At 36.8% G+C, this 105,399-nt stretch overlaps 1 protein-coding gene and 1 long non-coding RNA gene across 2 annotated transcripts; one reads left to right on the top strand and one right to left on the bottom strand.

Moving 5' to 3' along the window:
- The first annotated feature begins 787 nt into the window (after positions 1 to 787).
- LOC116667039 lies at positions 788 to 9,319 on the top strand. Its single transcript, XR_004323812.1, has 3 exons — positions 788 to 872; positions 9,061 to 9,062; positions 9,309 to 9,319. It is a non-coding gene; the product is annotated as an uncharacterized LOC116667039 (long non-coding RNA).
- On the bottom strand, positions 3,385 to 82,316 carry NT5C2 (5'-nucleotidase, cytosolic II). The gene is made up of 18 exons (XM_032491019.1): positions 82,280 to 82,316; positions 65,806 to 65,930; positions 42,572 to 42,645; positions 22,079 to 22,196; positions 21,160 to 21,255; positions 15,003 to 15,094; positions 14,808 to 14,865; positions 13,689 to 13,782; positions 12,983 to 13,036; positions 10,927 to 11,010; positions 9,860 to 9,901; positions 8,622 to 8,729; positions 8,291 to 8,357; positions 7,398 to 7,568; positions 6,047 to 6,098; positions 5,871 to 5,931; positions 5,398 to 5,574; positions 3,385 to 4,816 (listed from the first exon to the last, which is right to left on the bottom strand). The coding sequence occupies exons 2-18, from the start codon at positions 65,904 to 65,906 to the stop codon at positions 4,571 to 4,573; spliced, it is 1,695 nt and encodes a 564-aa protein (XP_032346910.1). The 5' UTR covers positions 65,907 to 65,930; positions 82,280 to 82,316; the 3' UTR covers positions 3,385 to 4,570.
- Between the last annotated feature and the right edge of the window lie 23,083 nt (positions 82,317 to 105,399).

Raw genomic sequence — 105,399 nt, 5'->3', positions numbered from 1 at the left:
TTTACCATGAAAAAAGCTCTGGGGTTTCTATTTAATGTACCAAATTATGCTCTCTTCCCAGCTCAGCACTTCTGAGGACAGATAGGGAACAGAGGGTCTTGTAGAGAAAGTGACTGGTACAAACTGAATGACATTTTTGTAGCCTGGAGTTGATTCCTTACTTTTTGAAGGTAATTCAATTTAACAGAGATGATTCCTTATTCAAGCCAAAAAGTTGTATTACATGAGATGGCTAATAAGCTTTTGATTTCTTTGTATGATTGTTTCATCACTTTCCCTCCAAGGTCCTCATATCTATGCTCTTTTCAAAAAGTCCCAGAACAAAGCAGTGGTTATAGGGCCTTTGTGACATTCTGGTGGCATGCCATCTCTCCTGGCGGCTGATGGTGAGGCCTAAGGCTGCAGAGGGAATTCCTTGTCAAAGTGCTTTTCCTGCTAAGTGATTCATGAAGCATTCAGACAGGCCAACCACATGGCTGGATTATTAGATGGAGCCAGCTTCCCTGCCACAGTTCTGCTCCATCATTGACTTGAGGACAGTGGGTCCAAAAATGAAGTTACTTCAAAATGCTCATACTCACAAGTCAAAGATTACCTCTGGTAAGAACCCTCTCTTTAAAAAAAGACTGGACATTAAATAAGCATTTTTAAGTGTTGGGAAGATTTGCTTGACGAATCTTCTTTCCGAGTATCTCGGCAACTTGTGAGACTTGGGAAGAATATGCCGTCTTCCACGCGGAGGCTGCGCACGAGCTGCTTGGGCTCCAGTGTGTACGGTGAGGTTTATCTTGGCCGAGCCTCTTCAGGCTTCATCTACAGCCCTGGCCAGACGTGGCTTTGGGAAGAGCTCAGTGGGCAAGCCGAGCATTTGGGTGAATAGATTTGTACCTAATTTGACTCATGAACCAATCTATCTAATCCATCTTTTTTTTCTAATAATAAAACGGAGCTAAGGTATTTCATGGGAAGGAACATAAAGGGACAAGACCAAAAACTTTTGTCACTTCGTTTTGAATTGGAAAAGAGAGGCTACTTACACTTGCAGTAAGAGTCAGCAAGCTTGGGATGAAGTGGTCTGTGTTCAAACAGGAGTACTTTTTTTGTGTTAAAGCTCTTTAGAGGGACAAACTATTGTTTACAGCTTATTCTTGAGATTACATATCATTGTGGGAACAAGACAGATAGTTGTGTCCTTGGGATGAAGACCCTGTGTGTGAGGACAGGTAGAAACAGTAGAGGTTTCCAGGTTAAACAGAAAAGCCGCCTTGTCCATTCTGTAAACGAGTGTATTCTCTCCATAGATGACTTGCTTTCGGCAGTTTGTCTGCGCTCGGCAGTGAAAACAGCATGCAGCGCTGCTTCGCCCTTAGCAGAGGAGTGGGACGGGACGACGTGGGCTCCGGGAGTCGCCCGGCTCTGCGTCCTCCCCGCTCTCCAGCAGCTGCGCACCATTCTTTTTTCAAGTCAGCTCAGGTAGCTCCATGGTGGAAGTTTCATCCTCAGGGCCCCCAAAGCTGTGTATCATTTGAAATTGTTCCATTTCAGGAAAAAACTTTAAGAATAGCTCTACACTCTAGTCACCAAGAAGGAATGTCGTGAGAAACCTAAGTATTGAGACATAAACTACTGAACTGAGGAACTGGGATTAAGTGTATGGCAATAGCTAGATCACAGTTACCACTTTTCCCACCATCAAAGAAAGCTTAAATAGTTTCCATAACATGGAATGTGGACAAGGCTCCTACCCTTAATGCAGACTTGGATATGCAGTTGTTTGTCTCAGGCTATTTGTGGTGAATAAGCAGAGTATTTTTAAATTCTCTGGCAGCCTTGGAAAAATTGCAGGGCTTTAAAGTTGTTGATAAAATACTTTTTAAATAAATACATCTGATTTAGAAATATCTAAACACGGATAAAGTACTTTTAAGTCTGGCATGTCAGTGCAAGTGGCTTTTTTAAAGTGGGTTGCTTAAAAGCAATACTAACATGTCTAAACAATTTGTAGCTCTAAGTTATTCTAGTTAAGACCCACTTCTAAAAGCATCTTAAAAAGAGTATCTTGCAGGGCTTGCTTTCTTATTTTAGGTCTCAGCAGAGCTATGCCTATGGTAGGAGAAAATTTAACACTAAACTTTCTTGGCCTTAAGTAACTTTTCTGAAATACACCACCTGAGCTTTAACTGACCATCTTTGTAGAGATGAATGTGTGGGGCAAGCCGTTTTGCAGAGGCCGGACTGGGGTCTGCTGTGCCCCTGACCAGCTGCTGAATGTGCTGGGCTGCCTGATGCTTTACAAAGTCTGAAACTAAGTGGTGTTTTCCAAATACCCAGGAAGGAAGTTCTGACAAGAGTTGGAAGAAATGTCTACTTAGTCTAAAACCCCTTAGGGTTTTGTTTTTAAAGTTTAGCTTCCTTAGCTATTAGCAACAGAGAGAAACTCACATCCATGTATTAACAAGTCCAATTACAGCTGCTCTGAGTAGCTCCCCATGGACCACTTACTCCCAGCACACTCTTCTACCAGGAATAACTTATAGAGAAGCAACAGCTTTGCTGAGTTTTATACTCGTGCGGAATCCTAGCTCTTTAAAATGTATTTTGGTGGTCCTGAAGAAAGCTATAACCAGTAGTGGAATTCTTCAGTTCTGTGCTTTTCACTTCTCAATCTTTGGACCCAATGCCAGAGACACATCTGGCTGAAAAGAAACTTAGATAAGGTCTTACGTGAATAACGTAATACAAAAAGTGTGGTAAATTAAAGCAACATGATCACGTTGGTCCTTGCTCTAACAGGAGGAATATGTGAAGGTGCTGTTAAATAAGTTAGTGCTGTAGTTGTTATTGGTCACTTAGACATTTTTCTGGCTTTGAGAAAATTGAAGACCATGTCAAACTGGGCAGCATCTCCATCTTGAATGAGAATAATTAATAGCTGGGGGTGACCACAAACACATTCTCTAAAATTTAAAATAGGAGCAGTATCTAATTGCTATTTGCAATAACATTTCTAACCTAATACTTGAAAAGTAACATATGTTCCTAATAGATACCAGTTAGAATGTATATTTCTTGATGTGACTTATATAAAGCCATATAAATTGAAAGTGGTGAGGTAATATAGCTAAGTTACTGAGCTGTGTTCCCTACCTACAAAATGATTAAAAAAAAAAAAAAAAAAGCCTTACCTCACAGTCCTGTACCAAAAACCTTTCCATGAAAAACCTGAAGCCTATTTAAGTGCTATGTATTGAGCACAACTAATGGTTAGACTGTATTTCCTTTAAGGGAAGAGAAAGCCAAGTTGACAGCACTAACCCAAACCTAAACCCACTTGAAAACCAGCAGCTGCTATAGTTGTGCTACAGGAAGGGGTCAAAGTCAGTATTAGAAATATTATACTTTATTGAATTCTAGAGCATCTAATCTATCTTCCCGTGTTGACAAATGACAGTAAGAACAGAAGAAACATGAAGGTTAAGGTAAGAATCTACACCACTGTGAAAAATGTTGTAACAACTTTCACTGTTCTAGTGTGAGGCAGTTATAATTCCTTAAAGTTTACAGTAATGATCCATTCTTGTTCAAAACAACAAGAAGTGATTTCACTTGGGATTCTGAAGTGAACTGATTGTGCCCTCTGCTTTAGTAAAGTTCTGGCTTACAGAGCCCTCTTCCCACACTCTAATTTGAAATACAGCATGAGGATCAAGAAGGCTGGAATGGGTGACATGGGCTACGCTGTACAACCCACACTAGTGAATTTTACTCAGTTATGCTGTAATACAAGAAGGAGGTTCTTTTGGGGCAGCCTGCTCTTTTGTCCTCATTCAGCTAAATTCTATAGACTTATCTGAGATGAGAAAAAGACTGTTTTTGGATCATAAGCATTTTTGCTATCAATCAAAAAAATGTAGAAAGGGATGGAGACTTCTGCCTCAAAATGAAATCACTGTAGTTCATTCCAGACTGGCCATACAGCAAGTAGAGAACACTTCTGCAAAGCCACTGACAGCAGCCTTACCAGAGTCACTGAGGACACTTGAAAGCTTGTAAAAGGAATCCTGACCTGAACAGAAGCCTACATTTGATATTTCTTCATTGACACATAATACTTAGGTAATGTATTGAAAAAGATGGATTTGGAGTAAGAGCCCAATTTGTACCATTAACATTTTTGGATCAGCTCTTCCCATTGTCCTCCTTGCTCCACTCTGAGACCCTGCACCACCCTTAGTGTACTGGATGCACTGACATACTGATGCTGAAACAAGACAAGGAAACAGTGTTACAAGCCACGATGGAGCAGCTGCATGCAGTTCAGCCCAGCTTTACCATGACTTTCCTCCAGTACAGATTCCATTACAATTGTGAGCCATCTGCAGAGTGCAGACACACAACTAAAACAAGTATCTCCTTATCATTAGAATATTTTAAAGTCTTCAGAAACTTGCCAAATGTACCTCTGATGAAGCCCCCCACCCCCACCTAGAACCCACACAGGGACAGCTTTTCCTCTTGTGAGTCCTGCCAGAACTTGTTTAGTGAGTGCTCAGAGTTTTGGTTTTCCTCCTTATTCTTCCTCTTCCTCTTCCTCCTCCTCCTCCTCATCATCATCTTCATCATGGCAGTGTGTAATTTCCTGGGGGGCCAGTGGGAAGAGGTTAGGGGGTTTAATCTCACTAATTGACCGTGTCAACTGGTGCCGCTTGTAGTCGGTATCTTTGAAATCCACTGATGTGCGGTTCCGGGTGGCAAGGGGGGACTCCATCTCATTTATATCTACGTGTGTGTGTTCTACTGTTGATTCATGAGGCATCTAGAACAAAGTCAGAGGTTCAGAAAGCAGGCAGAGCAAAGCAGCTGTTTCCCAGATCCTAATCCCTCTCCCTTTATTAGATGGCCATACAGAAGCACCTATAATGGACCAGAGGCCAAGTCAATTCAGATACTGTATCTTCCTAGAAATTCCTAAAATTACCTATTCTATTTTCTCTCCCCAAACTCTCTCAAAACTGTATCCTGAAATTGGGTAAGATGGGAGAGAAGATTATTAGTTCCTATTTCATAGCAAAAAAGTTTTGAAACATACATCAGTATTAGAATGAAAAGAAGATAAAACTACATTTCTCTCATTTAGCACTAACAATAGAGGAATGTCTTCACTGTTCAAACAACTTTTGAGAGTACATTTCAGAGTAAAGTTACGTTCTGTAACATTTCTGCCTTAATCATACTTCCTCAAAGACTCCTTTTTGGGCAACCATGTGGCCTGGCTGTGGGCTATGCACATTAGAAAGAAATGATCTGAACTCTCCTGAGCCGTGCCACAGAGCTACTTGCAGATCTTGGCCTTAGTATTTTAACTGCAAATAGCAGCTTCAGCCTGTATTAACTTACCAGGACGTGGGCAGCTCTGAAGAGGTAGCTGAATGGGTAATACAGCAGATTGATGAAAGATGCTGCATAGAGATCAGCATAACGCATCACCTGACTGGCGAAGAGGGTCTGCCGAGAGCCACTGCGAAACAGGCTTCCCATCATCCCGTAGCACATGTCCATGTCATGAGTTACTTTCTAAAAGAACAAGATTGAAGCTTGTGGGGAGGGTATAGCTCAGTGATAGGGTGCTTGCTTAAACATGCTCGAGGTCCTGGATTCGATCTCCAGTATCTTCATTAAAATAAGTAAACAAACAAACCTAGTTTCCTCTCCCAAAACAAAAAAACAGTAAGTAAACTAGAAGGGAAAAAAAAAAAAGATGAGGCCCAGCTCATTCGACAGATATTTACTGAACACGGGCTATGTGCCACTCCCTGTATAGTTACTTAAACTTTATTTTCCCAGGTTTCTCCCAAATCCCATCTGGATACCTTGATACGTCTCTGGATGGAGCTAATGTCTGGGCGCTCATTGCTGCTGCTGTCAAGGTGCCTGGAGACAAGAAAAATCCAGTGAACATCTCTAGAGAGGATGTCTCTTACATCTAGGTGACTCCTGAAGAAGTAGATGGTTTTAGGGAGGAAAATTTTAGAATTAGGAAACTTACTTGTAGAGTTCAGCCAAGAAAATATCCAAGCTCTGAAGCTCTTCAAAAAGTGCTAGAGTTTGGAAGAAAAATGAAAATGTCTTAAGTAATTCAAAAAGCACCTTGTTTTGAACTGCTGCCTTCCCCTGCCTTTGGGAAAACCCACTGACACTCTGCTTGGAATGTGGCAGCAGATGATGCCAGAATTTTCCTCTTTAACTGCCTTTCCTCCTACTTAAAACCACCAACTCGATACGGCTCTCCCAACTGGATGCTGACGCTGAGCTTACTCAGTGCCACTACACACCCCATCTCAGGTGTGTCAGCGAAGTGTTAACAGTTCCACTTTTAGATGAAAGAATCAGTCACAAGTCCAAAAAAGCAGAACCAAAGTGACTAGATTTCTAAAATTCCATAGGTGGAAAGCTAAAAATGTAGGCAAAAAACCAGATAGAAGCCCCACCGAGAAGTATGACCAATAGCAACAGCCACACCAGGTGCGTGTTCTGTGTGTTCCAGCCTCTCTCAACCTGGGCTCCCCAAAGAGGATTAAGCTATAACGTACTCACTGTATGTAACAAATTCTCTTTATCTACTATCTTTGAGAGAACTGAGACTCACTCAAATCATTTTCTCTGTTCTGTGCCTAGGTTGAGCCTATCTCCTTTCAAACATACTGCGCTTCAGTTAAATCTCAGCAGCTTATGAGGGTAGGCATTATCCTCATTTTCACATCTGAGGAAACTAAGGCACAGGGTATCTCAGTAATTTGCCTAAGGGCACGTGGTGGAGCCAAGGTAATACCAGAGGCAGTGCCTTCCACTACACTGAGTGACGGTAGCGAGGACTGGCTGGAGAACCTGTGTGTGTGTGTCAAACATCTTTACACAACTAGATCCATAAGCTCAGTTCAGTGAGTATAGCTCACTTCAGAGAACGCCTCATTCTCTACTTCTCCAGGAGCTGACTAGCACTCAGAGCCCTCAATGCTCCAGAATCACAGATAAGGGCTGGGAACAGAGAGGTTGGAACTAGTATGTATGATGGGACAAATACAGGACTACAGAGGAAAGTAGAGTTCATGGTTTAGGTACTACTGGAACAGAACTCAGAACAGTAACATTCTATATGTAACTTTGAAAGATTCAAGAAGGCTGAACAAGATAACCTCTCATCTCAAAATTTCGGAGATCTATGAAGTATCTGGCTCTATGAGAAGGAGGTGTCCAAATACGAGGGCCCATCTTTTGACTACCTCTGACCTTCTACATATAAAGTAATGGTTCATCAAAGAGAACTGATTCACAGCTGACCATTCAGATATAAAGTAGCTATATCAACAATTTATAAAATAAGAGTAATGGCTCCTTACAACTCTTATCAGTCCAGACATGCAGCTCCTGTGCGAGCTCAGGAATCACCAAGAAAGTTCGCCACCCTTGCCGTTTCTTTGATTTTAAAATGTCCCCAAAAATGTGATCTCCAATATATAAAATGTCTTTGCCTTTGGCTCCCAACAGATCACAGATTGTATCAGATGAGCCTGAAATAACAGAATGAACAATGAGAAAACAAAAATGTCTTCATATTAAAAACCAGCATGCCAAGTATCATAACCATTAAATACTGTGCAGATTAATTTTATTCTTTTAATTGTGTGAGGAACAGTCTAGAAAAAGGGCTTGCCTTTCTTAAAGACAAAGACTTACTAGGTCTTTTTTCATCAATCTTTTTACTGTCTCTAAGACAAGGCCTTCAGCTCCACTGTGCTGATCAAAGCTCTTCTTGATCACCAAATTCAAGAGCAGCAAAACTACATGTCTCAGCTCTAGGGATTATAACTCTCAAAAGCACCACTGCCATTTCTCATCACAGATCTGCCATGAGTTGGCTTTGCTGAACTGCTTCTCACTCCAACAAAATATGCATCTGTGTCCACAGGGGCTCCTAAAACCCCCCTGAGGATTCCTTGGGAACCACCCCAAATGATTCCAGACACAGAAAATGCCTCAAATGGGTAAAAGGAAGATGGGGGAAAACTGATCCTTTTAGTGAAAAAACAAAGATTCATTAGTACATACTAACAACTGCTTAAGCCCATTTTCCCTGACTCCTGTCATATTAGTGACTGAAGTGTTTCCCTTCAGTAGATGGTATCTTTGGAATACCAGAAAGTATACGTGGCACTGTGCCAGGAGGACGCCAAAGCTTCCACAGTGGGGTCTGAGCAGACTTACACTAGATAAAGGGAAGTCTGTGACTCACCCCCTGAGTAGACGATGCCATGCTGTAAGGGGCCCGTGTAGGTACCAATTTTCAGCTTGCCGGTTTTCTGTGAGAAGAGAATATGGACTTTGTAATGCTTTATCATTCTATCACCTTCGCCACCCAAAATGCTACATGGCTAGGCAGCCAGATGAATGCTACATTTGAATTACTCAGCCATCTCAATTAAGACCAAAACTCTTAGGTTAATTTCAAAAGAGAGATATGGCTAGTAAGTGAAAAATACCTGTTTCCTTAGGGAGAGTAGGAGTGAGGAAAGGAGAAACATGAAGCATAATGTGCTCGCAGACAGATCATCCTCTCAACTTACAGTATCCACCTGACGCAGTACGGTGCCTTCTCCAAAAAAGAGTGGTTTCCGTGCATCCACCAAGATCAGGTCAAAGTAGGACTGCCATGGTCGATGGGAGCTCCCAGGCTGATAAGGGAGACACAGCAAAAGCCAAAACATCACTAACCTCCTAACCTTAAGGCACTAATATTTAATCTCACTCAGATGCGAGGAAATGTAGAAATACTAAGTATAACCAGAAGAGCCCACTATTTTATTGAAAACACACTGTGGCATATTACAAGCCAACATCCTTTTGGAGGCAGGCAAAGTGAAAATATAAGTAATGACTCTAGTAATCTCTGTATTTTAAATCATTTCACCTACTTATTAATTTATTTCATGCAGCTTAATGTACAAAAGAAAGTGTGCTCACACCCTAAAATGAGCTATAAGAGGCTCAAAGGGACTAAGGGAGATGTAAAACAAATACTTAAGAGAGATTAAGAAAGAGGCAGATTAGCATCAGAACTGAAGTATACAAACTAACATGGAACTATTATTAGTACATTTCATGGGTTATGCTCTCACAATGATGGCTCCAGGTGCACACTGGCCTTTAGCTCACATTGCAGGCTAATCACAGCACTAATACAGAAGGTATGCCTATCACATTATTTCCAACCTCAACTGGAAACATGGCATTAACCTTTTAAAGTCAACAAGCTGAAGAGCACTGCATACTGTGCTTTTGGGTGATCTCAAAACAGTTATTTACTGACATTTATTCAAAGAAATCTAGTGACTAAGTTGCAATAAGTATTCCTTAAATCTAGGTACAGCCAAACTGCAGGAATGAAAACTTCTCTGCTAAGCATCAAGGTTACCTGTTCTCTTGGCACAAAACTCAGCAATAATTAACAGCAGAATCTAGACGCTGTCAAGAATATACACTTTCTCTGTTTCTTTTAATCAGGTTATCTTCCTCAGCCTGAAAATTCCTTTCTTTGCCACACAAAATTTAACAATTCTGTATAGAACTTCTTGGGCATAAAATTATTCTGATCCCATCCTACAAAACACCACATAAATCTTTTTATTTCTGTCTAGTAAGTTTTCAAACTGCTAGTGACTTTAAATTATACTAGCTCTTGCATTACTTCTAATATTAATGATTTCTGGATGGCTCCTGACCAATTCCTTACCCTCAGTATTCTAGGATGATTAAATGCATTCATTATTATTAAAGCAATGGTCTATTAAGTTACATAGAGTACCTTGGGGCCATGTGGGAAATCAAACAGGTAAGTCATAATTTTCTGGAAAAAAAAAATCCAACATAAGGTCCAATACTACTTCTGCAAAAGATATGTACCTAAAAAAATCACACACAAGCTTTTCATAAGACATGTCTTTTTCAATGTAGGATTCATCACATTCCTGTTTCCGCTAAAGATTTATGAAATCATGGCAGTGGAAGCCAGAAATTAATGCTTCATTATAACAAACAAACACAAGCTTCTGACATTCTCAGTAGGACACAGGCTTCTTCTGGGAGACATTTTTATACAGATTTATCCATGTACTCCTATCCAATTCTAGTGGACTGGAACACATATTTAGAGGTAAGGGGCATCTGAGATAAGGCCGTAGAGAAAAATAATGACTCACATGAAAACAACATACTTGACCTTCTTACTACTGTTCCTAGACCAACCAAGCCAACTTACTTGCTTACTCCAAATCACCAGATTTCTAAATCAAGATTTTAAATAAAGAGGATTGGGGAGTGCTGAGCTTCTTGCTAGTACTATGAACTTGTAACTGTCAGCAAAAATACCATGAGGTTAAAGAGTTAAACAGACTATTCTATATGCTTTCCTTGTGGCAAAATTTTTTTTAAGTTAAGAGACAGTAAATTTTGATGGCTAAGAATCAAAACATCTTTGCACCATCTATTGCTGTCTGGCTCCCAACAGTAGGGAGGTCACGTATGCATACATGTGCAATAAAGGGTGTGACTTCTCAAGTTTATAGGAATGATGAACAAAGAGACAGAGAAAACATTTAATCAGCACAAATGTTTTCAATAACCCCAAAATGAAAACCTTCAAGTAGCCAATTGTAATCAGGGAAAATAATCAAAAGAAATATTTAGAAAAATTTGAGAACCGCTCTAATGTATGCTATATATTTTCACTTTTTTCATTCTGCTTTCAAAATGAAATGGCAAAAAAAACTACCCTCACTTAATAAACTACTATCTTCCTAATCATCTTCACAGTTCTTTAGTCCAAAATAATTCCTTTGTATAAATAAACAAATGTGAATATTAAGTACTTACATCTGTATATTTATAGTCACTGTTGGTGGCAAGAAATACCTTCCCTACTTCTTTCATCCGGCTCAGAAGCAAAGGCAGTTTTCCCTGAAATGTAATCATGGCGATAAGTGAAACAATGCAAACAAAGATTTTCCTCCACTTAAGATGGGGTTATGTCCCAATAATATACCGAATATGATAGCTAGCCTCACCAACCTTAAACATGCTAAGAACATACATTAGCCTACAGTTGGGCAAAATCATCTAACACATAGCCTACTTTATAATAAAGTGTTGAATATCTCTTTATTAAATTTCTTAAATTAGTTCATTAAATTATTTCTGTACTGAAAGTGAAAAGCTGAACGAACGTATCAGCCGTTTACCTTCGTGACGGTGGGGCTGACTGGGAGCTGTAGCTTGCTGCTGCTGCCCAGCATCTTGGGAGTACCGAAGGGCATACTGCTAGCCCAGGAAAAGACCAAAATTCAAAATTCGATATACAGTTTCTACCAAATGTGTACTGCTTTCACACCATCGTAAAGTCAAAAACTCTTAAGTCAGGGACCATCTACATATATTCATTTGCACTGTGGAGTAGCCATACACTGGACTTTTGTTCACTGAAACAGGAATAGGGGACATCCTTTAAGGGATGGTTGGTTGGTTTCAGAATTTTGCATTTAGAAGTCCACGTTATCACTATGGATGATTTATACACATAACATACATGGCTGTATAACAGATTTATATATAATATATATAAAATGATATATAAATTATATGCTTATTAAAAACATATTTCTAACTTTCTTATTATGTCTGCCTCAAGAAAGGGCTTAAATTACTTTCTTCTCTTAAAGTAAGTGAAGTGTGTCAGAGACTAGGAGAAGCCAATTTTAAACATCAGCTAAGTACTCTATGGAGAGTGTTAGCTATGGCTTCACTGTGTATACTTTCATTTCATGAAACACCTTGCAGAACAAAATGATGTGTGCAGGATGCAAGCTAGGAATGCCCAGACCCACCTGCAGATACATGAGGAAATTCTAACTCCTGATGTGACCAGAAAGAAAAACAGGCCTTTCCTTCTCTCACAGTAAATAGGTTCCCTTCACTCAAATTCTCCTGGATCTCTCCTGAACCCCTCAATGTTCTTTCTTGAAACAACAATCATGGGGTGGGAATGGAGGAAAAACAGGAGGTACAAAGGCTGAAAATAATAAGAAATCTTTACCAAAGTACTTTGAGAAAATATTGCATTCTGGTACTTTTACTCCATAAGGAAGACATATCTCAGTGCTCTGTGTGTGTGTGTGTGTGTGCGCATGCTTTTTATTTTGAAATAATTTGACTTACACAAAAGTCGTGAAAATAGTACAGAGGGTTCCCATATATTCTTCATCCAGCTTCCCTTAATATTAATATCTTAACCCCAGTACAATGATCAAAAGTAAGAAATTAAGATTGGCACAATGTTATTAACTAAATTATAGATATTTTAAAATTTTATTAGATTTGCCACTAATATCTTTTAAAGTATTTTAAATATTTCCTCATTATTCTCTGTTGATAGCTTAAAGAAAGTTTAAATAAGTCACACATATGTACATTTTTGAGACGACCTAGCACTGTGGTTATGATTCAGGTTATATTCAGCTGTGACTCTTGGCTTTACTACTTGCTAACTGTATGAAGTTGAGCAAGTTATTTAATCCTCCCAGCCCCACTTTCTTTGTAAGGCAGAGGTAACTAGGGTTATATGGAAGATTAATGGGATATTATGTGTGATCAGTTGGTACAGTGATGTGCACACAGTAACCACGCTAGCTGCTATTGCTATAATTAGAGCTAAAAGGACAAATGAAATACTGGGTCTTCTTGCCTATCAACAAACAGGAAAAACTAAGACCTATGCTCCAGCTGAAAATTCTGTGATTATACTTGGCGTGTGTTAAATTGCCAAGACAAAGAAATATCTTCCCTTGTCCATTTCATTATAAACAGGCTTGTTATTAATTTCCCTAATAGGTAAAAGAAGCTACCACGCAGATCTATTTTTCCCTTTATTACTTACATCTTTGACTACATACTTCTCAAGATTTTCAACTGTCTTTTCCTTAAGGGAACCCTAGAGGAAGAAAAAAAGAAAATAAAGAACAAAATCAATTTTTAACAGTTTATAAGAACAACTGTGCTTACTATCAACCTAAATGCATTTCTTGAGTATTTCCTGAATGGAAAAGTAAATAAGCTAAAGAAGGCCAGGATAAAGTGGTAGACATGATTTGCTGCAATTATGCCTCCAAAATGTATTTAAAATAAAAATTATTTTTATTTTAAACTAAAAATCAAAAGGCATTTCATATTTTATTTGGTACAATTTATAATAAATGTAAACATAGTAATATTAATTAGTCAATGTTATTGGGCAAGTGGGAGGTATTTGCAAAAAATAAATGGACCATAAGCCTCCTCAAAGACATGGATGGTATAAGTATCATCTTAACACTAAAATCTCTTCTAGTAAGTTTGGGAAATGCAAAATGAAAAAAGATCCAGAAGCCAGGCACCACCACTGAGAAAAGTCAGCATTACCTCTGTAAGCAGGACAGCTAAAGATAAGGACAAAAGTATTCTAAAGAGCTATCAATAGGGACAAATCCTTTTTAACTTTTTTAAACAGATGAAAAATCCTGCTCTATTTGCACTTGGAAAGTTAACGTTAGACCATAAAAAACACATGCCAGACAGAGAGCAGGTGAAGCAGCAGCATCTAGTACCTTGTAATGAACCCAGTCAACTGCATCTCTTACATCCTGGAACATACTCCGGTAAGACATGAAGAGGTCTCCATCTTTAAATCCTGTTTCACAGCTACAGAAAGATGAAAAGAACATGACAGGGAATCCAAAGGAGGGTAAACAAAATGAGTATCAAACACTGCCCAGGGGACCCAAAGGTTCCACTGTCACATGGATAGAGGCTGTGTGGCTAATTCAGAAAATAATTACTCCCTAATGAAAATCCACTTTGACCACCAGAGATGACTATAGTGTTCAACTGAATACAATAATTGTGAACAGACACAAAAAGGTAGAATAATATACTGAATGGAAGCTAAAAGACCAGTTCCAAAAATATCAGGTTCTTTTATTCATCACTTTTAAGAAACAGGTTCCCATCAAAGAAACATTTAAAATGAGTAATTCAGGTGCTCTCCACCCTGACTTTTCTGACAGTGTCTAGGTACAAAGGCATTGCCTATTTTCTATTTATCGTAGTGACTTAGTGCTCCACCAAATTTAGTGCCTTAAAGTGGATAAGGCCTACAGAAGGTAAGAAGTTAGCAAACTCTGGCACATATGGCTGAACATACAATTCCCCCTAGAAAGGAAAGGATAACTTGTTTAAGACTTAAGCAACATTTTACTTCAGGGAGGATAAACAATATTTCTTCCTCAACCAAATCTTGTTGGGCCTGGGAATGAAACTAAATTACCATCCCTGAAAGGCTCCTGGGTAGCTGCTGTGAAATGAGTTGGGGGGTTTTAGTGCAATTCTGCTTGGACAGATAATCATCACACAAACCTCCCACTCAGTTGTCACAATTAGCACCTCTGCTGGCCGTCTTCATTCCCAGGAGAAGCCAATCAGAAGTGGTCCCTTCCAAACATGGCTGCAGCACACTGGCAAGGAGAGGGGCCGTGTGGGAGGTGAGAGCCTGCATGGAGCTGCTGGTGCTGTCCCATCTCTCAGGCTGGCAATGTGGCATCTCTCACTAGCACTAAATTCACTTCAGAAAAGCAGAAAAGACCTACAATGGCCAGTTCTCTAAAACCCTGTACATTAATTTTTTTAAAAAAATCAATTGGGAAAAGAAAATTATAGTATACACATACCTGGTATATCTGGGACAATTAGTAAAAAAATCTACTAGGCAGGCCAACAGGTAGGTCTCTGAAAAATGAAGAATAGATACTCATAAGCTGTAAGTGAGATAATTCAAACTTGTTTCATTATCTCCCCTGAACAAAGGCAAATGATCATGGAAAGAAGGGAAAGCATCAGTACATATAAGCACAGAGTAAGTCTACCTGGTAGGTTGAATAGTGTGTTCAGAATGTAAAATCTTTCAGTGTCATCTCGTTGGATAAATTTATTTGGATACTGCTCTCTAGTTTCTGGTCTGAAAGAAAAAGTTTTAAATTATCAATAAAAAATTAACATAATAAGTGAGAAATATTCATCATTCAAAAATTCATTCAAATATTTTGGTGGCTATATGCAAGGCAAGGTTCAAATGATGTATGTGGGTAGCTCTGAAGATGAACAAGCTTGGTTCTAGCCCTTAAAAAGATCTGTCTGGTAATGGAGGTGAGTCACATACACAATTATAACAAGGTAAAAAGTCACAACTACCACAAGAAAGGTGTGAAGAGCTATGAGAAAACTGAGGAAGGGGAGACCATTTCAACTTAAGGAGAGAAGTCAATGTGGGAATGCGGCAAGGAAAATCTAGGAAGGATTCATGAAAGTGGTGGCATCTGAGCTGGTCCTTAAAGGCCAGGTAGAACAATTCAGAAACTAGTCCAATTTGAGCATAGAAAGGAGAACAGAGAAAAATAAAGCTAGAAAGATGAATTGAGTCAGATCATGCTGTTGTTCTTATACTTCATTCAGGGGCAACAAGAGTGTCACTGATAGTTTTTAAAACCGTCAGAGCTGAACTGTAAAAAATACTAAATTAGTAGCAATATTAGGATAAAATAGAGGAAAAAATGTGATGTGTTGAAAAGATGGCTACAAATTCTTCCTATCTCTGTTATGTGAATTTGCAGTTCCTCTAATTAAAAGGTTCAGTCTATTTCTCCATCCTTGAATACAGGCTTAAATAGCAGCAAATGGGATCCAAGCAGAGATTTAGAAAACACTTGTGTATTGGGGCTTGCTTTTCTTGCAGCACTTGGAACTCTGAGACTGCGATGTGAATGAAAGTGAAATAACCCACTGGAAGATAAAAGGCTGTGTGCAGAAATGAGGTGCCCCAGCCAGCAGGCTGCCAACTGTCAGACATGTGAGTGAGGCCATTCTAGATCAGCTGAGTAATCCTAGAAATGCCCAGCTGGTCATTGTTTTAAGCCACTAAGTTCTGAAGTAAGTTATTATGCAGCAAAAACTAACCGACACAGAAACAAAGGACTGAGAAATCAGGTGGTTACCGCAATAGTACAGATGAGAAGAGTGGGGACATGTCCCAGACTGAGGGCAAAGGAAATTAAAAGGTAGAATTATTTAAGAGAGATTACCAAGATAAAATGAGTAAGACCAGGCAATTGATCAAATGTGGCAGATGAGGGACATAAGATTCAAAGATGATGATGCTCACACTAAGGTATCTCAGAGAGTTGGGGTACCATTAACTGAAACATGAAAACTAGATAAAAAGTAGATATAAGAGTTTTATTTTGAATACATTAAGCTCTAAGTAAACATTTTTACAGGCAATTAGAAGCAAAGGTCAAGAACTTAAAACAGAGATTTAAACTTGAGAGATAGCTGGGATCATCTAATGCACAGGTAACAGGTGAAGTCATGAAGACTATTTATATATGAGGCCGCTGAGAGTGAAAAGAAAAAAGAGAAGACTGGGAACAGATCCACAAAGAATATTTAGAGTTTAAAAGAAAAAGTCAGTGAAACAAACAGAAGTTGTCACAGATGCATGAGAACCTTGGAGAGTGAAATAAAACAGTACAAGAAGAAGAGTTAGTATTAATAAAAAGTATTTACAGAGAAACCAAAAGGGAGAAAAACTAAAATATAAAAATGCACAATCCTCACAGTGAATATATGGAGATTAATTAATTTAAATAAAGGACACCAAATTTAAAGTTCATACTCAGAATAACTTGGGCAAATTCCATTTGAGTTTGTTAACTACAAATGGCATAAACTCTAGTTACGAATATGAAGTCACATCAGCTCCCTATCTTAGTCATCCTTCTGAAATAAGAGTTTCCAATAAAGAATAATTTTGTAGAATATCACATCTTCTAGCCTTCCAATATTTACAGTAATGAAAATTAAGGCTGAAGAGAATAATAATGATATGCTTTCCTTAGCCAGGTTTAGATGACACTGTCCCCTTACATATAATGTACTGTCTTATTTCCTTCATCATTGAAGAGTAATTCCTCTACATAAGGATAGTTAACAGTTATTTATTAGCCAATTAGAACCCCAAAATAACATAATTTAAACAGAATGTAATTGCTAACTGTATTTAAGTGTCAAATCATGCTAGTATACATTTAAACTAAAAATTAATGGGGAGGTAATGTATCATAAAAGCAGGGATACTAGACTTGGAGCTGGGAATAAAACCATTACAGTACAGTACTGCTAACTTTCTGTGACCCATAGAATAAAAATTTGATCTTGGTATTATCCTAGCCTGAAACTTTAAAAGGCTTTACCACTGTCTGAAAAGAAGCTCTACCTCATTGGCAAGGCATGTAAGGTGACACCTGGTGGAGCCCTAACTTCCCTTTAACCTTGTCTACCACTAGACTTCAATAACTATCTCCCTTTCCCTCCATCTTCATTCTCTCCTACTCCATGGGCTTTTTTTTTAGACTCTAAAGACTACAGAGGTAAGTGTTGTTTGAATGATTCTGCATTTATTCATAAATGACTTACTTCTTTTTTTTTAATTGAAATACAGTTACAATGTGCCAATTTCTGGTGTATAGCATAATATCCCAGTCAAGTGTGTGTGTGTGTGTGTGTGTGTGTGTGTGTGTGTGTGTGTGTGTGTGTGTGTGAGAGAGAGAGAGAGAGAGAGAGACATACATACACCACACCTTCTTTATCTATTCATCTGTCAAAGGACACTTACGTTGCTTCCGTGTTGAGGCTATTGTTAATCGTGTTGCTATGAACACTGGGAAATACATCTTTTGTCTCTTGTAACAGTTTTTATTTTGAAGTCTATTTTGTCTGATACAAACATTGCTACTCCAGCTTTCCTTTGTTTTCCATTTGTGTGAAATACTTTTTTCCAACCCCTCACTTTCAGTCTGTATGTCTTTCTAGATCTGATGTGGGTCTCTTGCAGGGAGCATATATATGGGTCTTGTTTTTGTGTCCATTCAGCCAGTCTACATCTTTTGGTTGGAGCATTTAGTCTATTTACATTTAACGTAATTATCGTTATGTATATTCTTATTGTCATTTTGTTTTGGTATTTGATTTTGTAGGTCTTTTTTCTCTTTTCTTTTGTTCTCTTGTGATTTGATGACTATCTTTAGTGTTATGTCTGGATTCCTTTTTCTCTTTTTGTGTGTGTATATCTATTGTGGATTTCTGGTTTGCAGTTAGCATGAGGTTTTTGTATATCTGTGTGTGTGTGTGTATATGAATATATATAAATATATATATATATATATATATATTTTGTATGTATGACTGCTTTAAGTTGCTGATCTCTTAATTTCAAATGGATTTTAAATACCTAGCATTTGTACTCTCCTCCCCTCATGACTACTGTTTTTGATAACATACTTTACATCTAATTGTTTTGTGTATTCTTTAGCAGATTGTGAATACAGATGATTTTGCTACCTCTGTCTTTCAACCTCCCTACTAGTTTGTGTATAGATGATTTCCTACCTTTACTGTATGGTTGGTTGCCTTCACTGGTGAGCTTTTCCATTTCATAATTTTCTTGTTTCTAGTTGTGGCCTTTTTGTTTCTGCCTGGAAAAGTTCCTTTAGCATTTGTTGTAAAGCTGGTTTGGTGGTGCTGAATTCTTTAAGTTTTGCTTGTCTGTAAAGCTTTTGATTTCTTTAGCAAATATGAATGAGAGCTTTGCTGGGTAGAGTATTGTTCTTGACTGTAGGTTTTTCTCTTTCATCATTTTAAATATATTGTGCCACTCTCTTCTGGCCTGCAGAGTTTCTGCTGAAAAGTCAGCTGATAGTCTTATGGGAGTTCCCTTGTATGTTCCTTGCTGCTTTTCCCTTGTTGCTTTTAATATTCTTTTTGATTTTTGTCATTCTGATTACAATGTGTCTTGGTGTGCTACTCTTTGAGTTAATGCTGTATGGGACTCTGTGCTTCCCAGACTTGGGTGACTGTTTCCTTTCCCAGGTTAGGGAAGTTTTCAGCCATTATTTCTTCAAATAATTTCTCAGGCCCTTTCTCTCTTCTCCTTCTGGGACCCCTATAATGCGAATATTAGTGCACTTGATGTGCCCTATAAGTCTCTTAAACGGTCCTCATATCTCTTCATTCCCTTTTCTGCTCTGCGTACTGATTTCCACTACTCTGTCTTCCAACTCACTGATCTGCTCTTCATATCCTTTAGTCTACTATTTATTCCTTCTAGTATATTCTTCATTTTGGGTACTATATTCTTCAACTTTGGCTGTTCCTTATATTTTCTAATTCTCTGTTAAAAACTTCTAACTTCTCGCTCTGTGCATCCATTCTCCTCCCGAGTTCTTTGATCACCTTTATGATCATTACTCTGAACTCTTTCTTAGGAAGATTGTGTATCTCCCCGTCATTTAGCTCTTCTTCTGGGATTTTACCTTGTTCCTTCGTCTGGAACACATTCCTCTGCCACATCATTTTGTTTAAATTATTATTTGTATTTTTATGTATGTGGTAGGTTAGTTACATTTCTCAACCCTGGAGAAGTGGCCCTCTGTAGGAGGCATCCTATGCATCCCAGCCATGCATTCTCTGCTCATCACCGAAGGATCAGGGGCCAGCTGTCCCAGGGTAGGGACTGGCTTGCATTTGTGGATTCATTCTGCAGGGTGTGGGATCATAGTTTTCCTGCTTCTGGTGTCTTCCCCTGGTGGGTGAGGCTGATCTAGAGGCCCTATGCAAGCTTCCTGGCAGGAGGGGCCAATGCCTGCCCACTGGTGGGTGGAGCTAGGTCTTGGCTCTTTGAGGGTAGGGCTGTGTCTAGAGGTGGCTGTTGGCTCAGGAAGTCTTTAGGTAGCCTATCCGCTGATGTGTAGAGTTGTGTCCCCACCCAATTAGTTGTCTGGCCTGAGGCATCCCAGCACTGGAGCCTACAGGCTATTGAGGGGAGCCAGGTCTTGGTACTAATGACCCAAGATGTCAGCCTCCAGGAGAGTGCATGCAAATGAATACTCCTCACTATGTCCACCATCAGTCTGTGTCTGTGTCCCCAGGTTGAGCCACAGCCATCCCATGCCTCCCCAGGAGACTCTCCAAGACCAGCAGGTAGGTCTGGCTCAAGCTCCTATGAAATTACTGCTTTTGCCCTTGGTCCCCAAGTGCTTGAGATTTTGTGTGTGTCCCTTAAGAGTGAAGTCTCTATTTCCCTCAGTCCTGTGGACGTCCTGCAATAAAGCCCTGCTAGCTTTCAAAGTCAAATGCTCTGGGGGCTCCTCTTCCTGGTGCTGCACTCCTGGGCTGGGCAGCCTGACGTGGGGCTCAGAACTCTCACTCCAGTGGGAGAACTTCTACAATGTAATTATTCTCCAGTCTGTGGGTCACCCACTGGGGGTGGGGGTATGGGATCTGATTATATTGCATGTGCGCCACTTTTACCATTTCATTGTGGTTCTTTATGTCATTAATTGTAGAAGATCTTTTCTGGTAGGTTCCAGTCTTTTTCATCAATGGTTGTTCTGCAGTTAGTTGTGATTCTAGTGTGCTCATGAGAGGAAGTAAGCTGAGGGTCCTCATTCTACTCCACCATCTTGGCTGCTAACCTGATGTTTTAAAAAATTTTAACCACATGATCAAACATTTGAAGCTATTCATCAGAATACAAAAAATAATGTATTAGCTGTTAAAAATCTTAGTCATTTACATTGCTGTAGTTTTAAATTTTTCAAAGCACTTTTATGTACATACCTCTTCTGAGCAGCTACCTAAGAACTGCCTTAAAAAGGAGAAAATAAAAATCTTAGAAGTTCAAAAAGTCAAAGCCACTACAGTTCCTTTTGGGCCAACTGCAAGATCAGCTTTGTCAAATTCTATATAATTAGAAGGCATGTAATTTAAACAAAATGTAACTGCTAACTACGTAAGCCAGTTTGGGTCCTAACTGCCTAATAAATAATTGTGAAGTATCCCGATGTAAAGGAATTACTCTTTAATATCAAGAGAATAGGAAAATATATTACATTTGGGGAGACAGTATCATCTTCATATTGTTTGAATATAAAATACACTAGAAAGAGGCCAAAGGTTCTTTGCACTCACCCCCTTATGAAGTTAAATCCATGTGCACAGACCAAGAGGTTTCCATAGGCATCAACTTTCAAAAGATTTCCATAAAGTGTGTCAAAGACAAGTCCCCTATGTGAAAATGAAGACATCATCAATAATGCAGAGTAACACAGGCAGTAATCTAATGCAGTATTTACTCAATCACGACAAACCAACCCTTATCTTATTCAAGTTTTATGGCAACTCAAGTATGTTCAAAACAATATAACCCGAGAGGCTAAAGTGAGTAAATAAAATCTTAAAAACGAATCCCAGAGCAACTAACAAATATTTTCTCTGTCCAGATAAATAATCACAACTGTTTTACTGTGAGGAATAAGAGCTTAATCAAACAAGGTGTAAAAAATACTACAGCTAGTTCTATTCTGAAGTAGTATCTCTTTTAATTTCCTCGGACAACTGAGCTGGCTTATATTTTCCTCTATTAGATGTTGTATATGGGACATATTTGATATCTCAAAATAAGCAGCATCTTTCTGAATCTCATATCTTTCCTATCAAATCAGAATTGCAAACTGCCAAGAAGGCTCCTGATTACCAAGTTAAATATATTAGCAAAACATATAACTGCTCTCCAACAGTGTAAGGTAGGAGCATTTGCAATTACTGCCCATCAGTTTTAATAATCTCTCTTCTTTCCCATAAATAATCTCTCTTCTTATTGTTCTTTAATAACAATAAAGTTCAAAGTTCAAGTCAAGAACACAAAACACATGGTGTACATGAAAGGTTCATGGTAATTTCAGAATCAACACCAACTAAAAACAAAACAAAAAAAACTCCAAAGAACCTTTCTATGTTTTGTTGTTGTTTCGGTTATGGATGCATTTGGAATTATTAATTTGGGGGATAGAAGGAAGGGTTTTAATCCAAAAAAATCTTGAAAAATTACCTGGTAGGGAATGTAGAATCATAAGCAAAGCTGAGCAGCTCCTGAGGATAACCAATAGAAACTAATCTCTCCACAGTAAGCTCAAAGCCAAGGGACTCATACTCCGGGGACTTGTACACTGCATAAAGAGGAGGTTCTCATTAAAAGAATAGCCAATTAAAAAAGAAGGCAAATGAGTGAATTTCTACTCTTTCCCAATTCCGCTCTCATCCTAAATCTGCCATTCTTCTTTTCTTTCAAACTCCATGTTTTGTACTGCTCCAAGTAATCACAGAACTCAATTGTTAATCTGTGGAAATAGGTCATATTATAGTAAGAGGAGCAGCAACAAGATGTATTATCAGGCATTTCAGAACAGCTCTTTGATTCTTAGGAAACCTAATCCACCATTTTTTCCCCTTTATCTATTCTTTCACGCCCATGATCTAAAGGCAGGAAAAACAAGTAACATGCACAGCTGTGATATTAGCCATGAGACTATAATTAACATAAAACTAAATAAATATGTTAAAGTCCTCACTGATATGCATAATTCGTGTAAGAATCCTTCAACATTAGGTTTTTTTTTTTTAAATCAATCTGTTTTTTAGAATTCCTGTCTGGCTTGGTAATTGCTTTATACTCCTTCTCCAATGAGCATAATTCTATTTGTTAGGATTTATTTGTTTTCTTTATCAGCCCTAACAATGTCATAGTCATCAAAACTGCATTTTACAAATTGTCACTACTAAAACAATCATAAAAAGACATGTCTGAGACAGGGAAATCTGGATGTGAACTGGCAATTAGACTTTGAAGAACTGTAACTCATTTTATAGACCTGATTATGGAAGAATGGGTATGTGCAAATATGCACGCGCGCGCACACACACACACACACACACACACACACATAAAATATATATACCTCTTTATCTGCCAAAGAGAATACTGAGTTCGTTACAGGTAAAATAAAATAGATTTTGGAATATGGGGGTTTCTCTTTAATATGTATGTCTGAAGTTTTCTATAATGAAAAAACTTTATAGAATCACTGTGGTTCAGTATAAAGAAAATGTTGCTCCTTTAAACAGATTTCTTCCAAATGAAATATTTAAGTAAGCAACTTTCCATCAATCTCCAGGAGTGGGTAAGCCGTATTAAAAATAAAAATAAAATGACCTACAATCTTGCTAAATGCCAAATGAGGCAAAAAAAAAAAATTCTATTCTTATGTCTCATAATAATGCAACTGTTATTATTATATTATAGTTCTAGCTATGATTAACAGCTCAAACTGATTTTTCATTACAATCAGTCTGCCTATCCAAGTTAATGCTAATATTTTAATGAATATGATTCAACTTTCTCTTTCCAAAAACAATCCTTTAGAATATTTCTGGAAGCACATAAAAGAAACTGGTAATACTGTTTGGTTGCCTCCAAAGAAGGGAATTGAGCGGCTAAGAGATGGGGAAGGAAGGAGACTTTCATGTACCTTCTTACGTACCTTTAAAACTGTAACATACTCATATATTTACACATTCTTTTAATTAAATTGAAATTTTTAAAAAGCAGGGTGAGTTTTTTAAAATCCTTTAATAAACAACTGTCACATTTAAAAAGCCTAAAAATTTTAAGGTCCTTTAGAAGATGATTAAGTCTCATCTCACCAGAACAATGCCTAAAGAAGCTGTCATTTCTTTTGTTGTCTCAGGGGTAATAATAATTTAATACTAATGCTAACCCTGGCTAACATTTTCAAAACTGGCTATATTTTTTTCTTCCCCTCAATTCCAGCCCCATCCTCAACCCTCCCGCCCCCCAAAACTTTTTGAAGCATCAGGTGTGGAATTCTTAAAAGTAGATGACATATACTGTGGTAAAGAAAGTGTTATATATTCATACACACTACCAGAATAAGAGCTGGTGTATTATTATAAAACCAGGAAAGCATGCTATCCAATGATGTCAAATTGAATTATTTTGAGACATATACAGTAACATCTCATCCCACCCCTTACTTCCACTTCAATTGAAAATAAATCTCATTTTAACAAAATTTCCATAAAACAAAGATTACTTCTCAATCCTAACAAAGTCCCACTTATTTCAAACAATATTTAATGGAACAAAATTCCAGTACAGCTAAGTAATTTGGATAATTCACTGACATTTGTTCTCACAGGACTTGGCTCATATAAAACATTTTCAATTATTAATTTTTCAGAAAGATAATTTGTTGGATATGTCTTAAGAATGGGAGACAGAAACAAACCTTAGTCACAACCCCACCCAGGCTCACTCCTAAATAAACAATTTTCCCTAGTTAGAGAAGTGATGGAATAAGTGGTTAAAATCTATTTCTATGAGGCAATTTAGATTAATATCCAAATTAATTTATTCAGAATTTTTAGTGAAAAAAATGTGGGTGGGGTGGTGGTGTCTCAATTCCCCATTTTGTCACCATAAAACGTAGAATAGCAGAAAATACAACGCTATACTCTTGCCACATTGTGTTGAATCCAGGGAAGAATTTCCAAGTGTTCAACTGAGGTGACTTTCTAGAAATTCCACCTATAGAAATAAATACTTTAAATTTCCTTTCTCTCAGTGAGTTTAGGAGACTTCCCAAAAATACAATGTATTTTCCCCTTTGTAGTTGGAAGTGGGGTACACCATGGAAGACAGAGTACCCCTGAAGTTACATAGCAAGTATAAACATCAGCTGAAGCCAGAATCTAATCCCCAAGTCTCATCTGAAGCCTTTTGGGGTGGGGTGGGGGTATAGTGCCACTGTTAAAAATGAATTTCTAGATAACATAGGACAGCAAAACTTAAGCTTGGGTACTGAAACACACTACTCTCCCTCAAATTTCTTTCAACTAGTTCAAAATAAACTACTCTAGTCACAGGTGGGGATGGATTTAGCAAAGAAGAGTCCAAGTTCAACTTTGACAACATTATCTATTTCACTAAGCTCTGTATTAATCAGCAAGACCTACAAGCTATTGACATTCTCTCATAAGCTTCCCAGATAATCATTTCAGTAACACTAACTCCCAGGTCATTAAACCATCTGCTAGAGAACTATACAGTTCAACTAGGGCTGTAGAAGCAGAACTGTAGCTGCACAGAGCATGAGTTTAGATGTTTTGTTCTAAGTGTCCTTTGGGAAGAATCACAATTTGTTCTGACCTGGTGGCAAAAACGACTATTCCTGAAGCCTATAAAGTACCATCATTCCTTAAACAGACAAATAAAAAGCAAAATTCCTTCTTTAATCAACCAGGCTCTTCAAAGCCAGCCTTGACATCTGTGGGAAACCATATGTACAACCTTAGACTTAAGGCTCTATATGCCTCTCCACAGCTGCAAAGGCTCTAATTTCAATTTCTCTGGCAAAACTGGCAAGTAGATGATGCATAGCTTCTAGCTCAGTTCTTGCAACTGACTTTCCAAAACACAGCCAAGCTTCAAGAGTCAACATAACCTCACACATCCACTGCTTATTTCTTCTTTGAGAAAGTCCTCAGGCCTACCCTAATTTACCCAATATCCAAAGACAAAGGAAGAAGTTATTTTAAGGGCTAGAGTCCAAAAAAGAGGACTGCTTCAGGCACTAGGGCAGCACACAGTGTTCTCAGGTTACGTAACCAGACTATAAAGAGAACAAGCGAAGCTTTGAAAGCTGAAGCTACTGAGAGCATTTAAGATATTCTTTACTTCATAATCTGCAAAGAAAAAACAGCTCTTCAAAAAATATCAGTTGCATGCTGTGGAGATGAAAGCTGTGGGCTCTGTTTTGAGTAGATTTTGTTCATACAAGATAGAACCTACATTGGAGGAGGCAGCCCCTTTGGAATGAGCTGAAAACTTTCTGCAAGGGAAGTCTGGAATTCTCATGCACTTTTTACCTCTGCCACCAAGATACACTGTGTAATAGCTTACAGATTTTAGAAAAAGGAAGGGCAAACCTCTACAGAGGTTCCAGCCTAGCAGAATGCTGCTGCCAAAATGAGAACTCACATGAGGCAGATGCAGATGCAGAGTGTGTCACTCCAGTCTTGAAGGAGTTACACTGGCTCGCCTGTTAAAAAACAAAACAAAGCAACAAAACAAAACAAAAACAAAAACAAAAACTGGTTTTAAAACTGTTGTGATGGGCTGGAACAGAGAGATACCACTTGGAAACTGGTATTTACAGGAGTTACTGCCCTCCTATTTAGAAGCCTTTGACCATCACTAAAATTCATCTAATTGGCCATAACAAAACAAGGATATTGAAGATAAGCCTAAGTATTATGCATAATTTAACTTTTCTGGTACTCTGAGCCTAGAATACAAATCGAGTCTGATCCTGAAATGTTAAGTCAAAAGACAAAAATAAATTTATTTTGTCTTAGTTTATTTTCTCTAGCACATTTCAGGTTTATATGATAGAAACTGAATGCAACTGGTAAACAGCATTTAAAACTTTAGTAAGTGAAACAGATTGATAAAGGACACAAGAATAAACCAGAGCAGTCTCATCTTGGTTTTACATACCCATTTAAACTAAGTCTACCTGTACCTATCTACCTACTTTTCTATCCTTCCAACACCTAAATTTGTGATCTTAATATAGATAAGAATCTACTTTACCCTACTGAAAAACCTAACCAGATGTCTAAATGTGGAAGGGAGGAAAAAATTTTATTTTGATTCTGTGAGTGGATATTTGCCCTTGGTAAGTAGGGTCATATTATTCTACTGTCATAAAGTTAAAGGAACTACCTGGTCTAGTAAAATAACTGACTTAAAGATACATGAATCCTTCCAAGATATTGACACTTTTAAGATATGAATTATTTTAAACTTTATAGGGAGTCATTTTCCCCAGAGACATTAAGGTTTTTGAAAACATATGGTTAGATTCATCCAACTTATGGATGTTTTTGTGAAAGGGAGACAGTCCGAAGTTGAACAGCAAAAATAACCAAATATAATGTCTAAAAGTCCTAAAAACATTACAACTAGGGGAAACCAGTATCACCAATCACTATGAAAAACAAAATCCTACCCAACCACCCAAAAATAGTTACTGATTTTTATGCTATAAATGAGAACATCCACATTCTCTATCTATTTAGGCTACATGATTTGTTAGCTCTCTGAGACTGTTAACTAGAAAAAGCAATAATTCACATTATCAATAAGAAAACTTTTAAAAAAATCTTTTCCATTCTCATATAAACAGATACCAGGAGACTTTTTTGCACTTTTTACAACTATTTGAAAACCCAACACAATAACATACATATAGTCAAAATTTTTATCTCTAATCCAAGAGACCACAAATGATCTTTAAAAAGTTACTGAAAAATTCTAAAAATGATCTCAATTTTAATTTACCTAAAATACAAAAGCTAGATACCATGTAACATTTTTAGTAATATAAAAGAAAACCAACTCCCAAAAGACTAGATATGTAAATAAGTAAACAAGTGGTCTGAAAGACTGCCTATTTCAATTCATTGCAAAAGCAAAACTAAATGGGAGATTTGTTTAAAAAATTACCAAGAGAATTAAGAGACTATTTATTTTAAAGTAAAATGAAAAACAATTACCTAATTCAATTTTTTCCCTCTGAGAACCTGTACACTTACTAGAAATGTATATTTAGAGTATTGTTTTTAAATTGAAACAGGAAAACTGAAAATTATTGAAATAAAACTTTAAAAATCCTCTTTAACCAAAGGAGCTGCTTGTACTTTAAAAAAACTAGCTAATATATATATTTCCCCTCAAAATAAGAACACATCATTACACTCAAATGCCTGTATTAAAGTTAGAAGAATGTAACTTAGATGCCTACTGTGTACAGGTACTAGATGCTGAGGGAAAAAAACAAAACAATTCATGGTCTTTGGCCTGAAGGAGTACACAGTGCACTACAGGGATATACAATTAGGTATTTATGACAAATTTTGGAAGATCCATAGCACAGTGTGACTAAGGAGGTATAGAGGGACAGAAACAGGGCCAATTAACCCAGCCCAGGAAGTCTTTAAAAATATGTATGATTCACTCAGGTTTACACAGATAATTTTTTTTTTTTTTTATAATTCACTTTCAGAACCAGTATTTCAAGGTACTATAGTTTGCCAGACAAACTTTCTGAGATTCAAATTCAGGTAATATGTTCCAAATACCTATACCAGGGTCAGGTAGGTCGATTAATGTGAGAAATGGTCCAAATGTTGGTACATGTCTTGCCTAAAGGGAGAAGTAGCTGTCAGCTGTAGCTGACTTTCCTGTGGGAATGAGAACCAAAAGTTGCCATTTATGTGGTAACAGCCAGCCTAGACTTTTACTTGGTATCTTCCAATTTTTAACTACTGATTCAATTTTAAAAACCAACAAACTCTATTTGAGCCAAACTATGGTCTGTGGTCTGAGCTGGGTCCATAGGTCACAGTTGTGCAACCTCCAGCATATACTTTAGATCAGATACTTCCACGTAAGTTCTCCCATCTAACTGAAATGTTCTGACTATCCTTTTTAAAGAGCCTTAAAAAAGTAAATAGAATTTAGGTAATTAATGAATTGGAAATCCAGGTGCAACTAAATTCATTCTTCAATAACCACAGAGTACCCAAGACAATGTTGTTTATTCTATTCATCTAAAAGAAAAATTGAGGGGTGGATTTTAAAATGTAGGAAATGAAGGAAGTTTTATGTAATCACTTAGTTTGGTCCCCTACCATGACGCCGTAACAATTATGCCATAACAAGTGTAATTAATCTGAATCTGATTCCTTCTCATGACTGTGAAATCAAACAAATGTTCACAGTGACTGAAAGAATCACAATCACTTAATGATCTGTCTGGGTTCCCTGACCCAGCAGGTTTTATCCATAAGGTTTAACCTGAATCTTCCCCACACAGCTTAACTCCATTATTCGTCCTTTTCTCAGTGGCCATTATCCCCATGATAAACATTCAGAGAATGTGTAAGCAAAAAAAGAGATAATTAACCAAAGATAGCTATTATATTGGGACTACTTTGAAAATAAGTTTATCCATGTTGAAAATGGCATGGGATATTTTTTAAAAGTTTCATTTTAGTAATTTCACTGATGCAACTAATACTACATGATATTTATTTATAAAAAAGTATTTAGCTTACCTTCGAATACTTTTTATGACTGGCAATGGGAAGTAAAGATCATAAATACTGGCAATGGATTATTTCTGTCACTCATCACATAATACAGAGAAGATGGAATTAGGTTTTATTAAGCAATCTTTTAAATCTCTTAATGATCTAAGAACAAACACATATTACTGCAATTCAGAGAGATGAATCTAAAATTACTTAAAACCCTAACTGGGATACAGAAATGACATAAAGGGAATCAAAGCTTGGAAACTAAGTGTAGACTCATGTATATGTATATAAATAGGGCTGCCTAAAAGTAATGTATATATCTAAAATAGGTGATATATATATGTAATATAAATATATATCTAAAAATAATAATAGTCTTGGGGGTATTTATCTCAACTAATACAAAGAGCTTTAATCCACAAGAAAGATATTACTTCTTTTTAAATTCTTTCTTAACATACAGAGACCACCTCAAAAATATGCTTGGCTGAAGAAACAGTATTTCATTTCCTGAGGGAGGTAGTGTGAGAAATCCTCAAGTTTAAGAAAAAGCAGTAAGAAGAGCTAAAATAAAGATTACATTCTCAAGTGGAAAAGATTAGAAAAGAACTTTAAATTTAAATATCCTTTAAAAATAATCACTTCATTGGTATTTTGTCAGTTTCCTTCACCTGATTTTTAAATTTAATTTTATTAAGGATATTTTTAATCACACACAAAAGTGCAGAAAATATTAAATGAGCTGCTTTAAACCTATCACCCAAGCTTTAATAATCATCACTATTTTGGATTCTTGTTTCACTTACCCTACTTAATTTATTCTCCCCAACTGAAAAACTTTTATCAGATGAAAAGTTTTTAAACTTATCTTTCAAAGAATATTTAAGTAGCACAAATGTACATAAGTATCATATATATGCAACTACAGAATTACTTCATTAACTAGGTCAGATGATCATTTAGTTACTGCTTAAAAATCCTTCCCATTTAGAGGCCAACACAATACTAGACAGTCTTTTATCAGCAATAAGTTATAATAAGAGCTTTCCAAATTAAGGAGTGCTCAGAAATATTTTAACTATACTAAGGTTATCAATTTTACAGTCTTGATGAGAAAATCAATTCTACCAAAAGCACTCATCTTTTCGTATGACAGTACTGGCTTAGTGTTACCATGCATTAATACTCTTAGGAAATCAGAGTTAACACATAAGGTGATATGTTGGGTCAAAGAAAACTGAACAGTGTAAACATGCGAGAAAAACTTTAAATTAGGAATGCCATCAACAATAGTTTAGTTCAAAAAAGCGTAGTTCAGTCATAGAAACAAAATAATAAAGAAGCCAAATATCTTTATATAAGAATCACTGAATTTATTCCAAAGTAAGTTCTCCTGCTCTAAAAGACAGGTACCTCAAAACAACAGAAACAAACAAAAATCTGAAATGAAAACAAACTGTATTATGAGTTGTGACATAAAATAATGCCTTTTTTTTCCCCCACCCCTAGTAACATCTTTTAAAAGCAAACTTAATAAAACTTACTCATCCAAAGGAGCCTCTCCCACTCAAAACAATCACTCCCGAGGCAATATACATTTATTCCAATAATGCAAATCATCACTCAAAACATATCTGAAATTCTTCTTTCAAAACTATTTTCAGGGTCTATAGCACACTGTTCTAGAAATATATCCTTCCTGGTGGCATATTTTCATCAAAAGATGATGAATTTAATTAAGGGTTGGGGGGCAGTTATTCAGAACAACTAGCAACAAAAAGAGGAATTCAAGCTGGGTTAAAAAACAAACGTGACTACTTGAAGCAATGAAGCAGGTTTTCTTGTGGGTTTATAAACTGGTTATGAAAACAATTTCAAAAGAATTCCTAAAATTCTAAGGAATTCTAAGATAACTGCAATAAGTTTTCCCTAATAAGGTGACTTTATGAAGGATAATATCTATTTGGAAGCATATTTTCTTATGGACTTTCTTTTATAAAAATGAGTCTTTTGACCAATTTTATATGTGTTTAATTTTATAAGCTACCTCAAATCTCTTTTGGGGATTTACATAAAAGTAAATTTTATTGCTTTATAGGTAACAAAACTTCCAGCTATGTAAACTCATTAAACCATAGGCCCTGTCAAGTACAGCTTACTCTAGCTGGATCCTTGATACACATCACTGACTGGACTCTAGAATTAAATTATCACTTTTCACCTTCACAGTTCTTTTTGGGTTGAGTCCTCATAATATATTCCAATAAGATTTTCATTTTGCTTGGTATTATGAGAGTGTTTTCCAATTTATTTTTATTGGTAATTTTATGAACCATAACCTTTGTTTTTTTTCTTTTTTGGAAATCTCTTTTTGGACACACGTTCCCCTCCCCCCGGCCCCTTTTTATCTGTTACTGTAGTTTCTCTGTTCAAACACTCAGCTTATCCCCATAATCTATATCAGAAAAATAAGAAACAAAAAAATCCAGTTCAAAAGTTCTTTTAAGAAAAAAAGATCACTTGTATAGCACAGGGAACTATATTCAATTTCTTGTAATAAGCTATAATGGAAAAGAATCTGAAAATATATGTGTATATACGTGTATATGTATAACTGAATCACTCACCTGAAACTAACACTGTAAATCAACTACACTTTAAAAAATAAAATTAAAAATAGAAAAAAGATCACTAAGGATAATGACTGCATTTCACTTACCAAACTACACCTATTTTTACATTCCTTTAATTTCAATTTATAATTCAATCCATTCACAAACTGATAAATCCCTCAAGAATAAGTCAGAGGACACACACAGGTTAAAACCTTTCACTGACTTGGAGGTGCTCATTCCCTAACACAAAATTCTCTTGCATACCATCTGTTTGGAGGATTGTGGAGTAATGTCCAAGTTCGACATTTTCCAAGTTGTGAGAAGGATGCTCTGACCACTGTCTCATGACCTAGAACAATGAGAATTTCTCTGGCCTTTCTGATGAAGGTCATCTTCCTTGGTTTGTACAAAATACTTTTCAAGAAATGTGTTCCTTTAAGAGACCCTGTTTTAACAAAAAAAATTTAAAATTTGTATGGAAACACAAAAGACCCCCAAACAGCCAAAACAATCTTGAGAAAGTGGAACAGAGCTGAAGGAATTATGCTCCCTGACTTCAGACTATACTACAAAGCTATAGTAATGAAAACAGTATGGTTCTGGCACAAAAACAGACACATAGATCGATGGAACAGGATAGAAAGGCTAGAAATAAACCCATGTACTTATGGTGAATTAGTCTACAATAAAGGAGGCAAAAATATACAATGGAGAAAGACAGTCTCTTCAATAAGTGGTGCTGGGAAAGCTGGATATGTAAAAGAATAAAATTTGAACATTCTCTAACATCATACACAAAAATAAACTCAAAATGGATTAAAGACCTGAATGTAAGACCAGATACTATAAAACTCCCAGAGGAAAACAGGCAGAATACTCTTTGACATTAATCACAGCAATATTTTTTGGAACCAGCTCCTACAGTAATGGAAATAAAAGCAAAAATAAACAAATGGGACCTAATTAAACTTAAAAGCTTTTGCACAGCTAAGGATACCATCAACAAAATGAAAAGACAACCTACAGAATGGGAGAAAATATTTGCAAATGATGCAACCAACAAGAGACTAATTTCCAAAATATACAAACAGCTCATACAGCTTAATTATCAAAAAAAAAAAAAAAAAAAAAAAGGCAACCCAATCAAAAATGTGCAGAAGATTTAAACAGCATTCCTCCCAAAAAAAACCATACAGATGGCCAACAGGCACAAGAAGAGATGCTCAATACTGCTAATTATTAGAGAAACACAAATAAAAACTAGACTGAGGTCTCACTGCACACCAGTCAGAATGGCCATCATTAAGAAGTCTACAAATAATAAATGCTGCAGAGGGTGTAGAGAAAAAAGAACCCTCCTACACTGTTGGTGGGAATATAAATGGTACAGCCACTATGGAAGGCAGTATGGAGGTTCCTTAAAAAACTGAAAATTGAGTTACCATATGACCCAGTAATCCCACTCCTGGGCATGTATCTGGAGAAAATTTTAACTTGAAAAGACACTTGCACCCCAATGTTTGTAGCAGCACTACTTACAATAGCCAAGACATGGAAATAACTTATATGTCCATCAACAGATGAACAGATAAAGATGTGGTTTGTACAAACACACACACACACACACACACACACACACACACACACACACACACACACACACACACACACGGAATACTACTCAGCCATAAAAAAGAATAATGCCACTTGCAGCAACATGGATGGACCTGGAGACTGTCATTCTAAGTGAAGTAAGCCAGAAAGAGAAAGAAAAACACCATATGATATGACTTATATGTGGAATTTTTTTAAAAAAAGAAAAAAAAGCACACAAGCTTATTTACAAAACAGACTCACAGACATAGAGAACAAACTTACGGTTACCAGGGGGTAAAGGGGATGAGAAGAGATAAACTGGGAGTTCAAGATTTGCAGATACTAACTACTATATATAAAACAGATAAACAACACTGAATAGCACAGGGAACTATATTCAGTATCTTGTAGTAACCTATAATGAAAAAGAATATGAAAATGAAGATACATATGTATAGGTATGACTGAAACATTATGCTGTACACCAGAAACTGACACAACACTGCAAACTGACTATACTTTAATAAAAAAGGATGCACGGGGGGAAGGTGTAGCTCTGTGGTAGAATGCATGCTTAGCACAGACAAGGTCCTGGGTTCAATACTCAGTATCTCCATTATAAACAAACAAACCTAATTATCTCCCCCTAAAAAAAAAAAAATGCAAATTTTAAAATGGACAAAGGATTTTAAATAGATTATTTCTCCAAATAAGGTATACAAATGGCTAATAAGAATATGAAAAATGTTCAACATCACTAGCCATTAGAAAAATGTAAATCAAAACTACAGTAAGATACCACCTCACACCTATTAGGATAACTATTATCAAAACAACAACAACAACAACAACAAAACCCAAATAACAAGGGTTAGCAAGGATGTGGAAAAACTGGAACCTCTTGCATTGCTGGTGAGAATATAAAATGTTGCAGCCTCTGTGGAAAACTGTGTGGCAGTTCCCCAAAAATTAAGCATCAAATTACCATAGGATCCAGGATTCCATTCCAGGGTATAGACCCAGAATAACTGAAAGCAAGGACTCAGCAGATATGTGTACATCAATGTTCACAGTGGCATTACTAACAGTTGCCAAAAGGCAGCCAGTGTCCACTGACAGATGATGGATAAACAGAATGTGGTATACACATATAATGGAATACTATTCAGCCTTAAAAAGGTATGAAATTCTGAGACATGCTACAACATGGATAAAATTTAAAAACATGCTAAGAGACATAAGCCAGACATAAAAAGACAAATATTCTATGATTCTGCCATTTATATAAAATATCTAGAATAGGTAAATTCACAGAGACAGAAAATTAGAGGTTATAGGGATTGAGGGGACGAGGGACCGGGAAGTTATTGATTAATGGGTACAGAGTTTCTGTTTGGGATGATGAAAAAGTTCTGGAAATGGACAGAGGTGAAGGTTGCACAACATTGTGGATGTATTTAATGCCACTCAATTATATGCTTAAAAATGGAGAAAGTAGTCAACTTTATGTTATGTATGTTTTACCACAATTTTTAAAAGGGAGAAAAAAGGTACTCTACCTTGTTTGAGATGTCTTCAGTGATAGTATGCTAATACTGTGTAATACTTCTTACTTTAGATTGTTTTTCCTCATCCCTTTAAATGCCTCTAATGCCAATAAATTTGGTAAGAATGTACAGTCACTGACAGAAACATGATCTGAGTGCCTTGTACTTTGGTCCAAGTAAATACAGCATGCAAAAAAATGTTCATTTAAATGTCAAGTGAGTTGAGTCAATTCCAACAACAATAAAACAAGATCAGAGTGCACCTACTACACCTGGGAGGATAGGATGAGAGATCAAAAGTCCTGAGATGCTTCTGCTAGTAGCAGGATAACTCTGATTAAGCAATAGCAAGAACTAGTTTCTCTTATTTCTTCCCTGATACTCATATAGTAGCTTTACTCTATCTTCCCTTCCCACTTTAGGCTTGTTGATGCAAAGTGCTTAGGTTTAGGATAATTAAATTTCACCCCCGGTGGCCAATGACATGGCCTAGAAAGGGGAGGACAAAAAAAATTCAAAAAGAAAGGGTCCAAAGTATACTTTCAAGCCCTCTAGAATTCTAACAATACTTGGAACAGAGTATTTATACTGTACTCTTAAGGCTTCATCCCCTTAAGGTTGTTTCTAAAACTTAAACAAAAGAAAAATTGTGTAAAACTACGGTAGTCTCCTCTCCTTGTCAGTGGATGCTTGAAACCACAGATAGTACCGAACCTTGCATACACCACGTTTGTTCCCATACATACACAACTATGATAGTTTACTTTATAAATTAGGCACAGTAAGAGATAAACAATAACAACTTATAATAAAACAGAACAATTAAAACAATATACTATAATAAAGTTATGTGTGGTCTCTCAAAATATCTTACCATACAAATTTAATGCCTTCTCCATCTTAACTAAGCACTCATCATACACCGAGTGGCCATGACTTTTGAAGTTTGAGGTGCAACAGCAAAACTAGCAAGAATTTCTGTTTCCTTCACAATTACACAAATAGAAGATCTGTTCTTATCGTAGATCTTAGTAACCTCAGCATATGATTGTTTTCTTCCCTTATTAGGTTGAGAACTTTCACTTTTTCACTTAAAGGAAGCACTTTTAGGCTTCTCTTCAGCATATACGAATTGCCAGCATTGCTACTCTTGCTCTTTGGAGCCACTATTTTAAAAAAACAAAGGTTCCTTGAACAAGCAGTACAATGTCATGACAGTCAATCTAATAACTGAGAGGGCTACTAAGTGACTAACAGACAGGATACACTGGACAAAAGGATGATTCATACCCTGGGTGGGACGGAGCAGGAAGGTGTGAAATTTCATCATGCTGCTCAGAACAGCATGCAATTAAAAACTTAAGAATCACTGATTTCTGGAATTTTCCATTTATATTTTTGGACCATGGTTGACTGTGGGTAAATCAAACCATGGAAAGTGAAACTGAGGGTAAGAGGGGACTATAGTATCTGTATTCTAAGGATGAGGATTACATTCAAATGCAAGAACAAGATGCAGTCTGCCCTAGGAAAAATTCCCATTTTGGGGAAAATGAAGGATAATCTTTTATGTCTATGAGCTTTTTTCTTTACTGAGTTCTTGTCTAAAGGTTGGTAAATAATTTCTATACCTGTGAGAGCTGGGAGCAGCATGAGAAATAAAAACTGACCCGGGTTTAAATTCTAGCTTTGAGTCTTAAGTCAATATACAAGCTATGTACAAGTCATTTTATCTCTTGACATGGTGGCCTTATTTGAAAAATGGAGCTAGTAATCCTTACTTCAGATCACTGAGGATTAAAAAGTATACTATACACAAAGTACATTTTCTAGCTCATAACAGTATGTGCTTATTAAATGTTTCTCTTCCTCCTGATAATTCCTCAGGAAAAAAATGGGAGAGATTAGACACTGTCCATACATCCACTACTTCTGAAATGGAAACAGAAATAAGGAACTTACTGTTGGACTTATTGAAGTGGCTCAAAACCTAAAGGTGTAGGAGCTGGTAAAATGTTGGAACGTATCTCTTTTGGATCTCTGAGCCCAAGAGGGTCAAAAAAACCCCACCAGACTTTTTAATTGAAAAAAAGAAAAATCAAGATGATTTCCTAAATAAACCAAGTAAGAAATAGTAATACATTTTCATAATCCTAAAGTAAAAGTCACTCACTCTACATGTGTGAAGGGCATTAAGTAATAAATAAACTAACAAACCTTCTCCCCACCCAAAAAATGCTGCTCTACTCTCCTGTGGGGTAAGGACTTCTGAAAACATAACAATTCTACATATATAATTGTGATGTTAACTCGATAGAACTTCTGCACATTTAAGTCTTTCATGGAACTGCAAAGGTCAACCTCTTTTTTCTACTTAAAAGTCTTACTGTATCAAAAAAGCAAATAACTCCCCTTGCACTTATTAGAAGCGTATCAGTGATACTTCTGTCATAAAGTAAAAAATTTTAATTTAAATAAGGACCTTGTCTCAGAAATCTATTCTTCAGCATGATCCTGTTAAAAAAATTAACCCTTTACCGGAAACACTGCTTAATTTCTATGGAGAATCTGATGTCAAATATCTTGTCATTAAAAATCTACTCAGAAAACTTTAACTTTCTATTAAGTTCATGATCATATGCAATACTTAGAAAATTAAAAAACAAAAGAGTGATTCAATATTCCACAGCCATCTGTCTAGCATTCCAGGTTTTCCCACAATATACAGGAGTGCAAATGAGTTTAATATTGATATTTTTCTCCTCAGCATTTCTCTTACAGCTCAAGTTCTGTATAGTAATTAATACTTTGGTATCACCAGTCAGAGCAAGAAAACTACTTTCACTGCATTAATCATTTTATATACATCATCTCATTTAAACCTTATACCAACAGTTTATCCCCATGCCCTACCCATCTTTTTGGATTAAATGAAGAAACTGAGACTCAGAGAGGTTAAATAACATGCTGGTGGCCAAGAGGTAGAGCTGGGATCCAAACCTAGGTCTATCATCCTCTGAGGTTTCTCCTTTTCCTCCAACCACATTAGCATCTAAGGTAAGGATAAAAGCAAGACTGGGTCCAAAGTCAGAATGTATGGGGCTTATCCTTCAAAACAGAAAGAAGGTTATCCTGGCTTTTTAAAAAATCACTTTTTTATACCCAGATTACTCTCACTTAGCAGCTACCGACTAACATTTTGCTTGATAAAGAAACCACATTTTGTAGAGTAGCAGTCTATCAGAAAGTGATCTATAACCATGAGGAGATGATATAAGTACACTATGTCACTCATTTAATCAGAAAAGAATTTCTCATTTGTAACCTCAGCAATAAATTTCTGGGTAGAATATGATAAAACTAAGTAACAGAATACTAAGAGTAATGGAAACCAGAGCATCTGTTTCTGCAAATACAACTTGAAAAATTAACAAGCACTAAACCTTAAAAACTTCAATTCTCCTTTTGTTTTCTATTTTCATTCTTTTGTCCACTGTTAGTAACAACAAATTCGGCAGCATAACATTTTTAGGAGTCCCTTACGCAAATAAAACCAAATAAACAAAATTCACAAAGAGTATACAGTGGTCTCTTCACTCTGCAGAGAAGGAATAACTGGATTAAAAACCTTTTTGTTCTCTCACAAGCCCAAGGACCTAATCTTAGGTTGACTTTCAAGGTGTTTTTTGGCTTGATTTGTCCTAGAGAATGCACTTACAAGTCTGATCCATCTGTCTGTCCCACATAAGCACGAAAAGGCTGGAGATTACTCTCAGATAAAGAGCACAAACACAAAATCTGGAGTCTAGAATGGACCTACATTAGGGCACCTTAAAAAAATAGGAAACCAGAGCACTCAGCAGGTCTAATTGAGGGGAAAACAAATTGCAGTATACAAACAAAGGACTACTACTTGGTCTCCTCTCCAGAAAAGGGGGAAATTTTAAAAAGAAAGGAGAGTTTCATAATGTTGACTGGCTAACATCAACTAGTAATAAGACCTAATAACATTATGTACACCTTATATCATGCTCTAAGAAGGGGACATCACTTCTATGGTATTCTTCCCAAATATAAAAAATACTTCAATCTATTCATGAAAAAACATCAGACAAACCCAAATTGTAGAACAGTCTACAAAAATACCTACCTATCCAATACTCTTCAAAGGTGTCAAAGCAATGAAATATTTAGGAAGTGTCACAGAAGACACTAAAGAAATATAACAACTAATTGATACAACATTGTAAACTGACCTAATTCAATAAATAAAAAAGAAAACAGAAAGGAAGTTAAAAAAAGAAATATAGGAACTAAATGTACTGTGGGATTCTGGATTGGATCTTGGGATTGGAATAAAGGACTTTACTGTAAAAACTGAATAAAGTCTGTAGTTCAATTAATAGTATTGTACTAATGTTAATTTCTTAGTTTTTATAACTGTACTATAGTCTACCATGGTCAAGTAAGATGTTACCATTAGGAGAGAGTAAAGGCAAACTATTACTTTTGCAGATTTTCCATAGGTCTAAAAATATTTCAAAATAAAAAATTTTTTTAATGTTGGAGGTAAAAAAAAAAGAATGAACTACCTACTGATAGACACAACATGAATGAATTACAAAAACGATACACTGAGAAAAAGAAGCCAGACACAAGAGTGCATTAAGTGTATGACTCCACTTATATGAAGTTCTGGAAAAAGTAAAATTAATCTGTAATGACAAATAGCACTGAGGCAGAGGGTGGGGCAGAAGAAAAACCCGACTTCAAAAAGGGAATGAGGGAACTTTTTGGAGTGATGGAAATATTGTGGTGGTGGTTAGACAGGTGCATACATTTTGTCAAACTCAATCTATATACTTAAAATGCATCTGTTTTATTAATATGTAACTTATTCTTCAATAAAGTTTATTAAAATTTTAAAAATAAGTTTATATTTAAAAGTATTTCACTGATAGTGTACATTTTGTACTGGGTAAACTAAAGTACCATGATTAACTTTTAAACTGATATATTAAAGCTGATACACTCAAACTGTTCATTCAGTAAATATTTGCTGGGCACCTACTATATGTGAGGTTTAGGCAACACATAGGATATAAATGTGAAAAAGAAATCCTTACCCTTGAGGAACTCACAGGTCAACAGGAAGACAGGCAAGTGAACAAAAGCTGCCTTGACATACAAGGTGCTCTGATGAATGATATGTCAGGATTTTACAGAGAAGGTAGTCTCAGAGAAGGCTTCAGGAAGAATACAGGCCCTTTCCAAGAACTTTCCCTCAGAAGCTATTACACTTATTTTAGGAATATTTATCCCAAATACTCAAAGGTTTAAAAAAAACATTTCTTTTAGTCTTGTCTCTGTACTTCATGGCACTTTTTCTGATGAAAAGTCCTTAGCACTTTAAGGGTGTGGCTGGTTTGTTTAAATAACCAAAAGTTAGTCACAGATAAATTTAATGAATACCATTCTGGAAAACAGGTGCAAGTATAAAGTCAATAAACTTCTTTTCCGATGTGCTTTTATGAGCTGAAAGCAATACCACACGGATAGTAACAATGTTTTTCATCCAACATAGACTTCTTGAAATAATGTATACTCTCTCAAGAGGACTACTTTAAAGAGCTTTGTCCTTTGGAGTGCTGAAGTCTTGATTTGTTTCTTGGGGTGCATGGTTTGAAATTAAACCTCACTATAAACTGTCATTATTCAAAATGATAACTTAAACATTATATACATATATATTATATAACATAGATATACATGTGTGCTTACACTTGAATCTTAGTTCAGCTATATCATAGCCAATGTCTTTAGACAAAGTCCTAAAAATCTTAGCATTATCTGTAAAAGGAAAACAGTAATATCTGCCACATGGGGATTTTGTAAAAATTAAGTAAGTGATGTGAATGAGATAATCTACATATTAAATGAAATAACCTAAGTAAAACACTTAAAATAGGGCTTGGCATACAATAAACACTTAATAAATGTTAATAATGACTATTATACTAATATATAAATGAAGTATATTAGTGTCTAGACTAAGAGTAAGCATTAAAATATAAAATGGGATTACAAAAAACAAAAAGAAATCATAATTTAGCTTTAAAATTTAGAAACTAAGATTCAGTGGCCTTTTTGTGAAACAAGAGAATTCTTTTTTACATTATTCACTGGGATATAGTTATCTCAATGCTTAGTAAAAAAAAATGTGCCAAGCACATTACAGGTTTTCAACAAATACTGAATTGAGTTATTTCAATACAGTGAGATGTCTTAGTAACTAAGAAAAAAAGACTGTCACTTTTTGACCCCCATTTACTTCTATTTCTGCTTTAGATAACATCCCTTTCAGCTGCCAAACTACCTCACCATTCTTTTCCCTGGGGAGCTAGAATTCTACAAAGGAGAGAGACTAGGATTTTCTCCCAATTTGGATAGCACAATCTACACTGAGAAAGTACAGTGCTTCCACCTGCTTTCTGACAAGTATACCTGAAAGTGTCTGCATCCAGTTAGGAAAATATAAAAGAATCTAAATGCTGCAAAAACACCTTTAAGGCAACAGAAAACTAAATAAATAACAAAGAATACGGAAGGAAGAAAGAGAAATTCAAATTAAGTCAGTGTATGTTTTTAATATATAACTTGTTTGGTAAATATGCCCACATCTATGTAGTAAGTACCTATAACTACATGTGTTCATTTTTGTACATTTATTATTCATTTATATTTGTGGCCTAAATTGAACATCAAATGAAATTTGTCTAATTTGAAATGGAAGTCAATTTTTAATGCTATTATATAAAAGGTTTCTGAAGATGAGTGAACCTATACATTTTAAGGTTTTGTGTACTTAAAGATAGTATTTTTTAGAGAAAATTTCTGAAAGATTCTTTTCTGAGTGTCACAGCTATGTATATGTGCATTATACATGCACATGTGCTCAACTCAGTCCTTCATTCCTACTACCTCTTAAATGACACTTTCTCCAGACTGTAAATATTTAAACAAAAACTTAAGTTCTGAAAAGATGTTGCAACTATTGGCTACTACACTGATTATTTCAAATATATCTCAGAGACAGGAACGGAAAAACAGCTCGGTGCTGGTGTTTAAGGTCCATCTGACAATGAACAAAGCTAACAGCTCTAGTTTTTAAAAAATCTCTACATAGTATGTGTGAAATCATTTCAATAGAAAATGAACACATTTTCCATTTGTCTTAAGAATAACATTAAGATTTTTAATTGAAAAAAGTTTACCTGTGGTAGACACAAAATTCTATCTTTGAAGAACAGTTTAATAAAGTAAAAGCCAAAAAAGCCCAAATATACACATTAAGGTATAATTTCATCATTTCATTTCTTACCAGGGTCTCAAAAGTAATTTAGCACTTGTTCTACCTATCTGTACAATCTAAATCTCAAGGATATCTGATAATTTCAATATTCACAAATCTCAGTGGAAGCAGCCTGAAGACAAGAGCTTCTGGCAGCTAGACATATGACTAAACGAACAAGGGTTTATTGAATGGCTTACTGTGTTTTATCTAAAGTAGTAGTTCTTAAGCAATCAGAAAGCGCTACTCACCAGCAAGTGTATAATCCATATCAAAACCAAAACACTTAATTTTTTCCATGGCTAAACTTCGGTTCACAAACACCCTAAAAAAAGGAGTAAATATGATATTAACACTGAAATAACAACAAAAAAATTAAATTCAATGGAATTATTTCTCTATCTTTCTAATCTCATTTAAATATCAAGATTCAAAATAAAAATAATTCAAGTCCTTCTTATACCATAAGTAACATCAGATATTATATGAAAATACATGAATTTTCTTATTGTGACTTAGTTTTAACAATGCCATGTACTCAAGATTTCAGAAAATCAGCTCTTCTTTTCTAAGTCTGACCCCATAAAATAAGCTTATTTCTGAGATTTTATAATTCATTCACTCATTCATTTGTAATTTACTTAATAAACAGAGGTTCATTTAAAGCCTACCATATGCCAGACACTAAAGACATAAATATAAACAGATTCACTCAACAAATACTTACTAAATGCCTACAATATGCCAGGTACTGTGATATGGCAGAGAAAAAAAAGTATGTGCCCTCATAGAACTTACATTTTAACATACAATCTCTATCCTTGAGTAATTCAGCCTAACAGGGAAGAGACTTATAAGCAAATAATTATAACAATTCAATAAATGCTATAAAATAACATGGAGGAGGGAACACAAGTTGTTTAGAGACCAGAAGAGATGTTTGAGCTGACCTTAATCAGTAGAAGTTTTCCAGTTAGGACAAAGCAACAAAGGCATTCCAGACAGAATAACCAAGCAAAGACAAGGTTTGTAGTGAACTATAAAACATTTATTGTGGCTGGAGCTAAGTTTTCTTTAGTTTTGCTTTTCTGTTTGTTTTTGCAAACAGAGGTTTTTCCAGAGGAACAGGGAAAGAGGCAAAAAAGGTTATGAAGCTAAGAAGGATAGCAAGGGTCAAAATCATGAAGACTGTACGCCACATTAGAGAGTTTGGACTTTATCCTGCAGGCAAGAACAAATGATCAGATTTTGATGAAATAAAATAATCAGATTCAAATTTCAGAATGACGACTATGAAGACACACGGAAAACTAAACATATAATAGTATGGTGGATCATCACCATGATGCTGTTTGCAGGTAAGTCTTAATCATCTCTGAAAATAAGGATATCCTTTCCATCTGATTCCCCAGGTTTGGTTACTTTTATCCAATGTTCATCCTCTTATTACCAAACCTTTTCTTTGACTTCACTTCATAAGTAACTCTGAGAAATGAGAATGCTTCAAAAATCACTCAGGAAACTTGTTAAAAATAAAGATGTCTAAGCTGGGCTTCCCCCATTAATGATCTATGTCAGCATTCTCCAAAGAGGAGTGACTGCACCTGGGGATACAGAAGACTCCACTGGGATACAGAAGAAAGTATTAGATCTTACACTGATACTTATTTCATCATTTAAAAATGTCTAATTTGTGTACATTTTCTATTATGCACAAGTAAGAATAGTAGTATAATTTATAAATAAGCACACACAGGGATGACTATTCCATATTTTAACTTAAGAGTTTAGAAACCATTAATCTAGGCAATGATTTTTTTTAAACTCTTCATCCCTCTCATCTCAGAATGTATGCACCAATTTTAAACAGACAAATAATCAAATATTTGCTTAAAAATACTTTAGCTGGGGACTTAAAATCAATAGGCCCTTGCATTAGAACTGTCATCTTCAGAAAAACATGAAAATCATTACTTGTCTCATAGTGTGCTATGCAGACTAGATTAGCTGAATAAAACTCTTAGGTCCTGAGAGAGAAATTATATAAAATATTTATACTTTCTTTCCCTAAAAAAACCTAGTCTTCTGGAAAATCAACATTTACTTTGATTGGGTTAATAATGGATGGGGGGGAGGGTTGGGGAAGAATAGTGGATGGCTGAAAGATACAAAGAACTAGAGGATAAATGACATCCACCCAAAATTTTTTAAAATACCCCACAACTCCAAACATATCACCATGACCCTTCTACCACTTCATCAACTTCACTCTATTTTTACTGATAAGAGCATCTACTTTACTATCACCTTTTCCCATTTATATAAATCCTTATGAAGGCACAAGAGAGGGAAAAGACATCAAGTAATGGTTTTAACTCTGTATATATATTTTCACTGAAGTATAGTCAGTTTACAATGTTGTGTCAATTTCTGGTATACAACATAATGCTGTCAGCTATACATGAACATACATATATTCATTTTCATATTCTTTTTCACCCTAAGTTACTACAAGATATTGAATATAGCTCCCTGTGCTACAGAGTATGAACTTGTTGTTTATCTATTTTACATATATATTAGTTAGTAATGGTTTTAACTCTGGAAACCAAATGTTACCACTGAAGCTTAGGCTTTTCAAACACACTCTGAATTTAGGCTAGGGGGCCAACTGGATCAAATCCTTGATCAGAGCCCAAACAGCTGACATGCCTAAAATATTCTATGGGAATTCAGGCAGGAACAGACTGGGAAGATTTTCTTTCTATGATACAATCCAGGAGAGATATATATGGGACCACATAATAAAAGAAACAGCTTTGATTCTGATAGAAGAATGATGCGAGCTGGTTTCAGGCACAGCTAAAATCACAGGGAAAAAGATACTTTGCTCTTATCAATCACTGCTAAATGGAGAAAGAAACTATCAACAGACCCAGCTAGAGAGTTTACCCTCTGCTTTCTCATCCAGAAGAGAGGTTAAGCCTGTACTCCTTATGTTTTTAAGGATATAGAGATTTTAATGCACCTTGGGTATCATCCATACAAACTCTGGGAACGACATATTTCAGGAATAAGAAAATCTATTGTTTCTGCGAAAATAACTGCTGCTAAATATCCATCAAATCACATGCTTTCCTCTTTGACTAGTCACTTTATTCAATCAAAATATTTGTCGAATGCTTATTATTACAAAGCAGGTACCATTTCTGACATATATTCTAGAAGCTGTCTTTTGGGAAGTAGCCAAAACTATTAAAGACTTTCTAGATGTCTAAAATTAGAAAAAAGGACATTTTCCTATGAAATCAAATACCCTTTATCTTTTCATTTTCATTTAAAATAGGTACCCCTACTCACAGAAGGAATCCCTCAACTTAAAAGAGAAACAATTACTCTTGTCTCCCTGTCTAATTCATTATGAAACAAAAAGAAACCTCACATATATTCTCATCTCTCCTTTTCTTTCCCTAATTTATGCTACAAAACATGGGAGAAGGGGGCAATAGGGAATTAAATCTAATTCATGTGTGAATATCTAAAGTGCACAAGCAAAGCTATGATGATGAAATGGAACAGCTGCATTTTAGAGAACTGCAGTAATGTACATGCTAAGACTTACAAGATAATAAACATCCAAATGCTGAAAGTATGCACTGACTTCAGCAGAGAGGCAGCCTTGAGCCAGAAATACGATGTCTCCAGAATACAGTCTTAAAGAGAAACTAATTTCTTGGCCTCAAACTAATGACTATTCTTTACTGTTACAACAAAAGAAAGTATTAGGTACTATATCAATTAAAAGCCTGGCTCACTGTTTCATCAGACATTTAAAACAAAAAGATCATATCTCCTCAGGGAATCCAAAAATTTCTTTTGGTCCCAGGACCTTCACTGTATCTTTGTCAATGCCAGTTAACTTGTGTCACTTTTCTAAATTATTAACCAGTGGAACATACTCTACCTCTATAGCTTGTTTTAAATAAAGCACAAAGTCGCCAACCTAGAAAGCATGACTGAACTAATTAAGCACCTAATCTTAAAACACAATTGTCAGCCAGAAATTCCTATATGCTAAGTCATTTGCAAGATACAGATCTGAGCATTAAAAACAAGAGACAATCTTTAGGAGACAAATCAAGGAACACTAAAAAATCAGGCACAGACTTCAACAGAAAGACAAATGTAACAGCTTTTACTATTATATCCCACTGTAGTAAGGCATGAAACTTGAAGAAATGCTATCAAAATAAATACAGATATTAATCAAAAGAAATAAGACTATTAATACAATGAGCTCCAAGAACAGGGATATAATATTCTCACACTTAAGGAACATGAACATGCAATTTACTAAATTTGGAATTTTGTAAATAGCAAACTCTTAATGGTTTTGAGATTTAACTCATAATTCAAAGCAGCATTACCTCATCTGTCACTGGTTGCCGTTCTGCAAAGTGTGAAACTATCTGAGTCAACTAGTTCTTGAAGTCACATAACAAAAATCTTCAAGTCCCTAGTATAACTTTTTGTGTGTGACTTTAACCTAACTTCAGAAAGACTGTTTTAGTCTGAACTAGGCCCCTCAACAGCATGTATCTTCTGAGACAGTGTTGGAGAAAACACCTCTGTGTCTAATTTAACTTGTCATTGGATATCACTGTTGCTCCACACAAATTCATTTGGAATAGAATTTCTTTGCCAATGGTGAACTTTATCCCTAGCTCCTCCCCCTGCCTAGGAGTCACAATTTCCTGGCCAAAGGCCCAACAGCAGTTACTGCAACAACAAATGAGATCAAGGATACAAGTTTAAAATCTTCTTGGACATGTTTTGGTTATGGGTTTGTGTAATTATAGACTCTTAAGTTTGTTACAATCAAAGAAAAGAAAAAGTTACATGTGCTTTTTTTGAGAGTGCAAATTTAGATTATCAACCAAATGATGTATTGTGTGTTTACTTAATAGAAAAATGTGATAATGTGGATTTTTGTTGATAACCTAATTTAGTATCTTTCTCCTCAAGCTAGTTTCTATTTCTTCTATTGGCACTCTCTTCCCCTCAAGCCTAAAATCTAGTTAATATCTTTCATTTCTTTCCTCTCCCTCAAATCTACATCATCTTATTTGCCTTCCTTTAAATTTCCAAATGTCTCTGATCCAGATCTTCACACTGCTAACAACTTACCTAGGTTCTCATTAATTCTTCAGCAACCATCTCTCAACTGCTCTGCCTGCACACTAATGTCAGATTAGTTGCTTTAAAGTAGTGCTACTCAAAGTGCGGTCCACAGCCCAGTGCTGGTTTGGGAATAGTTGTTACTAATTCATGATATGAAATATACAGAAATTGCAAATAGTTAGAAAATTTTATAGCAATTTGACAAAAAAATTTTGTTTGTTTAACATCATAAAAAATGTAGATTTACATTTTACGTCTCTTCATTTTTCTAGTAATTCATTTTTATTATATTTTGTAAGTGTATCAATTTGAAACAAAGCAATTAAAAAAAAAAACTAGTTCTCCAACATAGATGAGCACTGTCCTAATCCCTATTTCTAATCATTTTTCTCTCCTGCTTAATAACCTTAGATATCCCTCACTACCTACCCAAATAAATGTATTACAAATTTGTGTGTCTTGAAGGAGTTCAAAGTCTTTCACCATCTTTCCAAAATCAGTTTTATTTCATATTTCTCCACATCATGCACTTTTTACTCTAATAAATAAAATGAACTACTTGTTATTTCCTAAAGGTGCCCTGAGGCTTTGTTTATACTGTCCCCTATACCTGAAATGTCCTGCTTAATTACCTCTCTTATTTCTCAGGACCCAGTAATCTCAAATGATTTCTTTAAGAAACTATTTCGGCTGTGCCAAAGAACTATGTAACAGTGATGCCTCTGGGTCTCAGATTAGTTTTTCAGTTAATGAAAGAGATTTCACTAACAACTAAAATTCTATAAAGTTGTGATCCATGTAAGAAGTATGAATATTCAAAATCCTTTATTTGGCACCTACTATATTTTATCATATACATAAAATATGTGGCTAGTTCTCTTATTCTTTACTATAAACGTTGAGACCAAGATGTATTGCCTTCCCAACAACTAGCATAGGGCCTTGTAAAAAGCAGACACAACATTTAACCAAACTAAAAATTAAACTTAAACTAAAAACTTAATAGCAATTAGTGGTTGCCAGAGGCTGTGGGGAAGAAGGACTGGGAAGTTTCTTTTGGGACTAATAAAAATATTCTAAAATTAGATAGTATTGTCAGTTGCACAACTCTTATAAATATACTAAAACCAATGAATTCTACACTTTTTTTTTTTTTGGTGTTTTGTTTGGGGGGGATAATTAGGTTTTTATTTATTTTTAATAGAGGTATTGGGGATTCAACCCAGGACCTTGTGCACACTAAGCACATACTCTACCACTGAGCTATACATATAGTCTCCCCCCAAATTGTACCTTTTAAAAGGAAGAATTGAATGGTATGTGAACTCTATCTCAATAATGTTATTTAAAAAACATAATGGCAAGACCTCAGACTGCCTACATGTCTCCATTTTTCAGTAAAAGTATGCTAGTAATCTAAAAAATAGGTAAAAACTTTCTAATTTATGAAATGGATTCTTAAAAATTGAAACTTCAAATACCATGGATATGTAGACACAACAAGAAATTTTGGACTAGATCATAAAAGGAAGAGTCATTTGATAGCATTAGTTCTTATTTTCACACATTTTTAGCCAATAAGTTCTTACTAATTTGTCTGATTATTTTCTCTGAGGAATATCCTCAGGTGGGGTACTTTTTGTTTATCAGATTATGCCAGGAGAACAGCTCCCTGTGCTTTAAAAATCTGAACAAACATATTATCATTTCTAAAATAATACATGAATTAAAATATTAACTTTTCTCATTCAAATATTCAATTTATGAAAAAGTTCTAGTGAAAAGAAGTGCATATGGAGGCATGCATACAACAAAATTAAAGACAATTAAAATTCAAGATGCCATCAATCATAAAGCTCACCCATATCACATGCTACTAAGGAAAGGGGGAGGAGATGCACAAGAAAAGTCAGAGCCACATAAAGCTAGGATTATCAAAGGCCTATACCCATAATACAAGGGAAAAAGAGAAATAAATCTGCACACGGAAAGAACACACAAAGAAATTCGTACATCTCAGCCTTGACACTGAGTCTGGGAAAGGGGAAAAATCTCCCCCTGAGAATCTGAACAACCAAGTCAGGTAGGTTTGTGGTCTGAAGTTACACTACTAAAGTGGTTAATACTGCCCCTAGGTGACTCAAAGAAATGATGTCCTCTCTAGAAGAACTCAACTTTATTCTAGGTGGTAGATTGATAGATACAGACCAAGTTCAGAGATGTCTAAATGTGAAAAAATGTGTATCTTGAAAGTAATAAAAGACTAACAGTAGGATCATGCTGTCTTTCCACCAAAGATTTCAGAGCATATTTTAAGGAGATTCTCTTTAAGAAGAGATTAAAATTCCTTTCACCTTCATTCTCAAGTGAAGAAATTGCAGTAATGAGAGCAAGGATGGTGGGGAATAAAAAAGAGGACTAACAAATGAAGAATACATTAATTAAGGGAAAAACCAGAAACAGTATTAGTACTTCTGAAAATAAACCTACTGTTCTAAAGCCTCAGTTTAATTAAACATAAGTTTTCCCTATCTTTTTTTTTTTCCTATTTTCCCTTCAATTCCTTTTTACTATTTTGCCCCAATTTTTAAAAGTAAAGGCCAATGTATACAGGATAATTTACAAAATGTAGCAACATATTAAGGTTGAATTCTGTGGGATAAAAATTAGAGAAGAAAATACTACCCATGTTATAGATAGGCCAAATTAATAAGTGTACTAACTGTGCCTATAATGGAAAAGAGAGGTCAAAATCTAGAATTTAAAATAAAAGCAAATGATAAAGTTGATTTTGACCTCTAACCTAAAAAACATTAGCTCTGGTAATAAAAGGCATTCTAACAGCTCTAGAGGATTAGGGTTCAATCATGACAATGACACTAAAAGGAGAATGCATTTTTTCCTGCATTACACATCCTAGAGCACCTGTATCTTCCCAAATATATTCCCTTGAAAATGCATAAACAATAACTTTTTTATTTACAAAATTTTAAATAAGCAAGTTGAGGAGCTTCTCAAGTCTCATCCCCCACCAAATTTACTGAGGTATAATTTACTTAAAATAAAATTCACCCACTTTAAGTGTAAAGTTCAGTGAGTTTTGGCAATTGTACACACTCATGTAACAATTACCACAACATATTCTTTCATGTCCTTTTGCAATACCCTGGCCAACCTTTGGCCCCAAGCTACCATTGATCTATGCTTTCAGTCATTACAGTTTTCATACAAATGGAATCAAACATCATGTAGTTTGCATCTGGCTTCTTTTTCTCAGCACAATACTTTACAGATTCATTCATGTTGTATATGTATCAAAAACTTGTTCTTTTATTCCTGAGTAGTATTCCATTTTATGGATATACCACAATTTGTTTATCCATTCACTTATGGATATTGAGTTGTTCCCAGTTTTTCGCTATTATATATAAATAATGCTGCTATGAACAGTCACATACAAATCTGTGTGGGTATATGCTTTCATTTCTCTTGGAGTAAATACCTAATAGTGGAGTTCATTTACTAGTTCATTTAGTAAGTGTAAGTTTAACTTTAAAAGACACTGCCCAATTTTTTTTTAATTTTGCACTCTCATCAGCAACATGAGAGCTCCAGTTGCTCCACACTGTCAGTGTTTTTAATTTTAGTCATTCTAGTGGGTAGCAGTGCTATCTCATTGTGGTTTTAATTTGTATTTCCCTAATGACTAATGATGTAGCATATCTTTCCGTCTTATTGGCCATGTCTTTTTGTGTGAAGAATCATTTTTAAACTGGGTTGTTTGTATTATTGTGTTATAAAGAATTCTTCATACATTTTGGATATAAGTACTTTATCAGATACATATACAGAGAGAATATTTTCTCCCAGTCTGTGGCTTGCCTTTTCATTTTCTTAATGCTGTCTTTCAAAAAGTAGAGGATTTTAAAAAAAATTCTGATGAAGCCCAATTTGTCAATTTTGTCTTTCATGTTTTTAATGTGTTTTATCTAAGAAATCTTTACCTAATTCAAGGTCAGAAAGATTTTCAACTACACTTTATTTTTAACTTTTATATTTAGGTCTACGATTCTTTTTTGTGTTTTTTTTCTAAATACAAGTTTAAGGCAAAGGTCGAGGTTCATTTTTTTTTTTCTACATGAATGTTCAGTTGTTTCAGCACATCTGTTAAAAAGACTAACCTTTTGCCATTGAATTACCATGGCTTCACTGCTGAAAATCAATTGACTATTTATGTGTGGGTCCACAAACTCTCTACTAGGTTTCATCATCTACATATGTCTATCCTTACACTAATACCACACGTCTCAATTACCACAGGTTTGTAACAACACTCAAGTATAATTTTTGATGATTTAACTCTTAACAATCCTTTCCTATTACTATTAGGGAAATATTTTATAGGTATCAAAACATCATACATTTAAAAATTGTGAATATAAGAATTCTTTTCATCCCAAAGTAGAAGTTTATCCATTTGTCTCTAGAGATAGCAAATGAGAATAAAAGCTAATAAAATAAACTTCACTTATAGGATTCATGCATTTCAAATGCACTTGTTCATTACCTACTCAGACAGTATAGGAATTCCCCCCAGGGACCCCTCGAAAGGAATCTAAAAGAATACCTCAGGTCTTAGAGTGCTAACTTATACAGAGATCTTTTTAACTAACCAATTCTAACATATGCTTTACCATAGGGAGAAAGGTAGTACTAATTACTTCCCAAGAATTCAGACTGCATCTAGAAGTATAGTTCTTAAATCTATAAACGAGCTTTATAAACAACCACTTGTACAAGACTGACAACTATTACCAGCATCTGAGATAATCTTCATCATAAAAATTGTTTAACAAAAACTGTAAATTTGTCGCCAGTGCTGGAAGGAAAGAAAAACTTACAAACCTGAAGAGGCAGTCCTCTCATAATTTTCACATTTAGAGAAACCTCAAAATTCTAGTGATGTCATGAGAGATCTAAAAATAATACAGAATTACTTATACACATGGTTATTCTCTTTACTCAATAATGAGGTTTTAAAATAGCAGTAAAGTGGGCCAATTTTATTTTGCTCATAGTCAACACATGATTAGATAAAAATAAATTATGTGAGGCTCTGAAACTAATTCAAAATTTCTACTAGAAAAAATTAGGAGAAGAATTAAGAGCTTTCAAATTAAAATAAAATTTTAAATTGTACTTATTTTTAAAGACTTTTTTTTGAGATCTATGTTCTGTTTGATCAAAGGGACTGTCTCTCTCAACCAGGTCTAGTTATGCTTGAAAACTAGAAATGAGATAATTAACAGTATGCAGCTATAAACTTACTTGTCACCTATTACAGTGGTCACAAAAAGAGTATCAGTAACAATTCAGACTCTGAAGCATAAGAGAAAATAATATAAACAACAAAAAACTAACAGAGAACTATTTTACACTGCAAAATAAAAAGGAATAGGGGATTCTACTTGAAATTATTTTTTTGTCTATACTGTCCAGAAAGAAACAAAAACACAGGATGCTTTTCAATCTTCATATCATTTTCTAAAGGTACAAATTATTTTAAAATGCATTTAAATTTTTAAACTTCATTTATTCTATGTAAAATTCTTTGGTAAAACACCACTGTTTGCTTCTTCCAATCTTAAACACTTTCTGTTGAAAAACAAAATGAGTTTACCACAGGGTGCTTATATCTCACTAAATTCCTATTAAGATTATCCATTCTCAATGTGGTCTTTCAAAATAGCAACAGTAACTTTACAGTAGATTACATGTGAAACACTAACAATGTAAGCTTTCAGCTGAATTTCCTTCAATCTCTCCCTCTATCTCTACTTTCAGACTAGTAGCACTGCTTATTAATCTTCTAATTCACTCAGATGACTATAACACCTCTTCACTGAGAAAAATGAGGAGAAAAGAATAATAAACTCACTTACCCTTCCTTAGACATTCTCAAAGATCTACTTCCTCTGGAAGAGAATACAGGATCAACAAACAAGCTTCACTGATCTCTTGAGAACTGTAGCTCATTTGTTAAAGCACAGAGAACTCAGGCCCTGAGAGGCCCAACAAATTCAGGCACAATGCCGAACCCTAACCAAGCAATATCTCAGAGACCAATATTCTCAGCTTTAAATACTTGAAAAACCTAAGACAACAGAAAAAATTGGAGAGCAGGAAAAATAACTAATAGTCTGAACTGTTTAAGACTAGCCAGTTTAGGAAGGAGACAATCCAAATGGCAAGTTCCCGTAAGAGACAGGAATCGTTACTGGCAAACACACAGAAAAAGCAAATTTACCCCCTAATGAGGCCCGCCAACAGTACGCAAACAATGTGAGTTTCACAGAATGGAGCGGTCCTAGTCAGTCCAAATCATGTTTAGTTTGCTCTGGGAGGAAAAAAAAAAATCAACAGGATAAAAAAAAACACTATGTTTTAATTATCAGTTTAGTTATTTCCTTCCTTAGAAAATGAGCAATGTGAACTATAAGAGAAGGAAATATTTATGTGCCAGTCATATTAAATGAAGAACCTAAAGTATTTCCACACTGAGGTCTTTTTTCTGATCATTAACTGCTTTTAAGGAAAGCATCTGTGTTCACAAACAGTTCACTCAATTGCCTGAAAATTTCAGCTCATGTAAAAAGAAATCCACAGATCTCTGGCATATGGGCGATAAACCCAGAACATTCTAAAGGTTAATTCCAAATCTCAGAGCAAATTGAAGTTTGAAAGAAAAACATCTGCAACATTCCTGCCTCCTGACCAATGTAATGCATAGGGATTATGCAACAGGGGAGGAAATAAACAAGTATGCTAAAGTCTAAGAACACTGAGATGGCAAATAAATCCTCCCAGGGGTGATTCAAATTAAAGATAAAATATATATACCTGAAAGAAATACTACATGAGTTAAAATTTTAATTAAAAATTTTTTTCTTTAAATATTACCTAAATTACCTACCATAACGGTTTCTATTAGTTACTAAAATGTTTAAACAGTCATCAAGTAACTAAAAGCACTACTAAATACTACAAATTCAAACTAAAATAATTTTCAGTTTATTTAGAAAAGCAGTATGGAAGGAGAACGAGCACCGGCGCAACTAGGTTTAAATCCCACTTCTCCACTTTCTGGCTTTGGGGCCTTGAATAAGTTGATTAACCTAAGCCTGAGCTTTTTATCTACAGAAGACAGATAACATCTGGTAGGGCTGTTGTCTGTCATTCGTAAGCACTCAAAGAACTATTGTAACTTGGAGGGTTGGGGTTCCAGAAAAGCAACTGGAATGTCAAGCATTACCTTGACAAAATACCTCTTGAGAAACACCTTTTAAAAATCCAATTCTCAATTATACCTGACTATGAAGGACTTTCACTATCCTCAAACCAAATGCCATGAATACAAGAATACAAACTAAATATGGAAAATGATCTAATCCTTAAGAGCGCCAATTTCCCATGGCTTCCTTGGATTTTCAGCTTGTGGCATCACAGCTCAGTGTGGTGGAAATAAATGTAATTACTATTTTAAGACTTTACTACTTATAAGGAGAAAGGAAAACAACTCACTTGAACAGAGGGTATACACACTTATATGAGCTTCCTATGCCGAAGGAGACTGCACCATCTAAAGATGATTAGCGCTTTCAAACTCTGTTCACATATTCAAGAAGTACTTACTGACTCTCTACATGCCCGTGCCTGGTACCAGTAATACAAAGACAAACGCGACAGTCCCTGATTTTAAGGAGTTCAGAGTCTACTGGAGGAGGCCTACTCCCAGTTAAAAAAGTCATGTTTAGCTGCAGTATTAGAGATATGCACAACAGAGGTGTATCTGTATTCTCCTGGCTGAGTCTTAGTGAAGGACAGGATGCCCACATTGTTCTTAAACTGACACTATGCTAAGCACTTTATACATTTATTAGCACATTTAATCCTCAAATAACTCTGTGAGGTAGAAATTATTCCAATTTCATAGATGACAAAACAAAGTTTATAGCAGTTAAATATCATGATTCTAAAGAAATTATATGGAATAATCCAAAATGCTAACTAACTCAAGGCTCAGGCTCCTAACCACCACAATAAAAGGATTAGCAGGTGTTAATCAGGCTAAGAGGAAAAGAAGGGGTACAGAATATTCCAACTGAAGAGAAACTATAAATGAAAAGCAGAGTGACACAGATATCATGATGTGTGGAAAAAACCTAGATGGTGTTTAGAATAGATGGAACACACAGTTTGAGGAAGGGAGCTGCTTAAGATGAAAGTGGAAAGGAAAGGATCAGTCCTTACAGGGCCTTAAATGCTATGTTACTGGGCTTAGAATTTATCCTAAAGCAGGCTGGACGCGACGCCACTGAAGGTTTTGTGATAAACATGATTCACAAAATAGATCTGAAGAGGACAAGGATGAAGGGCAGGGAGGCTGGACTAGCATTATCAGGAAGAAAAAAGTCCAGAATCCAGAAAAATTAGGTTTGTATTAAAAGTGCACATATGGGGGTATAGCTCTGTGGCAGAGCACATGGCTAACATGTATGAGGTCCTGGGTTCAATCCCCAGTACCTCCATTTAGAAAATTTAAAAAATAAAGTGCACTTGTGTGCTTGTGTGTTTAAATGTACTAAAAGAGGACTAGAAGGATGATCTCCAAAGTACTGACAATGTTTACCTATGAGAAAGAGAAGTGGGAGTGAAAGGGTAAATGAAGAGGAACTTTCACATTTACTCTATATATTTCTGTATTCCTGAATATTGTACAGTAAGAATTTACTTGTATATTATTTAAATAATTTTAAACACTTTTCAAAAAATAATTAAGAGATTAAAATTTGAGATCAATAATTGTATTATACTCTCCTTCTTTGATCTATGGTAGTCATAGTCAGAGATGGGCTATCATCATACTTAATGATGAAAGACTGAAAGCTTTCTTCCTAAGGTGAGGTAAAAGAAAAGGATGTCCACTCTCACAAGTTCTATTCAGCATGGTACTAGACATTCTAGCCAAGGCAATCAGGCAAGAAAAAAGGTCTTCAAATTGGGAAAGAAAAAGTAAAACTATCCTTATTTGTAGATGACATGATCTTATATTTAGAAATCTGTGAAGAATCCAAACACACACAAAACTATTAGAGCTAATAAATTCAGCAAAGTTGCAGAATACAAGATCAGTATGTAAAAACCAGTTGTACTTCCATAAACTAACAATGAACAATACAAAAATAAAATTAAGAAAACAATTCCATTTAATATAGCATCAGATTCTAAAATAATTAGAAATAAATTTAACAAAAGAAGTGTAAGGCCTATATACCAATAACCACAAAAACTGTTGAAAGTAAAGAAGATTTAAATAAATGTAAAGACATCCCATATACATCAACCAGGACACTTGATACTGCTGAGACGACAATACTCCTTAAATTGTTATATAGATTGAATGCAACCCCTACCGAAATCTCAGCTGGCTTTTTTTCTTTTTTAACAGAAATTGACAAGCTGATTCTAAAATTCTTGTGCATATAGGAGGTCCCCAGAATAGTCAAAACAATCTTGAAAAGCAAGAAAAAACTAACTAGAGGACTCACATCACAATTTCAAAACTTAAAGTTAGTTTTCAAAACTTAAAAGCTGCAGCAATTAAGACTGTGTTAGTACTGACATAAAGACAGACAAAAAGATCAGTGGAATACAACTGAGAGTCCAGAAACAAACACAAACATCTATGGCCAACTGATTTTTGACAAGAGTATCAAGATAATTTAATGTGGAAAGAATACTCATTTTTCAACAAACAGTGCTAGGACAACTAGATATCCACATACAAAAGAATGAACTTAAACCCCAGTCTTGAACCATATACAAAAATTAACTCAAAATGCATCCAAAACCTAAATATAAAACTATAAAACTCTCAGAAGAAAATTAAGGTGTAAATCTTCGTGCCCCTCGATTAAGCAATGATTTCTTAAACATGACATCAAAAGCACAAGCAACAAAAATCATAGGTAAATTGGACTTCACCAGTACTAAAAAACATTTGTCCTTCAAATGACAATACCAAGAAGATGAAAAGACAACCCAAAGACTAGGAAAAAACATCTGAAGATCATATATCAGACAAAGGTTTAGTATCTACAATATATCAAGAACTTATACAACTCAACAATAAAGACAACTCAATTAAGAAATGGGCAAAGGACCTAAAAAGGTATTTCTCAAAAGAAGATATACAAATAGCCAATAAGAACATAAAAAGATGTTCAACATCAGTAATTATAAGGGTAATGCAAATCAAAACCACAATGAGTTACCACTATACACACACTAGGATGCCTATAGCCATTTTTAACCCATTAACAATAACAAGTGATACTGCGAGGATGCAGAGAAATTGGAAGCCTTATACGTTGCTGTAGAGAATGTACAAAGATGCATTTGCATTGGAAAACATAAAGTCCATACGACCCAGCAAATTCCACTGATGTATGTGTATATGTGTGTATATATATATACACACACACGTATGTATATATGTATATATCCATATATATATGTATATATCCATATATATATATATACCCCAAATTGAAAACAAGACCACATAAAACATACATATACAATTTTTTGTGGCATTATTCATAACAGCCAAAATGTGGAAACAATCCAAATATTAAACAACAGGTGAAAAGGTAAACAAAATGTGGTACATTCATACAATGGAATATTATTCAGCTATTAAAGTAATTAAGTACTGACTCATGCTACAATATGGATAAATCCCAAAAACATTAAGTGAAAGAGTCAGACAAAAAAAGTCACATATTTTATTATTCTATTTATATAAGATGTCCAGAATAAGCAAGTCCATAAAGACAGAAAGTAGATTAGTGGCTGTCACCAGTTGGGGAGAGAAGGGAATGGGGAGTAACTACTAATAGGTATGGGGTTTCTTTCTGGGGTGATGAAAATGTTCTGGAATTAAATAATGGTGATGGTTCCACAACTCTCAATATACTAAAACCTAGTGAATTGTATATTATGGTTTTATGTTATATGAATTGTATCTCAATAAAGCAGTTTTTTAAAGAACACATATAAAGTCAAATCAAAAGGAAGAGACAACCCAATGAACAAATGACTTGAATAGGCAAGTCACAAAAGAGGATATCCAAATGGCTAGTTAATATATGAAGAGGTGTTCAACCTAATTATTCACCAGAAAATCACAAATTAAAACCAAATGAGATACCACCACATAGCCACCAAAATAACTTTTAAGTTAAAAATACTATTCAAGAGATTAATATTAAAGTGTTGGTTGTGTTGCTTTCATACATTGCACATAAAAGTAACTCAGAGCAACTACTTAAGAAAATTATTTTTGCTGTATCTACTAAAACTAAACATATGCTTTACCCTATGGCCCAGCAATTCTACTCCTTGGTAGAAACCAAAAGAAATGAGTGCATACATCCACCAAAGGACATATTCAAGAACGTTTATAGCAGCAGTTTATTCTTACTTTTTCAAAATTAAAATATAGTAAAATTAAACTTTTGGGGTGTACATGTCTATGAATTTTAATACATTTTTAGATTTTCATAATAACCACCACAATCTGGAATCAAAATGGTTCCATCACTCCCCAAAACCCCCCTGCTATCCTTTTATAGTCACAGTTGCCCTCTTCTGACAACTTCTAGAACCCACTGATCAGTTCTCCATCACTACAGTTTTGCCTTTCAGAATGCTAGAGAAATAGACTCACACAGTATGAAACCTCTTGAGATTGGCTTCTTTGACTCAGCATTCTGTCTCTGAAAGTCATCCAAGCTGCTGCATCTTATCAACAGTTTTTTCCTTTTTCCCAAGTTATATTTCATTGTAAGGATGTACTACATTTTATTTATGTATTCACCCATTGAAGGATATTTGGGGTGTCTCTTGTTTGAGGCAATTATAGATAGACACACTATAAACATTATTCATGCATAGCTTTTCATGTCAGGATAAGTTTTCATGTGTCTAGGGCAAATATCCAAGAGTAAGATCTCTGGATCATTGGCTAAGCATCTTTAATTTTATAAGAAACTACCTGTATTGCAGGGCAGCTGTAGCATTTTGCCTTACTACCAGCAATGTATGAGAATTACTCCTCATTGCTCCAATTGCTCCTAATTTTGACAACACTTGGTATTGCCAGTATTTTTTACTTTAGTCACATTACTTTAGTAATTAGTATATACAATGTGGTTTTAATTTGTACTTCCCTAATGCCCAATGTTACAAATGTGCTTTTATGCCATCCATATATTTTCTGTAGTGACATGGGCAGTCTTCTGCCCATTTCTTCATTGGGTTTTCATATTGTTGAATTTTAAAAGTTGTTTATATATTCTGGATACAAGCCCTTTATCAGATGTGTGACTTAAAAATATTTTCTCAGTCTGTAGCACTTTATGCTTAATAGCTAAAAAGTGAAAATAGCTCAAAGGTCCATCATCAGAAAATGAATAAATGAACTATGGTATGCTGATGTGATGGAATGTCACAGAGTAATATAAAAGAACAAATTACTGATATACACAAAAATATGGATGAATCTCTCTCTCAGACACTACACTTAATAAAAGAAGCCGTACCCAAAAGAATCCTTGAACGTGAACTATACTATCTAAATATGAATAACATTTAAACCTAAGTTTCTTATTATAGAATTTCATTAAATCAAATATGTGCTATCTTTTATTCTTTCTCTTTCTTGCTGCCACCACCACCACTTTCCTTTTTTATTTTACTTTTAGGTACGTTCTTTTGGGAAGAAGCACAGGGGAATGGTGGCAGGGAGACAAACTGAGAATGTTTTGGGATCCAGTATCTTTTTTTGAAGAATAAAGTTCAGAGAATTTGTATTCCATCAAGTAGTTTAACTACATATTATAAAGAGCATTTGTAACTGGAACACACAACACCTATGATGTTAAGAAAAGGTATGGCACTGAGAGAATTTTTAAAATTAAACTTATTATGTTGATAAATTGTAGATTCACATACAGTAGTAAGAAATAATGCAGAAAGATCCCCTGTACTCTTCATCCAGTTTCCCTCAATGTGAACATCTTACATACATACAGTACAATATCACAACCAGGAAACTGACACTGATACAATTTGCCAAACTTATTTAGATTTTACCAGTTTTATATGCACTCATTTGTGTGTGTGTAGATCCCTGTAATCACCACTAGAGTCAAGATACAAAACAGTTCGAACACAAGGATTCTTTGTGCTACTGCTTTATAGCTACACCTCCCTCCCTCCACTTATGCCAATCCCTAAACCCTGGCAACCACTACTCTCTCTGTTCTCAATTTCCATAATTTTGTCATCTGAAAAATGTTACAGATATGGAATCATACAGTATGTAACCTTTTGAGATGGCTTTATTAACAGCATAATTTTCTTGAGACATATCAAAGCTATGTGTGTCAATAGTTCATTTCTTTTCAATGCTGAATAGTATTCCACTGATCAAATGTTTTGACCTATCCATAGTGGCTAAGTGACGAACAAATTAAAATTTATCAACCTGTAGTCTTTGTCTGCATAAAACCTGATACCTCTTTTAATTTGAGGTTAAAAAAATCGAAAACATTTCTAATTCTACTAGAGTGACAAGCTACAGGTATTACAAAATAATGTTCTATATATACACAAAAGTTTCTACTCAAACATATATAATAAATTTATTTTGATTAGAGAGTAAATTATTATTCAACAGATTTAAATAAACACTGGTATAACTTTGAGGGCCAAAATTTCAATTAAAAAATTCAGATAAATATACAAAAAAACTTTAAAGACAAAGTGATTGCAATGTCTTTCAAAATAAGGAAAAAGACTGGATAACCAAGGAGGGAGGGTACAGTTCAGTGGCAAGAGTGCATGCCTACCATACACGAGGTCCTGAGTTCAATCCCCAGTACCTCCACTAAAAAAATATACAAATAAATGAACCTAATTACCCTCCCCAAACAAAATTTTAAAGATAAATAAAATAAACAATTAAATTAAAAATAAAGATTGGATAACCAAAAATTCACAATCCCAATTACTTATCAAATTTCAGTTCAACATGATAAAAACCACTAATGAATTCATAAGCTGTGTTCATAAAGAAAATACAAAAATTCTTCATACTACAATCATTGAAACTTTAAAAGGATAAAAGCAAATACCTGACTTCAGCATCCTGAGCACTGTCAATGGGGAGAGGAGATGAAAATTCTAACTGCTCCATTCCTGGATCTGGTAGATATAAATTCTGATCTGTGTTCATCACTATCAGATTCTAGGTGATAAACAAGGTACTATTCCAGAGGTAATCGTCTAAACTGCTTCCTTCAAGGCACGATAACATCTGAGCAGCTCAGCCTATCTTCTGAACATATAGCTAAACATATTCAAATGAAGGGTTTGGCCTGATAATTAGCCCCACCTAGGAGACTCAACAACCATAACAAGGAAATAGAAGACAAATCATACATTCTGAAGCCCAGTTTCTTAATAATGACACATGACCATGTTGAAATTTAGAAGCCTAATATTAAGCCAAAAAAAAAAAAAAAAGCTGGAAGTTAGATATTATTTAATTAAAAATATTTAGCTTCTAAAAGGGAATTCTAAAGTATCATATAAAATGTAAAGTTATCATAAATGATTAACATAGTCTGCCTAACTTAACCAATAATAAATTATCAACTCCAATAAATGTCTTTTATAAAAAGCCTTGGAAACAGAATACTCTACAAACTGCCTTAACTAGGAAACTAAAATAAGTTTCCTCTAAATGGTTTCTATTTAAAAATTTAATTAACACTAACACCTGCAAGAAATCAAAAACCTATTTTTTAATATTAGGAGGAAATTCTGCAATATGCTACAACATGGATGAACCTTGAAGACATCATGCTAAGTGAAATAAGCCATTCACAAAAAGACAAACACTGTATGATTCCATTTAAATGAGGTATTTAGAGTAGTCAAAATCATCAAGACAAAGATAATGGTGACTGGTTGCCAAGGGCTGGGGTGAGAGGAGAATGGAGTTATTGCTCAACAGGTATAAGGTTTCAATTTTTCAAGATGAAAAGAATTATGGGGTGGATAGTGGTGATGACTGCACAACAATGTAAATGTATTTAATATCACTGAACTGTATACTTGAAAACAGTTAAGATGGCAAATTTTATATCATGTGTACTTTATCACAATAGAAAAAAGGGGAAAAAAGTTTTAAATGATCTAAAAATTCAAAACCTTAAGACGCTTTTTCTTTTGTTTCAATTATTTCAGACGACACTCTACTATATGAAGAATGTAAGGAGCCCAGCCCGTCTAAAATCTTCCAGGAAATACCATTCCAAATGAATCAGAGTGTGCTCAGGCTGTGATATACCAGGTACAATTAGGACACTTTATGTTTCCTTAGATGATCTCTCTGCATTGCATAATTTTAGCCCTTATTTCCACTGATAAATGTTACATTATAACCAAACGTATACTTTATGAACATAAAGACTATGCAAATAATTGAACAGAAAAGTATAAAACACCTCTATATATTTCATCTCCTCCAAATGCCTATGCTATATGTTTTATTTATACAGATAAGCATAAAAATTCTTGTTTTACATTTTAATTCCCATTTCACATCTAGCAACATGTTTCACACACTGCAGAGGATCACTAGTACCCACTGATTTTGAGTCTTCATATCTTGATTGGAACCTGATATGTTTTTACTTTTCCAAAGTTTAAGGAATAGCGGCAACCTAAAATCTAGAAATGCTACATAGTCAGCAGATTTTTCTGCTTAATAGAAATGAATCAATTTGTTATGAAATACTTTGTTTCCTTCATATAAACACATTCACCAGAGAATTCCCATGAAGGTTGAAATCATGACCTGCTGGGTAAGTGATTGGGAGTTTATCCCATAAACACTTAACTTGTTTTCACTTGAGGATTGTTGATTAAAAACGCTAACATGTAGTGTGGCTCCTAAGCTCTCAAGTAGGCAATTGCTGATTAGCAATTATTAAGTTCCAAGCAACAAATATCCCTTGAGCACAGAATTTTTAAAATTGGAAGAAGAGATCTTAGAAATCTTCTGCGTTAATCTCATCATTTTAAAGATAAACCATCACACAACGCGGCTAACTGGCCTCCCCAGGATCTCAGTATCACAAAACCTGAACCCAGCTCTTCCGACTCTAATTGTTTACTCCTTTTCCACTGCTTAGAACTAATGGCAGAGACAGTTTTATAATCTTGTATTTTGTCATCCTCACCATGTTCCTAGGTTTGCTACATCATAATCATACAATATATTTAACTTAGACATTTTCATTTTTAAAGTCGATCAGTTGTATGCATTTTGGACTTTGATTATTAAAATTATGTACAAATGTTCAATAAAAATGTTTCAGTTCCTTGAAGTATACTACCAATATAAATATGGCTTATTTTTCTTTCTCTGATAGATCTGTACCACTAAACGACCGAACAAAATCTATGAAGGCCAAAAACAAGGTAAATGGGTATACCATTTATAGTGGGACAGTTTGGAGATTCCACATAGCCAAGTTAAAGATTTGTTGTAAGCCCATGTGTTTAATTTAGGTCATATATTTGAGTTCCAGGACTATGTGAAATATAAATATGTGTTAAATGAAAACTGAGGAGAAAGGATGGTTTGCACTGTATGAATCAGTTTTTCAACCCATTCAACAAACACTTGAAATTGTTCTGGATGGTAAGAGAACATAAAACCAAACTGACCAAACTGAATCGAGAATGTAGAAGTAACAAGTGTTCCTAGTGAACATAACAAGCAAGAAGAAAAAGCAGAATAAAAGATCTGTATTTTAGAAAAGACAGTACTCATGTTTTAAACTCAGAGTACAAAAATTAGCACAATTTGTGAGATTCAGAGTTCATCCTTTGCATCCTTCTAAGTATGTGACAGAGGTTAGCAGCAAGGTGTGGTTTTCACCTAAAAGTGACAAAAGTTTGTATATATTATGAATTAAATGATTTAAATATAAAGCTTTTTGCTTTTAGAAGTCAATTTTTAATTTTTCATCTTGAACTCTCTCTTGATATAATAGTTTCCAAAATATTATTCTATAGTACAAGTAGTATTTATAATAATATTTGTTCTTATGTTATTTTTATAACATAAACAATAACAAATTGGGGAAAATGCTATCTAGTAACCTGCCATCAGGCAAAAATCACCAACCTACTTTAAAAACTACTGATACAATAATTAACTTTCAAAACATTTTAATATCAAGTAACTATTTTCTTCAAAATATCATGCTTACTAAATCACTAAAATGTTACTCAATTCTGACCTAGCTTTCTTACACAGAGAAAAACAGAATCAGAATTTTCTTTGTTTGCTTATAAAAATTTATCTGTATAAACTAGTTTAACCATCCCAGAAACAAATGAGTAATTATGAGTTGTGGTAGACTTCCTGGAGTTCCCATGCAACTTTTTAGCAGTACCAGTATATCAGCATTTCTACTTACTCCTGGCTTTCCCAGGATGGAAGCAGAGAGAGTTCTAGCAGGGCCCAGACCTTTCTTTCCTATAAATAGAAATTTCTGATTTGTCTAAAAACAAATGATTCCTAAATGCAGCACCTATTTCCAAGCATCTCAGCTACTTAAAATTTAGGTAGAAGGAGCCATTTAATTGAATCCATTAAAAGTACCAAATAAATTGAAAAAACTTACATTAAAACTTTTAATGGAAAAATGATTTCGAGAAAATTTTAAAGTCTTAAATCAATATGAGAAAACACTGTTAATACCCAGAGTTACCAACATTCAATCTAACACAGTAATCAGTAGGCACAATCCTAAAAATCTATTTAAAAACTATAATCAGTTTGTGGTAAATGGCAATTAGAACTGCATTCTTAATAACTAAGGCACAATTTTCAAGCAGCTGAAGACTTTCTGCTCTTAAGGATTTTTATTAGTAGACATAAGAAGCACTAAGATATCTTCTTTAAAAAGCAGCAGCAGGAGTGTGGAACTAGCAATTAAAAGTCTGGACTTCGGAATGGGGTTTGAAGCCTGAACTAGCTATGTGATCTAAAGTAAATTATGTAACTGCTCTGTACATTAATTTTATCACTTGTAAAATGAAGATATGTGCCCACTTTACACAGTTGTTTTGAGGATTAAACAGGCAAAACACTTACCGATGATAGGCTTCTCGCCGATACTTTTTCAGGGCATGTTTATCCATGTTAGCAGGCATATCTGCTGCATTTTGTAACCGATCACTCCAGGAGGTTGTCATTTTATTTTAATTGTATGCTCAGTTCTAGAAAAGAAAATAAGTAATTTAACAGATTAATGCTGGCATCTATATTTATATCAGATTTTTTTTAAATTAGTAAAACTCTAGTTTGCAAATTGCCTGATATAATTATCTATTTAAATATATTGAATATGGAAGTATTGAAAAATTATACCAATACTTCTAAACTATGTAAATTCAGGAAAGTAATTTCATATAGTAATTTTTATCCAGAAAAATCATACATACCACTTCCAAATAATTAAGCATGACTGCTAATAATAACTAACCTTAATCCTAAATTCTAAGAAAGGGACTGAGACCATAGACTTGTAAAAACATACAATTTTCAGTTAATATATATTCCAAAATATGTTAAGTAAGCAACATTTTAATTCTAATAAACATACTAAGCTCAGTCAATGTTAATACAAATGTATGTAATGAATGTCTGATTTCTAATTATATCATGCTTTTATATATTTCTATGATAAATTATCTTTCAGCTGGTGTTAAAGATTAAACTAAAGAAGAAATAAACTAAAACATTTCATCTCATTAAACAACTAAAACAAGGTGAGCAGCTAAGTGTCTTTACTGAAAGTAACTATAGGCACTATTCTAAGTTTCACTTCAATTTTTGAAGTTTTCATCTGCAAACAGTTTTAAATAAAGATGAAAAATAACCTTTTAGAGTCAAGTTTTTTAACATTTTATTAAAATACCAACACCACCAAACATCTACATTCTAACTTCTGTCCAATTTTGAAAATGTTAACATTGTTTATGACATTAAGTCAATTTTTAAATAAACCATAGTTGTAGCTTTTTAAATAATTTGAGGTAAAATTTACAGAAGAATAGTAAACATTTTAAAACAAATAAGTCAATGGCATTTAGTACATTCGTAACATTGTGTAACCACTACCTCTATCTAGTTCTGAAATACTTCCGTCACTTCAAAGTAAAACCCCTCAAATTTGTAGATACTGACAGGCATATGTAGAATAGATAAACAAGATTATACTGTGTATCACAGGGAAATATACACAAGATCTTGTGGTAGCTCACAGTGAAAAAGAATGCGACAATGAATATATATACGTTCACGTATAACTGAAAAATTGTGCTCTACACTGGAAATTGACACAACATTATAAACTGACTATAACTCAATAAAAAAAAATCAAAGTAAAACCCCTTATTCATTAAGCAGTTTCTCCCCATTTCCCCCGCCCCCTGGCAACCACCAATTCTAATTCTGTCTCTTTGGGTTTATCTACTCTGGATATTTCATATAAACAGAGTCATGTAACATGTGACTTTCTGTGATGGGCTTCTTTCATTTAACACGTTTTCTAGTTTAATCCATGTTGTACTATGCTTCAGATACTTCCTTCCTTTTTACAGCTGAGTAATAAATATTCTACTGTATGTATGTACCGGTTTGTTTATCCACTCATCCATTGATGGACATTTGGACTATTTCCACCTTTTGGCTACCGTGCATAGTGCTGCTATAAACATATTTGAACAATGTATTTACTTGAGTACCAGTTTTCAATTGTTTTGGATATATATTTAGATCTGTAATGTTTTTGAAGTAATCAAGATTTCCAAAGACTGTTTATAGAACCAAAATACTGGCAAAAAAACTCCAGTGAAAATCATACTAAAATATAAAATTAACTTCAGAGATGTTATCTGCTAGACAATTATAACTGAATCTACATATACTATGAGAGTTTTTAATTTTAAAAAAAACCATATAGCAAATCCAGACTATTTTATGGACCAAAAAAAGGGAGAAAATTTGAAAGTAGAGAACTACAATGGAACTTCAAGGATTTTGGAGGGAAAATGGGGGCTGGAGGAAGGATCATGACTATATCTTATATAAGTTTAAGACTTAAAAATGAATTTGTACTCTGTAATGCATTAAGAAAATCAGAATAGTCATGCCATTAAAGAAAGACTTCAACTTGAGTTCCACATGTTCCGCAGTTTATATTTATAGTCCACATAGTAAAACAAAGGAAATAAAATTTATTAAGGCCTTAAGTGAATTTCAACTTTTAAAAATCTCTAACAGTATTCACAAAAGCATTTCTTTTTATTTTAGGAAATTAAGATCTGTGGAAGGTGAAACCTCTAATTTTCATCTGCATGTTGATTAGCACAGAAGAGGCTGAGCGAGGAAACCAGCAGAGGCCTGAAAAAGAACCAGCCAAAGGGTTTTGAGGGAACAACCTCTGAAGCTCACACAGGCTGGGAATGGTTGCTGCCCCAATTAGCCAGAATGGAAAACACAATAATTTACACAGTATTAAGTAGAGCAGTTAGAAGGGTTTTGTGTCTGCAGTAAGGCAAAATTATCTAGACTGAATATTGCTTTGGTCCTGCCCAGCAGTCAAAAGAAAGACCTGAAAGCATAAAACTGCTTCCAAGTAACTTAACCATATCAAAAAAAAAAAAAAAAAAAAAAAAGGAAAGGAAGGAAGAAAGAAAGAAAAATATACATAGTAAAAGAAAAATAACAAGTACCCAACTAAGTAAGATTTATGATGTCTGGCATCCAATAAAAAATTAGCAACCAAGAAACAGGAAAATATGATCCCTAACGAGGAGAAAATCAACTGAAGCAAACCTCATAAATGACGTAGATGGTGGAATTAATACTCAAAAGCTCTAAAGTTATAACTGCACAAAATTCAATATATAGTATGTAATTCAAATAATACATCATTCAATACATAATTTATAATTGAATATATTTCATATGTTCAAAAAACTAGAATGCTGAAAATGTTAAGTACAGGCACGAAAAACTAAAAAAGAAAACCCAAATCAAACATCTAGAAATGACAACTATCATATCTGAGATGAATAATATGCTGGATAGGATCAACAGCAGATTAGACATTAAGGAAAACATTAGCAAACCTGAAGACATTGCAACAGAAACTATCCAAACTAAAACACATTAGTGGTAGAGTGCACCTACCAAAAACTTACAGCTAACGTTAAACTAAAAAGGTGAAAGTCTGAATGTTTTCCCCCTAAGATCAGTGATCTCACCACTTCTACTCAATATTGTACTGGAGGTTCTATCCTAGTCAGTACAATCAGGCATCTTTCAGCATATACAAAAATTAATTCAAAATGAACCACTGACCTAAATGTAAAATCTAAGACTATAAAACTTCTAGAAGAAAACATAAGAGAAAATCTTTGTGAGCTGTGGTTAGTCAAAATTTTCTAGTTTCAAAACCTAAAGTACAATGGCTAAAAGAAAAAAAGTTGAAATTAGATTCTACCAAAGTTTAAAACTTTTGCTCTTCAAAAGACACCATTAAGGAAAAGAAAAGACAAGCTACAACAAAAGAGAAAAACTTTCAACCTTGTGGAGCTTACATCTCAGTGGAGGAGTCAGACAGTAACCAAATATAAAATACTGTGTCAGGTGCTGATAAGCAGTATGTGGTACAAGTGAAATAAATAAGATGAAGAAATAAAGAATGACAATGGTCATACTGTAGACAGGAACACCTTAGAATGTCTCTATAAGAAGATATTATTTGTTCAGAGACCTCAGTAAAGTGAGGGGATGATATATAAAACAGAACAATCAACTTACTACTAGGTTAGCATTACAAGCCATGTTAACCTGTTTTGCACATTATGGTTTACATATATATGAATGATGCAAAATATTTTAAAATATTTTATTCTCTTAGGAAGTTTAAATATTGTCTTTTCAATCTTATTTGCATACTCAACTTATTAAAGGTCCCTTTTCATGGCTAACACAGGACTATAAACAAAACAAAACAAAATTGTATTTTCATATTGTCTTTCCATTAAAATGTTTTCTCTCTCTCTGGGGGAAAAGGCAGAGATAAGCTATGGCCTAGAGGAAAATACCTGCAAATCACACATTTGATAGAGGAACTTGTATACAAAACATATAAAGAGCTCTCAAAATGCAGTAAGACAAACAATCCAAATATTAAAATATAGGCAAAATATTTGAACAGACGCTTCATCAGAAAAGATATATAGATGGCAAAAAACAAAGCAGAAAGATACATAGATGGCAAATAAGCACATGACATGATGCTCAGCATCAGTTATCATCAGGGAAATGCAAATTACAACCGTAATGAAATTCCACTACATGCCTATTAGAATGTTTAAAATTAAGACTGACCATGCCAGGGGAGGGTATAGCTCAAGGGGTAGAGCACATGCTTAGTATGCATGAGATCCTGGGTTCAATCCCCGGTACCTCCATTAAAAAAAAAAAAAAAAAACTTATAATAAATAAACAGACCTAATGACCTCACCTCCCCCAGAAAAAAAAATAAATAAAAAGTTAAAAAAAAAGACTGACCACGCCAAATTTGGTGAGGGTATAGAGCAACCAGAACTCTAATGCACACTGCTGGTGAGAATATAAAAATGGCAGAAACACAATAGGAAAACTTTGTTATTTCCTTAAAAGTTAAACGCTTATTTATTCTGTGTCCCAATCTTTCTACTCCCAAGTAATTACTCAAGAGAAATGAAAGCATATATCCATATGAAGACTTGTACATGAATATTCATAGCAACTTTGTCTGCAATAGCCAGAAACTGAAAATATACCAAATGCCTATGAACAGGTGAATGGATACATACTGTGGTACATCAGTACAATAGAATTTATTAAGCAATAGAAAGGAATGAACTATTGATATACAACATGAATAAATCTTAAAATTAGACTGAGTGAGAGCAGACCAAAAAAATGCACACTATATAATTCCATTTATAAAAAGTCCTAGAAAATGCCAACTAATCTACAGTGACAGAAAGCAGATCAGTGGTTGTCTAAAATGGAGGAGCGAGGCGGGGAAGGGCCCAAGGAAACTAGGGCGGCGAGGGGAGGAGGTTCATTACCCTGATTAAGGTGACTGTTTCACAGTTGTATATGGCAAAACTGACTATACCTTCTAAATATGTACACTGTGTTAGATGTATTTATACCTCAATAAAGCTGTTTTTAAAAACTTGGGCTTTTTTCCCTCTTTCCTTACAACTTAGAGGTAGTAATTAGAGTAAGAAAAGATTTCCCCTACATATTTTTTTTAAAATGACTTTCTAGAAGCTGTAGGAAAACTTCAAAGCACTTTCTTGGATCACACATGGATTAAACAAAATACATTTTATTTTAAAAATTCAAGTTAACAGAGGCTCAGCAAAGGTAAAACAAAACTTTATTCAACTAAAAATGCAAACATAAATGATTAAGTAACTATATTACCACTAATATCAAATAAAATCTGCCACGAACTCTATATAGTTATGTGAGGTAAAGGAGTGAGGTGACATTTTCTTAAGTCATTATCTTCAAAAAGTTCCTTATTTGACAGTTTTCCTATGATCTTATTCAACACACCTTAGTATTACTATGAGACTTTCGGACTCTATCCACAGAGTAAGTCTATCTAATGTTTAACTATTTTTCATAGTGACAATAAAATTATAGATGGTTATAATCTGGCAAAAAAAAAAAAAAAAAAAGAGAGAGAGAGAAACAGATAGTGTTCCCAGTAAGTAGGTAAACATTTCATTTGTCACCTATTTACAGTGTCCAGCTTAAGAGCAGTTTTTTCAGTAAGGTTCAGCAGTGACTAATACTGAGTAAAATGCTCTAATTTTAATTCCTTTCAAACATTAATAGTACAGTTTATATTGAAACGGTTCTTTGTTTCAATATAAAATATCCAGCCTGCAAAGTAGTTGTATCTGAAGAGCACCAAATGAACCCTTAAGCATCTAAAATACTTTAGTTTCACATGTTAAAAATATTTCATAGGCAAATCATGCATAATTCCCTTCACCACTAACATCACCCTCCCCCAAAGAAAGGGAAACCAGCTGCCCCAACAGCTCCAGGCAACGGCTGAAAACAGGAAGTAAAGAGTAACTGAAGCTGCAGGATAAGCCTGGTGAGCAACCTGCAGCCTAGGTAGCAAGGCCATTTTAAATGTCTGTTTCAGGTCAAATCAGTAGCTCACTTGGAAAGAAATGAGTAGCACTTAAACACAGTATGCAGCTCAGGTCTATTAGGCAAAGTGTTTAATACACATGGCAGTTTGAACCAAATATTCATTTTTCAATGGAGTAAGTGTGTCAATATAGGTAACAGGGTAACTATAACTGTAAGTATGAACACACTGTTTTACTAAACTTCATTGAAATTTATTTTGTGTTTTAAATACAAAACTAGGAATTCATAAGTTTTGTAATCAACCATTCTCATTCTAATGAACACTGCTCTGAAACTTGAATGGAAATGATAATTCTGAATGGTTTCTTCAAATTTTCTCACCAGCCTTAAATTTATTTTCATAAATACAACTTTAACTGCATATTACACATATTAAACTAGTTTACTTTAGGGAAAAAGAAAACATAAAGCTGTATCGTCCATCTGTATGCCTGGTATCATACTAAGTAAGCACATTTTACACATAGCCCCTGATAACCCTAATCCTTGACAGATGATCAAGTAAAACCAAAAAAGCATAGTGGTAAGTTAGCTGGTTAGATTGTTATGTTGCGGTCAAGTGTACCGCCTGTAACAAGACCACAAACCAACCTACTTACAAATACATTCCCTGGAAAACAAGGGAAGTCAAATACAAATTTAGATTAATTCATCTAATAATAGTGTTGAAAACTATAGACACTGTGATTTACGTTAACAGCGTCACCCCAACTCAAAGAACAGCACTTTGAAATAAATATAGCTTTACAAGTATTTTTGTAACCTTTGTTCCTTCTAATCATAAAAGTAATATGTGGAAGGTAATAATAAATAAAATATTTTAAGATGAAGGAATATCAATTTTCCCAAAATATAAAACTCCTTAAAAGTGTGTTATGTGTAAATTGTGTTAAATGTTTCATTAACTTTTATCTTTTAAATTATTCATGAGGAATAGCTTTTTGTTCATTTATTTTCATTCCGAGTTCTTCATATCATTTGCCCCAAGTTGTACTATCAATTTTGTGTAAAAGGCCAACATTCATAGTTTGCACACCAAGAGATACAGATGGCTAACAAATTCCAACTAATAAAATTACACTTACCTATCCACACTTAACACTTGCTATCCTATCCTCTTACCCTGCCTTATTTTTCTTTTTTGCACATTTACACTTCCAGACGTAAACTATTTGACAGTTTTCATACTGTCAAGTCCTTTTCTCTAAAATGTAAGTTCCATAAGGGTGAGACTTGTTTTGTTCGCTGCTGTATCCCCCGTTCCCTGAACAGCAGTCTTGACACATACAGGCAGAAATAAACTCCTAAACCTCTACACTTGGAGCTCTTTGTTTTTCCGAAGCTAATTTTTCTGTAAGCCTGAAAATGCAAGAATATTATTGCACTAGTTTCCTTTACGGCTCTAAATAAATCTTCATGGAATCTTACTCTTGGTTCAGAAACGCAAAAGATTCTTGGCCTGATTAATGTAATATTTTGCGCTTTCAACACCAGGCCTCGGAACAAAAGGTTTCTTGTTCTCTGATGGAAAATAACAAAACCGAGAAGAGATCTTGTCAGATAAGAAATGTAGTACCTGTTGCCTGGACAGTTTGTTTTTCTTCTTCAAGCAACAGCATGCTCTACTCTCTAGTCTGAAACTGTAACTGGAAAATATGAATTTATCTCATATGTTCCTCAAGTTCCAAAAATATACAAAAAAGACATGAATTTTATTACATTCTCCTGAACATTTTGCTGCTGCTACTCCTAGAATTCCATTACCTCTTCCATATCACACAGAATGCTGTATTTGTTCTACATCTGCAAGGCTGCTTCCAACTCAATGTTTTGAGTAATACCAGATCTTCAAAAATAACACGGTTTTTGACACAAAGGAACAAGAGAGCATGTAAAGAAAACATTTTAAATAATTGGGCTTGATAATATGTAGTAAAGAGGTCCCCCTCATCCCAGGGGAATACATTCCAAGACCCCCAGTAGATGCCTGAAACTGCAAGTAGTACTGAACCCTATATATACTATTATATATACTATTTTTTTCTTTTACATACATACCTTTGATACAGTTTAATTTATAAATTAGGCACATACGAGCTTAACAACAATAACTAATAATAAAACAATTACAACACACTGTAAGAGTAGTTATGTGAATGCGGTCTCTCTCTCTCAAAACATCTTACTCTACTACATTTACCCTTCTTTTTCTGACCACGTGAGATGGCAAAATGCCTGCATACTGCGATGAAGTAAGGTGAATGACGTAGGCACTGTGACGTAGTGCTAGGCTACTACTGACCTGATGATATGTCAGAGGGAGCATAATCTGCTTTGGGAGATCCAGGATCACTGAGACATGACGATGCCAATGGCTGGAGGTCCCAGGCAGGACACTGTAAGATTTCATAACGCTACTCAGAATGGCACACAATCTAAAACTTATCAATTGTTTATTTCTGGAATCTTCCATTTAATATTTTCAGACCATGGTTGACTACAGGTAACTGAAACTGTGAATAAGGGGAGAAACACTGTATGACTTATATTTCTTCAAAACATTGCTATAATTAACTAGGTCTTATAATTAAAAAGTCTTTCATTTATCATATTATTTAATTATTTTATTTTGGTGGAGAGGGAGGTAATTAGGCTTATTTATTTTGAGATGAGGTACTGGGGATTGAACCCAGGATCTCAGCATGTACTCTACCACTTTAGCTATACACTCCCTCTAAGGTCTTTCAAAAGCATAAAGGTAACAGAGCCAAACAATTTTTACATTCAGCCAATATATAATACTTTGCACCTTTAGTAATAATTCTTGAATATTCTATTAAAAGGCAGGTAGAAAGTTCTGCTTTATTTCAAAAAGAACTCATTCTCTTATCAATAAGCTCCTGGCTCACCATTCAACTTTGTTTTAGCTGTTACCTTTCTCTTCCAAAATAATAAAGAGATAAAAATCAGGTAGGCAGAAATAATCACCATGATATTTCTAATTTTTTGTATAAAAATTCATATTCATGGCTTAGTCTTCCTACTTGGTAAAAATTCAGAGATATGAGTAAGTCAGTGCCTTAATAATGCTAACATAATAGCTAACAGTTATTGAGAGCTCACTCTTCTTTTATGTATTATTCTAAGCTCTATACACATTTTATCTACTTGACTTCTCACAACAATCATATGAAACAGGTACTGTTATCTTCATTATACGAAGAAGAAAACAGCATAGAGAATTTAAATAATCTGACCAAGGTCACAGAATTATACTTGTACTGAAGAGTGCAGATTTGGGAGCCACACAAAGTTCAAAACCTGGTTCCATAATGAATTAGGTGTATGACTGAGCAAATTATACAATCACTTCAATTTCTTCTACTCCAAAATGGCCACAATTGGAACAAGTATTTAATGCATTAATAAATGCAAAGTGCTAAGAACAGGGGCTGACACAGTGCTAATAAATTACTATTTATAATATTAGAGCCCACAGTGTTTAATACTTGTGGCCTCTACACAACGCAGTGGCCTCTGCACAATGCAGTACTCTGTGTTTGGAGGAACGCTGTAATAGGTTTCTACTTTTACAGTCAAAACTTCAGAATGCCATTAAGTGCCAAAGGCTACACAATTTCACACGCCTTTCTCATATCAATCTATGTATCCTAATATACTATCTATAGGTTTCTTTTAGTTCCACATAGGATTATCTCATCAAACCTACTGCAAAAGTAAACAATTCAAGGCTAAAAATATGGCATTTAGCGATTTCAAATTTGTGAAAGATTCCAATGTTTATTCTCTTAAGTTACATTTTGGTCTTATTCACAGCATGATACCAGTTAAATTCTTACAAATTACCTTAAAACTTTTACAGTTTTGATACAGAATTCCTGAGCTGTTTCAACCTCTACACGTTTAGCTTGTTCAGATAACTCAAAATTTTCACCTTCTTTGATATTCTGGCCCAAATTTAGAACATAACAAAAGCTGTCCAAGTAATTTTATGACAAATACGATGGTAGAAAAAAAAAGTGTGACAAAAATAATAACTGAACACTATATTAAAGGCAGACTAAGCAGGAAATATAAACAGTATCTATAAACTAAATATATGAAAAAAAAAAAGCAAAACCACGTAACTTTTAGAAAAAAAAAAGCAAAACCACTTAACACAAACTACAAAAGAAAAGAGGCAAATTTGACTATGCTAAAATTTAAATCTTATTCCTACCAAAAAACATTTAGTCTGAATTTAAACACAAGGAAATGGTCGGACAAGTCCAAACTGAAGGACATTTGACAAAACAACTGACCTGGACTCTTCAAATTTATCAATATTATGAAAACAAACAAAAATCTGGGGACCTGCTATGGATTAAAAGTAACTAAAGAGACAAGGCAACTAAATGTAATTCATAATCTTTAACTAGATACTGGACAAGGTGTAGGGTTGGAGAATAGCTATATACATCATTATTGGGACAAGTGAGAAATTTGTTTAATATGTATTGTATATTAGATAATAATGTTACATTCATATTAAATGTGATGACTACTGCAGTTTTGTAGGACATCCTTGTTATTAGAACATTCAAGTATCTTTTGATAGGTGAAGTGTCATGATGTCTGCAACTTACTTTTAAATAGTTGAAGAAAAACATGTATATATGAAATAAAAAAGTAAATGTGGCAAAATGTTAACTATTGGTGAATCCAGATGAATATGTAAGTGTTTTTCATCGAACTATCAATGCACTTTTCTGTAGGACTGAAATTTTTCAAATAAAAAGTTGGAATAAAAATGTAAAATTTATGCACAGCAAAAAGTAAAGAGAAACCAAACACTGAAAAAATATTTGCAATAGCAAAACTAAGAGAGAATTAGTACAGAGATAAAGAAAGCTACAAACTAATGACGGAAAAGCAAATAAGCCAACAGGAAAAAAGAATGAAGGATATAAATAGCAATTTACAGAAAAGAAAACCTTACAATAAATGGATGTAAATGGAGTAATCCTTACAATAAATGGAAAAGCAAATTAAAATGAAATTTAATTTGATTTTAAAATTTAAAAGTCTGACAATATCAATGTTGTTAAGGATATGGCAAAATGGGGACTCTCACAACCTGCTGATGGGTACTTTGTATTTAGTATTTTGGAAAATAATTCAGATTTATCTAATAAAGGTAAAGAATCTCATAGCCTACAACCTAAGAATTCCCTAGGCTTAGAATTCTCTCTCACAAATGTAAACAAGATGACAAAAATGTTTATTACAGCACTGTTGATTGTAAAAAAGTCAGAAAGAGCAAAAAAGTCAGAAACACCTAAACATTCATAAACAAACTGGTTTATTCATATAAATCAACAGTACAGACCAATTAAAATAAATGAACTAAAGATATATCTAACATGGATACATATAAAAATAATGGTAAGCATCACTACTTAAAAGGGAAATGCAAATCAAAATCACAATGAGATATCACCTCTCACCTGACAAAATGGCTATTACTTAAAAAACAACAACAACAACAAAAAACCAGAAATAACAAATGTTGGTGAGGATGTGGAGAGAAGGGAACCCTCATACACTGTTGGTGGGAATATAAATTAGACCCACTATGAAAGAGAGCACAGACATTCCTCAAAAAATTAAGAACAGAACTATCATATGATCCAACTATCCCAATTCTGGATATTTATCCAAATAACATTAAAACACTCATCTAAAAAAAGACACATGCAACCCTATGTTCATCCCAGCATTATTTACAATAGCCAAGAATGGAAACAACCTAAGTGCCCATCAACAGATAAAAAGATGTGTGTGCGTGGGGGGGTGGTGTGTAGACATACACACAATGGAATATTACTAAGCAATAAAAAAGATGAAATCCTGCCATCTGCAACAACATGGATGGACGTTAAGAATATTAAGATAAGGGAAATAAGTCAAAGAAAGACAAAAACAATATGATTTCACTCATCTGTGGACGATAAAAAGCAGACAATAAATAAATGAACAAACCAAACCAAATAAAACTGCAGAGAAAACAGAGTAGTAGTGACAAGAAGGGGAGTGGTGGGGTGAGGGCAAAATGGGTAAAGAGGATCAACTGTATGGTGATGGGTGGAAACCAAACTATTGATGGTGAGCAGAGGGTATACAGAAGTAGAAATGTTATGTTGTACCCGTGAAACTTGTATCATGTTATAAATATATGTTACCTCGATTTAAAAAAATAGCCCCTATATTGGGATAGATTTAGAAACACAGGCAAGACAAGAAGTTAAATGTACTCCCCCAAAAATCTTCCTATGAGCTTCTTTAATCGATGCTTTATCATAAAACCATCATATCTTAAAAAATAAAAACGATGTTGAATAAAAAGACAAGTTGCAGAATCATGTGCATAATACATTAAACAAGAGTATATGCACTTATATGGATTATCATTCCCATTATATTTTTACTACAGTATATAATAACTACTGAATTCATGAGAGGGCAAGAGAGGGGAATAGGACCAGCAAGGATTTATATAGGTCTCAACTGTATCTGTAATTTTATCTCTTTGAAAAATATAACGTAGTGAAAAGAGAAAGGCACTACACAACTAGGAAATGGAAAAAAAAAGAAAAAGAAAACCCACAAAAGTAAATATTATTGTCTATAACTAAGGTGACCATTACTGTATTTTCTGTGTGCTTGAAACATTTCATGTTTTTAAATAAATTTAAACTAAAACATTAAAGAAATCCCATTAAACTGAACCAAGGACTGTTAAAAACAAAAACATTACTGGCCATTTTAGACGGAAACGTACGTATACAGCAGCGGTCCCTCGGTATCCGCCGGGGTTGGTCCTGGGACCACCACCCCACTGCCCTCGCAGATACCAAAATCCCCGGATGCTCAAGTCCAGTGGGTAAAATGGCGCCCTACAGTCACCCCCACGTTCTTCCCCCCTGTTCTGCACCCGCATACGGGATAGGACTTACTGTATTCAACAAACTTACTGATACGTATGTTCTATATTGTATTTTTTACATATTTATTTTTAGCCATTAAACTTCAGGCACCAGACTTCAGTCTTCCCTTTCCAAGCAACATACCAGATGTTTCTACGTCACACTATTGATAATGCTACCCAACCAAAAGAAACACACAAAAGGTAGGAACAAATAGTTCAAGACTCTCCAAATCAAATTTGTTCCTCTGTGTATTCTGCCGAATAAGGGAGCAGCTTTGCTGCTCTGCTGGCAATTTTGCTGTTTTTGTTTGTTTGTTTGCTGCTAAAGTTGTTTTCCACAAAAAAAGGAAAGAAAAAACAGCCAGTGCAAACTTTGGTAACAAATCATACAACACAATCAAATTTCAAATGGTTAAAAGTCATATAAGATGTACTGTGCCAAATGACAAGGACCTAAACACTGCATAACAATTTGGTACCAATTTCCTTAAAATTAATAACTTTTCAGGCCTGAACCTAAAAAGCAAACAAAACGAACATCAGCTACTCATAAAAAAGGGCTCTTAATTCTGCTCTATGCATGCAGCGTATCTTGTAAAGAGCTTACCAGAATTTCCCAGAATTTCTCTCTCCAGCTTTGTCTCTATCACTCTACCAAACCCTTTCAGTGAGAACAATCTACTCACTAAACTCTTAATATATCCACTTTGGTATCTTCTCCATACTCTCACTCAAGTCACCTTCTCTATAAGACTTTCCCTGATAGCACCAACCTACCGTAATCTCTCCACTGTGAACCAAAAAGATAGCTTATATTTATACAGAATTAAATGTGTGCCAGTATTGCTTCAATGGAATTATCCCATTCTGCCCACACAACTCTGTGAAATTTGTTCTATTTTTCCCTTTTTCATGGTGAGAGAAACTGAGTGAGGCTCTCTAAGGCTGAGTTCTCCAAGGCTGCATGGACGGTGAGTGGCAAGTCAGGTCTCAGACTCAAAACTTTTGAACTCAGGCCCTTAAACATAAGTGGTGCCGTCTCCTGAATCACATTATCTTTGTATTGACTGCTTACATGTCATTTAACACATGCCCTGTGATAGTTAACATTTTGTGTTTGGAGATGTAGTCTAAGAAGCTCAAAATACTACATTCACTCAACAAAAAACTACTGAGAGCCTGTATGCCAGGCATTGTTGACTACTGGGCATAAAAACATGTTACAGAGCCTCGACATATGAAAAGTAGATGCATTCTCTAGATACATGGGCATCCCCGAAATATGGGTAAGTTCAAAATTTTAAATACGTACACAGCAATTATTACCACATAAAAATTATATTTACGTAAGAACTCGAAAAGAGCATAATCATAAATGATAGGTCGCCATTATCTCCTGTGTACTCCTCCGCAATAAAGGCATGTCAGAGACAAAAAAAATAAATTAAATTAAATAACACGATAAAGTTGGTTCTTTTTTTTTTTTTTTAACTATTGAATTTAAGCCTTCTGGTAAAAGAGATAAGCAATAAAAAGGTGTACTTTAAAAAACAAAACAAAACACGTTTTGTGTGCTCCTTTCTATCCCCCATTAAACAGCAGAAATAGCCTAGAGACAGATGAACATTCCTTCTAACATTCCACTGTAATTTGACTTTGTTTAGGAAAATATACCTGATATTCGGAAGGCTTGCAGATACCGTAAGTAAATTTCTATGTAAATCTTCCTACAATTATAAACTTTTGGAAACTTGTAGCTGATTGTAAATTTTCATACGATGGAATCAAATCTTAGAACTGAATGACCCCTTGCAGAACATCTCTTTCTGCCTTCTTACTTTACAGATTACTTGATCATTAAATTCTTAAGTCTAAATTCTGGGTTGATGAGCGTAATGCAGCAATCTATACTACTGAAATGCAGTGGCTTATACTGCAGTAGAAATGCATTTCAGAAATAAAGTCTGTGTGCGTTTGCATCAGCCCAGCATGTGGAGTTCTGCTTTTAATTGCTAACTAGCTGTGCCTACTTGAATTTAATCTCTTCCGACCTGGATGTCTATCTGGGTAAGTTCTAACCATTGTTGAAAAATGTGGTAAATATCTAAAAAGATCTCAATAACATTAAGTTTCCACAGTAAACGGCACAGTTTCACATTACAGTTAGCAGAGTTTGCATCCGCTGCCTTAAGAGGCAAAAGGAACAGTGTATAGACATTGTGAGACAAGTCCAGTTCAACCAAGAACCTCTCCGCACCCGGACACACACACGCGCGTACACACAGAGACACAAACCTATAATGGTGACTAGTCACTGCAGAGCGCCGCACTTACAATGCATCCTCAAAATAACAGCCCAAAGCTGACAGCAAGGGAAACTGCATCTTACACCCAGCTCTACCCACTGCCTGTAAAAACTGGGGCCTACCGGAGTCAAACCCCTTTATACGTCACGCTGACAACTAATGGTTTAGGCCTCAGATCTGCAATCAACCTCGGCTCTCGCCAGCTTCAGGGATCCCCAGGAAAGGGAGAAAAATAGACTGCCACTGGACAGTTGGCCCCTGACTTGGGAGCCATTGGAAAATGGCCAGCACGGTTTTTTTGTTTGTTTGTTTTTTTGGTTTTTTTTTACGGCGCCTTGCAATTCGATGTAAGCCTTCCAGGAAGTGCTGCAAACGACACAACTGGCATGCAGGCAATCAGTTTGCAATTTCCTGCGGTTCTTGCTACAACACCGTCAACCTCGCATCCTACCACAGCTGCCCGCGAGTTCGTCGGGGTCCACCGGGAACACGCAGGGGGCGGGAAGCCCATAAAGGCGGAAAAGCAGGCTTAAGGTGTGGACGGGAGGAGCCCGGCGTCGGCCGGAAAAAAGAAGAACTGACTAAAGGGGTGCCTGCCAGAGGCGGGATGGGGGCTGCCACCAGTGTGAGAGAAAAGCCGGGAGCGTGAGGGCAACCGGCCGGAACGCGGCGAGGCTGGCTGCGAAGGCCAAGGGCCGCGCTCCGAGGGTCAGGCGGGTCCCAGGGAGCCGACGACCGGGAAACAATGGCGCGAGCGTGACGTGGGGCTGGGAGCGTCGCCGCCGCGCGGAGGAAGGGGCTACTCCGAAGAGGGGGCGACCTGGGGCTGGGGGCCTGCGGAGACGCTGGTGCGGGGGTCGCCGGCGCGCAGGCGGGCGTTCGGACCGAGAGGGGCCTGAGGGGCGCAGAGGCCGGGTGAGGGGCAAAGTCCCCAAGCCCAGGTCGCGCGCTCGGCCGCGCACCCTCCCTTCCTCCCTCGCCTTCCCTCTCCTTCCCTCCCGCCCCCAGGTCCCGCCACACTCACCAGCCTCACCGCTCGGCAGCAACCCCAGCGCGCAACTGCCGCAGCCGCCTAGGCGCGCGCCCTCTCCGCCCCCGCCTCCCTGGCGCCGCCCAACCGGCTCACGCCCGGCCAGGGACCGGAGCGCTGTTCCGACCCCCGGCTCCGCCGCAGAACCCAGCCGCCACGACGCTCCCTGGCCGCGCTGCTGGAGTGGAGCATCATGAGGACCTGAGCCCTGGTCTCTTGTGCAGGTCTGGGAATCTTCAAACGACAGAGTATCGCTTGCTGCTGAGCTGTGAGGTGATGCACGCTGACAACTCTTCCATGTCCTTAAAGTCTCCAGCCCTGGGCCTTCTGCAGGGCCCTGGAATACCTCTCTAACACTCCAACGCTTTCCCTTAGGCGGGTGGGAACATCCATTTTCCCAGTCACAAAGTCTTCCAGTCGAACGGACCTCAAAAACCCTCTGATCCAGACTCCCATACCACGCTTGAATCCCCACGCTTGAATCCCAATGATGACTAAAAGTGTCGGCTTTGGAGTTTTTCAAAAATGGTTCGAATCCCAGTTCCACTACTTACAAATTGTGTCATCTTGTGTCAGGGAGAGTTACCTGACCTCATCATACCCAGTTCCCTCATATTTGATACTTGGGTAGAGAATAATAGTACCTACATCATAGGGTGTCGCCAGGATGAAATAAGATAATGGAAGGTCCTCGGCACAGTCCTGGCACTTAACACTCAATAAATGTTGGTTATTTACCATCAACTTGAGTCTGAAAGAAAACTCCTCAATCACAGAAAGCCACTGTTTCCAGAACAATGCATTCCTTGGTCTCTGCAGCTCTGACTAGGTAGAAAGTGTTTCTGAAGCATCCACTCTCTTGCTCAAGTCCTATCCCTTGAAGCCTCAGAAAACAAACAAGTCTGCTCTTTCTTCCACCTTCTACTTTTCAGATACTTGAAGACTTCTACCCAAGGTTTTCTCTTATTCCTGACCTGTATTTCCCATTCCTTCCTTTGTTCCTCCTTTGCCCTAATTTTGAGGATCTTTGTCCTCATTCTTCTGCACCTACTGAGTTTGATTGTGTCTCCTTTAGAGTATGTCACCCAAGACTGAACCAAATATTTGTGGTACCATCAGAGCAAAGCAGGACCAAAGCTTCCTCCTTGTAGGACTTACTGCCTTGCAGTCACGCAGTACAGTTATTGGCACCTGCACTATTGACTCAATTGAGCTTGCATTCAACTGAAACCTCCAGAACTTTTTAATAAATGCTCTGCTGGAGCATTTCTATCTTCTTTTGTATTCTTGAGCCAACTTCAGATAAGGTTGGCTGAGGACAGGCCTTGGGCCTCTCACCTACTAGATTTTTTCAGGATATGTAGGGGAAAAAATAGGACTTGGATGGTAGTCTAACACCATCTTTAAAGAAGTACACATGGAAAAAGGCCAGAGTTTATGTCTAAAGACCATGGCACTGAGCAAAAAAATACATATATATATATACACACACACACATATATGCAGTATGATCTCAACTGAGCAAAAAAATGTACAGTGCACGCACACACACATACGCGCACACACACACACACAAGATTAGAAGGAAATATGTATGTTCACAGTGGTTTTATCTCAGTGATAAGACTTGGGGTGGTTTCTTTTCTTCTTTATACTTTTTCATAAATTTCCCAAATTTTCTACTGGTTTATATTACTTTTATAATCAAGAACTTTGTTTTCAAAAGAAAAAAAGTCAGAAAAAAATTTAAAAATCAGAGAAAGAAAAAAATGGGAAACAAAGTTAAGCGATAACAGACTAGAATAAAACATTTGTAATATACAAAACATGTATCTGGAACATACAAAGGAATCTTAACAAATCACTAAAACAATAAAATGCACTAGGAAAATGGGCAAAGAATATAAGTAGGCAGTTCACAGAAAAGAAAATGTAAATTGCCAATAATTTCCCAACCTCAGTAGTAATCAGAGAAATGGAAATTAAAACTGAAATTGGCCACAATTTTCAAGCTTCATGATATCAAGAGTGTAAATTGGCACAGCCACTTTAAAGGGCAATTGGACAATATCTATTAAATCCATGTCTTAGCAATGCCACTTCTAGTTATCTATCATAACTCCATGTGCATATGGAGGTATGTACAAGGATAATTATTATTATGATATTGCTAAGAGGGAAATTTTGGAATCGGCCAAAATGCCCACCAATCGGGGAAGCTAAGTAAAATGTAGAATACTCATATAATGGAATTTTGTAGAGAACTTAAAAGAAGTGACCTTGATCTATCTGCTAATATAGATCTATCTTAAAATCATATTGTTGGGGGGAGGTTGTAGCTCAAGCAGTAAAGTGCATGATTATCATGCACGGGGTCCTGGGTTCAATCCCCAGTCCCTCCTCTAAAAACAAATGAAACTAATTACCTCCCCCTGCCTAAATAAATAAATAAATTTTTAAAAATCATATTGTTGAATGAAAACAGCAAGTTGTGGCATAAAATTGATTTGATATTTTTTAAAACTTCTTATCTAAATGCATAACTTCCACCTAATCATGAAAAATCACCAGACAAACCCAAACTGAGGAATATTCTACAAAATATCTGACCTGGACTCTTCAAAAGTGCTGAGGTATGAAAGCTAAGAAAAGACTGAGAATTGTCAGAGATTGTAGGAGACTAAGGAGACAAGCCAACTAAATGCAACGTGGGATGCTGGATTGGATCCTGGAACACTTTAAAAAAAAAAATTAGAGGAAAAACTGGTGAAGTTCTAATAAAGCCTACAGTTAATTGTACTGTACTAATGTTAACTTCTTGGCTTTGATCATTGAATGGGAGGTATGTAAACTGTTAACATTAGGACAGGCTGATTAAAGGGTATACTGAAACTTTCTGGACTATCTTTTTGACTCTTCTGTAAATCTAAAATTATTTCAAAATAAGTTAATACAAAACAGAGACACAAATACCATTGTTTCCTATCATTACTGCTATAGATAATATCCATGCCTGCTCTAAATTCATATGTTGAAACCTAATCCCCAGTGTGATCGTATTTAGAAGTCATCCTTTGGGAGGTGTTCAGGGCCAAATGTGGAATTAGAGCCCTTATAAAAGAGATCCCAGAGGGCTTCCTACCCACTTCTGCCCTGTGAGGACACACAGCAAGAAGATAGCGGTGTCTGAATCAGGAAGTGGGCCTTTACCCAACACTGAACCTGCTGATAACTTGCTCTTCCGCAAGAAGTAAATTTCATTTGTTTATAGACCACCCAATCTCTGGGATTCTGTTATAGCAGCCTGAACTAAGCACATTAAGTCTCTAAAATTTTTAAAACAGAATGTAAGGCTACCTACCAAACTTTTATCAGAGATTACCTAGAAAGATAGGGGTAAAGACCAAGATTGTAGGTAATATTCAAAGGGAATATTAGCTTTAGTTTCAATGTTTTAGAAGATAAATGTACTCATGTGTTGCTTTCTTAGTCAAAAATTAATTTTTAAAAATGCAAAAGAACAAGGTACTTGGCCTCATGACTTTCAGGAATAAGACAAGCCATGCTGAACCTTCCAACAGAGGGTTGGGGAGCCTGTGGAAGCAATGAAGAGTCTTAAGCAGCTTGCTTGGGGTCTCTGACTTAACACTGACTGAAGGGCCCTGGCAGTGCTTGGCAAGAGAGGCCATCCCACTGTGGCCTTGGATGGCCCCTCGCTGAACTTCCTGCCCAAGCATCCACATGACTGCCCTACCTCTCTGATTAACACAATTTCCCCCAGAATACTTTAACTCTGAGTCACCCAGAATATGCACAGCATTCACAGCTCACTCATCAGTTTTCTGCTTCTTGGCAGAACCTCTCAGAGAAGTGAAAGCACTGCTCAACTCTCTGGCCTGGGGCCTAGAAATGCCTGCCCCAAAATCATTCTTCCAGGAAGCATTCAGTCATAGATGCAATCAGCCACCTTGGAAGTCTCCTCTCTTCTTCATCCCTCTAACAATACAGGGTCATCACTTACTGTGATAAGGCCAGTCAGGCACTATGTAAGGAAACAATCAGAAAACGTTTAGTCTAGCTAGAAACATCTAGTCCAAGTTGAGAGACAGGCCATCCGTGTAAGACTTAGGAGCACCAACATCTCTTCAAAAATACGCCCTGAGCTCCTACCATGTGCCTAACATTTCTCAATAGAGACATGAGTTTCTGCCCTCATGCAGTTTTCTGGCTGCTTGGAAAGATGGACTTTAAATACACAATTATTTTACTACAGTTTGGTAAGTGCTCTGCAGGAAAAGTAAAAGATGCTATGAGGGAGAACAAAATAGGAGCTAGGCTTTGGGGTTGGGAGAGGGTCAAGAAACATTTCCCTGAGGAAATAACATCTCAGTTGAAACTCAAAAGATGAATAGGACTTTTTTTAAGTAGAAAAGGGAGAGACAGACTTACTTGGAGGAGTAGAGAATTCCTGAGAGTAGGACCAGTAGGCACAAAGGCCCTGAAGTAGGATGAGCCTTGTGTATCTGCAGAATAATCAGCAGCCTAGAGAGAAAGGGAGAAAGTGCCCCCACCCCCACCCCCCACCAAGGCCCTGGAAGGAGGCAGGGCCAGACTTTGCAGGGTACTATAGACCATATACATGATCCACAGCCTTACCATAGTGCAATGGAGAGTAACTGAGGGCATAAAGCAGAGGAGTGGGAGGGATCAGGTCTGCAGTTTAAATGAGTGGAGGGGGTGGGGATAGCTTTGATACATGAGGTCCTAGGTTCAATTCCCAGTACCTCCATTGAAAATAAATAAAATAAATTTGGAGGGGGAAGGTATAGCTTAGTGGTAGAGTGCATGCCTAACATGAACAAGGTCTTGGGTTCAATCCCCAGTACCTCCATTAAAAATAAATAAATAAACCTAATTACCTTCCATCCCCCCAAAACAAACAATTCCCAGGAAATAAAAATAGAATCCGGGTGATAAAAGTCTAAAAAAATTTTTTTAATGAATGGAATGTAACCAATCAATCAATTGCCTCATATGTTCATGAAAATTAATTTATTTGAGTTTGATTTGATTCATTTGAATCAAGCAAAAATCTCCTAAGTGCCTGTTGGAAACTTCCACTGGGTGTTTACAACATGAGAGACAAGATCTGCAACCTTTATCACAATTTTTTTATTTACTGAACAGGGTCAAGATGGTAAATACTGAAGATCTAAATTGATCCCCTACCCACACTTTACAGATGTTGCTCTATAGCTATTGAGGAAATAAGACACTTGAGTAAAACACAAAGGCAGATCATATAAGCCCCATGCCAGATCAGTGACCCCAAAGAGCTTCAGAGTTTCTGGAGAGATGGATTCCTGACAGAAGAGTTAAAATCAAATGCAAAGAGATACTACTTCATGCTTACTAAGATAGCTATACATGAAGGCCAAAAAAAAACCAAAAATAAAAACAAACAAAAAAAAGGAAAGTAACAAGTGTTGACAAGGATGTAGAGAAATTGGAACCTTCCTGCATTGCATATAGGAATGCAAATGATGCAGCCTCTGTGGTGGTTCCTCAAAAAGCTAAATTACCATATGACCCAGCAATCCTTCTTCTGGGTGTATACCCAAAGAATTGAAAACAGATGCAAATGGATATTTGTGAGCCAATGCTCACAGTAGCATCATTCATAGTAGTCAAAAAATGGAATCAATCCAAATGTCCATCACCACATGAATGGATAAACAAAATATGTTACATCTGTACGATGGAACATTATTCAGCCACAAAAATGAATGAAGTCCTGGTACCTGCTACAACATGGATGAATGTTGAAAACATTATGCTAAGTAAAATAAGCCAGACACAAGGACAACTGTTATATGATTTCACTTATGTGAAATATCTAAAAAAGGCAAACTCATAGAGACAGAAAGTAGATTAGACATTACCAGGGGCTGGGGCGGTAGGCGGAAGAATGAGGAGTTATTGCTTAAGGATCCTGGGTTTCTGTTAGGGATGATGAAAACGTGTTGAAAACAAACAGTAGTGATGGTTGCATAACACTGTGAATGTATTTATACCACTGAATTATACACTTAAAAATGGTTAACATGCCAAATTTTATGTTATATATATTATGCCATAGTAAAAAATCCAAAAACACTTAAAAAAAATCAAATACATAAATAGGACCATTTCCTCCATGTTCACTGGGCTCCTTCCAAATTGCCACTTTCCAGTTCCTGATCCCCATGTCCCTGCATACACTGTTTCCGCTGCTTGAAAAGCTCTTTTTACCTTTGAACTGTATTCATCCTTTCAGTCTTAGCTTAAGGGTTATTCAGAGAAGCCTTCCCAATCTCCCTACGCTAGTATTTTCTTTCATGCTGTCCATACCTTCCCTTCCCACAACTGCAATTAAATAAATATTTGTGTGATTATGTCTGTAATATCTGCCTCCTCATGTGAGTAAGCTCCGGGAGTGCAGGGACCGTCCTGACCACCGAGAGGGGATACAGCACCTAGCCCAGGGTCTGGCACACTGGGGATTCCGTGTATATTTTAAAATAAATTAATTGATAACTGAGTGAATGTGATAGGGTGGTGATTGGATTTTATTTTAATGCCTATTAACAATTCTGTAAGTTTAATTAAATTATTATTTTTTTAATTTTATTTTATTTTTCATTTTTGGGGGTATTTTGGGGGGATAATTAGGTTTATATATTAATTTACTTATTTTAAGGGAGATACTGGGGATTGAATCCAGGACCTCATGCATGCTAAGCAGCACACACTGTACCACTGAGCTATACCCTCCTACATATATATATATATATATATATATATATATATATATATATACATTTTTTTTTTTTTTAAGGGAAGCATATCAGGGCTCTCACTCTTGCATCCCTGGGCTCTACCTTGTGAAGTCATCAGCAATCTCTTAGAGCAGGAGCCTGAGCGAGACACTGGTACAATTTGTTTCCAGGTAGATCTGCTGCATCACCAACTATTCCAACCTTGGTCTCTGTCCATCTAAATAAGTGATAGGTTATTGGCCTCAGAATGAAACACCTCTTCACTGTGTGAACTGCCAGCCCCTTGTAGAGCAGTGCCACCTGCTTGAGCATTTCACATGATCAAGTTAAGCAGCATCCATATTAGAACTAAAGACAAATGTCAGAACGAGGAAGAGCATTTACTGGGAAAGCCAATCCTTTGATAAGCACAGGTAGGTTTGGGCTTTCTAGCATTAGTCAGTAAAAGCATTTCCTAACTGACTGAATGTTCCCATTTTGGCATTCCACATCAACCTCAGTAAACAGCTATCTCTGTGCTAAAAGGAAGCTAAACAAATATGTGATTGTTTTTGAGACAAGAAGTACAACTAGAAATGGATTTAATGAATTTATCTTCTGGATGTGGACCCTTGTGGGAACTGAAAGGCATGACAACACAAGAAGAAACACACAACTCACAACAGCTTTTATATAAACAAATTTTGTCTCACAGACCATTATCCTCTCAGCTCACAAATCAATCTCTGTTTTTACTCTTTTACATTTTACATATAAAATGCATAAACCAGGGAGCACAAAGCAAACCAGTAACTGTAGACATTAGGAGACTTTTGACCACAAGTAACAGGAAACCCAGTAAAAACAGGCTTAAACAATAAGAAATCCAGAAGTCTGATAGACTCCAGGGTATGTGATTCAGTCATTGACACTGCTTCAAGAACAGGTTCATTTCTCTGCCATGCAGCCTGCAGCGTTGCCTTCACCGTAAAACATGTGGGGAACATGCTTGTAGGGTGGTACAAGTTTCCTTCATGGCAGCAAAAGACAGACACCTCTCCTCCACCACAGATTCTAAGTCCCTCCCTTCAACCTAAATGGGAAGAATTAGGACAAATGCAGACCTCCAGGACCAATGATCATCGCCAAGGAAGGATCATACACTGAGGAATCAGATTTTGTCCCTGGGGTTTAGGGATGGAGAGGATATCTGAGCAAAACCGGGATTTTTGACAGGAAGAATGGAAACTAGGCAAGCAGTCACTACAACTAGCAAACTGGAATCTGTCTGACCTTGAGTTACGAGCACAATTAGAGAAGTACAAAACAACACTTTGAATTTCACACATCCACTAATCCACTTGTTCTTAGCCCACATAAAGGATAAGAACACATTCTTATCAGCAACAGTGGCTCATGACAGCAGTGATTCTTAGGAAAATCAGGAAGTTTGTGTTCTTGATGGTGTTCTTTATGTATGTGCTGCATTCCCACCTTCCTAGAGAGAATTGTCTCTCTTGGTCTTATCAGAGGCTCAGTCCTGCATTTTCCCCACCCTTTCCAGTCCTGGATCATGCTGAACCCTGCTTGGGTCTCACCCTAGTCTTTCCCAATGACACTGCACAGCATTTCCCCATTTGGGAAATTTATTTTGGGAGTCCCAAAGTATATTTTGGAATGACTAGTTCTGTGAGATTTAATAGCTATTCCTTGGGGAAAATTTCCATTTTTGCAGAAATCATGAAAGGCCTGTTTAAACTCTTTACACTTGCAAAACTTGGGCATTTGTCATCATAAATTCCTGGCACAGCATACTTACTTTGTCTTTTTAAGAGTGGGCCTTTGTAAACAAGAAAGTGGCTCTGGTTCTCACGCCAAGGAGGTGAGCCCTCATCCAAGGATATGCGAGGATTTGTATATGATTTTGTAAGAGGATGCATTATTTTCTTCAATTAGTGGTTCTCAAATTTCAGGAGGAATAAGGATTGCCCGGGAAACTTTCTAAAAGGCAGATTCCAGACCCTATTCCAGTCTCTGGCTGTGTGGCCTGGGAAATTAAATTTAAACCAACTCCCCAGGTAATTCTGATGCAGGTGGTCCATGTGTTCTCTGACAGTGCTAACCATCTACTGCATGCCTGCTTGTGACGGTAATCAATGTTGCCATGGCAGCAGCCAATCTGAGCCACCTCCTGCTGCCTGCTGCCTGGGCAACAACTGACTTTTTGGGTCTCTTCCTGGTTTGCTAGTCCAAGAAGCCATTGCGAACAACAGTCTTTTAATACAGCGGAAACTATTCAATTGACTCAAACAAAGAAACTGACTCATGGTTGTAGGATCGGGGATTATAAACTACGTCACCTCACCTTCAGAGCACCAGTCTTTTAATCCCCTTTTTTGGCTCCACTTCAAATGTCAGATACGAGCCCTCAATGATTGCATTTCATTGGCATGAATAGGGTGCAGTCCCCAAGACCAGGCAGTTTTCCAAGCCTGTCACAATCTGGGGTCCTCCCTTACCTGGGATCTATAGCACTCTTGTAGCAAGTGTCCTGTTGGGTTAAAAGTAAATAAATCTTCTCTCACTGAGTGATGGATAGTTGAGCTTATTACTTTTACTTTCAGCAAACCCAAAATAATTCTTTTCAACTATTTTTTTGCTCAGATAATATCTGAAAGAAAATCCATGCTAATTGGAGAGAGAATAGGTTAAGTACTAGCATTCTGTATGGCAAACAGAATAATGGCCTAATCCCCAGAAACGGTGACTATGTTGCAATTAGAGGGCAAAGCAGAATTAAGGTAGCAGATGAAATTAAGTTTGCTAATCAGCTGACCTTAAATAGGGCACGAAGCCTGAATTTTCCAGGTGGATTCAATGTAATCACAGGGCTCCTTAAACGGAAAAGAGGGAAGGATAAGAATCAGTGTCAGAGTGATGAGATGTGACAAAGACTTGGCTGGCCATTGCTAGCTTTGAAGATGTAAGGATGCCATGAGCCAATGGAAAAGGCAAGGGAACGGATTTTCTCCTAGAGCTTCCGGAAATACCGTAGGACTGTAGTCCCGTAATACCTTGATTTTAATCCACTGAAACCCATTTGAGACTTCTGATCCCTAGAACTGTAAGCTAAGGCTTTTGTGTGTTTAAGCCATGAAATTTGTGATAATTAGTTACACCAGCAATAGGAAACTAATACACAGGAGATTAGGAAAGAAGGCCAGAAACAGATACAGACTAGAGAGTCAAACAAACGTGGGCCTCTCGGCTCAGTGCACACTCCCTTTTCTCTACTGGTGGTCCAGGGGAAACCCTTCATCCTATGAATTTTCTAGGAGCCTTGCCTTTGAACCAGATAATCTGGCTCAGAAAACCTGAAGTATTAAAAAAAAAAAAAAGGTTATATTTTGATGAGCTAAATTCATGTACATTTCTTTTTTGGTCCCTTCAATATTGATATTTTGCTACCGCCCCTCTGCAACCCCATAAGATTATGGGAGTAAAATCTCTGAGGAGGGAATGAGACAGGATGGAAGGGGGCAGGACACAGCCATTAAAGAAATTACACAGCAATCAGCACCAAGATGGTGGAAAAGTCAACTCCCAATAGACCTGGAGGCCCAAGATGGCAGGAGATTCGACTGCCAGTGGACCTTGAGCTCCATTTTACACTGTAATGTCCTAGCATGGTGAATAACACACCCACAGATGTTGTGATAGTTCTGAAGCTAACCATGAAAGGTCAAAGAGTGGACGGTGGCCCAATTCCTGGGACTCCCAGCCCCTTCCCTAAAGTAGTTGGGATAATCCTCTCACTTATTAGCATGTAAAAACTGGCAACACTGAGCCTTGTGGTCACTCTCTTTCTCTTGCCTTCCTAGATGGCCCATAGTCTGTCTCCTGCCATCTTGGGCCTCCAGGTCTATTGGGAGTTGACTTTTCCACCACTTCTACTTCAACACACCCTCCACTTGTACCTGTTTGAAAAAGGGATTTCACATAGGTAGGCATATATATGTATGTATATATGTATCTATTAACTGCCCATATGTCTAAGATTTTTAAAAGGGTTTGGTTGCTTTTTTAAATGTGCTTGGAAAAAATAAAAATGAAAAAAAAAAACAACAGTGTTTGAAAACTACACATCTGGCTCTAGAGGACCTCTCAGAAGGCCACTGCACAGACTCAGGTTCCAAGCTACAAGGACTTTCTGACCTTCTCCCATGACCACTGCTTTTGCCACTGTTGTCTTGCCAGGCCCTGTCCAAGGGCCACCTGCCCACTAATTCTCCCACTGGTGTTGTGGAACGGGCTCAAAAGAGATCATTGACAGCTGCTCAATGCAGATCAGGCAGCTCAGTCCACAGGCAGCTTCTGTCTATGGAATCAGAGGCTGAAAATAGATCATTACATGCCACACAAGTCTTAAATTGCTTCTAACCAGGCATCATCGTGTGGGGATTAAAAGCGTGGACTCCAGAGCCAGAGTCCCTGGCTTCCACTTCTGGCTCTGCTGCTAACTAGCTGTGACCTTGGGCAAGTTTCTCAATATCCTCATGTCTTAGTTTCCTCATCTTTAAAATGGAGGTGAAGATAATAATAGTTTCTACCTCACAGGCTTCATGAGGATTAAATGAGATCATATTTGTACAGCATTTGAGACAGGGCTGGGCAGCTGGCAAGCACTGCATAAACGTCAGTTAAATAAAACCAAAATGGCAATGGCACTTTTCTTACTACCTGAACTATGGAAGGCAGAGTCCAGTTCCAGGCATTTTAATTATTTTACTGTTCAAGGTTTTACCACCACTCTCAAGGTAAGGCTCTCTCTGTGGCCTCCCACACCCCTGAGGAGTTGGGGTCACATGGCCCTCCAAAATACTGTGTTACCAGACTTAGGATTCTGTGGATCAATAACATTTCAAAAGCAGTTTTAGGAATTCACACAGGGTGGCCATTTTAACTATGTCATTCGGGACATTAAAATAAACTGCCATCTACTAGCATTGCTATTTCATGAAAGACAATTGTAACACCAAAAAAAAAAGAAAAAAAAAGAAAAGTAGGAAAGACATAATCTCAGAATAAAAGACAGGACTTTAAATTAAATTGAGCTTAGTAAAAGAAAACAACACTACCCTTTTCTGGTTTTTCCACTTCATCTTGAGTCAGTGGCCGAGGGCCAGCCCTGGTCTGTGACTCAGCATTTGGCTGACAGCGCTTTACAGGCCCTTGTGAATGTTCCTGGACGCACAGGCCATTATAGCTAACCACCTCCCTGAATGTCCAAGCCTCAAAGCCAGGACTGAACATCCCAAACTTTGCAAAACTGAAGGCATTTGCTAATGATCCCAGAGAGCACTGCTGTGCTCAGAGGCGATGGGACACAGGGAAATGGGGAAAAGTTATTTTAGTTGTTCAAATAGCATTTGATGGGGTCATTTAGAACCATGGCTCCAATTCCAAGGAGCCAAGAAAGATTCAGCTACCCAGTGTTGTAGGAAAAAACCTCCAATTTCCACCTGTGTTTCTCCTTTATTCTCACACCACTGCCACACTCAGGACACGTCTGACACCAGATGTGTGGGGTTTTTCCCCACACCAAGCAATTCTCTGTGACACAGTGGAGTGTTCCACAACTGAACTCGATTCTGACGCTATAGCATCAGATCCCATGGGTTAAGGGCTCAGTCCCAGGAGGCTGCCCCCACCCCCACCAGGTTCAGATGCCAATCACAAGTATTTGGCCCCCGGGTTACCGACAACTTCTGTCTGATTTGGCTACAAATTGGAGGTTCCCATGACCTCCTCTCCCTTGGATTTGATTATTTGCTAGGGCAGCTCACAGAACTCAGAGACACATTCACCTACATTTACCAGTTTACTAAAGGACACAATAAAGGATACAGATGAGCAGCCCAATGAAGAAATACACAGGGTGAGGCCTGGGAGAGTCTGAACACCGAAGCTTCTGTCTCAGTGACGTCAGGGTGCATCACAGCCTCCTGATATGTGGATGTGCTCGCCAACCTGGAAGCTCCCTAAACCCCATACTTTCGGGATTTTTATGAAGGCTTCATCACATAGGCTTGATTGGTCATTAATTCCATATCCAGCCCTTCTCCTTTCTTAAGAGAAGGGGGGCAGGGCTGAAGATTCCAAGCTTCTAATCATGGCTTGGCCTTTCCAGTGACCAGTGCTCATCCAGGAGCCATGCAGGAGCCCACCCAGAGTCACCTTGTTAGAACAAAAGATACTTCTGTCACCCAGGAAACTACAAGAGTTTCAAGGCCTCTGTGCCAGGAACCAGGGAAAGAGGCCAATATATGTTTTCTGTATCTCACACTGGGTGGGCAGAAGGTTTCTTCCCAGACACAGTGAGAGGCCACGACAGCGGGTCAGGACCGGGGGCTGTCATGCTGACCCTGCTGCTAACCCACTCTGTAGTTTCTGGTGAGGGCCTCAACCATTCAGAGATGTGTATTTCTCTTCTACAAAATGGAGGCAGCAGTGCCTGCTCTGTATTTCTCAAGGTCATTTGGGAGTCAAATAAATAACAGCTGTGAATACGGTGTGACATGTGAAAGTACCATAAAGGAACGTACATTTGTGACTCTCAGACCCCACCACCTTCTAATAAGGGCCCCAAGTTTCCTTACTGAGTTTACACTAAGAATCCTTCCCTCCTCCTTCTCCTTCAGCCTGACTAGGACTCCACAGTCCTCGGGAGACTCCTAGGCCTTGGGTTAGAGCAGTGGGGTAGGGAGAAGCCATTTTTTTTTATTAGTATCAGAGCCCTGATCCCTCAGGTCTCTCTGGGACGAAGCGAGCTGTTAAGTATTAAACACTCAGGAATCCACAGATACTCTTGGAATTCCAGCTTAGAGAGCTTGTCCGATAATGCTTCCTGCTAAACTAACAAAGGGTGATAGCAGAAGAATGCTGAGAGACATTCCATCCCCCGGCCTCCGAGGAACCCTGGCCGCTCAGCTGGTTACACCAACGTGTCCTATCTGGAGGAAACTTTAGATCAGTGGTTTTTAAGTCTGGCTGAACATTAGAATCATCAAGGGAGCTTTTAAAAAATACCTTAGCCTGGCTGCACTTCACATCAATTAAATGAGAATCTTTGGGGGAAGGACCTAAATATCAGTATTTCTAAAGCTCCCCAGGTAGCTGCAATGTGCAGGCCAGTTTGAGAACCACTGCTACAGATGATTCAGATCAAAAATCTCACTTTACAGAAGGAAAAACTGAGGCCCTGGGAGTTTTAAGAATTTTGTCCAAACTCAGAAAACTGATTAGAGTTTGAGATATCAATTCAACAAGTTTGTGGTAATAATAGCTCATTTTTGTTGAGCATTTACTCTGGGCTAGAGTGAACACCAAGCACTTTACAAACATGATCTCAATACATCATCACAATAATTTTATGAAAAACCAAGGCCTAGGGAGTTTAGCTAGTTTTCTCAAGGTCAAAGCAACTGAACAGGGGCAGAGACCCCAGTTCAACTGTTCAACCAAGTTTGAGCAGCATGCAGATGACAAGAAAAAGACAGGGCCCCTGCTCTTAAGGAGGCTATAGTCTACCTGAGGGGACAGGACACAGATGAGCCAACACTTAAAACACAGTCTGATAAATGTTATAGTAAAAATAAACAACGGAAGGACAAAGAAGGAACCTAATTCTGGGAAAAGTCAAAGAAGTCTTCCCAGAGGAGGAAGTACTTGAAGAAGTCTTAAAATGTGAATGAAAGGTAGTTTAATGAAAAGCCACGAGGAAGAGGAAGCGGGAGTGAGGCAGGGAGTAGACAGGATGAATGCTCAGAGGTATACAGTAATTCATAATGACTTGACACGTACATTTGGGTGGAGCTATTACCAAGAGGTGGGACTGAAGAAGTACAGAGGCTAGATCATTAAGGAGTTTGAAAGAGGGAAACATAGCAGGATTACAAATGGACACAGGAGAAATATAAATTTATGTGTTTAAAAGATTATTGGAGTATATGACACCAAAAGCACAGGAAACAAAAGGAAAAATAGATAAAGGGAACTACTTCAAAAACTTTTATACATCAAAGTATACTGTTAAGAGAGAAAAAGGGGGATTCATGGAATGGGACAACAAAAAAACAAATGGTGGGGAGGGTATAGCTCAGTGTAAGAGTACGTGCTTAGCATGCAGGAGGTCCTGGGTTCAATTCCTGGCATCTCCATTAAAACAAACAAACAAACAAACAAATATCTAATTACCTCCCCCCCATTAAAAAATGATTTAAAAAACCCAGCTTGATTTATAAATGGACAAAGGGCTTGAATAGACATCTCTCCAAAGAAGATACACACATGGCCACAACCACATGAAAAAATGTTCAATATCACTAATCATTAGGGACATTCAAATCAAAACCACAATGAAATACCACCTTACAGCCAGTAGGATGGCTATAACGAAAAAAAAAAAAAGAGTGCTGGTGAGAACGTGGAAAAACGAAACCCTTGTGTATTGCTGGTGGGAATGTAAAATGGTGCAGTGTGGTAGAAAACAGTAGGGCAGTTCCTCAAAAAATTAAAAATAGAATTACCATATGGTCCAGCAATTCCGCTTCTTGGTATGTACCCAAAGGAACTGAAATCAAGGTTTCAGAGAGATATTTGTCCACTCATGTTCTTGGCAACATTATTCATAATAGCCAAAAGGTAAAAGCAATCTGAGTGACAGATGAATAAATAAATAAAATGTGGTATATACATGCAGTGGAACATTATTCAGCCTTGAAAAGGAAGGAAATTCTGGGACATGCTACAACATGAGTGAATCTTGAACCTTATTATGCTAGGGGAAATAAACCAGTCACAAAAGGACAAATACTGTATGAGGTGCCTGGAGTAGTCAAAGTCTCAGAGACAAAGCAGAATGATGGTCGCCAGGTGCCAGGGGGACTGGTAATGGAGAATTACTGTTTAATGGGTACAGAGTTTCAGTCTGGGAAGATGAAAAAGTTCTAGAGATAGATGGTGGTGATGATTGCACAACAATGTGAATATACTTGATGCCACTTAACTCTCCAGGCTAAAATGGTAAATTTTATGTTATGTGGATTTTACCACAGAAAAGTTACTGGGAAAAAATTATTGGCAATAGCATTAGTAGATTAGTGGGGTGAGAACTCCATGAGGAGACCAGTAAAAAGAAAGCTAATGCCTAGGGGCAAAGAACCAAAAAGAGCCTGATAATATAAGCCAGGGGTAGGGGGAGATGCAGGGGACAGATACTAGAGATTTCTAGGAAGGCAGTGGCTGGATGGGGTGTGAGGAAGAATGAGGAGCCAAAAGGCTACTCCCACAGTCCTGACCTGAGGGACTGACGAACAGTGGTGTCCATCACCTGGACAGGGCCCGCACAGCTGGTGGCGGAGGGACAGTTGTCTGAGAGGGTAGTGAGTTCAGCTCTGGATGAGCCAAGTTTGAAGTACCTGGAGAATATCCAGGTGTCAATATCTTAAAGGAATCAGATATACTACAAATTGATCTCAGAAGATTGGATATTTGTTTAAGTATGATAATAGTACTGTGGTTATTTTTTTAAGTTTGTATCTTTGGTAGGGAATAGGGGTGAATGGGGGCAGGGCTAGCCATGGGGTGATGGTTGTTAGGGCTCAGGCTTGGGTACATGGAGATTCATTATCCAATTCTGCCTACTCTGGGGACTGGTCAAAAATCACCATAATGAAAAGTTTTAAAAGCAATAATAAAGAGAGGTGTAAACATACAGGGCAGAGATAAAGACACTGTTATATTATTAATAATACATAGTGCTACCATTTAGGGAGTCTCTGTAGGAGGCACTTTGTTGGGCCTTTTATGCACATCCATTGTAATTTTCACAACAACTCTCATTTTACTAAAGTTCGCAGATGGACGGTTTGTATAACAAGTGGCCAGCTTTAGATTATATGAGCTATATCAGAGGGAGCAGATAAAAAAAGAAGATAAAAGGGCTAAACAAGGGAAAGTAAGGACTCCTGACATTTGAGCATAGGAAAAGGACCCCAAAAAGAAGGCGGCTGGTAGAGTGATTTGCAAACCAAGGAAGAACAGAGATTCAGGAAGAAAGGAGTGGTTAAATGCCACACAAAGTGTACGCAAAGTAGCAACTAAAAACTGTTCATTGGATTTTGCCATTAGGAGGTTGCTGTGCTCTTGGGAAGAACCACTGGGGGTTGGGGGGGGCGGTGGGCAGACAGAAACGGGGTTAGGAGTGAGTGGGTAACAAACTGGGCCTGCTCTTCTGATAAGCTATGCTGTGAAGGGAACTTGATAGATTAGTGTGATATTGTGATTTATAATAAATACGTATTTGGTCCTCATCTGTTTCTGGCACAGAGCTTCTAAAACCCTTGGAATTCTCTAAGTAATGAAAGCAATAGAAGTGTCTTTTGTTAATGAGGTGACTCTTGGACCATGACTAAGGATGGGGACTGGCTGCCAGGAGAACCAATCATGTGTTAGAGGGGTGGAACTTTCCCACCCTCTAACCCCAGGGGTGGGGGGCTGGAGGTTGAATCAACCACCAGTTGCCAATGATTTAATCAATTGCATCTATATAATGAAGCCTCCATAAAACCCCACAAAAACAAGGTTCAGAATGCCTCCCAGTTGGTGAACACGTGGAGGTTTGGGGAGAGTGGGGTGTTAGGAGAGGGCATGGAAGCTCCTCACTCCTTCCCTACACCTTGCCCCCTGCATCTCTTTCCATTTGGCTGCCCCTGAGGTATATATCCTTTCATAATACACTGCTGATCTAGTAAGGAAAACGAGTCTCTGGGTTCTGTGAGTCATCCTGGAAAATTAATCAAACACAGGGAAGGAGGAGGTTGTGGGAACCTCTGCTTATAGCCAGCTGGTCAGAAGCACAGGTAACAACCTGGGCTTTCGACTGGCATCTGAAGGTGGCTGGGCAGTCTTGTTTGTGAGACTGAGCCCTTGACCTGTGGGATCTGATGCTGCCTCTGGGTAGACAGTGTCAGAACTGAGCTGAATTGCAGTAGACTCAGCTGGTATTGAAGAATTGCTCGGAGGTGTGAGGAAATAAATCCCCACACATTGGAATTGGCTCCAGACCTTAACTGGGACCAATTAATAGCTAGAGGAAGGAAGCCACAAAGGTGAGAGAAGCTTGACTATGTTTATGTGTGGTAGGGCAACAGTCAGAGGAGAGACTGAAAATGGAGGAAAGAGGGGTGATGAGGATGTGCTGAGGAGTCAGAAGGGATGGAGTCCAGGGCCCAAGTGAGGGATTGCCTGGCACAGGAGGAGGGGCACCTCCCTGCGGAAGGGGAAGAAGAGAGGAGGCCACCTGTGGGCTGGGACTCAGAAAAGAGCTCAGGGAGTTATGATGTCAGAGAGCAAGTGAACTGGGAGTGGGGGAAGTGAGCAAGCTGAAGGCAAGGGAGTTCTGGCCTGAGCTGAAGCAGTCATGACAAGGTCCAGGGTGTGCCTGGCTGAGGTGGCAGTTATGGCACTAGTTAAAAGGTCAGCAATTATGAGATGGATGATCCCTAGGAACAACTCTGAGATGGAGAAAAAGTCTGGTGGGGTCTATCCTCAAATAGATCAAGAGAAAACAGTTCTTTGGTCTAAAACAGAATCACATTTTGAGATTTTAAAAAATAATTCTAAGTCCTAACTCATAGCCAGTCTAAATACCTCTCACCAAAACGTTAATCCATAGCTTCCCCAAGAGTAGACCAAATATTTAGATCAAATAGCAGACCAAAACTGTGAAGCAGGAAACCTGCACGATTAACCTGGCTCCATCAGCTACAAAATGGGTTAAATCTACTTTTCTGAGTTAGACTGGGGGTTAGTCTCATTCATGCACTCAGCAAACATGCCTTCTTTCTGCCAGGTACTCTGCTAAGCCCAGGGTATTAAAAAATGAATTATCATAGTCTTTGCGGAGCTCACAAACAAGCACAAGGAGCCACACCCCGGCAATATGAAAATTCTAGAGCAGAGGTAGGTAGAAAGTGCAGTGGGGTTGCATGACAACAAAGAAAAGAACCTAGATTTGGGGGAAGCAGCACAAAAAGAGCTAACTCGAGATGAACCTTAAAGAAGGAGGAGAGTGCACCAGCCTGGGATGTGTAGGAAGGGCATCCTAGGAAGAGGCACAGCATGAGAAAGGGCATCGAGGGCCCAGAGAGTCATGAAACTTCACAATCTGGTTGGGCAGAGCAGTAGTTCTTAAACGGCAGCTGGCACATGAACCAGTCTCAGTATCATCAAAATGCAGATTCCCAGGCCCCAGGTGCAAAGGATCCAGTAGGCCTGGGAACCTGCATCTTAAAACAAGTGTCCTCAGTGTTTCTGAAGAAGGTGGTCCATAGTTCATACCGAGAATCCTTGGGCTAGAGTTGAGGGTACCCAGTGGGAGGAAAGAGTTGGGGTTGGGATGAGGTAAAAATTTTGGTCAGGACCACATCATGCTAAGGAGTTTGAAGGTCAGTTTTTAAGTCAGTCAGGCACCTTTTGGGAGTGCCCTGATGACATCTGTTCTGGAAATTCCAGTCTGGAGGTGGTGAGGACAAGAGCCTGAAGAGAGGGTGGGTAGCTGCATCCAGGCGGGACATGAGGGGCTTGATCAAGGGAAAGCACATTATTCCGGGATCAAACCACAACAAGGACTCTGATTTTACCACCCACCCGTTGGCTGGGGGCTACCAGGACGTCCTTGGGCTCCTAGGAGACAAAGTCTCCCCTGAGGAGACAAACAGCAGCAGCCACAGTGGCCCACACAGCGGAATCCAGGCTGGGGGGCTCCCTGGGGTTCTGAGGCCTGTGCTGGTGCTGAGTCATCTCTCACTGGATCTTGCTTCACATGCTGCTGCTTGGCTTCCCCTTGGTTTCCAGGCCAAGGAAGGAGAAAGAAGAAATATTAACCAAAGGTGTTGCTAGGGCTGGGTGCCCAGGGCCCCTCCCTTTGCCGCTCTCCCCTTGCTCCCCACCCTGGAAGCTAGGACAAACTGCTGACTTCCCAGTTTTGTGATCCTCTGGGTCGCTCCTTCAGAGAAAGGGCAGAGGTGAATACCTCTTGGAAAACAGCGGTGGTGGGGAGGGACTTGATGATAACCTGTATTCTAGGTGGGGCCCCTGGCTGGCTAATGTGCAGCTCCTGTCACCATCCAGGCCTTGCTCCCACCACACCAGACTGCTTCTCAGAGCAATTTCCTGGCTGCTTGGCACAAAGGGTGATCTTGCACAAAACCACTCCCTTTCTTGGGCTTTGGTTTCTTTTGTAAAAAATGATGGCGATGGGCTCAAAGAAACTTATCCAGTCCTGTGACTCCTGGACTGATTGCACTGAACTGATTGGGACTGAGAATCCTCCCTCCAACGTCCCCAGGAGGGCCAGGAGCTGGCTGACGCACTCTCAAGGCACACCCTTCTGTTTACTTATTATTTCCTGAACACTCTACTATGTGCAAATAAGAATGGCCATAATTCTCAAGTACTTACCATGTAGTGGCACTATGCTAATTATTTTACACTTATATAGCTTATTTGCTCATCACAACACGCTATGAAGTAGGTACTATTATTATCTTTATTTCACAAATGAAAAAACTGAGGCTCAGAGAGATGAAGTGTCTTCCCCAAGAACATTCAGCTGGTAAGGCAGCAGAGCCTGTGTGAGCTCCAGGTCGGTCAGCTCTGAAGACCATGGCCGTTCCACCCCACCACACTTTACAATGCTGGTCAACCCAGGATTAGTCAGGTGCAGGGCATAGCCTATTCTGGAAGTTGTGGTGAGGAAGAGAAGGAGGAAGAACAGATCAAATGATGAAATTATTTGTTAATGGGAATCATAATAGTACCTACTCAGTTGGTGGTTGTGAAAATTAAATGATTAATACATTCATAAACACTTTAGAAAGACAGCTACTAATATTAACATTAAATATTATTACTAATGCATGTTTTATATATACATTGGTAGTAATTGCCATTTTTAAGTTGTGGTAACATATACATGACATAAAATTTACCATTTTACCCATTTTTAAGTGTACGTTCAGTGGCAAAAGCACAAACACACTGTTGTGCAACCATCACCACTATCCATCTCCAGAACTTTTCCACCTTCTCAACCTGAAATTCAGCCATTGGTTTTTAATAAGTATTAATATAACTCATTGTTATGCTAAATATTTGTGTGCTTCTATCTCCTTGACAAAAGGCTGTAGGCTGTAGCAGATGATAGCCCTGAGTTCAAATTCGGAGTCCCTCATAGTCTATTTGCACTTAAAACCCTCACCGTTTGCTCCTCCATGGAGAAGGAGACCACACAGGGTTGTGGTTAGTATTAGATGAGATCACCGAGGGAAAAGTACATTTGCAATCTCCATGCAAAACCCTCCACAAACGTTAGACCCCTAGATTGGTAGGTAGATACTTTTAAGCTCCCACCTCAGCTCTTGGTACAAAGTAGGAATTCAGAAAAAGTTCTAAATGAACCGGAGTTCTAAGCCGTTTGGCCATACTGCCCCCTGGTGGTAACCCAAAACCGTGCAGCGTCCCTAATCTCCCGGGTGCTTTTTTGGGCTGATTGGGTAAGACCGGGGCCTACAGGCAACCCAAGGGAAACCAAGGGTTTCTGCCTGGGCGGGCTTTTCCTTCTCATCTGAAGACTCCTTATCCTGAGACCTTCGCCAGGCTCAACTCCACGCTCCAAACGGGTAGGTCTCCTTTCTGTGCTGTTAACTTCCTCTTACTGCGTTTGCTCACTTGCACCACTTCCCCGCCTGTGGCTTATTCAAACTCTAAAACTCCATCAGACCTGCTCAGATCCTGCCACCTCCAGAAGGCCACCTGCGAACACTCCTCCAAGCTCTCCTCCACCCCCTACCCCAAACTTTAAAAAAAAAATTGTTTTTATTAAAGTATAGTCAGTTTACAATGTTGTGTCAATTTCTGGTGTACAGCACAATACTTTTTTTAACCACTACGGAACTTGTACTTAATTATCTCTGTGTGTAGTTCTCTCCCAGCTTTGGTTTCTTGATATTATTTCCTGGTTTTCTTAATGTTTCCCAGGGTCTCCAGAGCATGAACTGAAGTTATGGACGGGCTCCTTAAAAGTTGCAGTTGGTTTTTGGTTTTTTTTTTTTTTTGGTAAATAGTTGATTTGCAATATTATACTAGTTTCAGCTGTATGACACAGTGATTGAAAATGTTTATAGATTATACTCCATTTAAAATTATTATATAATATTGGCTATATTTTATATAGCTCTGTGCTGTACAATATATATCCTCATAGCTTACTTATTTTATACATGGTAGTTTGTACCTCTTAATCCTCTACCCTTACCTGGCCCCTCCCCTCTTCCCTCTGACTGCTCCAACCACTAATTTGTTCTCTATATCTGTGAGTCTATTTCTGTTTTGCTATATTCATTCATTTGTTTTATATTTCAGATTCCACATATCCATGATAACATACAGTATTTGTCTTTCTCTGTCTAACTTATTTCATGATACCCTCCAGGGCCCTTCATGTTGTTTTAAATGGCAACATTTCATTCTTCTTCTTTTTTTTTTTTTTTTCCAAAAGCCCAGCTCTTGGTTTCATAGATTTTTTTCTATTTTTTTAATCTCTATTTTACTTATTCCCTCCCTCTTCTTTATTATTTCTTTCTTTTTGCTGACTTTAGGTTTTGTTTGTTCTTTTTCTAATTCTTTTAGGTGGTAGGTTAGGTTGTTTATTCAATTTTTGGGGGGAGGAGGGGTAACTAGGTCTACTTATTTATTTACTTTTAAGAGAAGGTACTGGGAATTGAACCCAGGACCTTGTGCATGCTAAGCATTTGCTCTGCCATTTGAGCTCTACCTCCCCCTAGGTTGATTAGTTGAGATTGTTCTTATTTTTTTAGGAAGGCCTGTATCACTATGAACTTTCCTCTTAGGACTGCTTTTGCTGTATCCTATAGATTTTGTGTGGTTGTGTTTTCATTGTCATTTGTCTCAGGTATTTTTTCATTTCTTCTTTGATTTCATCGTTGACCCACTGGTTTTTTAGTAGCATGTTTAGTCTCCATGCAGTCGTTTCTCTCTCTCTCTTTTTTTTCTCTCTCTCTTTTTTTTCTCCTCTCTTTTTTTTTCTCCTGTGGTTGGTTTCTAGTTTCATGCCATTGTGGTCAAAAAGATGTTTGAAATAACTTCTATCCTCTTAAATTCGTTGAGGCTTCTTTTGTATCCGTATATGTGGCCTATCCTAGAGAATGATCCATGCACACTTGAAGAGAATGT

Source organism: Camelus ferus, chromosome 11 (genome assembly GCF_009834535.1).
Source record: "Camelus ferus isolate YT-003-E chromosome 11, BCGSAC_Cfer_1.0, whole genome shotgun sequence".
Classification (NCBI taxonomy): domain Eukaryota; kingdom Metazoa; phylum Chordata; class Mammalia; order Artiodactyla; family Camelidae; genus Camelus; species Camelus ferus.
The sequence above is the reverse complement of the archived record's forward strand: the minus strand, read 5'-3'. Positions and strand labels throughout refer to the sequence as shown.

What these genes read in the sequence shown, in the direction of transcription:
- NT5C2 (XM_032491019.1), bottom strand. Translation starts at nt 65,906, where the DNA reads ATGACAACCTCCTGGAGTGATCGGTTACAAAATGCAGCAGATATGCCT. An exon ending in GATTCTACATTCCCTACCAG is followed by an intron (nt 21,256 to 22,078) that starts GTAATTTTTCAA and finishes ATTTTCACATAG; the next exon opens with GGGACTTGTCTTTGACACAC. An exon ending in TGTCTGGACTGATAAGAGTT is followed by an intron (nt 6,099 to 7,397) that starts GTAAGGAGCCAT and finishes TCCAAACTCTAG; the next exon opens with CACTTTTTGAAGAGCTTCAG.